Source organism: Neovison vison, chromosome 12 (genome assembly GCF_020171115.1).
Source record: "Neovison vison isolate M4711 chromosome 12, ASM_NN_V1, whole genome shotgun sequence".
Classification (NCBI taxonomy): Eukaryota; Metazoa; Chordata; class Mammalia; order Carnivora; family Mustelidae; genus Neogale; species Neogale vison.
In genome coordinates, this window is record NC_058102.1 from 18,648,930 (window position 1) to 18,793,108 (window position 144,179).

At 40.2% G+C, this 144,179-nt stretch overlaps 1 protein-coding gene across 1 annotated transcript; it reads left to right on the top strand.

Annotated features, from left to right (window-relative positions):
* Positions 1-12,904: 12,904 nt before the first annotated feature.
* On the top strand, positions 12,905-87,469 carry PAH (phenylalanine hydroxylase). Its single transcript, XM_044226764.1, has 13 exons — positions 12,905-13,313; positions 19,433-19,540; positions 33,803-33,986; positions 47,837-47,925; positions 64,728-64,795; positions 70,190-70,386; positions 72,961-73,096; positions 74,154-74,223; positions 77,705-77,761; positions 79,584-79,679; positions 80,127-80,260; positions 83,435-83,550; positions 84,705-87,469. Exons 1-13 carry the CDS (start codon positions 13,257-13,259, stop codon positions 84,746-84,748), a joined length of 1,356 nt encoding a protein of 451 aa, XP_044082699.1. The 5' UTR covers positions 12,905-13,256; the 3' UTR covers positions 84,749-87,469.
* The last annotated feature ends 56,710 nt before the right edge of the window (positions 87,470-144,179 follow it).

Below are 144,179 nucleotides of genomic sequence, written 5' to 3' on the forward strand. Positions count from 1 at the left end.
TTTCCAGAATTGAGTTTTTAATCATGGATGTGTTTAACAACAGACTCACAAAACTTCTGAAAAGTCAGCTCTCACAAGTCTGTATGAGCTGACTTTAGTACTCTGCTGGTCATAAACACATGAATTTGTTCTACCTACCTCTCTAAACTCAGTGCACACCCCCTGTCCTTCGTTCTTTCTACTTCAACCACAACTGGCCTCTGTCTGCCCCTCAAAGAAGTTCCATGTGTTCATGATTTCAAAGATTTTGTATAGAGTTTTATTCTTCTGGGAGTCTCTTCCCCCCAGATCTTTGTAATTAGAGCAAAGCCTTCCCATAATCCAAATAATGCCATGTTGACTAGGTCTTCCTTGTGCATTCAACTTAAATCAGCCTCTCCAAAACAGTCAATTTATTTCATAATATCTCTTTTTATTTTTAAAAATTTTAAAAGATTTTATTTATTTAAGCAAAAGAGGGAACACAAGTTGGGGGTGGGCTGGAGAGGGAGAAGCAGGCTTCCCACTGAGCAGGGGCCCCAGTGTGGGGCTTGATCCCAGAACTCTGGGATCATGACCTGAGCCAAAGACAGATGCTTAATGACTGAGCCACCCAGGTACCTTGTGCAATACCTCTTTTCAAAGCTATTTCTTCTTGGTGATTATCAGTACTGAGTATATCTTGCTTTTTTTTTGGCCATTAGCAGTACTGAGTATATCTTGCTTTTTTTTTTTTTTTTTTTTTTTTTTGGTCCACTTGTATACTGGTTATGTTCTCTAATAAAATGTGAAATCAATGAGAGCATTGACTATCCTGCTCACTATTGTTTGGAACAGAACCTGACACATAGTACATTCTCAACAAATATTTGTTGAATGAATGAACGTTTGAATGACAACATTCAGTGACCTCACTCTCCTGTTGCCAGGAAGGAATGATAATGTAATGGCTTCAAAGTCTCCAAAATATACAGACACACACAAAAACACACACACATTTCATTTAACATTCTTCTGATCAAATGCACGTGATTTACCTGTTGATTTAAATGTAAGTCAAAGAAATGTCTAAGTTCTAAGAATTGTAGGAACAGCTTGCTTTAAGTTTTATTTTGGTTAAAACCACAAGTTCACATGTTAATTGCACTTATTTTATGTGGGCATTGGTGATCTTCAGATTTCTAGATTGTCTGTGTGGGAGAAGTTAGACTAAGAAGTATGCCATAGAAATGAGGATCTGGGGGAATGAGGTATTGATGGGCATTAAGGAAAGCATGTGTTGTGATGAGCCCGGGCTGTTATATACAACTAATGAATCATTGCACACTACATCAAAACTAACAATAAAAAAAGGAGAAGAGAAAGAAAACAGTATGGAGGTTCCTCAAAAAGTTAAAAATAGACCAACCTTATTATGATATAGTAATCACACTACTGGTTATTTACCCAAAGAATACAAGAACATTATTTCAAAGGGATACATGATACATGTACCCCTATGTTTTTTGCAGCATTATTTATAATTTACAATAGCCAAGATATGGAAGCATCAATTGATTACACACACACACACACACACACACACACACACATATTTATTTGACAGAGACAATGAGAGAGGGAACAGAAGCAAGAGGGGAGCTGGAGAGGGAGAAGTAGGCTCCCTAATTATATATATATATATATATATATACACACACAGATATATAGATATATAGATATAATTCAGCCATAAAAAGAATGAAATCTTATTATTTGCAACAACATGGATGGATCTAGAGAGTATAATGCTAAGCAAAATAAGTTAAAGAGGTTAGAGAGGCAAATATCATATGATATCCATCATATGAGGAATTTAAGAAGCAAAAAAAAAAAGCAAAATGAATAAAATAAGGGAGCGACAAATCAAGAAACAGGCTATTAATTATAGAGAACTAACTGATGCTGGGGGCTGGGGGGATGGGTTAAATAGATGTTGGGGATTAAGGAGTGCACTTGTTAAGATGAGCCAAAGGTGATATATGAAAGTGTGGAATTACTACATTGTACATCTGAAATGAATATAACACTGTTAATAACTGGTATTAAAATAAAAACTTTTAAAAAAGGGGAAAAAAAACAAAGAAATGAGGATCTGAAGAAGCTCCCAGCCAACTGATTTTGCTGGGTGGGAATTTCCCAAGCTTTTCCAGTAAGACATCGCAATTTTCTCTAAGTTCTGATAAGGAAAACAGGAGTTCTTAGACAGAGAAATTAATCTTAAACATCATTTCCGTGCATTTCATATTGTCAGAATTAGATTTGGCTGTGAGTGACAAAAATTTCAAAATAACAAGAGTTTAAACAAAATAGAAGTTAATTTTTTCCTATACCAAAGCAAGGTCAGAAGTCCAAGACTGCTGAGTTAAGTCTTCATGATGACACGAATCAGTCTCGTTTTATCTTTATTCTTCTCTCTTTTTATTCTGAAAACCATAGCCCCATTCCTACATTTATCTCATAATTGAAAGTGGCTGCTCCAATTCCAGTCAGGATTTCTGTGCTCCATCCTGCAAAAAGGAGAAAATAGAAGGAGAAGGGCAAGCCTTCTATAGGGACACTTCTCAGATGTTGCACAAACTTCTACTCCTTGTGTTTCTTTGGTCAAATATTAGACCTTCAATTATATCTAACTTCAAGGAAGGCAGGGGAGTGTAGTATTTTATTCTGGGGAGTCTTGGGTTTGGCTGGCTAACATTTAGAGTTTCTATTTCAATGAGAGAAGAAAAGAAAATGCTAGCCATTATTGCCTCATCTCTGTGTTTTTTTTTTTTTCCTTGTCAAATAGAGCAAGTATTTCCTAAACATCAGTGTAACTGCTAAGATGATTTACCATTCTTCCCTGAAACTGGCCAGCAAGGAATGATAAACCCAGTGGATATAGATTGTTTATTGCTCAGAGAACAATAGGCAGCACACATGTCCTGTTTATATTGGTTCCCTGGGGCGCCTGGGTGGCTCAGTGGGTTAAAGCCTCTGCTTTCAGCTCAGGTCATGATCCCAGGGTCCTGGGATCGAGCCCTGAATCGGGTTCTCTGCTCGGCAGGGAGCCTGCCTCCCCCTCTCTCTGTGCCTGCCTCTCTGCCTACTTGTGATTTCTGTCTGTCAAATATGTTGGTTCCCTTTGTCCAAGTCCCATAGGTGTCAAAGCAAAGTGGATCCAGATAGATGCTGAGTACACACTAGTTCTGTGTCACAACCAAGAAACACTGAGTTTAGAAAACTCACTTCTTCTATGGGGCTGATGGCACATTCCCCATCCTCCTCTCCAAAGAGAGGCATTGTCTTTACTCTGGGTTGTAAGCAGAAATTCTCCAGGGACAGGGGAAAGACTTTATTATCATGGAATATCTTTGGGGGTGGAAATCTTTATCTCTCACACATCAGGAACCAAATCTGCCCTTTTACCCATAGAGAGACACCATCTCCCTCTTCTAAGGCTGTTGCTGTGCAAATATCCTTGAAAAAGTAGTCTGAGACATAGCCCAAGAAATGTCAGGAAAATAACCTCTCAGTTTTCCCCTTCTCCAAATTATGCATACATACATGGACCTAGTTAAACATTTAATATTTAAAAACCTCCATTGGTCTAATTACTACACTGATTATATATGTTAAATATGATTGTTTTGTGGTCATTGTTTTGGAATCTGAGCTTTTCCATGCAGAACATGCTAAGAGATGGTGAAGCCCATTTTGCAAACTTGACTCAACACTCATTTTAAAGATTTATAAGGGCATTCTAAGACACTAACTCAAATGACTGGAAAGAAAGAATTTTATTAAAGAGAGTTTTGTAAGTGTCATTTATCTTTTCTTCATTTCTCTTATACCATACACAAAGATAAACTTGAAATGGATAAAAGACCTCAACTGAGGCAGGAATCCATCAGAATCCTAGATAGTAACCTCTTCGACATCAGCCACAGCAACTTCTTTCAAGATATGTCTCCAAAGGCAAAGGAAACAAAAGTGAAAATGAACTTTTTGGGACTTCATCAAGATCAAAAGCTTCTGCACAGCAAAGGAAATAGTCAACAAATCAAAGGGACAACCCACAGAATGGGAGAAGATATTCGTAAATGACACTACAGACAAAGGGCTGATATCCAAGATCTATAAAGAACTTCTTAAACTCAAGTCACACAAAACAGATAATCACATCAAAAAATGGGCAGAAGACATGAACAGACACTTCTCCAAAGAAATACAAATGGCTAACAGACACATGAAAAGATGTTCATCATCACTAGCCATCAGGGAGATTCAAATCAAAATCTCATTGAGATACCACCTTACACTAATTAGAATGGCTAAAATTAACAAGACAGTAAACTACATGTGTTGGGGAGGATGCAGAGAAAGGGGAACCCTCTTACACTGTTGGTGGGAATGCAAGTTGGTGCATCCACTTTGGAAAAGAGTGCGGAGATTCCTTAAGAAATTAAACATAGAGCTTCCCTATGGTCCTGCAATTGCACTACTGGTTATTTACTCCAAAGGTACAGATGTAGTGAAAAGAAGGGCCAACTGTACCCCAATGCTCATAGCAGCAATGACCACAGTCGACAGTCGCCAAACTGTGGAAAGAACCAAGATGCCCTTCAATGGACGAATGGATGAAGAAGATATGGTCTATATATTCTATGGAGTACTATGCCTCCATCAGAAAGGAATACCCAACTTTTGTATCAACATGGACGGGACTGGAAGAGATTATGCTGAATGAAATAGGTCAAGCAGAGAGAGTCAATTATCATATGGTTTTGCTTATTTGTGGAACGTAAGGAATAACATGGAGGACATGGGGAGATAGAGAGAAGTGAGTCGGGGGAAATTGGAGGGGGAGAGAAACCATGAGAGTCTGTGGACTCTGAAAAACAAACTGAAGGTTTTGGAGGGGAGGGGAGTAGGAGATTGGGTGAACCTGGTGGTGGGTATTATGGAGGACACGTATTGCATGGAGCACTGGGTGTGGTGCATAAACAATGAATCTTGAACACTGAAAAGAAATAAAAAATAAATTTAAAAAAAACCTAATAAGCATAACAAATAGCATGGAGGACAAGGGGCGTTAGAGAGGAGAAGGAAGTTTGGGTAAATTGGAAAGGGAGGTGAACCATGAGAGACTATGGACTCTGAAAAACAATCTGAGGGGTTTGAAGTGGCGGGGGTGGGTGGGAGGTTGGGGTACCAGGTGGTGGGTATTATAGAGGGGCACGGCTTGCATGGAGCACTGGGTGTGGTGAAAAAATAATGAATACTGTTTTTCTGAAAATAAATAAATTGGAAAAAAAAGAAAAAAAAACCCTAATGATGTATTTTATGGTGATTAACAGAACACAATAATTTTTTTTTTAAATTAAAAAATCTCTTAAAGAAACTGATAACATCTGTTGTCTTTGTGGAAGAGACTCAGGTGCCTGAAAGATAAGGGAGTGTGAGAAAATTTTCACTATTTATGTTTTAACTTTTTGATTTACATGAATATTTAACTCTTGAAAAATAAATAAATGATATAAAAATTATATCTAAATTAAAAAAAGGAATGACTTAGAGATTACCAGTTTTTCAGGCAGTTCAGATTGCTATACCAAATATACTACAGACTGGGAGGTTTAAACAACAAATATTTGTTTCTTACAGTTGTGGAGGCTGCTGAATCCAAGACCAAGTGCTGGCAGATCCACCACTGGGTGAGGACTCCCTCTCTGGTTTGGTCATCTTTACATGATGGAGAACAGAGAGAGGAAGCAAGCTCTCTCATGTCTCTACTTGGAAGGGCACTAATCCCATTCATAAAGGCTCCACTCTTATGACCTAATTACCTTCCAAAGTCCTCGAATACCATCACACTGGGAATTAAACCTCCAATATAGGAATTTAGAGGGGTGGAGACACAAATATTTCAGTCCATAAAACCAGAAAATGAATAAAAATAGAAAGGAAAACTATCAAATCAACAAAAGAAAAACGGACCTATTCCTCCAGTCAAAGGTTAAAAAGGAGAAAATGAAATAAATATAAAGTGTGGGAAGTGGAAAATATGAAATAAAATGGCAGAAATATGTACTAGCATAAGTCTTTATAATAAAATTTGTAGTCTAATCTTACTAATGAAAAGAAACTATTAGATTAAATTAAAATACAAGTTATGTGATGAACACTGGGTGTTATATAAAACTAATGAATTGTTGAACAGCATATCAAAAACCAATGATGCATTATAATGTTGGCTAACTGAACACAATAAAAAATAAATTAATTCTAAAAAATAAAATACAAGTTATATATATATATAATCATACATATTTATAAACTATGTATAAATACATGTTATACAACTTTTTGTCTGATTGATCTATTCATTTCTTAAATAAGAATTTTAGGATATCATAAATATAGGGGCTCCTGTGTGGCTCAGTTGATTGTCTGCCTTTGGCTTAGGTCATGATTTCAGGGTCCTGGCATTGAGTCCTTTTTCGGGTCCCTGCTTAGTGGGAATCTGCTTTTCCCTCTCCCACTCCCCCTGCTTGTTCATGCTCTCTCTCTCTGTCAAATAAATGAATAAAATTTTTAAAATCTTTAAAAAAATCATTATATATACATACATCCACACATATATGTTTGTATCTTCAAGAAATAAAGAATACTAGCATACCTGAACATTTATAAAAATGGACTATAATATGCCTGGTTATGAAGCTTGGACAAACTCCAAAGAATCAAAATCATGAAGACTAGGCTATTTAACCATAATGTAATATAGTTAGAAATTTTAAAAATATATATATATATCCCAAGTAACCTGAGTTTAAATAATACAATTCTAATAAATCTTGGGTTATTGAGAAAATTTTATTCCAAACTTAAAACCAAACAACAGTAAAAACACTAACTAACTGCATCGAATTAATGAGACACAGCTAAAATGGTACTTAGAAATATTTCATTTACAATCCATTTCTCGGGAAACAAAAAATATTGAAAACAAAGAAGCTAAGTTTTCAACTCCAGAAATTGGGAGAAGAGTAACACAGCTGCTCAAACAAGGAAATAATAAAGAAAAGTGGGGAGAAAATGCAATAGAAAATATTAGGGGAAAATGAAGTAAAAAAACAAACATTAGGGAAGATCAGTGTTATGAATGTTGATTCTTCATGGGCAAACATCTGGCAAGATGAAAGAAGATACAAATAAGCAAAATATGGAACTAAAAAGAGAGAATAAATACAGAGACAACAAACTTTTAAAAAATAAAAGAATGCTATGAACAGGAATATGTCAGTTTTGTGGAGACCTTGACAGACTGAATTAATTTCTGAATGAGAAGAAATAGAAAGGATAAGAAGACCCATAATAGTTAAATATGTTGGAATATAAACTTTTCCTTTTCTTAACCCCTCAAATTCTAGATCCACTGTATTTATAAGAGATCCTACCAAATTTTCAAGAAACAAATAATTTCTACCTTGTGTAGTTGTTCCAAAAATGATAAAAATAGCAAAATATTTGTACCACTCCTAGTGTGACTACTGTAATCTTTATTTTAATATGGAAAAAGAGCTTCACATTTAGAAACTCTACTAATGTAATTTACCATGTTAATAAACTAAAAGGAATCCATCATGTAATTTTGCAGAAAAGGCACTTGCTAAGTTCAACACTGTGATGAAAATGAAAAAACCTCAGTACATTAGAGACAGAGAGGATTTCATAAATTTAAAAATGGTTCAGACATTAAAACCCTGGGTGGCTCAGTGGGTTAAGCCGCTGCCTTCGGCTCAGGTCATGATCTCAGGGTCCTGGGATCGAGTCCCGCATCGGGCTCTCTGCTCAGCAGGGGCCTGCTTCCCTTCCCCTCTCTCTGCCTGCCTCTCTGCCTACTGTGATCTCTCTCTGTCAAATAAATAAATAAAATCTTTAAAAAAAAAAAACAAACCCTATATCATGTATAATAGTAATGGAGAAATTTTGGCTGCATTCATAATAAATAGGAATCTAGCATGTATGTCTGCTGTAACTGCTACTGTTTAGCACAAGTTTGTCGCGGCCAGCGTGACAAATCGACCTCAAAATTTGAGGATAAGAGGATGGTGAATAGAAATTAAGAGACAAAGAGATGGGGGCAGGAGGGGCACTGAGGAGGATGTCCAACAGTGCTGATTTTATTCCACATCTTACAAGCATTTATAAGGCAGATCACAATAGAAGGAGTAGCCACAAGTTCCTATAACAAGTTTTACATGAACTACAAACAAATCTCATGATGCCAGGTAGTCTAACGACTAATGCAATTAGCTACTATTGCTACAATGAATACTGTTATGCTGAAAATAAAAAATAAATTAAAAAAAAAGAAGATACAATCAACCAGGGAGCGGATTATGGAAGGTACAGGGACAAGAAGGACCAACTAAGAACTCATGACCCTGACCACATTGTTCCCTTCTGTAGGGAGACTGTGTGGGAAGTCACGTGGGCGAGCCCACGACACATAGCACAGACCCTTTCTCAGTGTTACTCAACTTTCCCGTCCTTAACCCCTTATCAAGGTGTCCGGACTTTGAAGGAGACACAAGTCAGGGCCTGGTTTGGTCCTTGTCTCAAGCTTTATCGTGGCCTCCAACACAAGGGTCCCCAGATTAACCAGGAAAATCAGAGGAAAATCAATCCAAATTTCATCTGGAATATGAAAGAATAAATGTGTATTAATCGATAAGTACATTTTGGGAAAGAATGGGGACTTGCCAACTCAATATTAAGATCCACTATTGGAGCACCTGGGTGGCTCAGTGGGTTAAAGCCTCCACCTTCAGCTCAGGTCATGATCCCAGGGTTCTGGGATCGAGCCCCGCATTGGGCTCTCTGCTCAGCGGGGAGAGAGAGCTTCCTCCTCTCTCTCTCTGCCTACTTGGGATCTCTGTCTGTCAAATAAATACATAAAAATCTTAAAAAAAAAGATCTACTATCAAACCATACTGTAATATCAATAAATGAGGTATGATAATGACACAAGAAGAGACATAATGGAATAAACCAACGTGATAAAATTAAATCTTAGAGACAGACTCAAGTTTAAATGGCAATTTGAAAAATTGTACATGTATGGCGCACCTGGGTGGCTCAGTGGGTTAAAGCCTCTGCCTTCGGCTTGGGTTGTGATCCCAAGGTTCTGGGATGGAGCCTGATGTGGGGCTCTGCTCAGCAAGGAGCCTGATGTGGGGCTCTCCTCTGCTCAGCAAGGAACCTGCTTCCCTTCCTCTCTCTCTGCCTGCCTCTCTGCCTACTTGTGATCTCTGTCTGTCAAATAAATAAATAAATAATCTTAAAAAAAATGTATACATATGGTACCAGAAGTCAAAGGGGTATCTCTTACTGTGTATCTCTGAGATCATTTCATCTCAGGTCAGAAAATTCTGACCAAAAAAGTCAGTGAGGGAAAGTCATTGCCAGTGTTGTTCAAAAGCTGACTCATGACACGAAGAGAGGAAAGAGAGAAAAGAAACCCTGGGTCATTATTGTATCCCATCTGCAAAAAGATGCAGATACACTAAAGATCCAAGTATGAAAGATAAAACTAATGATGATGGAAGAAGAGAATATCTTTGTAACTTGGGGATGAAAAGGACTTCTTAAATAGATGTCCCCCCCCTCCAAATTTTAAAAGATAAATTTTTATTATATCAGAATTATCTCTTTTTTTTTTCCCTCAAGGAAGAACACCAGTTGACAGTAAACTGGCAGTGATCTATTAGGATAGATAGATTAGTGTCTGAGAAAGGCCCAGTGCTAATATCTGGACTTCAAAAATTATTCCAGCAAGTCAACATGGAGAAACAGGAATCCCAATAGAAACATAGGCAAAGGATATAATGAACTATTCATAGCATGGGAAATCTCAGTGGCATTAATCTTTAAAGAGATGCTCAAACCCAGTTGTCATAAGAGAAATGCAAAGCACAACAAGGGCATACTTCTTCAAACTGATCGGATTGGTAAAAAGTCAGACATTTGGAAAAATGCCAGATATTGGGGATCCCCAGCAACAGGTACTATTTGGTCTTTTTGATAATGGTGTGGACTAGTATAAGCCATTCTAATGGGCAATTTGATAGTTGTGGAGTTAAGAATGCATGTTCCCTATCCAAGACAAATTCTCACATAGGTCTCTAAGGGAACAAGTATGAAGGTGTTTATTGCAGAATTGTTTGGGATGGGGAGAGTTAGAAGCAGCCTAGGGGAACACTGGAGTCAAATGTGGTAGATACACACTGGAGAGACTCTACCTGGTTAGGAAAGCAAAGAACTAGATGTACATTCATAACATGGTTCTATCCCAAGAATATGGTGAAAGAAAAAGTTAGAAAATATGAAATCTACAGTACATCTGCATTCTATAGTAAAACGATACTACAGTATCACTCATATCCATGGAAAGTACACACAGGCACTAATATTTCCAGGCATTTTAAAAATCCAAGGCTGAGTATTAAAAGTTTTAGGGATATCACCTCTGGGAGGAGGGAATGGAGGTAGGGAATGAAGATAAAAGAGAATGAATAAATAAACCAAGAGACGATCTTGTAGGTTTTGATTACGTGTCATGAAATCATGGATTATGATTAACTCGATCCTCCACAAATGAGGTTAAATGAAAAGAGATTGCTTGATAACCTGCAGTAGTTGGGAAATGTTCACCTTCCAAATCAGTGAAGGTCAGCTCTAAGTGTACCAGCTACACCACTTGCAATGTGGTGCCAGTCTGTGTGGCCATTCACAATACCTCAGTGGTCTACACGTTGCGTTCTCGGATGCTCCTTCTAGATTTGTACTGGGGTCTGGTGCAATCTTCTTAGGACACGGCACAGCCCTCACTAGTAAGACCAACACATTATATTCCATCTAATTAGACAAAAAGATAATTTAAACAATGTCTACAAAATTTCTATCACAAGCAATGGGAGTTTTTATCTTACTGCATAGAGAAACTTTCCCTTTTTGCTGGAATAATTAAAAAAAAAAATCAGGGTTTTTCTCTTGGGTATCTGCAAATCAAGTGTGCTCTGCTCCCAACCCAGGTCTGGGGCATTTTTATGTGAGATTGGATAAATAATTCCATTTTTTGCTGGTGTGAGGAGAAAAGAGATGTGTTATTATTTTTGCTGTTCCAAAAATCACTCTTGTTTTATATCTCAAAGAGGAAGAAAAGAATATTTAAGAGCCAGTGTCTTGGAATTGGATGAAATGTAGTTCAATTTTGGACTATTTATTTAAACTACCTGGGTCTCAGTTTCCTTATCTGTGAAGGGGTGCATCGGGCATGGCGCTGTTGAGCAGAATAAATGAAATTATGTGCGTAGAGAGGTTGGCGTGGCACCCAGCATACAGTGTGCATGTAAATAAGTAGCTGTCATTGTTTGCCTTTATTTACTGCATGAGCCTTTATTTACTTCATTTACTGCAGGTGCTGTCCTGTCCGTTGTTCTCAGTATGACAGCGATAGCATGGAATGAACGGTGCTTGTCAGGCAGTCCTAGAGCTCAAGGAAACTCTTTATTTCATGTCTACTACACTAAAAAAACAAAAATGAAAAACTACTGGAGGTAGTTAAAGGATACAGTTTCTCCTGAGGGTGGACATCAGGGTTTGCTCTTCTGTGTTCAACAACATGAATCTTCCAATTACCATAGAACATATGAATCAGACATTCAAGGACACCTTTTAAACAGAAATTAGACTTAGTGATGTCTATATTCTTAGCAGTCAATAGAAAGCCCGGCACATCATAGAGGCTCAAGGAATCCTACACAACAGTCCTTAAAACCCCCATTTTAAAGACTAAGAAACTGAGGCACGGATTTGACCAAAGCTCATCAGTGGTGGAACTGGGAGTTAGTTCATTTGTTTTGAATCTTAACTATGGAATATTTTCCCCCTTTTGGCGATGCTTGGTTACTCCATCAGAGAATTGTGGGAGGGGAGGGGGTGGATTTCGAGCAACCTCTGTTATTGGCTTGTTTTCTGTCCTGGGTAAATAGTAGGCAGGCCCTCAAGGCTTTGATGCCTTGATGCCCTGATTTTTTTCACATTTTTTTCTGAACCTCTGACTTTGCAGCGCCCTTCCCCTACTTTCCCCCCACCCACCCCAGGCACTGGCAATGAATGCCTCATCTCAGATTTCCGATCTGAAAATACAGGGGGGAAGGACATCTTCCTACCTGTTTGAAGGAGTCCACTCTTCCGTACCCACCAACTCCGTCCTTGCCTCTCCCTGTTTCATTTTCTTCCGAAAGCTTAGCTCTGACTAAATTTATTAATTTATTATCTGTCTCACACACAGAACAGCAGGCTGGCCGGGGAGGCAATATCCTCTACTTCATTCACTGCTTGCTCCTCGGCGCCTGGAACACTGTCTGGCCCATAGGAGAGATCCTCTGTGATTGCTGGTTGTCCCATCCTTCTAAACAGTACCTTCTGTTTATCGAGTGTTCAGCTATATGGCAAGAACTGTACTAAATGTTCAATGCATTACCTCATTCTTATTCATATTCTCCCAAGTTCCTGGCAAGGTGGCTCTACCTGTCTCTTCTACGGTCTCAGCAGTTATGTAAACAGCTGCAGGACGTATCAGTGCATTGCAACCCACCTTGTGCTCTTCTTACCTTTGCTTTTTTTGGCTGTGCTCAGAGTTCACAATGCTACCACTATGTAGCTTTCGAAATGAAGTCAAAGCACAGAAAGGGAGTTGGCTTAATGGTTAATAGAAAGGACCCTGCCCCTGACCCCGGATCGAAATCTAAATCAGGATTCTAGCTCTGCTCCCATGGGGAGGTGGGTGGGGGAAGAAAGGATGATTTCTTAAAATCTTTTCATCAGCAGATCTCAGGGTTATTTGCACTGCAGAGAAACCGCTGCCCGTGCCCTTGAGTCCAGGACTCGTCAGCCCTGCTTAATCCCCAGCGCACAGGTAGCCCCAGGCTCCTTTCAGGGCCTGCAACCAAGTCCAGCCTGCAGGCGTCAGCCACACCTTCCCCTTGATAGGGGCCGCTGGGTGACCTGGAGTCTACTGCGTTAGAACAACGCCTACCGGGGGCGTTACTGTGGCCAGTACTCGCAGGGAACATCCTTGGAATCTGTCCTCCCCTCCCAACGCCAGGTTAAAAACCTCAGCAGCACGTGCTGTTTGCAAAACTGCCTGCCACCGACCAGAGATCTCACTCACGAGGGGAGCCAGCATGTCCGCTGTGGTCCTGGAGAACGGAAGCCCTGGCAGGAAACTCTCTGAGGGACAGGTGAGCCAGAGTTGGCCTGGCTGCATGCTGCCCAGCGCTCAGGCAGGGGAATTTGGTCCCTAGTGGTAAAAGGTCTGAGGAATGTTGATGTTTCCTACTCCCTTAAACTCATGGAGAAATCGGAACTTATTTGAAGGTGATGAAAATGTCCGGGAAGGCAACAGATAGCACAGGTCCTTGACAGCTCTTCCCTCAGGAGGGACATCTGTCCTGTGCGGCTTTCAGGGAAAGAGTGCTGTTTAGGGGTTGGGGATCCGGCTTTCAGAGCTGCCCCCAATCAGCTGTGTGTCTTTGGACAAGTCACTGTCCCTCTCTGCTGCCTGCTCTCTTTCCTAGCCTCAAGTGGCTGGTTTGTAATGATCTCGAATGGGAGATGGGATTCTTCTAGCTCTGCTTTACTGTGGTACATATGAAGTGCTCTCAGCCACCTATCAACATGGCAAAATTGTAAGAAATTTGAATCCATTTTTTCACCATTGGGAGAAAGTGAGGCTTGAAGAAGTCTCAGACTTACTCAGACCCGGGGAAAGAGAAAATCAAACAGAGAGGAAAATGAACAAGGCTTAGCCCTGGACTGGGAATGGGAGAGAACCCTAGATGTGACTTGGGATGGGAATAATGCTCCGGGTGCATTCTATTCGGGATTTGTTGCCTTTCTCTTGAGGTGAAAAATAGCAGAATACATTCTTTAATTGACTTATCACACTCCTAGGCTCTAGGGTTCAGACTTAAAGCCCAGCCCTGGGAGATAACAGGACTTTACAGACATGTGTCATCTGCAGGATTAGTGAGAGCCATCTGGAGAATAAACAGGCTGGAGAGGAGAGCATGGTTGATGTTTTATTATAGAAAGAGAGACCACAGAACTTTGGACTGGCTTTTTTTTTTTTTTTTTTTTTTTTTTGAGTCCAGTGAGAAAATTTTCCTTTGAAAAAGGTTTGCAGGGCTTGGTAAACAGAACTTTGTGTTGAGGAGGGATAGCATGGGCGTCAGACAGATCCCAGAACAGATCCTGGCTCTGTCATCCTTTAGTTCCAGTGCCATTGGCAATGGAGGAAGTGGGACAGCAATCTGGTTAGGGAGACATGGGAGCTTAAAGCTTTATTTCTAGAATAGTTAGAAGATTGAGAACCACAGATTGTTACTCTTGAAGACTGGGGGTAGAGAGGAGGGTTTAGAGCAGGCCTGGAAATACCTCTGCATTGAAAGCACTATGTTAAACTTTGCAAAGCCTCAGGTTTGTCCATTTGAAAAATTGGAATAAAAATACCCATACCCTTGGGTTGGGATGAGAATTCAATGAAATAGTGTCTGTAAACCTCTTAGCACAGTTCCTGGAGCATGGTGTCTAGCCAGAAATAATTTGTTTGCTTGACAAAATGTGTCTGGAACACTGGCAAGAGAGACAAACTTGAGTCAAGCACAGTGCTTGGTACAGCTACACCATGGAGGGATGTTGGACATGGAGTGAGGAGGTGTGAGCTCTGGTTTTTTTTTTTGTTGTTTACTGAAGTTGTGTAGTGGGGAAGTCACCTAAGTAGGAGGAGGAAGCTCAGTTCGGTATCTGTAAAACTGGGGTGGTGGTGGGGAGGAGCGTTTGGACTAGAATAGTCTTTAGGATTCCTGACAGTCTGCAAAAAAGACTTGGTTTATGCCTTCTCGAATCTCCTGACCCAGATGAACAGCCCATGCAGGACGTAATTCTGATAAAAGGCTGGAGAGCATGTGATAGGTTATGTGATCTACACATACAACAGGCATGACAACCCTGCAATAGATATTTGGTTCATTCATTCACCCAGGAGACGTATTGTGCCCCTACTATGTGCCAGGCACAGCAGAGTTTCTGCACCAGTAAAACATATTCTAGTGGGTAAGAAAAACAATACAAAAATGAATGAGATGGACATGAATTTCATGTAAAGAAAAGAGCTATGAAGAAAAATAGAATGGGCCAGTGGAATACAAAATGAGGGAAACTCAGAAATCAGAGCTCTAAATGGTGAAACCAGGGTTCAAACACAGATCTCACTTCCAACTCCCCGGGGCACCCCTCTCCCACACTTCCTCCTCCTGCAGAGATACACTGGAATATAGAGCTATAGCGTGTCCATGGAAGGATGTCCACATTTGTTTGTGGTTGTCTTCCACTGTGGACGTCTATGCATATAATCCCATATAGAAACCCCCTACCATGGCTCCAAAAAGCACTAAGATCAAAAGGAATACCTAACTAAATTTTGTTCCTAATTTTCAAAAATGCTCTTTTCCAAAGATAACAGAGTGTATTTATTAGACACAACCATAGGGAATATATTTCTCCTGTTAAATGGATTGCCCGATGATCAAAATTCTTTCTCTTGGGTGTTAGTAAAGTTCATTTTCCCTGCCCTATTTCTTCTGATCTAGTTTCTGAATTACTTTTCTACTTTACCCACCCTGGGTATACATATTTCTAAGTCAACTCACATGCCTTTTGAAAGCAAATAAGGTATAGATTATGAGCCAATAAAAATATATTCTGGGAGAGATTTGCCCAAGGTCCCATGTGGGATGAACATAGCAAGGCTGCAATCAGGATCCACACAAGGCCACACCATATCACAAACATCCATGAGCTTCTTTTCATTTAAGTCCCCTCAAATTTTGGAAAAAGGGAGCTGTTGTCTCAGTTGGTCTGTCACTGGGAGGCAGAATACGGGTTGTGGAATTGTTGGACCCATGTTCAAATCCAAGCTCTGCTCTCATTAGCTGTGTGTCTTTGGACAGTTCACTGAACCTAGCAGAGTCTATTCCTTCACTTGCAAAATAATAGCACCTACTTCATGATGCTATTGTGAGGACTCGACTCTTGTAACAGTAGTTGCAGCCAATGATGATGTCTATTAACTATAAAAAGCACCAATATGGCTCCTGGTAGTGGGTATTCATTCCATGTTAAGTCCTATTATTAATATTAATAACAATAAAAGTAGTACCTTATCATATGGTAAATGTGAGTTTGCAGACATATTTGGGAAAAGTCACAATTAGAAAAATATGCTGTGCATTTATCAGTGGTTTCAAAATCTTTTGTGGTTAAGAATCATCTGTGATCTTTTGAAGATGTGGGTTCCGAGAGTCTATACCCCAGATACTGAAATTTAATGGGTTAGGGTGAGGCCTTGGAATCTGCTCTTGAACAAGGAATCCCCAGGTAATTTTGAAGTGGAGAAACAAGGAACGCTCTTTGAAAATCTCTGATCTAGAAAGCGTATGGGGAGAAAGTGAAAGGGACAGGCATGGGTAAGAGTAGGCTGTTGAGAGAGGTATTGAATAACTGGTATACAAGAAATAGGGAAAATAAGGGGGAGAAAATAAGGGGGTGAACCCTAAAAACAGGGCTAGCTCTGTAAGGCAAGTCCTATGTGGGCATCAGAAGCCAAATAGAATGCCTAGAACCTGGAGGGATTTTTCACCTCAGCTGGGGAATACAGAGGTCTCCTGGCAGAAGTGAGACCCAAAGAGAGCTTTTGAGGCAGGCTAAGATATTTGAAAGGGGACGAGACAGAGTGGTGCATGGCGTTTGCTTTAATGAGAAGCTGAAAAGACCAGGAGAAAGCCCGTTTGCTGGTGAGGTGGTGTCTGTGGGCGGGCCTCTGGAGATGAGGTCTCAAGGTACTCTTGTATATCAAAAAGAGGTATTTTATCCTGCTGGCCATGGGGAGCCTTTGAAGAATTCTGAGTAGAAGAAGGACACAAGCAAAAGTCTGTTATGGCCAGATCGATATAGATCACTAAGAGCTGGATTAGCGTGGTAGCAGTAGGAACAAAAGGAGGACATAACCCTAAGGGTCATTTCTGGAGAAGGTCAAATAGGACTCAGACCTACAGGAGCAGGAAGGTGGTGGTGATGGGAATCTTGAGGAAGGTGCATTCAAGCCTGAATTGCCCCAGTCATAGGTGGTGTCTGTTGAGGTCTAACTGGAATGTGTAACTCTTCTTGGAGGCCAACAGAAGAGAATGTTGCCAATTGAATCAGAAATGGAAATCTTTCATCTTTTCAAGGAAACCAGAAAGGACTAAGGGCTTAATGTTCTCTGGGAGGAAGAAGACTAACGTCAGAGACTCCTCTGCATATCTCTGGCAGGGCTTAAAAGAGGGAGAGGCAGGACATAGTCCTGCAAGAAGAAGCTGTGAGTGGTGGACATAGGCTGTGGTCAGATGGTGTGAGGTTCTACCCTGGCTCTATTGCTGGCTGAGTAACTGTGGACAATTACTTACCTGCCCTAAGGCTTCATTTTGTTGTCAGTAAAAGCTGACACTTGGTGGATAGTAAAGCCTCCTAAACTGTATCAAAATTAAATGAGATAATCCAAACCAAGTGCTTATTATAATGCCTGGGATATTACAGCCTCTTAAGAAATGATACATTATACTGGAATTTTTTTAAAAGAAAAAGCTTTTTTTCAAGAAAGAAAATCATGGTCCATTTAGGGATGTAGAATAGTTCAATCTTCAAGTCATGTGAAGCTCCATCTAATTATACCTGCTGATAATTTTGGTTCTTGCCCCCACCTCTGTTTTGGGTGTGGTTCTGTGAAAATCTGAACTTTCTGAATGAAAAGAATTTCATCGTAGGGGCCATCAATTTTCATGCAAGGCTTATTATGCTGAGTCACTGGGAGAGCCGTCCAACACAGCCTTCTTACTGAGCTGATGTAACATCTATTTCATTGATTTCATCTGCTTTCTTACAAGAGAGTAATTGTTCTGCACGGGTTTTTCTTCCTAGTTTTAGGTATATACTGTTGATTTGTGGGCACATATGGAACTTTATATATTACTATAAAACTTGACTATACAATTTTTAAAGTTTGCAGCAAACCCTGCAATATCAACCCTAATCCCACCTTAGTTTGCTGTCACATGCATGTAGAAAGTGCTAGATCCTTGTCGTACTTTGCTTTGTAGTGTAGGATGTCCATCTTCCAACAGATTATTTGTATTACTTTTATGTATTTTGTGACTTTAATTGGATATCTTGGATCCCAGCATACAGAACAATGTTTCCTGAGTGTGATGCTTCCTTGAGATCTTTGCCAAAGCCAAGAATTCATTCTTGTGTATATATATTTCCTTCATTTTTATATGTAAACTGTTTTATCTTTTTTGTTTTTTTTCATTATGTGAATACTGCTTTGACAGAGCTTATGATTACCAAGAGTTTCCAGATGAGGAAACTTAGAAGGCCAAGCTATCTGCCTAGACTGTTTGAGCTGGTAGCTGAAAGACAGACAATTTCAACCCAGGTCTTTGGTCTCAAACACCCATTTTTATTTTTATTTTTATTTTTTTTTTAAAGGTTTTATTTATTTATTTGACAGAGAGAAATCACAAGTAGATGGAGAGGCAGGCAGAGAGAGAGAGAGAAGCAGGCTCCCTGCTGAGCAGAGAGCCCGATGTGGGACTCGATCCCAGGACCCTGAGATCACGACCTGAGCCGAAGGCAGCGGCTTAACCCACTGAGCCACCCAGGCACCCTCAAACACCCATTTTTAGTACATTCCACACCATATTCTTCATTGTTTTCCCGAACACTTTTTGAACTGCATTATACTACCTCTAAGGATCTTTTGTGGTTTATGTGTCTTTTAAGCCAAATATTGAGCTCCTAAAGGATGGGGCATTGTCTTACTCACTTTTGGATCTCAGGGCCCTAATAGTGTCCAGCACTTGGCAGGTGCTCATTAAAAGGTCTTGAAGCTATAGAATGACTGGTGATACCAGTAAATAATTAAAGGTTTCTAAAATTGAATAATAGAGCATTATTGAAAATATCATTTCAAGATTGAAATATTCAATATTTCATGCCTGTCCCTTTCACTTTCTCCCCATACGCTGAAATATTGAATATTTCAATCTTGAAATGATATTTTCAATAATGCTCTTAGGTCAGTATTCAATTCAATAATATATCCCTTGACTTCCTTATTTTCCATCAGAAATTATATATTTCTATGCAGAATATATGTAGCTTACTGTATTCTAAGCCTTGACAAGAAGAGAGAGTTCATGCCAGCCTCTTCCTTTGAGGTTTCACAGAAAAGCATTTTAACCAAGAACACTTCTTCTTTTAGGAAACAAGCTATATTGAAGACAACTCCAGTCAAAATGGTGCCATATCACTGATCTTCTCACTCAAAGAAGAAGTTGGTGCCCTGGCCAAAGTCTTGCGCTTATTTGAGGTAATTTCCATGCCATTCCGTTTCCATCTTGGATAATGCATAGCAGACTTCTGGGTTGTTTTCTAATAAAATGCAGCAAGAGGAACATGGGATCCGGAACTGGAAGAATTCATTTTCAGCTCAGATGCTGGCGTTAACCAACTGTGTGACTTTAGTGAAACCTTCCATTCTATCTGGGTTGCTCTCTATTCATAATCGGAATCGTTCAGAATCACTGGTTACAGGCACAGAAAGCCTGCCCTGGTTTCAGACTTTTTTTTTTTTTTAAATCAAGCTCTCCCTGAATAAGTTACTATCTTCGCAGTGCTCCCAAAGCACTTTACTTTTAACTATAGTACTTATCTGCCTTGTTATGTATATACATTTCCTGTCTGGGCCTGTTTTTTCAGGAAAGAAATCTTAGCTCAGTCAGCCTTATCTCCTCTACAGACCAGTTTTATACAGATTTAATGTTCAATTAAGAATGAAATTAAATTTCATAGAAGCAAAGCAAATTAAGCTTCATTCTTTTTGGTCCTGGATTTTAGGAAGGAATATCTTTGAACCAATTAATTTTTACCCCAAATTCTTTAATAAAATTATATCTCATGGTGTGCCTGTGTAGCATAGTCGGTTAAGCATCTGACTCTTGGTTCCAGTTGGGGTCCTGATCTCAGGGTCGCGAGATGGCATCCCATGTTGGGCTCAGTGCAGAGTCTGCTTGGGTTTCTCTCTCCTCCTTTTGATCTCTCCCCCACCTCCTGCTCATGCATGTGCTTTCTCTCTCTCTCTCCCTCTCTCAAATAAATAAATAAATCTTTTTAAAAATTGTATCTGGTGACTGAATACATAAATCAATGGAGAAAAGACACATCTCCCATGCAGAAGAGTTCTAAATCATTTAAGTAGATAGTCTATACTCAAAGAAGAGCATCACTCCCCACTCTTTAAGTACAGATGGCACAGCGTGACCTTTTTCCAAACAGGATAGGATGGAAAGGAGGTGGAGACCCTAACAAACAGTAGCTCAGCCAGGCGATGAAGGTCAATATCAACAGTGACGACTCACGTAAGAAGATGAACACTCAATATGACTTGATGAAAATAGTATTTTACCGGGCGCCTGGGTGGCTCAGTGGGTTAAGCCGCTGCCTTTGGCTCAGGTCATGATCTCAGGGTCCTGGGATCGAGTCCCGCATCGGGCTCTCTGCTCAGCAGGGAGCCTGCTTCCTCCTCTCTCTCTGCCTGCCTCTCTGCCTACTTGTGATCTCTGTCAAATAAATAAATAAAATCTTTAAAAAAAAAAAAAAAGAAAAAGAAAATAGTATTTTACCTTTGTGGTCTTCCTCCCCTGAAACCATAATCCTAGTCTAGCTATGAGAAAAACATCAGACGAGTTCCAGTTAAGGGACATTCTACAAAATACCTGACCCATATTCCTCAAAACTATGACTATCAAGGTCATCAAAAACAAGAAGTGTGTGAGGCATTGTCAGTCAAGGGAGGAGCCTAAAGGGATTATAACATCTAAATGTAATGTGGGTCTAGAATGGGAGCCTAGTACAGAAAAATTAGATATGAACTAAATTTAGATATGAACTAAAATTAGATATGAACTAAAATTTAGATATGAACTAAAAAAATTCAAATACAGGATGGTCTTTATTTTCTGAAAATGCAACAATATTAGGGCATTAATTATAACACATATTCCATACTGACATAAGATATTAGTAATAAGAAAACTGGATGCAGAGTATATGGAAATTTTTCATACTATCCTCTTAATTTTTCTATAAATCGAAAATCTATCTAAAAAATAAAGTCTGTTTTTAAAAATGTTGAACCTGGCTTTCCAAAGGAGGTGGGGGTGGGTAGGGGAATGTTTGCCTGAATGAGAGCAAACAATGAACATAGAGAAGAGAGGCAAGAGGACTCTCTGAATGAGGAACTATTCAGAAGGAAGAATGTATCTGTAAGACGCTCCTATGAAACATCTTAGCCTTTGTATTATACAGTTAATCAGCATTTTCCCCTTGAGAGGTCAGGCCTTAATCAGTTAATAAATTAAATAATAGTAAATTAACAGGATGTTTTCAACCTAATAAATAAACCACAAGTAACTAAATTACCAGGACTAGATAAAATGCACCCTGAGGGTGTGTGTGTGTGTGTGTGTGTGTGTGTGTGTGTGTGTACTCTGGGTGAACATTTAAAAGCATTATTCAAAACTCAACTGCTCTGGTCAGTAAGTGGATTTTTATACACATTCACAGAGGAGGAAACAGAGGTCACTGTATCGGGATTGGTGAAGGGTTTCTTGTTAGTGTGTGTTGCACTTTTTTCCAAATATATTTCAGAAGTTGCCCTAGACATTGTATAGTACAGCATCCTTTCTACCCTTAACAGACTGGCAAAATACAGAGTTAAATTAAATTTATTAAAGTGTTGAGGGAAGATAGAAAATTGAATTCTGGTGTCTGTGGAACCATAGTAGCTGATAAAGCAGGCACAGAGGATCCTTGATTTGGTCCCCATTCAACCTGGTGGAGGTAGTATTACTATATTTTGTGTGAAGGAAGTGGTTCTGAGAGGCTGAGCCATTTGTTCAAGGTCACACAGCTGATGTATGCGGGTGATCGGATTCTGAATTTGCCAGCCATGAGCTCTCTCTGGCACCCCACACCTCTGACAGATACTCTTGTCCCAGTACATCTGAATACTTCTGGAGTCTTTTTTTTTTTTTTTAATAAAAATATCATGACCCCATCCTCCTATTCTTTGAGGGAAAGGGATCTGTCACTAGGTATTCCTTCTTTCCTTCAAATTGAAACGTGTATCAAAGTGCAAGAAAAATAACTACCCATATTCCCCTCATCCACATCAGCCACTGTTAACATTTCGACAAGTTCACTTTCATTGTCTTTCATGTATGATTATGGTTTCAAAAATTACAAATTAACATACTGCTTCTTTAAAAAGAAACACAACTTTTGGGGGCACCTGGGTGGCTCAGTGGGTTAAAGCCTCTGCTTTCGGCTCAGGTCATGATCCCAGGGTCCTGGGATCGAGCCCCGCATCGGGCTCTCTACTCAGCGGGGAGCCTGCTTCCTCCTCTCTCTCTGCCTGCCTCTCTGCATACTTGTGATCTCTGTCTGTCAAATGAATAAAAAAAAAAAAAATGTATGGCTGTCCCGTCTTGTAGCTGTGGTTCCATCCATTTAAAAAGAAACACAACTTTAAAGATGTTGCTGAAGGGCTTTCTGGTCTCCTCTCAATCCTGTCATGCTGTGAACTTCCTGGCCAAGGCAGCCTAATTGTGAGTTTAGTATACTTTTTCCTATATTTCACATAATAAGGATATTGGCAAGTATTGGGCTGTGCTTGCTGTTCTGCAGCCTCTTTGTGTCAGTTCAGTAGATCCGTCAAGAGCACGGACTCTGGAGAAACAGCTGTGGCTTTGGGAAAATCGTTTGACTTCTCTGTACTTCAGTTCCTCTTAATAATAATCTCATCAGTTTCAAAGGGTAGGTCTGAGGATTAAATGACTTAATGCAGGTAAAACCCTCAAACTAGTTACACATGAGGTGTTCAGGAGGAATTGCTATGTATTTTTTTTCTAAATGCAGTGTTTTGAGATATATACTTGTTGATACATAGGGATCAAGTTAATAACTTCTGAAGAGTAGTTCTTTTTTTTTTTTTAAAGATTTTATTTATTTACTTGACAGAGATCACAAGTAGGCAGAGAGGCAGGCAGAGGTGGGGGGGAGGTAGGAAGCTGGCTCCCTGCTGAGCAGAGACCCCCCCCACACCCGATGCGGGGCTCGATCCCAGGACCTGCGATCATGACCTGAACCGAAGGCAGAGACTTTAACCCACTGAGCCACCCAGGTGCCCCTTCCTTTCCTTTTCTTTCTTCCTTCCTTCCTCCCTTTCCATCTGCCTGCCGTTCCTCCTGCTTGTGCTCTCTCTCTGGGTCAAATACATACATACATACATAAAATATTTTAAAGAATAAATGTTTACTTTTATTTCTATGCACCACAATTTTAGAGGGTCATAGAAATTCCGGGATTCTTAAATTCCTAGCAATATGAAAAGGAGTTAAAGGATTAGGATTTTATGTCTTGAAGAGGGTAGATGGGGCAAGGAAATATTTAAAGGGCTCTTATGGGAGAAAAATACTACTTACTTTTTATTACTTTAGAGGTAAAAGGTCAAGGTGTAGAAATTACAAGGAGCATATTTCAAATCAGTTAAAGACAATGTCTCTACTGTAGAAGGGTGCCAGAAGTCATTGATTTCTAGTATTAGTACTATGAAAACAGCCAGCAAAAGGCAGGGCAGAATCAAAACCAAAATGATAGTATAAATAAGCTTACTTATCCTTAATAGAGACAAAGGATACAAATCTATCCAGCTCCCCCAAGATTGGCAATGGAAGGAGAACGTTCCATAATGGGAGAATCACCTGTACCCTATGAATCTCTCACTGTGGTTCTATCTATGCTTAACGAGCAAGACTATCCTTTGATGGCTTGCAGCATAGCAGAGAGGCAACAGGGACATTTAACTAAACTTTAATACATGCTCAGAGTAATAAATGAAACACCAACAGTTGTGTGAACCTGGACCATCTGGCCCCCCTGGCCTGACTCCATATGGTGACAGCTTTCTTAGCCCCTAGCCACCAGGAGCACATATAAACATGTTAGCTCCTCAAACAAAACGTGAAATCTGCAGAGTGAGGGCAGATTTCTCCCAGCATGGTCAGGCTTCATTCCCTGCTTGAGAGCCCTTCTTTTCCTCAGATGTTTAACAGCCAAGTCACCATCCCATTAAGGGACGATGTTGCCGGCCAATGGACTTGCATCCTTGTCAGCCTTAGCTAGTAACTACATCAGAACGTAACACGATTGGTTTGATATTTATAAGAGATATACTGAAGTACTGTGTTTGCATGTGTTGGCTGAGTGGTGAGACAGTGAAGCCGTTGTTTTTGTGACTTGGGGTCAAATAATTAGAAATACACCCAAACCTTTACCTGCTAATCTGCCAACATCCCACTGTTCTCGGCTGTTCTAATTTTCAATTCTTCGTGCTTTTATCTAAACATTGTCTGTAGCTCTCTATATTGTTAGCTTCTGCTAGCTCATGTCTTGCACCTTCTTAGAAAAATAGTCCCCTGAGAGTCTTTGCTGCAAGTGCCTCAGTAATGGACTGTAAAATTAGATACCAGTTCCCTGGGGAGATGGCAAAGAAGTCTTCCTCTGCTAGCATTACACTAATCACCTTACTATAGATTTTCTAGGGAAGGGAACAAACAAATATATGAATATACAGGGCGCTGAAGTTCATGGGTATGCTCAATTAGCATCATTTAATTGATGGGGACACGGAGGTTCTGACTAAGCAACCTGCCTAATGCTAGACACTTGGGGCCAAAACCACTTCAGAGTTTACTTTCCATTTTCACAGTGGTCAGGGCTTTTGGAAACAAAAGGAAAATACCCAGTCCATATTGGTCATATTCACTTCCCATACTCTCCCTGTCCCCAGATGACTCATGCCTTTTCCCCATTGGATGTTCAGTGAGCTCAATCTCTCTCATTTATGCATTCAGTTAATATTTTTTGAGTATCTACTGTTATCAGACTCTATAAAGGTCCTGGGGAGACTGGGGTGAGTCATAGCCATTCTCTGTCCCTACAAAAATGAGAGAAGCTCAGGGTTCCATGAGGCAGCATTGGCCAGGGAAGGTTTTTTTGCAGATGTAGTGGTTAAGCTGAAACCTGAAGGGGGTGACCAGGAGAGAGGAAGGGAAAACTTAATTCCAGAACAAAGAAACAAATAACTTGAAGGGGGAGAATAAACAAGTGGTCAGGTAACAGAATCCTCACAGCCTTTCTGTCTGCCAACCTCAGCGTTTCTGGCGACTGAGTCCGGGTTGCAAGAGGTGGGGGGATATCTAGGCTCATGTGCCATGTTTACCACCTTAAGTTTGGACTTTAAGGTCCTGCCTGTGACCCCTGGGCCTAGAGAGCAGGACGGGATCTAGAATGAATCACGAGAGCTGCCTTTACCCCTCTGGCCATAAGTCCAGAGCAGTCGTGAGCGGTACACTTGTTTACAGGAACATTGCTGCTTTAATCAAAATAAGAAGAGCTTTGAGCTCCAGTGGAGGGAAAAAAAAAATCTTACAATACAGATGACTTTTAAAATATTCTCTCAAGGGACGCCTGGGTGGCTCAGTTGATTAAGCCACTGCCTTCAGCTCAGGTCATGATCTCAGGGTCCTGGGATTGAGTCCCACGTTGGGCTCCTTGCTCAGCGGGGAGCCTGCTTCTCTCTGTGCCTCTGCCTGCCACTCTGCCTGCTTGTGCATGCTCGCTCTCCCTCTCTCTCTCTCTCTCTCTGAAAAACAAACCAACCAACAAACAAATAAATAAAATCCTTAAAAAATATATTCTTTCAAGCCCCCAGTATTTATCATGATAGAAAGAACACCCATGCAACTCACCCCCTGCTTAAGAAAAGAAACATTGCATGAGTGACCCAAGTCCCTGGATACCCTTCTCCATGAGCTTCCTCCTCAGATGTAGCTACTAATCTGAATTCGATGTTACTCCACATATCATTTTAGCCTTTGCTATGTTTAGTTACCCATTAGCAATGCATGGCCTAGTTTTGCAAGCTTTGACTCTTTGTAAAATTGGAATCGTATTTTAACACCATTTGTAGTTTCTTTCTTTCTTTTTTTTTTTTAAGATTTTATTTATTTGTTTGTCAGAGATCACAAGTAGGCAGAGGTGGGCAGAGAAAGAGAGAGGGAAGCAGACTCCCTGCTGAGCAGAGAACCTGATGTGGGGCTCGATCCCAGGACCCTGGGATCATGACCTGAGCCGAAGGCAGAGGCTTTAACCCACTGAGCCACCCAGGTGCCCCTGTAGTTTCTTTCTTGATGACAGAGTGGGGAATGTTGCTTTGGAGATTTGCTCGAGTCCGTAGTGTTCTGGCTCATTTATTCTCTCCCTTGCACATTCATGGTGTGACTATACTTGGTCCTCTCCTGCTGGTGGACATTTAGGTTGCCTTCATTATTTACCCGTACAAAGGGTGATACATTTAACTTTCTGTACAGGTCAGGTGACTATGTATTGACTAGAAGAATCTCAGATTGAAAACTGACACTGTCTTTAGCTGCAAAACTCTTCAGAGGTGGACATATTTGGGAAATAGCAACACAGAGCTTATGGTTTCAACTTTTCTGATGAAGTTCAATCTCACATGGTGAAAATTGAAAGAGTGCCATGACCCCCCTGATGGTCCATGAGTAGTGATTGCTCCTCAGGAGCCCTGGACTGAAACATGTCCTTTTTCATTTTATGATCCTTTTGGCAAGAAAAGGTGTACAAAGAGGAATACAGGAACAAAAAGGCTCTACTCACCAAAGCCTCGAAAAGAGCCTAGATTAAGCTGCTATTCCAGATCTCTCCAGAAAGGGGTCTTCTCTGAGTTTGATGCAACTCCAGCCCAATGGAGGGGAGGGCAGAGAAGAAATAATCTAACAAAGAGGGAGACGACAGAGGAAAGAGAAGTCCCAGAGATTACAACAGAGGTTCTTCCAGAGCAAGAAGCATCGCGTCCCAGAAGATGGTCTTCAGGGTATATGAGTCCGGCTGACCATCCAGCCTGAACCTAACCAAGAACTCTCCTCCAGAGCAGGGTGGGGAATAGTCTGGAACCCAGTCTAGAATTTAGTTGTGCTGCCCATGCTTTCCTGAATGTTCTTGGTTTCCTTTTCATCCCAGTGGGTTCGGTTTCCAGATTCTTGCTCAACCAGGGCTGTTCCTGGCCCTCTCCCAAGAGGAGATCAGTAAAATAAATAAGAAGCCCAGCTGCATCTCCATAAAATCTCTTCTCAAATCCTTGTAACTGTCATTTCTTACCCCAAATATTGTAGGGGTCTCCAGAGTGCTTCTGCTTCTGCCCTGGGCCCAGTACAGTCTATTCTTTTTTTTTTTTTTTCCAAAGATGTTGTTTATTTGTTTGGCAGAGAGAGACACAGTGAGAGAGGGAACACAAGCAGGCAGAGGGGGAGGGAGAAGCAGGCTTCCCACTGAGCTGGGAGCTAGATGACAGTTCGATCCCAGGACCCTGAGATCATGACCTGAGCTGAAGGCAGAAACTCAACACCTGAGCCACCCAGGTGCCCCACTATAGTCTATTATTAAAACAGCCACCAGAGTGCTCTTTTCAAAACATGAGTCCCAAAATGTACTTTCTCTTCCTCATTACCTACTATAGGTATCTTCTTATTACCAATTTGAGTGAAAAACTAAGTTCAGATAATGGCTGATAGGTCGTGGTCAGTTACTGCTCTTCCTCCTGTCCTGTTGCCCTCCTCCTTGTTCATTCTGCTCCAGACACTCTGGCATGCTTGGTGTTTCTGAGTCATCTTGTGCACTGTCTTGCCCCAGGACTCTTGCACTTGCTGTTTCACTCACAGCTTGCTCTCTCATTGACTTCAGATCTGTGCTTAAATGTCACCTATTTATTTTTTGAGCCTTTCTTGACCACACTGTTTAAAATAGCACCTTCACGGCACCCCTGGAATATCCAATCCCTCTTTGGTTTGTATTTTTTCCATTCTATCTGAAGACTGGATATTCCATTTGTTTTTCATAGTTACTGTTTGTCTCCTGCTTTGAGAATGTGACCTCCCGAAGAGCATGGATTGTTCCCACTCTGTTCACTGTTGTATCCCAGCACTGGGACAGTGTTTGGCACATGGAAGGTGCTTGACTGAATAAATTATTGAAAGCTCCTGTTTACTTCAGACCAATGATTTGGGACATTCTTTGTGAATGTCTTTGATTTGCCCTCAGAAACGTCTGGAATAGGTCAGAACATAACTCTTTCAAGTTTATTCTAAGGCAACAGCATGGAGTGGTCCAGAAGCTCTCCTTTTCCAGCCTCATTCCATCTGAAAATATCTTCAACTTTTCCTTCTCCTTTTTGAAACATGTTTTCAGGAAAGAAGCTGAGAAAAATTTAGATAATAAAGGGTGAAAGAACTCATAAAACATAATGCATTTTGCCTCCCAGGGAAATGTATATCCATACCAAGCTGAGAGAAGCAAAGTATCATAAGTCCTTATTGGGTATCTATCAATGAAGCCAAAATGATGTGAGGTGCTTTTTCTCTTTTTCTTACTGAGCTACCAGGTAATACTATTGTCTTTATTTTAAACATAAATAAATAAGAGTTCAGGATGACCAGCTAATGCATACAGAGGTGATGAGCAGCAGAACCAGAAGTTAAACTCAGATTAGTTTCCAAAGCCCGTCTTTCCTCTGTTGCACCATTCTCCTTTTCTTGAGGAATGAAATGGAAGAAGAAAGAATGAACCCTAAACTTGAGGAGATCCACAAGGGCAAGTCCATTTTTCACCATCGGGAATTCTGTGTATCTGCAGTTTTATTCACTACTGACCAAAACCCCTGTAGAAAGGTTTTTCTTAAGGATGGGAACAGGAAAGGGTTTCTGGCCAATTCCTATTTTTTTTTTAAGATTTTATTTATTTATTTGACAGAGAGACAGAGAGAGATCACAAGTAGGCAGAGAGGCAGGCAGAAGGGCAGGGGTAAGAAGGATCTCTGCTGAGCAGAAAGCCCAATGCGGGGCTCAACCCCAGGACCCTGAGATCATGACTTGAGCTGAAGGCAGAGGCTTAACCAACTGAGCCACCCAGGCACCCCCTGACCAATCCTTATTAAAAGAGGCTTTTCATTTCAGTTTATTTTTCTCTGAGTCCCTACACTCTCTGCTCAAGAGTCCTAATTAATTAAGGTGTTACATCATTATCTTTTATGTATAGATTTGCTATGGGACAAATCATGAAATTGTCCTCGAAATGTTTAGCTTTAAACTTTTCTTGCCTCCACTCAGATGCCCATGTCAATAACAGAAAGATTTCTTTCTTTGTCCCTCACCCAAAAATATGGTGAGTGTATGTGGGTCCATTTGTACACCTACCCAGACCCCTTGCTTAAAAATAAAAGTTCATTTACTAAAAGGTAACTATGATCATAATCAGGTTTGAAGGTTGATTTCTAAAAAGTCTCTCTTAGCAACCAGATTATTGGTATCTAAGCTGGAAAAACTCCAATAAGCAAATTGCATGCCAAACTTGAGAATTAATTTTCAACAAATTGATTCAAATGGGAAAGAAATAGCTTAGAGAGTTTGGCGGAGTGTTCTTAGCCAAAAACTTCACTCACATTTAAAAGATATATTTTTCTTTCTTTTCATCATATGTGTAATAATGTAAGTCTTTTGACAAATAAATAGAAGTTGTACATAATCTCATAATAACTCATTTTGATGCATTTTATTCTAGTCTTCTTTCTTTCTTTTTTCTTTCTTTCTTTCCTTCTCTCTTTCTTCCTTTTTTTTTTTTTTTTTTTGACCTGGGCATAGTTTTTTAAAACATGTTATAATTATCACATACTTAAATTCATCATAAGTATTTTCCTAAGTGGTTATCATTGTAACCATTTAAAAAGCAATGTTAATTTTTCTTTGTAAAAGTGTAAGTGTTGTTTTTAGAAAAGTTGAACTATGATGAAAAAAATAGAAAGAAACAAAAATCATCTGTAGGCCCATTGTCTATAGACTACTACTGTTAACATATTTTAGAGTGATTACTGATACTGCTTTAAGCATTTTTTAAAAAGATATTATTTACTGGGACCCCTGGGTGGCTCAGTCAGTTAAGAGTCTGCCTTTAGCTCCAGTCATGATTCCAGGGTCCTGGGATTGAGTCCTGCATGGGGCTCCCTTGCTCAGCGAGGATCCTGCTTCTCCCTCTTCCTGCCGCTCCCCCTACTTGTGTTCTCTCTTTCTCTGACCAAATAAATAAATAAAATCTTTAATTTATAACTATATGTGATATATAATTATATTATACATAATGCCATTGTATATCATATGTAATTACATTATATATAATTTACATTTATATATATATAAATAAAATATTTTATTTATTTATTTGGTCAGAGAGAGAGAGCAAAAGAGAGAGAGCATGAGTTGGGTGAGGGGTTGGGGGCAGAGGAAGTTTCTTTTTTAATTGAAGTATAATTGACATAAAACAGTCTATCAGTTTCTGATGTACATCATAGTGATTTGATATTTTTATACATTACAAAATTATCTCCCCCATAAGTCTAGTTACCATCTGTCACCATACAAAGTTATTACAATAATATTGACTAATTCCCCATGCTGTAAATTACATGCCCATGACTTATTATTTTGTAATTAGAAGCTTCCAACCTGTTAATCCCCTTCACTTATTTCTCCTGTCCCCCAATTGGAAGCTTCTAATTTTCTAAACATTTTGTATCATATTGATTGATTTGTGAATGTTATTTCCTTTTCAAAAGCGGCATAATCTCCACTTAGTGATTCCACTATAATTTTCCTAATTGTTTCCCTATTGTGGGGAGTTTGGTTAGGTTATGAATTTTGGTGAATTTTTTTCCCCATAAGTTTGATCTCCAGCCTTATAAAAACTGAGTCATGGGGTCTATGTTGTTTTATGGCTATTCCTAAAGTGAGAGTCTTCTCTCTGGAAGTGCTTTTGTGGAGGGCGTAAGTTTGGTGTTGAACACAACAGCCTACAGTCGGTCTTCAAGCCCCTTCTCCGGCTCCCACCTTTGCTACCCCTTCCATCACCTGCTCTATTCTTGCAAACAAGCATGCCAGAGGTGTGTCCACTCTTGGTTCTCAGCTTTGCTGTATTTTCTGCTTTACACAAGGCAGGAACAAGTTATCTCTTCTTTTAAACTTTCAACCTGGGCAAATAGTAGGTGGAGCTTCTCTTTCTTTCTGAGCCAAGAAGGGTGACATTGCTCTTTGCTTTGTTTAGGGAGTCACCTCTGTTTGTCTGGAAAACTCCAGAGCAACCGCTATCTCTGGTCTTCCCTCCTTCACACACACACTCTCTCTTTCTCTAGGTGGGACCCTCACATTGGGCTTCCTGGCCGTCACTGTCCAGGCTGGATTCTCTTAAGCTGGTGCCCACAAACAATGGCTCTATCATGTGCCCTCAGATCATGAGGAAGAAAGTACAGTAAGAGTACATGTTTGGGGTTACTTATTGGTTTCCCATACCCAGAAATTTTTATCTTTGTGCTTTGCACACTAGTAATAATAATGATAAAAGCTGATATTTGCAGAATTCTCATGCTATCCCTGGCAGGAAGGCAGGGTGAGTCAGAACACCAATGACTCTCCAGTCACTTCTGGAAAAGCATCATCATCTCTGATTTCACATTTTAAAACTCCCTTAACCTACTCAAAGCCTTTTTAGGAAGGCCACGGAACATAATTCTAAACTGTGAGGTGATAATCAAAATAAAAAGTATCATCATTGTAATTCTCCATGTTTTCTCTTCAACCACATGCCTTTAACCATCAAGGATAAAGTTATACCTCCTGGGGCACTTGGGTGGCTCAGTTGGTTAAATGTCCTACTCTTGATTTTGGCTCAGGTTATGATCCTCAGGGTCATGATATTGAGTCCCACATCAGGCTCCACGCTGGTATGGAGCTAGCTTGGGATTTTCTCTCTCCCTTACCCTCTGCCTCCCCCCACTCCCCTGCAAAAAATATACTTCCTGAATTACAAGATAGATGAATTTCATTTTTTGGAATTATAGAATCAATCAAGTAAGATTTTTTTTATTTTATTCATTTAAATGTTTGGGATAACTCCTATTATTTATTTGTTTTAAGAAAATGTAGAGCATATTCCTTGGTTTTCTTCACAAAGGACAGTCCGTCAATGAAATCAGACTTTCCAAGTAAGAAGCAGATGACTACCATGCATTTAAATTTGAGGATCAGGTTACATAAATGACTTTTTCTTTTTCATGACAAAACTGATAATAGCTAAAACATGATAGCCAAAGACATGGAAGTTGAGTAGCTTTAGTGATTATTGTTTTAATAAAACCTACATGTACATGAATGTTCCCTTCTCAATGAAGCCTCATGTGCCCACCTTATTTAGTTCTACAGTTTGTCCTCACTTCCCCCACAGGACTGCCTATCCCCTTCACCATGCTCGGCTTGGTGTTTTTTTTTTCCCTTGGGCTTTTTCATTACAATCATTATAATACATAAATACATTAAAATAATTAATATAATACATAATAATAAATATAAATATTATAAATAATATAAAATATAAATAATAAATAATAATATAATACATAATACATAAATCAGTTAGTTATAGTTTATGTTTGTTATTTGTCTCCCTCAATTTAAATGTAAGCTTTATAAGGGAAACTATCTTGGTCTGTTTTGCTCACTAATATATACCAACCCCCTGGAAGGATGGCCAGTACCTGGGAGGTACTACCTACATTTGTTGTATAACCTGAATGAAAATTAATTATATAAAAATATGAATGATAGTCATACTACCATTTTTATACTAGCTAATTTTTACTGAGCATTTACCATGTACCTGGGGTTATGCATACACATGTCAACCAATGCTCCCAACACATTTATGAAGCAGGTATCATTAATACTGCTAAATTACAGATGGAAAAACTGAGCACTAGAAACATGAAAGCAAATTGTCTAATCTTACAATCCATATGAGAACTCTGATTTAAACCCAGTAAGCCTGATTCCTGGGGATCCTATTTAAGCTGGGCAATGTTGCTTCTGTATTATTAATTTACTGAGATATTATCATTGAGATTCCAGGGGATTTCATTTGGGAAGGAGGTTTCCCTGTGTATACATTTTTGCCAACTTCTGCCCTAGACATTTGAACCAAACCAAAATCCTAGGTTTGCAACTCTAAGCCTTTAGCAGATTTCTGTAGCATTTGCACTTTTCCCTCCACCTTTTACTACTTGGTCTTGCACAGAGAAGTAAGCAACTTTTGTTACTTTAAGGACCTTCTACTCTTATATAAAAAAAAAAGTCCTGTTCTTTCTCTCTCTGCATTTTATTGTGTTGCGTGTTTTGCTCTGGTTATGTGTGTGTGTGTGTGTGTGTGTGTGTGTGTGTGTTTAAGCAGGTTACAGCCCCAACATGGGGCTTGAACTCACGACCCTCAGATCAAGAGCTGAGCTGAAATAAAGAGTTGGAAGCTTAACCAACCACCCAGGCCCCCCTCTAGTTGTGTGTGTTTTGTCTGTATTAATTCCAGTGACTGTCCCCTTCACACACCCACTTCTCTTTTCTAGGAGAATGCTATAAACCTGACCCACATTGAATCCAGACCTTCACGCCTAAAGAAAGATGAATATGAATTTTTTACCTATCTGGATAAACGTAGCATGCCTGTCCTAGCAAACATCATTAAGATTTTGAGGCATGACATCGGTGCCACTGTCCATGAGCTTTCTCGGGATAAGACAAAAGACACAGGTAAGGAGTAGAGGGATTTTGCAACACAAGCAACTTGTCATTCTCTTCAAAAAGTACTGGCAAAAGTAGTGTCTATTCTTGTAGACCACTGCAGGGGACCAAGCTGGAGGAAGTATGTTAGGGACCTAAAGGAGTACCTAGCATTTTAGACATTTAATAAATGTGCTTTTTTTTTTCACTTCCTTAAGATAACTATTCCTTATATTAGTAATTTTCTTTCTCTTGCTGCAGTTTTATATATTCTAAATTTTAGAAGTCATGAATAAAGCTGTTATGAACATTCATGTACAGGTTTTTGTGTGGATATGAGTTTTTAACTCATTGGGTAACTACTTAGTAGTGTGATTGCTGAAATGAACTGTTTTCTTTTTTACTCAATAATCAAAACACTTTGTTCTACTATTAAAGTTTTTTTTTTGCCAGAACAGTGAAGACTGGGACCTAAGAGGATTTCAAACTCTGTAGCAGAAAATAACATTTTAATTGGCAGAGATGCCTTAAAATGAACGAAGACCCACCTCTTTCTACAGACCTTTGAAACATTTTCTAAAAGATACCTGCAAAGCCTTCCTAGGAGATCTCTCTTCTCTTCCTCCCCTTCTCTTCCTGTGGCTGCTACCAAGACGGGGAAGTTTATTCCCGGATTCTGCCCCTGCAGAGCATAGAAAGCCAAGCCCACGGGCTCAGGTCACTGAAGGGCAGGCACTTAGAATTCCTTTTGAGACTAACCGTATTTGCCTTCCTTCCCTTCCACCTCCCGAACTGCTTTGCTGATGAACGCCTTCTCTTGCTTTTCCGGCCACCTGCTCCCAACAGGAGCTGCAGGCCCTCAGGACAAAGGGCCTGCCGGATCCTGGGGCAAACTCTGCCCCTGCTTGGAGCAGGTGGAGGCTGGGCCAGCTGGGGTCCTGGGGTAGGAAATCAAAGCAATTGACGAGAAAGGCAGGCAGCTCCTTGGGGAGCCAGGGAAGACACATGTAGATCCACTGAAGGGCGGGCAGCCTGAACTGGAGGCTCAGAAAGGAAGTTCTTAATGGAAACGTGCAAGAATAGTTAGGAGTCCAGACTCCAGAGCCAAGGTGCGTTACACTTGGTGTAACTTTGCGCAAATGACTGACGTTCACAATCAAATGGGGGGTAACAAAAGTCGGCCTCGGAGGATTAATGAAATAATACCGGTGGAGCATCAAGAACCTCGCAGATGGTGATTAAGGGTTTAATAGATGTTCTCTATTCTTACCATCACCTTCACTGTTATTATAAATCATGACCCCAGCACAGGAGCCATGAAAAGCCAGCCTGTACACAACCAACTTTTTCAGAGATTCTGAGAACTGCCAAATGACCTCAGAGGTCGTTCAGCCCAAAAGACCCCTTAATTTTTCATCGTAAAAGACTGAGGCCATGACTTGCCTGAAGGCACAGCGTGAATTCTGTATGGTTACGGGTAAGCCTGCGTCACGCACCACTCTGCACCAGGCATCGTGATAGGGGCTGGGGGTAGAAAGGCTCAACACTACCCATTCTGAAGGTGCTCACGGGCTGACAAGGGTGAGGAGACACCCAGGTGAATAGTCCAGGGGCAGGTGTTGTGATGAGGGCAGGTGATGGAATCTGGCAGGGGGTTGACCTTTGAACTGGGTTGACATATGACCTAGTGAAGACAACGCTGGTAAGACAAACCCTTGAAAACAACACGTGTCTCATTTCATTTATTCATGTGGTTGATCGTCCCAGCCGCTAAAGGCTCCCCTCATCTGGCATAGTTTCCTGACCCCAGTGTCCATGGAACAGAACAGTTGTTCAGGGTGCTAATGATGCTAAAACAACACAGTCTTGCCCCAGCAGAGAGGGGTGGCTCTTTGGGTTTCTTGGTTTTGTGACCTGGAGTCTGAGCCCAGAAACAGATCCTTCTAGGGAAAACAGCCATCCCTTTGCAGAGCTGTTCTTTTTCATGGGACTCAGTGTGAGAATGATTAGAGGAAGAATATCATTATGGTAGATCTGAACCTTTGGTTCTTTCACTCAACAAAAATGCCCTTTCTTTGGAGAGGCTCAAATATCAGGAGTGAGTTTGACAGAAGGTTGAAGTGGGAGAGCTGAACCCCTCGAATCAATTAGGCTAAACCACTTTCCACTCTCGTTTTTAAACCATTCAAAAGGACATGTGGGTGATAGAAAATGAAAGTTTCCAGTTTCTTAATTGCTAAAGTTCCCCACCCAAAACAGCTTAAGGGAAGGTTAATTATGGTGACATGTTAAAGAAATCCCAACTTTCTAAAATGCCTCCTGGAGAAGCTGATGTGACTTTAATAGGATTTTAATCCAGAGAGTCTTTTGAATACTTGAGGTCTATTCTCTTGCTACCCTCTCTCCTGATGACCTCAAATCCTTCTTCACCCCAACATGAAAGAGCATTAATATCTTCTATCGATCAATCTACTAATCCTTTTACCTTTCCCTTTGAGTCTTCTGCATGACATTACGTTTAGAGGGGGATGGAAAATTCCTACATGGAGGCAGATTGCAGCCAGGAGAAGCAGACGGACAGACTGATTTGGCTAGACAGAGGTATAGGATTATCACCTTTTGAGAAATTTATCCGATTGGAATTATTTTTCCAAGAGCAAATGGACATCTGGTGGATTTTGTTCAAGCTGTGGTAATTATAAGAGTCTGTGGTGGAGGCAAAGGGAGTCCACACTGCCAGTATGACCGTATTTTCTGTGTGGGAGGGGAAGGGCTATTTATCAATTTTTTCATCTATCTATCTGTCTACCTGTCTGTCTGTCTTTCTTTCTCTCTGTTTGGCCTGGGGGCACTTACAGTTTTGTCTTTCTTTCTTTTCTTTTTAAAAAATATTTTATTTATTTATTTGACAGAGATCACAAGTAGGCAGAGAGGCAGGCAGAGGGAGAGGGAGAAGCAGGCTCCCTGCTGAACAGAGAGCCCCATTCGGGGCTTGATCCCAGGATCCTGAGATCAGGACCTGGACCGAAGGCAGAGGCTTTAACCCACTGAACCACCCAGGTGCCCCAGTTTTGTCTTTTTTATTGGATCGATTCCTGAAGCAGTGATTTAAGGGAAATAGTTACTGTGAGAAGACAAGAGCAACATCATGACATTCATTCCTTCCCCCTTACACACCCCGGCCTGCTTCCAGCCCAGCAGTCCAGCCCCCTTGCTGTTCCAGTAGGGCTGCCCTGATGGGCAGGGCCTGGATAAGGCTGCAGTCTCAGATCAGTTGTTGGGGGAGGAAGACTAGAATTCCTTGAAGATTGTGGGCAAGATGGTACATATACCAGTGCATGCATATTTTTAAAGAGCGATTTTCAAAGGGATCATGGTTCCCAAGGAGTTGAAGACCCTTAGAGAGAAGCTGCTTAGGGCTGTAGGGGTTTCCAGATGGCTGAGGGGACGGGTTCCCCATTCCTATCGCCCGTGCCCACTTTTCCTCTCTCCCTGCCTCTGCTGTTCTGTTCTGTGCTGCCGTCTTCCCTTTGTCTTCTTCATGGTTCCCAACCTACTCCTGTGCATTTCACTTTGCCCCAAAGGCACCTCTCAGAGCTGAAGATGCTTGTTTGTGGCCCTGGGCCTGCAGGAGACCAAGAATATGCATGTTTGTAAAAACGCACAGGATTGACAGCCCTTTTCAGTCCGCCTGGATGCTTGCTGGGTGCGATTGATGTCATAAGTCATGACAGCTGGGTGTGAGACTTTTGCTTCAGCAGAATGCTGCATTGATACGAGCAGACCCACAGCTAAGAGGATAAACCAAAGCAAGGGGTGTGTACCAAGCCCGGAGCTGGAAGCCCAGCTGGTATTGTTGGTCTGGAGCTCGCTCCCTTGCAGTCTGTTAGAGGCAGCTCAACTCACTGGCAAGGCAAGATCCAAGGCTAATGTTATTTCTAGAGCCCACTCCCTTTGCCAGGTTGCAGGGCTTCAAGCTAAGGAAGATCATAAATTTATAAGCGGTCTCTTATTTGCATGCCCAATCCCGTGTTTTCAAAGTTCTTTTCTATTCGGTTGTTTTGTTTAAGCTTTGCAACAGCCAACTCAGATAGCTGGAGCGAGAAGATAACGGGATTCTCCTCTTCAGTATTAGGAAAGGAGACACAGTGCTCCTTTGGAACAATGAAGTTTCTGCAGTCCATGCGGTCCTTCAGGTTCACCCTGTTAAATACATTTTGTCTGTGTGACAGGTGTGATTGGAGGTGATAAGAGAATATGAAATGATTGTAACAATGTCGATTTGCCATTCACGTTGCATTGAGGGAGCACCATAGTGACGCAGAAAAAAACAGGAATTTAGAGTCAAGAATTAGCACTTGGATTCCTCTTCTGTGAACTGCCAGCTAGATTTGAATCCCATCTGACCACCTGACAGCTGGGTGACCTCCTTATCTCTTGTTTCTCCTATGTGAAATGAGCTAAGACCAACTTGGCCACTTTCTAGGGCTTATGGGGAAGCTCATGCAAGATACTCTGAAGGTTATGGTGTTTGATGGCTTGAGATTGCTTGAGTTGAATAGCCTTTGAACTTACACATCCTTAATTCTCAGTAGGAAGGGACTCTATGATCCACAACACCAGCCAACTATTAGGTTATTTGACACCACCAGCTGTGTAGGTATGGACAGTGACTAAGCTAATCTATAAAAAGTTGGTGACAGTCACACTCTCACTGGGTCCAACCTTAGCTGGCAACTGGGGACACAGCTTCATGTGTAGGATGATGTGAGGGGTGCTGGGAATGACCTGTCACTTTCAAATCTTACTTCCTGTGAATATGCTTTTGATGCATACCCTTATCAGCTCATCTATGTGTTGTATTAGCAATAGTACTGGTCTAAGAGATAGAAGGCCAGCTTCTCATGTAGGTTCCTTCCTTCTTCCTCCCTCCCACGCTTCTCACTTCCTTCTTTCTTTCCTTCTCCTCTTCCTTACCAGTCTGGCAACACCGATGACCCAAACCAGTATCCTCTTTTTTTGTTTGTTTTGTTTTCATTCTCTTTGAAATTTTTGTAGCATTTAACCATGGATTAATCATTTTGTATAGCATTTAGCCATGGATTAATGATTTAATCCATGATACCCCTGGAAATCTCTCTTTCCTTAGTATTTTATAAATTATGTGGCTCTTACTTATTAAAATCCTGACTCTTGAGGGTTTCTTTCTTTTTCTTTTACTACTCCCTCTCAAAGACCACGGTCAGCTTTGTCACTTTCTTCTCTTTCATCCACATCTATGTTCTAATTCAGTCAAACATTCATTTGTGTAACTTATATTCATTGGGTACCCATTCAGTGTCAGCCACAAGATAAGGATGCAGTAGGGAAAAAACCAAACATGGTGCCTAGACCCCCACATGTCTTATAATCAAGTAGGTAGTTTCTATGTGGCGTGATACACACAGGAATAGTAAAGTATGGGTCACAACAGGAGCACCTAGGAGGTACACTGAAGCCAGTGTTGGACATGGTAGTGAGAAGGGAGGGACACCTGGAAGAAGACAGACAGGGTATGCAAGAGCCTTTCAATGTATTCTGTTTGTCTTCAGGTAGATCGTCCATAACTCCAGTTGTAAATGGCTGGTACTCAGACTGAGCGACAATGTAAGCTTTCAGAAACCAGAACTTGGTATCTGGGGATATAGTGGGCAACTTGCCAGTAGATGTCTATAAGATACGAGACATCTTCGCAAGGATATTGGGAGGATAGTTCCAGTTTAGGATGGTGGTTGGAATAAAGGATGCTGTGGGTCATTCTTTTATTTTTTTCATGATTTTATTCATGATATTATTCATGATTTCACACACATCCATTCATTCTTTCCACCATCAATTTATTGCAGCATACTTTTACCTCTTTTCTTCATGCTAAGGCCCTTTCGTTTGTCTGGTTTTCATTGTATTTCAACATGTGGATGAAGAGATCAAATGCTTTGCCTGTCGCATCACTGATAAAAGCAAGCCCTGAACCCACCACTCCTCTGCTCTGTCCAGGAGGAGGAAGGAACTAGCTTGACACCGACAGCCAGAATTTGGTTCACCTGTTCTTGCCAAGACCTTCTTGAGGGGCCTTCCTTCTCTCTTCCTTCTCCTTCTCTTCCTTCTTCTTCTCTCTTAAAAGAGAGAAATAAAACCGCCAAAAGCCTTCAACCTGCACGTTGTTGGCACACTACCCTTCTCCTTTTGGGGGAGCTGTTGGGATCAGCACACCAATGCTTCTCCAGGAGGCTGGAGGCCATTGCTTCAGAGAAGACGTTTAGGAGCCTGGAAAGAGGGAGTGAGAACCCCCTTCTATTCTGGGCCCAGGAAAGAAGGATTTATTGCCCTCCCTGAGACAGGCTGGAGGCAGAAGTCTGGGGCAAGTCTGGGTGCCTTGCTGGCTAGCCCCTGGGGCTGGTGGATGTCTGCTGGAGGGAGAGGGTTCATGGGACTCAGCCTCCACCTTAAACTGCTATAAATTTAACGGGCCTTCTCTGACCCATAGATCAGGAAGCAGGCTCCGCCAGGCCTGTGGGGGCCTCTTACTCAGGAGCACTCCTAAGCTAGCCACCCCTCGGCGTCCGGGCTGAGCAGTTGACCCCGACTTAATGAGACCACAACGTGGGTGTCCAGGGTCAGTTGTCCTGCAGACTGCTTCCCTTGGAGCCAAATCAATATTTATTAATGATCTGTCCCCCTCCAGTGCCTCTGGCTTCACAGAGGGCCTCTGTTGCAGCAGCCTGCCCAAGTCATTCATTAACGCCAAGCCCAGCGGCCCGTGAGGCGGTCGAGGGGCCCACAGAAGCCAGCCCACCACGGAGATATTTGCAAAGGTCATTAATGAGCTAATCTGATTTAACTTTTCAAGATGAAGGCCTGGGTCGCCGAGGTCAGTCTCTCTTCCCAGCACTGTGCCAGGGTGGGGGAGAGGCCCACCACTGCCACTGAAGAAAAGAAAGGAAACGTGAAGTTTCTACCCCTAAATCAGGGAGGCTTGGGAAGGGAGATGGAGATGGAAGGAAGATGGGGAGGACCCGGAGCTCCTCTAGGGATTTTCTTCAAGCACTTTAAATTCCTGCTTTAGTGTGTGACCTCCTTTCTGTCTCTAGGTAGGAGATCAGGAACCTAAAATCAACCCCCCTGCTGCCCCCCCCCCCCTTATGCTAAGCCCAGTGGAGTAGTTCTTCAGAATCCTCATTTCACAGTAAGCGCCGTGATCCCTTCTCCCTTCAAGCCTCAGTTTGCTCATCAGAAAAGCAGAAATAATGTCCACCCCCTAGCATCGCTTTGAGAATTAAGTCAGTAGAAATAATACGCTTACCATAGTATCTGGCGCATCCTAAACTCTCAAAAAATTAACTTCAAAGGAAAAAATAATAGCTATAACTTTTGCTGGGAAAATTAGAAGATCCCAGGTTCATAGGTACGAGCGAGCTCTGACCCACCCACCAGTGGCCTCTGAGACCCTACTTAACCAGAGAAGTGTTCCTGGATTTTCTTTGTGAGGTTCACGTGTAAGGATGGGAGATTGACTTGCTGGGCACGGGTCCGTCGCTTCTCACCCTAACCAAAGAAGCAGGCCAGGGATCGGCCGCCTCACCCATTTCACAGAGGAGAAGCTAGAGCCTCAGGAATCAAGTCACTTGCTCAGAGTCACAGAGTTTGTGGGTGGGAGAGATGAAACTTGAACACAGACCTGCCGGCTTCAGGCCCAGGATGTGCACACACTTTGCACAGGGTAAGGTGTAAGCTTTACAGCTGGGCCTGCAACCAGTCCACTTTCCCTGGAGCTGCTCAGTCTCGCCAACTCTTGGGCTGGGTGCATCTTCAACTGCAGATGAAGGGCCCCTGCTTCTGCAGGACACCTGCTCCATCAAGGGTCGGGAGGCAAGAAGGACTGGCGTCTACCAGCTGTAGGCTTCTGCTGTTCTCGGAAGACTAGCCATCTGTCTGTCCTTGTGGGGTTCCAGCCTCCATCTCCTCCATTTTACCCCAGTCTTCCCGTCTGTCTCCTGCCCTGGGGACTTCAAGCTCTGGCATCACACAGGAAACTAACGGTCTTACAGGTACATAGAAACAGATGCAGATATGTAGATATAGGGGCATGCAGTACTTCGGCCTCTCTGAACTCTGAGACACATGCCTACCTGCATATATAAATATGTATGATATACATATATAAATGTATGTGTAGTACTGGAAGAAATAAAAATGATAGGCTCTAAAACAAAGTGTAGGCTTCATACAAAAAGGCAAAGGCTTGTTCCTGTTTTGTCTGGGGCCCTCTGTAGTCTCCTTTACTTTAGTGCTTGGTCACTTCATGTGCTTCATGGCCACACTGAGGAAGTGAACCATGTCGGGACCTTGCTTCTCCCATCCCCAACAACCAGAACTTGCCTCTCTTGGGTCTCATTTCTTTAAGCCTTGCCTTGCTCTCCAAGGTGATGCTGGTGAACTCCATCTCTTAGTTGTGAGGCCTGGCCTGAGTCTTCCTTCTACCCCAGATGACACATAGGCATTACATAGTGTCCTCTGGGAGATGATGCTTTAGCCTCAGGTGAGGTCTGGGGAGGGGACAGGTGAATAGATCCAAAGGTAGGGCTGCTGCCTGGGAAAAGTGTGTACCAGGCTTGTCACCCCTTGTCTCTTGGCCTTCTACAATGATAGTAATGATAATAATGGAACCAATTACTTAAAAAGCACTTGCTGTGTGCCACACATGGTTCTAAGCACTACTCACCCATTAGCTCATTTACTCCTTACGTACTCTGAAGGCCATATTATGATTATAGTCATTTTACTAGTGGGACACTGGAGGATAGAGGTTAAGTAATTTTCCTGAAGTCCCAAAGTTATCAAGTAGCAGAGGCAAGATTTGGACCCAGGCGATTTGGTTCTGAAATCCATATAATTAGCCACTAAGCTTTGCCACTTCTCCAGCCTGGCTGTGTTCTGGGTCTTTTCTGGTTGGTAACAAGGCTCCAAAACTACCAGAGTTCCCTGGACAGGGGTTAGTGCCCCCACGGTCTTGCAGTGCTGCCTGGGGGTCCCTCATAGTCTCTGTGACAAGGACTAGGGGCTTGGTGGGCTGCTCCCACATTTGTCTCCTCAAGACTCGAATACTTTGAGGTTTTGCAATCTTCTCATATTCTTTGATTTTTTTTTTTTTCTTTTCTTTTCTGGGTTTGTCTGAACTAACCCTTTGATCCAACTAGTGTTCTCTCTTTGGAGGAGCTAAAAAAACAGAAAAACACCCGGAGCTGAAAATGTGCTGATTCTGCTGCCCTCTGGCGTTCAGCAGCAGCAGGGAGACGGCCGCACACACAGCTCTGAACCCCGTATCTGTGGAGCAGAACCTTGTTCCTTCCGTGAGAGGAGAGAGAGAAAGGGGAGGAGCAATGCATTTTGTGCTCAGTATTCCCAGAAGCAAGCAAGATGGGCATCCTGAATGAACTAGAAGCACATCTTTCACATGCCCTTTGGCCAGCCTCAGACCTTCACAGCATTCTGGTAGGGCTCAAAAATACAAAACCCAAAAAGGATTACAGCAACAAGTGAATCCCATATCCCACGTAGTATAGAAGGGGGGAAACTGAGGCTCAAGATTTGAAAGTCTGTTAGTATTGGACCTTAACTGTGAACGGGCTTCTGACCCAGTCTTCCTTCTCTGCTCTTCCTTCTCCTCTTCCTCCTTCTCCTCCTCTTCTTCCTCCCTTTCCTCCCTCCCCCTCCTTCTCTTCTTCCTCTTCCTGCTTTTTCTTTCTTTTTATCACCATCATTAAATTCTTCATCACCCTCATGGTTAATACAGAAAAGCACTTACTGAGAAACACGCACTGCGCTAAGATAGATCACATTTGCTATAGTATTTAACTCCTGCAAAAATGAAGGAATATAGAAAGATGATTCTAATCTACACTGTAGATAAAACACGAAGGCTCTAAGAGATAAAATACTTGCTCAATTACACAACAAAATAAGCAGCAGACTTTCTAGTCTTGCCTGAAGGCTTTCTACTCTGCTTGCTAAGCTAAGGGCGGTTAACAAAAATCCCCTGGAGCTTACTAGTGAACCATAACTGTGGTTACTATGTTCCAGTACTGTTCTCAGTGAACACAACTATTAACTGGCTTAACCTTGTATTGTTCCAATCAAGTAGTACTGCATTGTGCTATCATTATTCCCATTTTTACAGTTAGGGAGAACGAGGCACAAAGAGGTTTCATAATTTGTTCTGGGTGTCACAGATAATAAGTACAGAGACAGCATTTCAGCCAATAAGTGGCCAGCTCTGTTGCACTGGGTCTTGAAGATTGCCAGACTGACTCTCTCTGAGACAAACAGGGAGACAGTTCCGGATGAAGGACAGACCCGGACTATCCCAGATCCCCTTGAACTATGGCGAGGCGGTGTCAGGGTGCCCAGACCCTCCCTCTGGGATCTGGAGTCACAGGATGATATATGAAATAGTATCTCCCTCACTTTCCATCTCCTTACACCGCATTCTTTTTCAAGAATGTCCTGGCAGGGGCACCTGGGTGGCTCAGTCAGTTAAGCCTCTGCCTCTGGCTCAGGTCATGATCTCAGGGTCCTGGGATGGAGTTTCACATCAGGAACCTTGCTCAGCAGAGCGCCTGCTTCTCCCTCTGCCTGCTGCTTCCACTGCTTATACTCTCTTTCTCTCTGACAAATAAGTTTTAAAAAAATCTTTAAAAAAAGAATTTCCTGGCACTTTATCTATTTAAATGTATTTATTTTTACTTTCTGGCCACCCACCCCCACTAGAATGTAAGCACCATGGCGGTGAAGACTCCTTCAATGTCTAGTGCCCTAGTTGTAGGTGCTGAACACTTATCTATGGAATCTTTTTTGACAAAATGAAGAGTGCCCCAGGTCAGAGGTGGGGGCAGCAAGACAAGGCTGGCTTGCCCTGTCTCTGGGGGCAACTGTGACTGCTGGGATTGGGGATGATTCTCAGGCAAGAGAGAAAAGGAGTGAGTGGGGAAGGGTCACTTACTCTGAAGAGAAGTATGGGATGGTGACATTCTGGGGAAGCTGGAAGAGAAGTATGGGATGGTGACATTCTGGGGAAGCTGGAATGGTCTCAGAGGGGATCCTAGGCCCTGGATGACTACAGTAGATGTCCTTTCTCAAGTCTTTCCAAACCCGGGTAAGGAATAGCCCCCATTTTCAGTGCTGACCTCAGAGATCCATTGTACAAGGTAAAGCAATGGACTCAAGAAGGAAGAAAAGCCTGGAGAAACATTGTGGAGACAAAGTGGGAAGCCAGGTGCCATGCTAGGTGAAGAGTCTGGTGCGGAGTCATCTCAGACTCCAAAGTCTAACAGTTGGGACCCAGGAGGTCTATGAAGAGACTTATCCTCCTTGTTCCTCCACATCCCCATCTATGAAATGGGAATAGTAATAACACCCAGCTCCTGGGGTTGCTATGTGGATTGGGGGAGGGGGGAAATATAACATGAGAGGACTGTGCCTGTCAGCAAGCCAGTGCTAGATAAGTCTTAGCTGGATACAGTTGCAAGGTCTGTTCCTGTGACTCTGACCACAGAGAGCCAACCTGGAGAAGTGGGCTGGGCTTTAGGGGCATGGAGCCTCTAGGTGGGAGACAGCAAGAACACTCAGACCGTCAGGCTCCAGAGCCCAGCTAACAATGTACTCTAACTCCCCAGAGTGGCAGGATGGATTCATGGTCACAGTGGAAACCACCAGGTCATCCAGGCCTGAGTTTGAATCCTGACTCCTCTGTTTCCTAGCAGAGGAAGCCCTGTATCTGGGTTTGCCACCCAACCTCTCTGTACTTCAGCTTCCACGTTTGTGATCTGGGGAGACCAATAGCACCCACGTCGCAGGTTAAATATTTAGAACTGCACTCAGTGTTACTTTTTATCATTCACGTATGGGTAGACAGCTTTGCACCTTACGGCTATGGAAACAAGGCTCTAAATGGCCCTCTGTTAATGCTGTTGGAGTAAGCATCTCATTTTTGTGGAAGGTGGCTGATTTCTTGCCTGCCTCTTCTATGTTGAGATCACGGATGGCGCTTCCCCAGTTCGGCCACTAGATGGCAAGCGTGTGCTTTCCCGCCCTAACTTGGCGGGGCCAGAATCTGAAACTACCTGCCTGAGATGGGAAGCTTCCTTCTATGGGCAAAACATTGGGTTGTGCCCTTTGCCTACATTCTCACTTACTCCTCTCAGTAATACTCAGATTAAAACAGATATTCCACTAATATGGTAAGTACAGTGGCTGACACGTGGTAAGGGCCCCCAAACATCTGCTACTCTTCCTGTTATTGTGGCTGTTATTCCCATTTTTATAGTTAGGATTGAGGCCCAGAGAGCAAAAGTAGGTAGATGCAGCTCGGATTTCAAGTCGGACCTTACTGACTCCAAGTTCAACATCTTTTCCCCTAAACTTCATTTCAGGGGATGCACTGGATGCCTTGGCCTCCCTTCACTGCTCCCCCAGCCTCCCTGTCTCCTTGGGCTCCATGAGTTTTCCAGGAGCTCTCACTTTCTTACTTTCTGTGTGGCCGTCCACTAGTTCTTTAGACTTTCAGGGCTGCAGTTTTTCATCCGTGCAATAGAGGTCCTAATGCCTTCCTTATTTTGGAGATACTTCAGAAATCAGAAACAGCAACTAGACCAGAGTCGGTGCTCCAGCGATGGTAGTTACTTTTGTGAATGCCGTACAAGTTAGCATAACCAGACTTCATTCGTTCCTTCCTTCCTCCATTGCTTCTTGCCCCTCACCCCATGCCCTCCCTCCCCTCTGGGCACATGAACTACAATACACTCATGGTTTCTGCCTTCATGGACCTTATAGTCCAAAATGTCTTAGTCTCTGTTAATTCCTGGGACAATTCCACCCCCCATGTGTCTTCTTCCCCATAGACCACATAGCTCAGGTCTCATCTCCTTCCCCTCTACGTTACTCCAAAAGTAAGCCTGCAGGTTCTTTAGGTACTACAAGATAATGTCAAATCCTAAGCGGCCTGACTCCATCCTGTTTCATCCGTGACTTTCAAATTGGCTTGGGCCTCAAAAGATTCTGCCAGGATGATGCCTGGGAATATTTGGGAGGGCGATATGTGATAAAAGATAGGGTCTCATGGGCTCATCCTTGTTTAAAAGAGAACAGCTCTGGTTTTATCTGATGTATATTCTGGGATTACATGTAATACTCTGCTACTAAAGAAAATCTTCAAAAACCACCCCGCTATACTAGGTAAATTTTGAGATAATTCAGAGAAAATCTTCAGGAAAGAGAATATGTCTGGGAAGATATTTTAAAATTCTTTTCTGAAGTGTTAAGTGAAATAAGCCAGACAGAGGAAGACAAATAATAGGTAAATGATTGCCAGGGGCTGGGGGCTGGCAAAAAGAGGGGGAGGCTGGTAAAAGGATATATTTTAGCTAAAAGGTGAGTAAGCTCTGAGGATCTAGTGTAAGACATGGTGACCGTTGGCGATATTATATAATTGAAATTTGCTAACAGATTAGAACTTAAATGTTTTTACTAACTGCCAAAGATAAATATGTGTGTGTTAATTAACTAGATGGGGAAATGCTTTCATATTGTGTACCTGTATCAAATCACAATGATGTGCTCTTTAAATATTTTATCATTTTATTTGTTAGGTATACCTCAACAAAACTGAAAGTTTTTAAAAAATTAGTTTCCAAGGAAAATTTGAATAAATTGGGGGTTCTAGGGGACCCTACGTGCTCCCCCTAATGGTTTGTCTAACTGGGGCTGATCCATGCTTCTGTCTTTGCTGAGACCTTTGGCCATGTCCTGCCGATCTTCCACTCAGGATTTTGCCCTTTCTGTTTCAGTGCCCTGGTTTCCAAGAACCATCCAAGAGCTTGACAGATTTGCCAATCAGATTCTCAGCTATGGAGCAGAACTGGATGCAGACCATCCTGTAAGTCCCCCACGTCGGTGCCCCTTCCCATGAGACCCTTCCAGTCCTCCCCTCCCTGACCCTACTCCACTCCCTGATCCCCAGCAACATGTCTTCATTTGTTTGCTTGTAGGACAGACATTTGCAGGCTGTCTTCTTATACAGCATCACCGCCATAGTTATCATGGTTGTTATTATTATTGGCGCAAATATAGATTGGCCTCTGGAAACTATTGTTTATATGTATACATGTGTATGTATGTATGCACACACACACAAACACACTCATGTAAGTAAATCTTCTTTCTTTCGGTTTTCATACAACTGTACAGGTTTAAGTCAGGAGCTTGAGACACAGTAACCCACTAACAACTCTGCCAGTTATAGAAGGGCAGTGGTGACATTGGACTTGGATCCTAAAACCTGAGAAGAAGCTGAGGGAACAGTATTGTGCAAAGGTTCAGTGTCCTGAAAGTATCCAGAATATTTTGAAATGCAGAATATTTTGAAATGACTGGCTGCTGCATTAGGTGTGAGGGCCAGATTTTAAAAGGTCTGATGGGGGGGGGGCAGTCCCTGGGTGGCATGGTCGGTTAAGTGTCTGGTCTTGGTTTTGGCTCAGGTCAGGATCTTAGGGTCACGATCTCAAAGGCATGAGATCAAGCCCTGCGTCCAGCCCTGCACTGGGCTCCGATCTGAGCTCAGCAAGAAGTCTGCTAAAGTTTCTCTCTGTTCCTCCCTGTGCTTGTTCTCTTTCTCTCAAATGCATAAATAAATCTTTTAAAAAGTAATAAAAAAAATTAAAGTTCCGATGTACCAGACAAAGTACTCAAACCATGTCCTGTGTCTGGTGGGCAGGGGAGCAGGTCCCCCACTGGTTTCTGAAAAGACCAGGGTGGGGGAACTTAATCACTATTTTTTGTGGGGCGGAGGATTCCGGGGAGAAGCAGGTCTCAGGCCAGGGCCAGGTCTGCCTTCCTCCTTAGGTGAAAAGGGCCACTATCATATGGCCCATCACTTACTTTTTGTCCAAGCAAATGGCTTCTTAATCTTTAAAGGACTTGGAAGCTGTTTTCATTTACAGTGGTTTAGCGTAACTTAGTGAGAGTGTCTACATTTCATCTGGAGTCTGTTTCTTACATCTCTGTGGGTCTTTACAGTTGAGTAAGTTGTGAACTTGATCTTCACAAAGGTTCTTTGCAGTAAGCAAAGCAGATGTTCCCATTTTACAGATAGATTCGCTGAGGCCCAGTGAGAGTACACGACTTTTCTAAAGTCCTGTGTTAATATTTGGGCCTTAAGACTCTTAACCTAGTGCTCACAGAGCCAGAAGTCAAAGGTCCAGCCAGTAGCAGAAATTCCAGAGCTTTCTCAGAAACAAAGACAGTTATTTCTGGAGTAGGCTGGTTTTTAAAATATGAACACATGTTGCTTATTCTCATTCAAATTGTAAATCCCTTATAGTGGACTTAAAAATACAGAGAAGCATGAGGAAGGAAATGAAGATCACCCATGATTCCAGTTAATTCTCTTTTCCTCTTGGTGGTATTCTGCATTTCTTTTTTTACTATGAGAAACTATTTTATTAACAGAAACAAAGTTGAATTCCCTCCTGACACCCAGATGTCAAAATAGGGGAAAAAAAAAATCACCTATTCTCACACTGTCCTGAAATAGTAGGTGTTAATTTTGGTATGCTTCCTTCCTCCTTCCCATGTCTTTCCCCTGCCTCTCCTTCTGTTATTTAGACACTAATATGAATGATTAAATTATGTATATCATAAAATTATTATATATAATTTTGTATGCCTTGCCGTAACTTCTTAAGCAGACCTCAATGGCAAACATGTTTCTAGTCTCCCTACTACAGTAGTTATCTGGCCTGCGCATCTTGACGAGGATGTCCCATAGCTTCCTTGATTCTTACTTGTGAAACTATTTAGCTCAGGCTAGGAATCATATTTCAGTATCATATGTGTGTGTGTATACACACACACGCACACACACACACGCATATGTATATATATATAACATATATAAATATATATCTATTATCTATATAATAGATAAATATATATTTGCGTGTGTGTACACACATATATGTATATATATGTTACATATATACATGCACATATATATACATATGTGTGTGCGTGTATACACACACACAAATATATATTTATCTATATACACTTAAGTACCTTTCTCCTAAAAAACTAAAGGTAAGGTCATCCCCATTCAAGGCTGTATCATTCCTGGGGATGGCACAGCCTTCTCCTGGGGGGCAGTAGACGTGCTCTGGGAGAGGCTCCAGATCCCCTTCCATAGGTCTTTGGCTGTGGGCCTTGGGAGCAAAGTGTCTGCAAAGAGATCATTCCTCTGGAAAAAATCATCTGGTCACGTTGACCCAGCCCATGGAATTGGCCCATCAGAGTGTTTCCTCCTCATACCAGTCTCTAGGCCTCCTGGCCTGACCCAAGACCCTTCCATTGGCCACATTTGCAGCTCGCTTGGGGCAGAGAGGAAAGAGGGAAGAGACCACAGATGTGGACATTTCCCTCCTCTTATTCTTGTGTCCCCTCACGCAGATGAGCTGGTCTTCAGATTCCCTGGAATTCATTTCTTCTTGCAGACCCAGCCCACATTTTCGGTTCCCAGGCCTCTCGCTCTGATGAACTTTATCCTAAAAGAACAATTTTTGTCAGGTACATGGTCTTCCCGCGGAGGAGGCCAGGCTCTCTCTGTTCCTTCATTAGAGCCTGGGAACCCACGCGCCAAGGACAGAGTAAACCCTCCGGAGTGCTTCCCCACACTCCCTCAGGCCGCACAGGCCTTGGCTGCCAGTGTGAGGAGTGGCGGGTGTTCTTCCCCAAAGGACCCTCTGTTCCTCTCTGTCCCTGGCGCAGTCCGCTCCCCTGCTCTTGGCAGTGTGCACTGAAGTTTAACTCAATATCTCACTTCAGAGCCTCCAACAACCACTCGGAGAAATGCAGCCAAGGAAGGGTTGTTCCTGCAACAGAGGGTAAAGGGCATCTCCCTCCCAGCCTTCGCCAAGTGGGAGAATGAAATAGGATCACTGCATTCCACTCGGCCTTCTTTCTTTTGTCGCCAGTGTCTTGCCCTCCCTCCTTCCCATCTGCCTTCCTCCCTTTCCCAAACACTTACTAAGGAAGTGATACCCACAGCTCGCATTTCTTGAGCATAGACTGTATGCCGGTCACTGTGCTAAATGCCTTACCAGCATTTTTAAAATTTAAGTGTGATAGCCATCCTGGGAGGGTTGTGTTTTCACATTCAGAGGAGAAATCTCAGACAGGAAGCCCTGTGAGCTGTGTCCCAGGCTATGTAAAGGAACAGGAGCCGAAATGATTCATAAGACATGACCCTTATCCTTCAGGAGCCTCCGGTTGTGGGAATACAGGGAAGAGTGGTATCTATTCTTTCCTGAGGGGAGTGTCAGAGGTGATTGGGTTGTAACTTTACAGCTCATAGGTTACGACTTTATAAAGTGGTAAACTGTGCAGTTGCTTGGCAGGCAGAATCCAAGTGGTCTGTTTGGTTTCCATTCTAAAACTGAGTCTCTTTTCTCTGACCATTCCCCAGCCTTGGTGGGACTGTCCGTGTGGTCTCCTTCATGGGGATACTTTTCCTTTTCCTCTCACGTGCTCTATCCCTGCTGCAAAAACCTCTATTCAATTCCTAAGGCCCAACTCATATGTTGGCCTCCTTGAAACCTTCTACCTACCTCTTCCCCAGGCCAAGTTTTTAATGCTGATACTATAGAACTGTGTGTGTGGTGTTTCAAACTTTGAGCACAGAGCATCAGAGAAAAATAAAGTCACTTCCTCATGAACTATAACCTCATAGAAGGCATAAAATATAGATATGTAGATACACACACACACACACACACACGCGCGCGCGCACACGTGAAAGGGTTATAGGCATGCTTCCCAAACTGTAATCTCCAAAAAAAAAAAAAAAATCACCTCACTATCAAAGTGAGAAACACTGTATTCTTGAACCCCATTTTAAGCATATGTAAGCCCCGTTATCTCATTAGGGGCTTTGGCAAGTCCTACAAACATGATTCTCTTTCAACCTAATGTCCATCAAACTTTTTTCCTTATGGAGCTGCCTTTTCTTGGAATACCTAGTAACATTATCTTAAATGGTAGTGTTCCATGGAACTCAGTTTGGGTAATATTGAGTTTAAGTCATAACACACAAAAGTACATGATTAAACACCAGATTTAATCATGGTTTAATGAATCAGATAGCATGTGCTATCAGTTCTAAGGTCACTGCGGACTGGAATGGTTAGAGAGGACTTCTGGAAAGAGGGAAATATGAGTTGAGCCCTCTAACAACTAGGGTAGGCTAACTGCTTATAAAATAATCCCTGAAGCTCCATGGCTTAGCCCACTGGATGGTTATTTCTAGCATAGGTCAATAAGGAAATTGCTCCACACAGTCTTTGAGAGACTAAGCCCTTTCCCCTTAAGGTCAGACCTTCCTCCAAGTCCTCAAAGCCCTTTTCATTCTGCCAGCACATGGGAAAATAGAGTGAGAATCACTCCCAGGTCTTATGGGCCAGGTTGGTAGGGGACTCATATCTTTCTCTTTCATTGACTGCAACCTAGTCACATGGCCACTATGAGCTTCAGAGAAGACTGAGAAAAGTAGTTGAGAAGTGTTCTCTGAAAGAAGGATGAGACACAGATCTTGGAGAGCCTCTGCCACACAGATCTTAACCCCAGAGTTCCCGATTCCAGATCCCCTTGTGCTACACCAGTGTTTAAAGCTGAAGATCTGCACTGGGGGGCTTTTTGGGGAAGAAAATATTACTTAACTCAACTGTCCTTTCTTCTACTATCTGAAGCTTTCCGACTGTTTTTCAGTCTTTCAGATATAGATATTGAGTTTCTCTTCTCTCCAGGAAGAGACTTGCCCTTCCCAAGAGCAGGGCTATATTTCTAGTGCTTCTCTTCTCTTCCCTTTCCCATTCAAACTTCTCCAACCATGGGCCCCATTAGAGTCTGTTCTAAGGATGTCAGTCATCAAAGACTTGTTGCATTCCTCCTAAATTGCTCTGTCAAAGCATAATTTCCAAAAAGTTAAAAACAACTGTGTCACGGTCGGCCGACAGATCAGTCAGGAAACATGAGGGTAAGAGGATGGTGAAAAGAAATTAAGAGACAAAGAGATGGGGACAGGACAGGAGGGACACTGAGGAGAATGTCCAACAGTGCCGATTTTTTTCCCAATTTATTTATTTTCAGAAAAACAGTATTCATTATTTTTTCACCACACCCAGTGCTCCATGCAAGCCGTGCCCTCTATAATACCCACCACCTGGTACCCCAACCTCCCACCCCCCCGCCACTTCAAACCCCTCAGAGTCTCTCATGGTTCGCCTCCCCTTCCAATTTACCCAAAAGCACATACCCTCCCCAATGTCCATAACCCTACCCCCCTTCTCCCAACCCCCCTCCCCCCAGCAACCCAGTTTGTTTCGTGAGATTAAGAGTCACTTATGGTTTGTCTCCCTCCCTACCCCATCTTGTTTCATGGATTCTTCTCCTACCCACTTAAGCCCCCATGTTGCATCACCACTTCCTCATATCAGGGAGATCATATGATATTTGTCTTTCTCTGCTTGACTTATTTCGCTAAGCATGATATGCTCTAGTTCCATCCATGTTGTCACAAATGGCAAGATTTCGTTTCTTTTGATGGCTGCATAGTATTCCATTGTGTATATATACCACATCTTCTTTATCCATTCATCTGTTGATGGACATCTAGGTTCTTTCCATAGTTTGGCTATTGTGGACATTGCTGCTATAAACATTCGGGTGCACGTGCCCCTTTGGATCACTATGTTTGTATCGATTTTATTCCACATCTTACAAGCATTTATAAGGCAGACCACAATAGAAGGAGTAATACATCAGTATCTAGTCAGATGACCGCAAGTTCCTATAACAAGTTTACATCAACTACAAGCAAACCTCATGATGCCAGGTAGTCTCAGCTAATGCCATTAGCAAGACAATCAACCAGGGCATGGGTTATGGGAGGTACAGGAACAACAAGGACCAACTAAGAACTCATGACCCTGACCACATTGTTCCCTTCTGTAGGGAGAGGGTGTGGGAAGTCACGTAGGTGAGCGCACAACACATAGCACGACACTTTCTCAGTTACTCAACTTTCCCGTCCTTGACCCCTTCTCAAGGTGTCCGGACTTTGAAGGAGACACAAGTCAGGGCCTGGTTTGGTCCTCGACTCCAACCATGCCGTAGCCTCCAACACAACTGTCATACAGGTATATAGTCAAGATTTGTCAAAAATCCATTAACTTGGTAGTGAGGAAACCAGCCAGATGACAACTTTGGTGTGAAGGAAGCTACAAGACCAAAGTGTGGATGATCATTGAAAAACTGAGTGCTAGAACAAGATAATAGAAATTGCTATACAAGTGATCGATATTCTAGAAGGCAATAAAGCCATAACCAACAAATGTACTTTTTTATTATTTTTTATTTTTTATTTCTTTTCAGCGTAACAGTATTCATTGTTTTTGCACCACACCCAGTGCTCCATGCAATCCGTGCCCTCTCTAATACCCACCACCTGGTTTCCCCAACCTCCCCACGCCCCTTCAAAACCCTCAAATTGTTTTTCAGAGTCCACAGTCTCTCATGGTTCACCTCCCCTTCCAATTTCCCTCAACTCCCTTCTCTTCTTCATCTCCCCTTGTCCTCCATACTATTTGTTATGCTCCACAAATAAGTGAAACCATATGATAATTGACTCTCTCTGCTTGACTTATTTCACTCAGCATAATCTCTTCCAGTCCCGTCCATGTTGCTACAAAAGTTGAGTATTCGTCCTTTCTGATGGAGGCATAATACTCCGTAGTGTATATGGACCACATCTTCCTTATCTATTCATCCGTTGAAGGGCATCTTGGTTCTTTCCACAGTTTGGCGACCGTGGCCATTGCTGCTATAAACATGGGGGTACAGATGGCCCTTCTTTTCACTACATCTGTATTTTTTTCTACTGGATAGAAATCAGTTGCAACTTGGTCATAAAATAAGTATTTTGCTACTTGTCCATCTTTTATAAATCAGCATCTTACCTTAAGAGTTGGGGCCTTACTAAGTAGTAAATCGCACACCAAGCAAATACACAGACCCCTTGAGTGAACAGTGAGCTTGTTAGGCAGTGATCTAATTTTTTGGCATAATTTTTAACAGCTCCTACTCAGAAGTATGCTGATTATGCCATGCACTGAAAATCCAATGATAACTGAAACAGATTCCTGAATTTAATGATAGTAACAAGCATAATGATTATCTGGAAAGAGAAACACTCAGGTTATTGAGAAATTGTATTATAGAGGAAAACCAATAAACTTTGGAAAAAGCAAAGAAGGTCTCTAAAAATTCAGTTTAACCAGGATGGAAAGGCGAAGTCATAGCTTATTGGTCTGGAAGAGTGGTTAAGAGTATTCCAGTAAGAGGGAAGAGCATGTGTGAAGGCCTTAATTCGGGGAAAACATGATGTGTTTAAAGAATTAAAATAAGACCAGTTTGGATGAATTGGAATGCAGTACGCAGAACTACAATTGTATTTCTACACAGAGTTGGAAGCATAGGCAGAGCCAAGTTACACAAAGCCCTGTGGACTGTGTTAAAAATTTTGGACCTTATCCTAAAACTGATGAGAGGCCATTGAACGTTTTTAAGGATGGGAGCAATCTCACCAGATCTGTGCTTTATAAATCTACTTGGGCTGCGTGAGGGGGGGACACAGGGAGAGAACCCAAGAAGGGTCACTTGAGAAGCAGTTATGGTAGTCCAGGCAAGAAGTGATAGGGACCTAAAGTAAGGGATAGCAGTGAGAATAAAGTAAAAAAAAAAAAATAGACTTAAGATATTTGGGAGAAAGAATGGACAAAAATTGATTATCAGATATAAAGGAAGATTGAAGGAAAACAATGACTCCCAGCTTATAGGCTTGGACAACCAGGTATCTGCATAATCCTTCCCAAAACAGACTTCTTGGCCTTATTAGTGGTGGCCAAGGCCAGCAACAGAGAATGGGCGAGGGGTGGGGCTGTTGTCAGTGCAGCCCTGGTCTATTGGTTTGCAAATCTCTGGCCAGTGTCTTCAGGGTGGTATTGGTAGATAACTGTACCACTTTGAACCTCTTGTCTCCCGTGTACCATGCATGGTTCCTTTAGCTGGTGTGGGACCGATGGAATGCAAACAGCCTCTCATTATTGGCATATATGAAATGGAAGTTGTAAGGTAAGAATTCTACAGATGTTGTTTGTTTAGAAGGCCCAAGGTTGGGTGACAGGGCTCAATGACCCATTACAGAATTTATCCTTTTTGTGTTCTGAGCTAGATTTCTCAGCTTTTGGATTTCCCACCATTTTGTACAAATACATCATTTTTTGATTCAGAATATTATTTGGTGCCCTGACTATGTTATCTGACCTAACCCACCCAACACTCTGAGGTAGATGACAGTCTCATCTTACTGATGAAGAAAAGTAGGTTCTGAGAGTTGAACTAACTAACCTTAAGTCAAGCTCCTAGTAACTGGGGTTAGTAAGCCACCTAACCTGACTTGAAATCCCCTGTTCTCCTTACTAGTCTAAAGATGGCATTTCTGAGGTTTAACCTCAGCCATGACATAAAAATGATAAAATAAAGATCTCAGTCTAGAATACCCAGAAGACTTTACCATATCCAGTCCCCCAAATCCCCACAAAAACAAAGCCACACACTTCAACAGCCAAGTTGCAACAATTCTGAGATTAAAGAAAGTGATTGCATGCAGACAGCAGGTGATGTTATAACTTTGCATCCTATAAAATTCTCTCCATTTTGTCCCTTCCACTCCTCCTCTCTTCTCCCTCCTCCCCTCTCCTCCTTCACCAACAATATATTTTCCTGTCAAAACATACTTGGTTACATGCAGTGCAACCAAAATTGCTGCTATTAGCTTAATTGAGACAGGGTGATTATAAATAAATTACATGCAGTGCTACTGAAATTGCTGCTATTAGTCTAAATTGAGACAGGATGATTAGTCATCATCAAGGGAAGCTTAATTCAGAGTGTACTTAATTCAGAGTGTACTCTGCATGGCTGCAGAGGCCCTGTGGTCATCTGGAAGTCCAACCGATACAAGGCTAAACCACCAAGAGATGGACTTCGAGGCCATGGCTTTCTTTAACTGGTAACTGAGGGACAGAAGCCCTTGCAGCCTGGCCAGTGGGGGCTTCTTGAAGACCGATAATGAACTTCTTAGGTACTTTGAGCTGGAAAGGACTGTCGTCATAAACTTTCCCTATGGAAGATCCATGCGGTATACTACGTGTGTATGTGTGTGTGTGTTTGTGTGTGTGTGTGTGTGTGTTGATATAACTCAGTGTGTGAATCTTCTGTTACTTCATAATGGTTTGACTTGGATTTGTAATACTCTTACTTTTTTATGAATTACAAAAGAAATCTACACTTACATTACAAAACTTCAAAACATAAATAGAATAGAAAAATAACGCACTTACTGTTTCTCATTTTCATAACATTTGTTAGACTCTGGTATACTTTTCCCATTATTTCATTTGTATATTCCCTTTTTTTTTTTTTTTTTTTTTTTTAAAGATTTTATTTATTTATTTGACACAGAGAGATCACAAGTAGGCAGAGAGGCAGGCAGAGAGAGAGAGGAGGAAGCAGGCTCCCTGCTGAGCAGAGAGCCTGATGCGGGACTCGATCCCAGGACCCTGAGATCATGACCTGAGCCGAAGGCAGCGGCTTAACCCACTGAGCCACCCAGGCGCCCTGTATATTCCCTTTGACAGAGTTGACACCTACTGGATATGCAGTGAGTTTTTTTTTTCCCCTAATGGAAATATCTTTCAACTACCTAGACAAAGTACATTGATTGATGAATTGCTGAACTCTGCATCTGAAACTAATGATGTACTGTATATTGACTAATTGATTTTAAATTTTAAAAAAATGGAATGGGAGAAAATCCTGCAAACCATGCATCTAATAAGGTGTTAATACTTGAAATATATAAGTAATTCATACAAACTCAACCAAAAAATTCCAATAAGAAAATGAGCAGTGGAACTGAATAGGTATTTTCCATAAAAGAAATACACATAGCTGGTGCTTGACACTAATCATCAGGGAAATGCAAATCAAAACCACAATGAGGTATCACCTCACACCTGTCAGAATGGCTATAATCAAAAAGGCAGGAGATAACAAGTTTTGGCAAGGATACGGAAGAAAGCTAACCCTCATGTACTGTTGATGGGAATGTAAATTGGTGTATACACTTAGGGGATGGAGAGAGCCGTTTATTAATGACAATTAAATAAGACTAGTAGGTGTGGATAACTGTGATGATCAAACCTTGATGACTGGCAAGCATTAAGTTTATATTTTGAGTCTTAAGTATGGAGATTTGTCCTTCATTTAGTCTGATAGGAAGGTTCCTAAAGGGGTGCGTTTAGTGGTACTTGGAAATCAAATCACAGTGTCCAGTTTCCTGACTGTACCATCCCAAGGCAACTTACCTTCATCCAGCAGAAGTGCACCAAGGGTAGTTTTAAGTTAAGTTTTAAGTTTAGATTCCTAAGCCTCCCTACCTGTAATGAATGATACAAAACCATTTAGTATTCTGAGGATAAGTGAAGAGCTATGCTTTATAGTTACTGTATCATAGAATCTTGAGATATAGGTTTGGAATAAAAATTTATGGTGATTTTGATTTTCCAACATGAAACACTTAAATTTCTCTCTTTCTCAAAATGTAGCTTAATAAGCAAAGAGATTCTTTCTTCCTTCCCTCTGCTCATCTCTCTCTCCCTCCCTCCTCTTTCCTTCTTTCTGTCTTTCAACAGCTATTTGTAGTTCTTTCTATATGGCAGACTCTGTGCTACAGATTCTCAGATCATATATATATATGTGTGTGTGTGTGTGTGCGTGCGTGTGTATACACACACACACATATATATACACACATGCACACACACATATACACTCACATACACACACATGTATTGTTCAAATACATCATTTTTTGATTCAGAATATTATTTGGTGCCCTGACTATGTAACTACACACACATGCACACAAACACACATCACACACACCTGTGGTTTTTTGGAAATGCTGGCAGGCCCTGACTGATTGATTGATTGATTTTTTTTTGGATGTGATTTTTTTATCTTTTTAAATTAACATGTAATGTATTATTTGCTGCATGGGTACAGGTCTGTGAATCATCAAGCTTACATATTTCACAGTACTCACCATAGCACATACCCTCCCTAATATCTGTAGCCCAGCCACCCTAGCCCTACACTCTCACCCCCCAGAAACTCTCAGTTTGTTTCATGGGATTAAGAGTCTCTTGTAGTTTGTCCCCCTCCCTGATCCCAACTTGTTTCATTTTTTTTCCCTCCCTACTGCCCACAACCCCCTACCATGCCTCTCAAACTCCTCATATGATAATTGTCTTTCTCTGATTGACTTATTTCACTTAGCATGATATCTTCTAATTCCATCCACATCGTGGCAAATGGCCAGATTTCAGTTTTTGGATGGCTGCATAGTATTCCAGTGTGTGTGTGTGTGTGTGTGTGTGTGTGTGTGTGTATCACATCTTCTTTATCCATTCATCTGTTGATGAGCATTTAGGTTCTTTCCATAGTTTGGCTATTGTGGGAATTGCTGCTATAAACATGCCTCTTCTGATCTATTTTATTTATTTATTTGTCAGAGAGAGAGCTCAAGCAAGACGATGGGCAGAGGGAGAAGCAGGCTCCTCTCTGAGCAAGCTAAAGAGGCAGATGTTATTGTTTATGGAAAATTCTTGGAAGGAACAAAGCAAATCCAATAGTGATGATGCTAGTCTCTTGTCTTTGTAAAATTCATATTACAGTCATTTTCTTTTTGTAGAATACTTCACTTTCCAAATTTATTAAGATATAATTGTCATATCACATTGTGTAAGCTTAAAGTTATTACATGATTTGATACATATATATATTGCAAAATGTTTATAACAGTAGGATTAGTTAATGCCTTTGATTACTTCACATGTTTAATATTTGTGTATACATGTGTGTGCAAGAGATAAGAATACTTAAAATCTACTCTCAGTAAAATTTCAAGTGTATTATACAGTAGTATTAATTATAGTAACTGTGCATACATTAGATTCCCAGAAGTTACTCATCTTGTAGCTGAAAGTCTGTGCCCTTTGAGCAACATCTGCCTTGGCTTGTGAGAAATGTTGTAGTGAAAGTGAGAGAGAAAATGTCTCTTCAATATCTGTTTTTAATTTCCTTTAGATACATACAGAAGTGAGATGGCTGGCTCATATTGGTAGTTTTGTTTTTAATTTTTTAAGGAACCTCCATACTGTTTTCCATAGTGGCTACACCAATTTACATTCCCATCAACAGTACATGAGGGTTAGCTTTCTTCCATGTCCTTACCAAAACTCGTTATCTCCTGCCTTTTTGATGATAGTCATTCTGACAGGTGTGAGGTGATATCTCACTGTGGTTTTGATTTGCATTTCCCTGATGATTAGTGTTGAGTGCCAGCTATGAGTATTTCATTTTTGGAAAATATCTATTCAGTTCCACTGAGTTTTTTTATTTTTGGAAATTTCGTTTTTGAGAGTTTTTGGTTGACTTGTATGAATTATATATGTTCCAAGTATTAACCCCTTATTAGATGTATGGTTTGCAGAATTTTCTCCCATTCCATTGGTTGCCTTTTGATTTTGTTGGCTGTTTCTTTTGCTGTGCTGAATAGAGTCCTGTTTGTTTACTTTTGTTCTTGTTGCTTGTGTTTTTGGTATCATATCCAGAAAAATCTTTACTAAAACCAACATGAAGGAGCAATCCTGAAAAAGAAGGACAAAGAGGGAGGTATCATACTTCCTGAGTTCAAATTATATTACAAAACTATAGAAATAAAAACAGTGTGGTATTGGCATAAAAACATACAGACCAATCAATAAAACAGAATGGAGAGACCAGAAATAAACCCATGCATAGGGAGTCATGCAATATTTGACAAGGGAGCCAAGAACACTTGATGGGGAAAGGATGATGGTCTCTTCAGTAATTGGAGTTGGGAAAACTGGATGATCACATGCAAAAAGGACAAGGTTAAATACCTATCTTTTTTTTTTTTATGTCAAACAACCCCTTATTTTATTTCTCTAGTACATTAATTAAAAAAAAAAGGGGCTTGCCCAGTATAAATAAGCATTTTAGTCTTAACAATAAGCACATTTTCTATTAGATTTCTTTTTTTTTTATTTCTTTTCAGTGTAACAGAATTTATTGTTTATGTACCACACCCAATTCTCCATGCAATACATGCTCTCCATAATATCCACCACCTGGATCCCCTGACCTCCCACCTCCTGCCCCTTCAAAACTCTCAGATTGTTTTTCAGAGTCCATAGTCTCTCATGGTTCGCCTCCCCTTCCAATTTCCCTCAACTCCCTTCTCCTCTCCATCTCCCCTTGTCCTCCATGCTGTTTGTTATGCTCCACAAATAAGTGAAACCATATGATAATTGACTCTCTCTGCTTGACTTATTTCACTCAGCATAATCTCTTCCAGTCCCATCCATGTTGCTACAAAAGTTGGGTATTCATCCTTTCTGATGGAGGCATAATACTCCATAGTGTATATGGACCACATTTTCCTTATCCATTCGTCTGTTGAAGGGCATCTTGGTTCTTTCCACAGTTTGGCGACCGTGACCATTGCTGCTATAAACATGGGGGTACAGATGGCCCTTCTTTTCACTACATCTGTATCTTTGGGGTAAAGACCCAGTAGTGCAATTTCAGGGTCATAGGGAAGCTCTATTTTTAATTTCTTGAGGAATCTCCACACTGTTCTCCAAAGTGGCTGCACCAATTTGCATTCCCACCAACAGTGTAAGAGGGTTTCCGTTTCTCCACATCCTCTCCAACACGTTAAATACCTATCTTACACCACTCACAAAAATTAACTTAACTGGATTAAAGACTTAAATGCAAGACGTTAAACCATAGAAATCCTAGAAAAAAGTGCATGGAAAAGGCTCTTTCAATCAATTGGGCTTACCTCTGACTAAAGGATATGTTGTACTAACCCTGGAAGGCACTCTTGGATACCTTTTACTGTTTAGAAATTTGTTGCTTATGAATTGTTGGGGGAAAGGCTGCCTGCAGGTGTGTCTCAGGAGAAATGATTATCTTCATTTTTACATATTGGATTGGTTTCTCAGTTGATCCCTTGCCTTAATACAAAGGTTACTAATTACTGAAGTGTAGTGAAAAGAACATGAAACTGGGTGATTCAACCCTGACCTCATCTTTGCTTGACTCCTCTTCCCCTGAGCCACTGTTTGTTCTAGAAGGATGTGGATAATCATACTGATCTACCTTACAAGATTTTGTAAGACTTATAGATAAATGAGTCACTAGCTCACATAGATAGGCAAATAACAAGCACTAATGAATAGCATTTTTAAAAATTGCAACAGCACCAAGTATGTGCCTGTTTGTTTATTAAGAAGTCAGGAAGGTCTCCTGGGTGGCTCAGGTGGTTAAGCATCTGCCTTCAGCTCAGGTCATAGTCTCCAGGTCCTGGGATGGATCCCTGAGTTGGACTCCCAGCTTTTCCCTCTCTCTCTGCCTTTCTCCCTGCTTGTGCTATCTCTGTCTCTCTCTCTTTCTCAAATAAATAAATAAATCTTAAAAAAAAAAAAAAGAAGTGAGGAAGCAGTTCTAGACATATACCATTGGCTAGGAATTTAGTGGATGTTGTATATTTCTATCATGGACACCATTCCTGATAACTGCCTAATTAGTCAAGTTTGTAAATTAGAAATGCTGTAGATGAGATTTTTTAAAAGCTTGTACACCTGGATATCAACCTTTTGTCTGTACTGTCATTTGCAAATATCTTCTCACATTCCATGGGTTGCCTCTTTGTTTTGTTGACTGTTTCCTTTGCTGTGCAGAAGCTTTTGATCTTGATGAAGTCCCAAAAGTTCATCTTCACTTTTGTTTCTTTTGCCTTTGGAGACATATCTTGAAAGAAGTTGCTGTGGCTGATATCAAAGAGGTTACTGCCTATGTTCTCCTCTAGGATTCTGATGAATTCCTGTCTCACGTTGAGGTCTTTTATCCATTTTGAGTTTATCTTTGTGTACGGTGTAAGAGAATGGTTGAGTTTCATTTTTCTACATATAGCTGTCAAGTTTTCCCAGCATCATTTATTGAAGAGACTTTTTTTTTTTTCCACTGTATATTTTTGCCTGTTTTGTTGAAGATTATTTGACCATAGAGTTGAGGGTCCATATCTGGGCTCTCTACACTGTTCCACTAATCTATGTGTCTATTTTTATGCCAGTACCATGCTGCCTTGGTGATCACAGTTTTGTAGTAAAGGTTGAAATCAGGTAACGTGATGCCCCCAGTTTTATTTTTGTTTTTCAACATTTCCCTAGCGATTTGGGGTCTCTTCTGATTCCATACAAATTTTAGGATTATTTGCTCCAGCTTTTTGAAAAATACTGGTGGAATTTTGATCAGAATGGCATTAAAAGTATAGATTGCTCAAACTCAACACACACAAAACAGATAATATCAAAAAATGGACAGAAGATATGAACAGACACGTCTCCAGTGAAGACATAACAAATGGCTGACAGACACATGAAAAAATGTTCATCATCACTAAAATTAAAACCACATTGAGATACCACCTTACACCAGTTAGAATGGCCAAAATTAGCAAGATAGGAAACAACATGTGTTGGAGAGGATGTGGAGAAAGGGGAACCCTCTTACACTGTTGATGGGAATGCAAATTGGTGCAGCCACTTTGGAGAACAGTGTGGAGATTCCTCAAGAAATTAAAAATAGAGCTTCCCTATGACCCTGAAATTGCACTACTGGGTCTTTACCCCAAAGATACAGATGTAGTGAAAAGAAGGGCCATCTGTACCCCCATGTTTATAGCAGCAATGGTCACGGTCGCCAAACTGTGGAAAGAACCAAGATGCCCTTCAACAGACGAATGGATAAGGAAAATGTGGTCCATATACACTATGGAGTATTATGCCTCCATCAGAAAGGATGAATACCCAACTTTTGTAGCAACATGGATGGGACTGGAAGAGATTATGCTGAGTGAAATAAGTCAAGCAGAGAGAGTCAATTATCATATGGTTTCACTTATTTGTGGAGCATAACAAACAGCATGGAGGACAAGGGGAGATGGAGAGGAGAAGGGAGTTGAGGGAAATTGGAAGGGGAGGCGAACCATGAGAGACTATGGACTCTGAAAAACAATCTGAGAGTTTTGAAGGGGCGGATAGTGGGAGGTTGGGGGAATAAGGTGGTGGGTATTACGGAGAGCACATATTGCATGGAGCATTGGGTGTGGTGCAAAAACAATGAATACTGTTATGCTGAAAAGAAAAAAAAAAACTTGCATACCATTAGCACTTTGGAATTCCATAGCAGAGAGGCCCGCACTGATTTGAAGGTGTTGCTAATAATGTATCATTCATACCTGGTGGGAGAGCTTGCCTAACATGATTTCACTGAAAACTTATTTTCCAGGCATAATTTGAGGAAGGAGACCTGGACTGTTAGAGTTCATGAGCCCCCCCACTTGAGTCATGCATAAATATGCCAGACCTCTCTGCTCAAGCCTTGAGAATTCATGTGTCTCCTTTCTCCTAGGGTTTTAAAGATCCTGTGTATCGAGCAAGACGGAAACAGTTTGCTGACATCGCCTACAACTACCGACAGTAAGTCTGCTTTGCTTGTCTGGGGGAAGAGAGAGGAGCACACTCCTGGCTTACTTTTTCCTCGCCCAAGTTTGGAAAATACTAACATAGAGAGTCCTGTCTTTCGTGTGTGTGTGTGTGTGTGTGTGTGTGTATTTAAACCCTCCCTTTAATAACACATTTTTTTTTAAAAAATGCTGCTAGACAAAACAAAATTACCCACTGAGTAGGGGCCCAGCTCTCTCTCAGCTTTGTTGCTTCCTTATGCACTAATGTCTGAGGTAATTATAAAAGGCTTCAGCCCTGAATAAAACAGCCTCTGGTATTCTCCACATTAAATGGGGAAGAAGGAAAAAGAGAATCATTTACATTCAAGGAGGAGTTGGCTGCTTTACTGAAATAATGAATCATTTGAGGTTTCAGATGAGCCCTGCCTCAGTGTTCTACTTTTATCTGATCTGACCCAGCTGCATAGGGCAATTTTTGGATGAGTTTATTTTTTTCTGTCTGGGATTCTACCCTATTTTAGCCAAAGGAAAATGCAAATATCAAAGATGTCATTTGGGAAGAGAACTGTTCTTGCTATTTTGAGTCCTTCGGAACTATAGAAATGTTACCATGAGGAACTTAGTAACTAAGCCCTGAGCTCCATTCCTGAGTTAAGGATATGAAAAACGACAGGTTCAAGAAGAGGCTTAAAAGTTCACCAGAGCCCTAACGGAATGGTACTTGAACAGCTTTGATGAAATATGAGGCAGATAAAGAAGAAGATAGAGCTGTGTTTACTGAAGACAAAGTGACCTTCCTGATGGAAAGACCTCCAGAGAAGATAAGACAATTTCCTTCTCTGGATGATTCCCGGCAGTGTAAAGAACCAGAATTTTGTTGATTTTGGTTAAATCTAGGCCCTTCTGGGCCTTGGCTTGCTTGTGACAAGCAGGAATCACAGAACATGGCCAGCCCCTGTCCCTATCTTTGCTTTAGTATTGACAGGTGAACACCATCAATCAGGGACAGACACGAGCCCTTTTTCAGGTAATCAACAAAAATACATTATATTTATGATTTCCTTGCTATGTCTAGGGCTTTGCTACATGCTTTGCCTCCATGATTTCATGATTTCATCTAGTCTTAATAATAACTCCCTATTTTCCACATTGGCGTGCTCCATGCAGTTAAGTATCTTGCCACAATCATTTAACTCATAGGTGGCATCATCCAGTTTTGAATACGGGTTTCTTTAACTCCAGAGCATTCTCACCGTCTTCCCTGAGTGCTAGGATTCTCAGATCCAGGAGATCACAACTTGCCATATAATCCAGGAGCTCCTTAGGAAGTATATTCAGTTACTACTTGGCTGTTGGGACTTGAAGGAAGAAACTGATCCCCTAACCTCCTTTACATAAACATGTTAAACCTAATGAAGAAGCATGGAATTGATTGAATGCTTCACCATCCTGGATGTTTATCAAGTAAGTAGAATGGATTGCTGAAAACCGTCCATGGATGGCTGGCTCTGAGGAAAGTTAGAGATCTTCTAGTCAATTTCTCAATTTTTACAGATGAATCTCAGATGGTTAAGTTATGTGGCCAAGGTCATGTGGCTAGTAGGATTGAATATGTTCTCAAATTTAAAGCCTATTTCACAATACATTTTACCTACCCTTTTTCAAACTTTTGATGCTGTTTATCATTTCTTTCTTCTTTGAAATTGCCTCCTGGCTCAGTATTTGGCACAGTGGCTTCTCATTATTCAAGGATTACTTGCTTACATTTATTTGAGCAAGTATCAATATTTGTGGCACTTCTGTGATCATTCCCGGACATGAACAGAATGGGGAAAAATTTATGTTGCCTTGTTGAACAAGTTTCCAGGTCGAACAAGGTGACACCACCTTCTTATTTCAGCTCTTATACTGTAAACAACCATTGTTTTTGTGATCTATGTAGATTAGATCCACATTTGCCAAATTTTTATATTTTTCATTGGCAATTTTTCTGCGTAAAATGTCCCCTCCCGGAATGGAGGTGAAATACTTTGTGTGGTTCCTAAGTGCAAGAAGGCTGAGATGTGCCTTGTATAGAAAATACATGTTAAGTAAGCCTCTTTCAGGCACAAGTTATAGGGCTGTTGAGTTCAATGTTGATGACTCAACCATATGTATTAAATAAGATTTCTTTATATAAAAGTTCACACAAAGTAAGATTTGACTAAAATGTGACCAGAAGCTAATGGGACTCTAGTCATGGTTTCCTTTGGGATTAGTGGTTTAATGTTCAGAGTTCATGATGACTGTAAGTAACATAACTACCATATATATATATGGTAACCATAGTTACCATATATAACTACCATATATACCAAATGTATCAAATGCATTCTACTCTTTACCAGTTTCCCTCCTGACTTTTTGAGGCTCCTACTCAGTTCTCCATGGCCTGTTCATCCCACTCCTGAAGTTGTAATGTCTATCAGGACTCAACTTTGGCCCTCTTTCTTGGCGTCTGCCACCCTCTATGCCAATAGCCCCTACATTAAGATTTCTGGCACTTTCCCAATCATTATTCCACAAAGGGAATAAAGCACAGACTCATGCATCACTAGTCATAGAATCACAGGATATTGATCAGGTGATAAAATATGTCTACTAAGTTCCAGAGCCTACCCAAGAGCAAGATCAACAGAGCCCACGTCCTCTGGGGGACCAATGGGGATGACAACGACAATAGTAGCAATAAATGTGATAGTTTTGACCAAAGCCAAAACTCAGGTGTCTTGAGCCATATCATTAGAAGTTTAAATGTAGACTGAGTGAACTGGTCTGTCAGATGTAAAGTTTAGGCTGAGAATTAAAGATTTACAGCCAAAGAGAAAGGCAGAGGATACAGTTGTGTTTGGGGACACCAAATTATTTGTCTTTTAATAATTCCATGAGTGGGAGGAAGGACCTGGAGTAAAATAAGACACCAAGGAGAGGGAAGTCTATGCCAGGTCCTGGAGTATTTTGAATGCCATATTTGGTTGGCAGAATAATTCAGAAACATTGTCTTCTACTTAAAACTTTTTTTGAAGAAGTATTCTAATTGGCTTAACTATAAATATCCTTTTTGTTTCAAAACAAATTGACACTCTTCCTAAAAATATCTTAGTTTATTTTACTTAATGAGATCATGATTTGGTAAAAATAATTGACAATTTCTTCAAAGACCAAGGACCTTATAGAACCTCAGGTCTCATAAAGGAAATAGAAGATGGAATAAAATGTGTTGTGTTTAATTCCCAAGCAGACCATGGAAGTTAGTGTATATGTGTGTGTGAGAGACAGAAAAAAAATTTTTTGAAATATTTACTATATCCAGGTAACACTTCAGATACGATCTACTTGATTACCATTACAACATTATAAGATAGATTTGATTGTCTTTATACTGAATGTATATATGGCCCAGAAAGTAGCAATAACTCGCTCAGAGTCCCACACACTTCCTTCCCTCTCTCTGACTCTGGAGTCCTTTACTTTGGCCTTAGTCTCTGGCATTGGTTTCATATCTCTTAGAGGTAAGCCCAGTGCCACCAGGCTGAAACCCCAACTCAATCAGAGGTTCTAGCTCTTTTCAACAAAAGTCCACACAGGTTTTCTCACTGAGTCTCACTGGCTCTGATTAGGATATGGGCCCACCTCTCAGCCAGTCTCTAGGACCAGGGAAAGGAGACAGTCTAATTAGCCAGACCTGGTCACATGCCCAGGTGGCAGTGGTAGAGTTTCTTTCCACCTGAATCTCAGACTGGGAGGGGAGGAGTGTGCTTTACTGAAAGAATGGGGAAGGGATATTGAACCTCTAGATCAGCAAATACCAACCAGGGAGACATCTTACTACTCAGGATGTTGTTATCTCTTAAAAATATGTTACAAAATAGCAAATAGCTTTCTTTTCAAATAAGAATCAGTTATAATGCTATTCATCCATTATCCAGTGGTATTATTGGCCAGCACCATTATTAGGTACTTTATACACAGTATTTCACTTAATTTTCTTTTATACCCTCCAAATAGTCACTTATTATTAACCCATATAATAGTTGTGCTGACTAGGCTTAGAGAGGTTTATTAAATTTCCAGAGGCTATCCAGTTAGGAACTGGCAGAGCCAAGTAATGAACCCATCTCTGAGTTGATCAGAGCCATGATCAGAGCCTGCTTTTTCCTTCCATTAGCTCATGGCCCAGAATAATGGTGCATCCTCAGGCAGGAGCTTACCTGATGTTCTATTCACAATCCCTAGTGGTCATTATAGAGTCTTCTGAAGTTGTCCTATTTCCAATTCTTCACCAAAACTCTATCGTTTTTCCCTAATCTCTGTCCACCTTTCTGGGGAACATAGACTGTCTTTGCTTTAATGACTTTGGATGAGCTACAACTTTGAAAGGGCAGGAGAAACCTACTTTGGAGCCTGAAGATGATCCATAATCCCGAAGTAAATAGTGCTGCCTTGTCCCCAGACACTGTGTACCCTGTTAGGAAACAGGCCTGTGGTGCAAAGAACAGTCACTGGTTTTAAGGTCAGGCTTTGTTTTTTCATTTGTTTTTACTGTTAAGAACACAGCTCATTCTTAGAGAATTTTCAAAAAGATCGTTTGAACTAATGACTCTCAAACTAAACTATGTCCCCTGGAGCTTCTTAGAATAGATGCCTTGGCTTTCCCTCCCCAGAAGATTCAGGATCTATGGGGCAGGGTCCAACACGCATACTTTAACAAGCTCCCTATAGTTCTGATGTGTCATAATAGAAATGCTGCATAAGTGGATGTTATACCTAGCCTGCATTTAAATACCTTTATAGTTTCCTAAGGTCAGAAATATCAAATCCAGCAAGTGCATGTCCACAAAAAAGGGTCTCAAACTCATGGTCCACAAATTAGATATACTTTATTCCACAGATATAATTACACTAGTTGACACAGTACAAAACATGATATTGCTTTATTTGTACTTGGATGCCTTTGTTTAGAAAGAGGATGCCTTCTTCTGTTGTCTCGGCTCTCACCCTCTTATTGTCCATACTTGCTACTTTACCCATTTATGTTACCTGCTGGGTCCCTGCAGTTAAGTGAATTTCCACTCTGGGTAAATAATTGGAGAGATAGGGGAGCAGAAAGGCCAAGTGATTTCCAAAGTGAGAACAAACTTCGATGTGCAGGTGAGCTGAGAGCTTGTATCATTGCTTAACCAAACTGCATGAATGTTTCCTATATCATGAAATAGAGCTTTCCTCTTTCAAATAACTTGTGAAATCCCCTGTAGCCTGGGTGGCAGCAGCTCACAGACTCTGTATCTGTCTCTCTCTGCTAATGCTCCTTCTTCCTCTTTTTTACATTTGCTCTACTGGAGACAAATATTTCATGCCTGTATTCTAGTGGTCAGCCCATCCCTCAAGTGCAATACACGGAAGAAGAAAAGAAAACATGGGGGACGGTATTCAGGACCCTGAAGTCCTTGTATAAAACCCATGCTTGCTATGAACACAATCACATCTTCCCACTTCTGGAAAAGTACTGTGGCTTCCGTGAAGATAACATTCCGCAGCTGGAAGAGGTTTCTCAATTTTTGCAGAGTAAGTCCACTTTAGGGACAAAAGGGGAGGAGGGGGAGGGAAGGGATTTGGAAGAAAGTAAATCGAGGCCAGTGTGAGTGTGTTTGTGGTAATGCAAGCAGGTTAAGTCTTTTTTTTTTTCATTCTTTTTTTTTTCAATTTATTTATTTTCAGAAAAACAGTATTCATTATTTTTTCACCACACCCAGTGCTCCATGCAATCCGTGCCCTCTATAATACCCACCACCTGGTACCCCAACCTCCCACCCCCCCACCACTTCAAACCCCTCAGACTGTTTTTCAGAGTCCATAGTCTCTCATGGTTCACCTCCCCTTCCAATTTACCCAAATTCCCTACTCCTCTCTAATGCCCCTTGTCCTCCATGCTATTGGTTATGCTCCACAAATAAGTGAAACCATATGATAATTGACTCTCTCTGCTTGACTGATTTCACTCAGCATAATCTCTTCCAGTCCCGTCCATGTTGCTACAAAAGTTGGGTATTTGTCCTTTCTGATGGAGGCATAATATTCCAGCAGGTTAATTCTTGGAGAAACATTTCTCTGCTGTGTTCTGCCTCACCGTTAGCTTCTGCATTCATCCACTGTCATCCAAAACAAGGCATCCTGTATGGGTTTTGCCATATCCACGTCTCTGAAAAGCACTTTTTCCCATACTCAAAGCCCCAGGTGCCCAGACAGGGCTCCCTTGTAGCTCCTGCTGTTTTGTGAGATGGCTGCAATGTGCATTTGTGTAAGAAATGTGATCTTTGTGGCAATGACAAGAGCCCCTAACTCTAAGTCTGTACATCCAACTGGTATGGATCTTGCTTTGACCCTCTCTATTTGGGGTAACCTGCCTCAGTTTAGTCATCTGTCAAATGGGGACTGTCTCTTAAGGAAGTTATGGGAATGAAATAAGACATTGCAAGTGAAAACATCCAGCATGGTGCTACATATACAATAAGTGCTCAGTGAATTTAAGCTGAACTGGAATCTGAGTAATTCTGTGGGGAAATACATTATTGGGATGACTAGTCTCTACACACCATTTCCAAGTGAGATAAGTATTTTCTTTTCTGCCAGGAAGCATTAATTCAGCAAAACTGAAATAAGACCATCAACTAATACATATTGAACATCTAGTATGTGTCAGGTAGAACTAAAGAAAGTAGGAAGACAGACCACAGCTTTACAGAAATGAAGAGGCCTCTATGCCTCTGATCTATGTGGAGATGGTATGGTTGACTCTGAGGCAAGGGGCAGGGGATATTATGTAGCAGGAAGAAAAGTGGCAGTTGGAAAGATTGGGGATGGGCTGGATGACATTTCAGGTCTCTTCTATTTGGAAAGTCTCTACCTATCAGATGAAGAGGGGAATGAGAGGCCAAGCACAGTCAGTTTTAGCCAGGGAACATGTCCAGGGAACATGGCACAGGGGCAAGGAGGTCTTAAAGACATTCTCTGGCCAATTATCCATGTTTCCATGGCCAATAGTGAGATAATAAAATAGTAATAATAGCAGCTGGGGAGTTACAGAGAAGTAACTAAGGAATAGACTTTGAAGCCAGACTGACTGTAGCTGAGACCTTGGACAATATTTTTTAACTCTTTGTTCTCAGCTTTGCCATCTGTAAAGCGGAAATGATATGAACATCTACCTCATAGGGTTATTAGGAGAACTAGTTAGTGTTTATAAAGTGTCTAGAACATATGGTGTCTGACATATGGTGTGCAGTATCTAGTGTTAGCTACCATGGTCATCATCATTATCATCATCATCACCATTATCACCGTGATTCTTCTTCTTCTTCTAAGTTTGAAACAAACTGAGAGCCAGATATAAGAATCAGAGAGAGGATCAAAATATCAACTTTATTACTGATAAAACTACTTAGAGAATGTGGTATGGATGTACAAACAAAATGGATTTTCTAGTGTTTCACCTCTGAATTATGTAACCTTTTCAGAATATACACTGGTGAAGTGTATATTCTATTGCATGACCCAGGGCAGACCAGAATGTGCTCCTCTGTGGGCAGACAGTTATGAGAGAAAGGACCAAAGGGGTCAAATAGAGAATATCCATTTTCTCTTCCCAACTGTTCCAATCAGACAAGTCCTTGCTCTTTCTGGGGTGTAGTGTGTGAAGGTCAGTAAAGAAGCTTGAAGTGTTCCTTTCATACTCTTTCCTTCTGGAAGTAGAATGAAAATTCTATCCCTAGTCTAGAGACATGAGAAATAAGGAATAAATGTTTCATCCTAATAAACTATAAGGAAAGGTAAATTTTTTAAATGCTCCAGTGTGCTAGGCTCTGTGATAAGTACATTATATTTATTAGTTTATTTGATCCTTGGAATAACCCTAGGAAGTATCTATCCACATTTTGCAGAGGAGGACATGAGGCTCAGAGAAATGAAGTTACTTGACCCAAATTGCCCAACTATATAGATGCAGAGATGTGAACCCAAGTCTACTTGACATCAATATCCCTGCTGCTAGACAGTTGGGAGTATTGCTTTCCTACCTAAAGGTCTTCATGTGCCTCTGGCTCTGCCATAATAGGCTTTGAGTTTTCTTTCTCTGCTTTGCAGGTTGCACTGGATTCCGCCTCCGACCTGTGGCTGGCCTGCTTTCCTCCCGGGATTTCTTGGGTGGCCTGGCCTTCCGAGTCTTCCACTGCACTCAGTACATCAGACATGGGTCCAAACCCATGTATACACCTGAACCGTGAGTGTTCTGCTCCTGCTGCTAGTATCCAACCACAGTGAGTGCCATTTCTCACTGCTCCAGGATGAGGTTTGGGTTCATCAAGGGCTGATCTACAGATCATTTTCTGGATGGCTTGATGTTAGCACAAAGAGAGAGATCATCTCTCTTGGGTATTTTCTCTGTCCAATAGACCATACTGATTGGAGATTTGGGCATCTTGTGAACCACACATTCAGATCTCCCTGGGTCAGGGAATAAGAAGTCACAGTCAAGCTCCAAAGGGATTTTAAGAGTCAAAACTCTGATGTCCCCAATGAGAACAGGAACAAGTGGTAGCCAAAGTATCTCAATACCTCCAGAATATACCTCTAGAAGATTCTAATATTTTTATGTCTAGATGTGTCTTGTCTAAAGGTAGAGAATGGCTGACCACCATGTCCCTTATGTTGGCATTTAGCCATCTTCTTAATCAAATAGAACTTACTCAATTTATACAAAAAGTTAGCAGCCTGTCCACAAAGTTTATAACTACAAATCAGAAAAGACCTAATCCTCATGAACCTGACACATAATGTATTAAATAAATGTAAATTTTCTTCTCTGAATGACTGTTGCCCCCCTTTAGAATAAGAAAACAATAGCACTATTTTTAATTTAATTTTTCTTTCTTATGGGGAATAACTGAGCACATTTCATCTGCTCAGGATGCCCAGGATGTCAATACCAAGATGAAGATTTGGGATAGGAAGTGCTCATGACCCACAACATGCGCAGGTGTATAGGAGAAAGTCCAAAGGAATATTGGCTCTTCTGTTCTGCACCCTGCTGAGCATACACCTAAGACCCTCTGGCTGTTGTTCTCTGACTTGCCCCCTACTTTCTTTTCTTCCTCCTTTTCTTTTATACCTTGCCTCATCTGTTCCCAAGCTTTACATACCACTTATTGTTGGGAATGAGGTCTTAAACTATAATGGCTCATTTCCTTTCTACTTGTCCATTTCTCATGTAGAAAAACTGAGTCTCACTTGACTTATAACCCTCTTTACCTTCAAGCTCTGTGCTTTCTCTCTTTCAGTGACATCTGCCATGAACTGTTGGGACACGTACCCTTGTTTTCAGATCGCAGCTTTGCACAGTTTTCCCAGGTGAGGAATGGATGCTTTTGGTCTTTTAAGTATAAGATTGAGACCTAGATTGCTCAAGTGAATTGAGACTATGGAGGGGCCCTTGTGTCCTCTGCAAGAGTGGAAACCAGGTACCATTCTGTGATCCCACCAGAGATGGGCATATGGTCTCATGGAGATGGCTAAATACTCATTCCAGGGATCACAACATGGGGGTAGTGAGCCACTCATCCTCTGAATTATATATGTGCTGTTGAATTTGCTAATCTTACTAGGTTTAGTTTAAGATCATTTTCATCCAAGAAAGCCTGCCTGATCCCCACAGAGAAATAACCTTACCTTCTTCCAAGTTCTCCTGGCACTTTTCCCCTCCTCTTTAGGGCCTTGCCATTTCCAACCTTGTCAGGCAGTTGTTTTTGTATATGCTTTAATTAAATAAGATAATATTTGCTGAGGATCCAGTTCCAATAACCCAGCTCCTAGTTGGCAAGAACTGATGTCTCGCCATTATCATCAAAGCAACAGACTACGCCTTGATTCCTCTATCACAGTGGTGAGCTTTTTACATGAGAGAAAGAATCCTAGTAATTCCTTCAGAGCACTGAGAGGCTAAGCCATGTTTGGGTAGCTGGGATCATGGGAAAGTTGAATGATGCACCCATACATCCCACCCTGCCACCAACCAGCTGTGTGACCTATGTGTGTCAGTCTGCACAAATGAGAATCAATACAAAGTTTTGACTGCCAATAATCTTCCTCATAGGGAAGGATAAATATCAAATGGAATGAGTCATAAGCAAATACTGCACCAAGCATGAATTTCAGAGTAATGGGATTGTGTGTGAATTTTATATCTTTTCCCTCAGCTGGAAGAAATAAATAGTTTCACTGTTGATTGAAGAGGTTACTACTTAATATCTGAAACAAACAAACAAACAAAACCTTGCTTTTATGTGGGGTTTAGGGAACTGTGGTGTTTAGAGATTGTTGGACTTTTATGAGTTGAGTGGGGATTAGCTGAATTTAACTTGTAAGTATCACCATTTGACTGAGGCTATTGTTGCTTGGCTAATATTCAGAAGCATGGTTCCTGCTGTCAGGATGTCACTTATTGCTTGGAACAACTTTAAAACTGGGGTTTCTTCCTCTGGCCAAAGACTAATCAGTGATTTCTTTAGAGAATAGGAACTTCTTATTCTCACTACCAGAAGCTATTCTGCTCAGTAAGAGGTTAAGTGACAATCCTCCTTAAGCCATTTCCATTTGGGGGAGTTCCCCAAAGGGGCGGACAATTACGTGAGTCAACAGATAGATGCTACTGGGCCATAAGTGTCACATGGCTCCAACTTATACCTGGGCAGTCCCAAGGGAGGTGTAATTTTGAAAGTTCACTGAGCAAATTCTTTTTGATCTAAAAGGAGGATTAGCTTCCCACTAGAGTGCAAGAAGGGATGGGGATTAAGCATAGGGAAATCTTGGGACCCTTTTTTAAGGCAAGCTTTGGGCTCACAAAGAATGGTGACCATGAGAACAGAGACTATTTCAGTGGCTTCTGTTAGACTGTGGCATGTCTGGACAGGAAGGATGGACAGAGATGGGGAGAGGGACAAGAAAGGAGAGCCAAGCTGTCTAAATTTAGTTCACTCTACCTCAGCATTTTCTCAGCATGAAGTATGGGCCAGGCTCTGAGTTTGGCCCAGAGATGAAGACCATGTGGCCTCTTGCTCTAAAGTAAGCCCAATCCTTAGTCCTTCTATGTATACCTCAATTCTTTTGGTTATCTCACCCAAACTCCCTGTGTTAAATATCATCTCTGTCCTGATGACAAGCACATTTGTATCTTCAGCCCTGACCTTCAATCCCCAAACTCAGACTTATGTATCCGAGAACCTATTCAATTTCTCCGCTTGCGTGTCTATTAGACATCTATATTCATCCTCTCCAAAACTGAATTCCTGATCTTCTTGTCCAAACCTTCTCCAACCACAGCCTTCCCTGTGTTAGTTCATGATAACTCTATCCTTTCAGTTGCTCAAACCAAAAGCACTTAGGGGACATTATTAGCTTCTTTCTCTCTCAAATACCCATAACCAATCTTTCTGAAAGTTGTATGTATTTTGCCTCAAAATATGTGTAAAATCTGACCATTGTCCATCATTTCCACTGCTGTCAAGCTGGTCTCAGCCATAATTGTTTCTCACCCTGGGGACTGTGGTAGCTTCTTAAATCTCTACTCAATCCCCTACAATCTGTTCTCACACAGCTGCCAGAATAAATCTTGGATGACGTAAATCAGATCTTGCTGCTTTTTTGCTCAAAACCTTGCAGTGACTACCATTTCACTGAAAAGAAAATCCTAAACCCTAAAATGCCAAAAAATTTTTATATGACTGAGCCCCACATCCCTCTTTGATACCACCTGCCTCTCTCCCCACCCTTGGCTAGAATCAGTATGGCTAGAACTGGTCCCTCCCTGTTAATTGAACCTACTGACATTTCTCCTCCTTAGAGAGCATTTTCATGGGCTATACATGTGATCTATACAATGCTTTTCCCTCACATGTCAGCAGAGCCAATAAGCTCACTTCCGTCAAGTCTTTGTTCAAATATCACCTTCTCAATGATGTTTGCTCTGAAACTGTTTTTAAAATTACAGCCTCTTCCTGTTCTCCTGGCACTTCCACTCACCCTTGTCCCTTTCTTCTTTTGTTTCTTCTTTTCAAATAACATATTCCTTCTAATATACCTATGTATATGCTTATTATTTATTGTCTGCCTTTAATGTAAACACCATGAGGTCTAGGATTTCTTTTGATTCTGTACACTGCCAACTACATAGAAGACATTCAGTAAACATTTTGGAATGAATAAATGCATATAGTAGGGAAAGCAAATATATTTATTTGTGTATATATACTCTGTCTGATACAAAGCAAGCTGGAGCAAATGTTATAAAAGAGACAAAGACAAAGAGACCACTAAGGGAATCCTGTAATTAGAGCTGGAATGAGAAGCAGTCCATAGCATTTCAGACTCTCTTGCTAGTATTTACCTGGGTGGGTGTCAAGCATTTCTCTGTAATTGTTCCGTGGTGTCTTGAGGATACTTGCTTAAGACACTCATCTTATATTCCATGAATGTTCTGCTTGAGCTGTGGGAGAATAACCACTGAGTTGGAAGCAAGGAATGAAGCTTTATACATAAACTACTGTGTGACCTTAAGTAGGTCACCTCCCTTCTCTGTGCCTCATTTTTCTCATTTGTAAAGTAAATATAAAGGACCAAGTGACGAAGTAAGGTTTCCTGCTCTAGATCTATGATTCTATGATGTGTGGCTAGACAAGACTTAATAGAATAATCAGGGTCTATCTGGGCTCTTCTGAAGGCTTCTGGTCATCCATCACCTTCCTGTGCTATATAGTGCAAGGTGGGAGCTGAGGGTGAAGTTTTAAGTTATGCAGACCCCAGCCATGCCAGTGACTCTGTTTCTCTACAATTACAGGAAATTGGCCTTGCCTCTCTGGGTGCCCCTGATGAATACATTGAGAAACTCGCCACAGTAAGTTCCTTCTGCCTCTGATGGATAGTGAGAGTATTATAGGCTAAAACCCTCGGGTCTTCAAAGCTTCAATCCCTCCCTGAAAGCCAGGTCATTTGGGGGGAAATATCAGAATGTGCTGACTTACATTCACACAAGTAAAATTTCACATTTTGATTTTTCCTTAATGGTCTGATTTTGAAATCAGCTGCATGCAAATGTTTACATGTAATTTTAAACAAAGTATCTTAAACACGAATGGGCTATAATGATAGCTCTTGAGAATCTTTGGGCATGAAGTGTGCATGTGGAAGGGGAATAGCCTGGATTCATGGCTTTGAAGAGGAAATATTTACACCCCTCTTTTGCCCTGGAGCCAGCATTTGGATCTTTCCTTTACTGGACACAGGTGGAAATGAGGTGGGCTTTCCTTGTCTTATCAAACACTTCCCTCTCTCCAGTGAGTGTGATGACAGTCATGGATTGAAGCGTGGAATCAGCAACTCTGCACAGCAGGAGGTTTTCTTCCTACAGACTCCTTTCCAATGAGTTTATCCCTCCCCAACATCTGAGTCACATTTCTTACAATTTGATGTATATCCGTTTAGAAGTTTATGAATTCAGTTTATCCGAAGGGTAAAAATTTCCAGAAGTTTCTTTCTCACTGAGCAGCTGCTCTGAGCCCCTGGGCAAGTGGCTTTTCCTTCCTCATCTCTAAAAATGGTTACATTAGTTTATACTCTGCCCACCTAAAAAGTATATCATAATGGTCTGCACCTAAAAAGTATATCATAATGGTCTGAAGAGTTACACGTGTGTGAACATGGATTTTTAAATGTCAGATGCTATATAGATGCAAGAAGCAGCTTCTCATTTGTAGGAAGAAAACAAACTCAGAACTCAGAGCATTATGTTACCTGTTATGACAATGATAAGAGTACTTATCGCCAACATAAATTCTCAAAAAACAAAAACAAAAACCTTACTATTGAATATACTGGGGTGGGAATAGCTCTAGACTCTTGCTCTGACTTTGATTTGCTGTGTAACTAGATGTATATTGCTTGACCTCCCTGGGCTGAAAACACCTCATCTGTATGAGGAGGTCTATGTAGGACTAAGGTCTATGGAGGACTAAGCTTACAAACTTCACATTCTGTCGTGCAATAAACAGACTTAACTAGTAATCCATCCCTAATTCTCCAAGACCGTGACTGTCTGCAGCAGATAACTGGACCCAAGGTTTCTCTTGGCCCTGGTCAGTAAAGTTATGCCAAAATTCCAGGATCACCTTCCCTAGGCCAGGCATCTAGGACATGTTGGACTGGGAGCTGTTTAAAGAAAGGACTTGGTTATTTGAGGAGGATAAGTGCATTTGTTGGCAGTACATCAGAACCCGCCCAGGTTTTAGCATGGATGGCAGGATGCCGTCAATGATTTTATCACTACCCAATCTCCTACCTCCCATGACTGAGCTTGATGGGATTGCATGGTAAGTCTGGCCAACTAAATGGAACATCTCATTCTAGTTAACGCCACAGAGAACAAAGCAAAAGGGGTTGAGGAGTTTCTGTCATTTAGAGTTACCTGTTAGTGGTATTTTCCTGGGCTTCCTCAGCACTCCCTCTCTGCTTCCTATCATTTCTTACACTCAGCCAACTCTTGATTCAAGCAGTGACTGGATAGAGTGAGACATAGAACACAGAGAAGTGACCCCAAGTCATGGTGATTCAGAGAAGAGACCTGGACAAACTCCCACCTGGACAGTCCTGTCCTTAGCCCTGGGGCATCTGCTGCCTTTCGCTTCCTTGGGGTGTGCTCTCAACTTCACATTCCATTCCAGATTTACTGGTTTACTGTGGAGTTTGGCCTCTGCAAACAAGGAGACTCCATAAAGGCATATGGTGCTGGGCTTCTGTCATCTTTTGGTGAATTACAGGTATGACCCTATTAATATCCATTTTGAGATTCAACCTAGGGGTTAATCCCCAAATAATTGGGACCTTAGCAGCTATGATTTGTTCATGACTTTGGGTGTTAGATATAGAAGTTGAACTGCAAGTACACAGGTCTACTAAACAGAAGAGCCTCCAGATCCCAGGGCTGACCTGTGCATACAGATGTTTGTAAATGCTTGTAGTTGGTTCTTACATCCTCTTTTGATCATGGCTAGAGAGAATTACTCTTTTCTATCTGGACTGTAGGTTTTAAGGTGGGCTATGAGGGTAGGATCTAGTGTATGTGAAATAATTTAGTTAAATGCATTTGGTGAGGGGTGTGGAAGGAGTCAGGATGCGATAGGAGAAGGTACACAAATAGCCAACGGAGGCAACAGGAACAACTGACCCAGACTTACCTGTGAAAACTTTCCCCTTTCTACCTGCAGTACTGCTTGTCTGGCAAGCCCAAACTCCTCCCCCTGGAGTTGGAGAAGACAGCCACCCAGGAGTACACTGTCACAGAGTTCCAGCCCCTCTATTATGTGGCTGAGAGTTTTAATGATGCAAAGGAGAAAGTGAGGTGAGGTGGTGACCAAGGTGGGTCAGAAGAACTTGGGGTCTCCTGATTTTGTCTGGTGCCATTGATCTGTGGGTGGTTGTCCAGGAGAGTGGACTCCAATGCTTATAGTAAGAGTGTGCAGCAGTCAGCTCCTCCCCACCCGTGTTCCTTTTCACTTTCTATTTGGGAGGGGTTCCTTAGTGGGACACCATTTCACAGATTATTATCTGGACATGTTGGCCTATGCAGACAATTCTGCCACTGGATCCTTGTTTTAATGCAGCCACTCAGTCCAGGCACTGAACTCCCCTATATACAGAGTAGCCAAGAAGGCCCCCAACAAATCACTCCTAGGATTCTTCTAACCTGGGGGAGTCACTTTATTGTTCCAATACCTGCATAATTCACCCCCTCAACTCCTTCAAATCTTCACTCTCATTTAACCTTCTCAGTGTGTCTTTCTCTAACTGACTTATTTATAATCCCTACCCATCCCCATCCCCACACTCCTTGCCCTCTTCTGCAGTATATTTTTCCCCTTAGCACCTGCTAATGTTAGATATATTACATGGTTTAAGATTCATTTGGGTAGGAATTATTGTCCTTTCTGTTTTCATGTTCTTTCCTTAGTCTTTGGAACAGTGCCTGATACATAATGATCATGCAATAAGTTAATAGGCAAACACATCAATCGCAGAGGCAGTCTAGCAAAAGGCTGATAAAGATGGAAAGCTAGCAAGGCTCAGATTCTCAGCCCTCTCAGCTGACAGCCCTATCTATAATCTGCTCGAGTGACTCTCCTCCCAGCAAGAGACAGGCCAGGCAGAGGTTCTACCTAGACATGACTATCCTGATAGCCGGTGTTTCTTTTGTTTTATATCTTATCCATGAGGGATGATAGACATAGATATACAGGTTTCTGGGATCCCATAAAGCTAAGTATGCCAGCTTCCCCTGCATTGGGCTTAGGTGATGGAAGGTAAAATTTTTGTTCATAAGTCCACATGGTTTGGCCCAAGATGTCTCCTTTCCTCCTATCTCTCCAGGGCCTTCAAATTATTTCAGTTATTCGTTTCTAATTATTTCCTAAATCTCCATCCCCTGCTGGGAGCATAGCCTACCTCTAGCCCCTAAGGGTTCCTTTCTGCCATTTCTGAGACCCTTTTGGGGTTATGTGTTTGAGTGGTTTTGTGATTACCCCACCTGGGTAATAATAATAATAATAAGAAGAAGAAGAAGAATCAGCAGCAGCAGCAAGTTAAATACCTAACACCTACTATGTACTAAACACTGTTCCAAGTGTTTTTCATGTATTGATTCATTTACTCTTCAGATAAGACTATGAAGTTTGCAGGTGGGGTTCAGAAGCATAGACGGGGTAAGAGACTCACCCAGGGTTATAAAGCTGGTAAGGGGCTGACCCATGGTTTGGACCCAGGAAGTGGGGCTCAGAGACAATACTCATAACCTCTCTGCCAAACCAGGGTCACATTTAAGTGGGGCCTCCTGGTGATGACTTTCTAACTCAGGAAGTGATCAGTCCCAGACCAACAGAGAAGAGCTTGCTAGAACCTAGATTTCTTGGGCCTTAGAAATCCCACCCACTCTGTCAGTGCCCACAGCCCAGAGGAGACTCACAAAAATCCTATCCTGCTGAGTGGTTAACTCACAGAGTTGAAGGGAATGCCAAAAAACAGGGCTCAGAAAAGGAGGGTATTCTCTCAAAGTCTCCCAGCTAAGAGAAACCACTTTTAACCATTTTCAGTTTCAAAATTCAAGTTCTAGATAGAAAGAAACACGCTGAGTGTGATCATGTGCCCCCTCCCTGTCTGGAGGAGAGGTGGGCCCTGAGACTGACTGCCTAGGTGAAGCACTTCTAACGGCATAGAGGCAGATTTTCCAAAGTAAAGATGAGGCAAACTGTGGGAATAAGAGGGAAGAGGCTCAGAGCGGGCCAAATCACAGACATGCATTACAAGCTTCATGTCACCCGTGGGGTTGAGAAAGCTCTTTTCAGAGACGCAGCGGTAAAGAGACATACTTAACCATTTGTTCTTCTGGAGTCCCAGTCACTAATGAAAGAACAGCTAACACTCGTGTAGGATTTACTCTATACTGTAAGAGCACTTGCCATGACCCTCTCAGGTAGTACTGTTCTTGTTCCACATTTATAGAAGAATGAGGACACCAAGGTGCAGCCCATAAGGGCTGTCACTGGCAGAAGCAAGGTTTGAGCCGAGTGTCTGGTTCTAGAACTTGGGTTTCCAGCCACTATGATCCACCACTCTTGGCAAACATGGAGAGAGCCCACTAGTTTCCCTTACAGTTGTCTTCTCAGTATGGCAGCTTTGACTCTTACTGGAAGCCAAATTAGAAATAGCATTTCTGATGCCATTGCATTTTATAGGATATTTGGGGGTATCTTATTAGTTGTATTGCTTGATGTCCCTCATAAGGACCTCCTGGTACATTCCTCCAAGACCCAGATGTAATGAATGCATCAAGAAAGCAAATAAGTGAAGAGCACAGGCCAGAGTCGGACTACCTGGGTCCATTTTCAGTTGCACAATTTATTGCTAGTATGACTTGGTAGTCATTGAATCTCCTCAAGCTTCAGTTTTCTCATCAGTAAAATAAGAATAGTAATAGTACCTTCTTCTACGATTTGTATGAAGATTAAATTAGGGATGATAGTCGTAAAGAGAATAGCACAATTAGGACTTCACAGAGTTCTTGGTACATAAATGGCACTCAATTCATGTTAAATTTCATTTATAGTGTTTTCTTCCATTCTTGAGAGCTATGTTTCCCTCCTTGCATTGATTTCCAAACATCTCAGAGCTTATTTCTTTCTATAGCATTCTTTGTTTAGATTTACTTGCTTTTGGGGGTTTTATTTAATGGTAAGAATTTTGGCTTTAATGTCTTCTGTGCTTTTATTTTGATATCTCTTTTTTTGGAGGTAGGTAACTAAATAAATAAGTGCCAAAGTGTGTTTGTATATACACCTAGACACATACACAGCACACAAAGTCTACCCAAGAGGATCTCACTAAAATTCCATTTCTCTTTTCAGCCTGGTTTCTAAAACCCTTGTTCTAGTGAGATTGAAGTGAAATTCCCCTGAGAAATCTTTTTTAGAATTATTTCCCCCTGAATTATGCCCTTTACTAAGCTCTGTGGATTTGGTTTCAGGAACTTTGCTGCTACAATCCCACGGCCATTCTCAGTTCGTTATGACCCATACACTCAAAGGATTGAGGTCTTGGACAATACGCAGCAGCTTAAGATTTTGGCCGACTCCATCAACAGTAAGTAACTCACACCCCAGGAGGCCACTCTCTTTACCAGAAATAGAGAGTTAGATTTTTCTTACCCTCACCATAGGAACAATAGGAAATTTATCAAATATTGAATTAAGGAGAAAAGCATCTCCAGGTAAGCCATTTGTTTGTCAAGGGAGAAAAACTTGGCAAAAAGGTCAGAATTGCTTTGAGGGTCTTTTCTTCTTTGACTTTCCTAGATTCCATGCTACTCCCAGCACCACACCAGCTCTCCACTCTGTCTCCTCACTGTCCTGTTCCTCTTTCTCCTTTGCCTCTATACTTTCTCGCCTCTAAGTGCACAATGGATATTGCTGTGCCTGGAATTTCAGCCCCTATAAGACAGGTTCTAGCTACTTTATTGGCCATCTAGTGGCTCATCCATGGGACTACCACTCTTCCAGGATATTATAATAGTTACTCATAAAAAAAGCAGAGTGTTACATTGCTTCTCACTGGATTCCCTTTCCAGTGCTTCAAACTCCCCTCTAGGAACTTGAAGTTGAAGTATCTCTCTAATACTCCACTGAAATTGCTTGTCCATCTCCAGGGCTCCTTCCACTTCTTTGAAGTATATTTGTTCCTGTGGACCCTTGGTCTATGAATGAATGGGAGTGGCTCCATTGTAGTCCAATGGTCTAGCAATCTAGGCTGATTTATCTGCTTAGACCATGCATTCTCAAACCTAGTGTACATCAGAATCATTTGGAGAGCTAATTAAAAATTAACAATCCTGACTCATAGTCCCAGACTAAATTTACTAAAATTGTGATAAGTCTTGGGAGTTTGTATTTGTAATAAGGCTTTATGTGATTCTGACACAGGGGGTTCTTGTGAACTACACTTTTAGGTTTCATAGCTTAAGTCCTTACAAATATCTATAGATGGTCCTCTAAAAAAAAAAGAGAGAAAATTGTTAACTCCTTCCATGGAAAAAGGAAGGTAATTACATTAAAACTTGTAAGTCCCTATGCTATAACTGCCCAAATCATATCACCATAACTAATCTGTAAGCTCCTTAAAGGTTGGGATCGTACCCAGCATATCTATACATCCCATTGATCCCTTAATGTGTTACACATTGTAGAAACTTAAAGTGTGTTTTCTCATGATATGAGTGGCCCATTTTTTTTTCTTTGTAGGTGAAGTTGGAATCCTTTGTAGTGCCCTCCAGAAAATAAAGTGAAACCATGGACAAAACCTGTCAACTGAGAATCTGTTGATAGAAATTTCATTTCATCTGAAAAAGTTTGAAAAGTAAACCTTAATTTGAATTGACAGCCTTAAATCTTTTTTGGAACAAGATGTTTTTTGATTTTTGAACAAATAAATCAAAATAACTTGAAATGACAGCGTATTAATGCATATCCAAAAGCATAATCTTCTGGGGTCATCTTTGATTTATAGATGATAATCCCATACTCTCAATTCAGTTAAAGTCAATAATCTGTCACCTTTCATCAACATTAATTAAAATTGGGAACTGATTTACTCAAGCTTCATATACGCTTTTGTTATTGGCCATAGAAAATTCCTAAAGGAATACATATCACTCAATATAAAACACAAGCCTCTTATTAGAATTGAATTTGTTGATTTAATATAAATTTAACCTACAAAAGTCATTTTCTGTTTCAGTAAACTATAATTCTAAGTATTGTTGTGTTTTACCCATGTAATTTCCTTTAATTCAAGAGCTCATTAAAATAGTTATAAAGATTGAAGTTCATAATATAATATTGAAGCACCTCTGTGTATTTTATTGTAATCATAAATACTGCCATGGAAGGTAATATAAGTCCTCACCTGACTCCTACAACTTTCAATATCATCTTCCAATTAATTGTCACTTTTTTGTAGATATTTTGTAGATACATGAGATGCAACTGATGTTAACTGAAGGTTTGGCTGGTAGATATTCAATAAATACTCAGTGAAAGAATAATGGAATATATTATTAAATAGCAAATCCTCAACAAAAGTGAGAATTTTAGTTATGTTTAAAAAAGTCTAGGGGTTAGAAAATTTTACAGTTTCAAATATTCCTCTCCATTGTCTTAGAAACACATTAACTGGATAATCTTGTGGCATGAAAAAAATGATCAGTCTCAGATTTCCAACGCATCACAGAGTTCACTGTGATAATCTAAGTTATGTCTGATAGTCAACAGACTTTGATTTCTGTTGGCTGTACATTTTATACAAATGCATGACTATCTGAGAAACAGTAGGAAAAAATACAGCATCTTTAAAGCTATGCTTTGAAATTTTCACACCACCTTATCATTTTACTTTGGAAGTAGTTAGATCTCAGAGGACTTGCATAGTATGTGTTCATGGGTGATTCTCAGACCAGCTGTATCATCATCAACAATAAATCCTGGGCATATCCCAACTCTATCCAGCCAGAATATCTGGAGATGGACCACAGAGACCTGAATCTTTCAGTACCTCAGGTGTTTTGTTTTATTTTGCTTTTGCTTTTGCTTTTGCTTGTTTTTGTTTTTTAATGCCCAGCGAGTCTATTGGTACATTAAGTTTGAGAGAACTTTACTTCTGGTGGCCAGTGTTGCCAATTGCCAATTATGTCACTTTGGGATAATTTTACTTTGGATCTCAGTTTTACTTGAACCGTAATTTACTTTGGATCTCAGTTTTACTTGAACCGTAAAGGAGTTTAACTGGATGAATCAAGGTTTCTTCTAGCCTTGAAATACAATTCAAATGCTGACATGTGTCTTTAAACCGATGTCCCCGACCCACTAACAATGTGTAATAATACTAGCTCAACTATGCTACCTGGGTGGAAAGATCAATTCGGTCTGATTGTGTCTGGGATCTCATTGCTTTGAATTTGGGTTTTCATATCTGTATTTATTTCCTCATGCCTCTGTAGAACCTACTGACAAATGCTGATTCTAAAAGTGGAAGTGTTCTTTTATCTGTTTCTTGAGACCCCAAACACTTTGCAAAGGGACTATTTTGATAAATATTTCTTTACTTTATATTAAGTTCTTGATTTTGGAACTAAAATATTTTATAGTATTTTAGACTAGATATTTTATTTTGTAGTGCTTCTTAGTCTTACTGAAAATAATTTAATGTGTTGAAATTAAAACTTAGGTTTGGGTTGCAATTTTGCAGAAAAAAATTATACACTGACTGGAAGATAACCTTTGATTTTTTAAGTAATGTGTTACTCAGTACTTAGCTCTTTTTATCTGGACATAAAAACCCAACCTAAAGCAATGGATTCAACATATTTTCCTGTGTTAGTATTATTATCTGTTTCATATTCAGTAAATGAGCTGGTTTTTTTTTTTTAGAAAAAATAGTAGTTCTTTACTGATAACTAGCCAATTGCATCTAAAAAAGAGAAATACATATAAACATTATACATTTTTAGTATTAGTGTTCAATAAGTTTCTAAATAACATAAACTTTCTCAATAAGTTTCTAAATTTAAATTTTAATTCTAGGTTCCTAAATTATATAGCTTAACTGCTTATCAAAGAATTTAACACTAAAATGTCAACTTCATAAAGCATGAAACTTGCCTGTCTTCACCTCTAAAAGCCTTAACATATAGTGCACAGTAGGTGTTTAATAATCTTTAAAAAATTTCTGAGTGAGGCGAATCATAGGGCATGTAGTGAAGATTGTCTCTCACAAATAAGCTATTTGAAAGAAAAAGTTGAGAAACAACTAAATTTGCAATTTTCCCATTTAAATGTGGTAGAACATTTTGCATCTTAATGTAATTTATGATTAAAAAAAGATATTGTTGCCTTCAGAATAGATCATGGCTAGGTAACTTGTGTTTATACTGCTTGAACAATAACTGACATATGAAAGTGCTTAATAAATGTTTGCTAATTAATAAAGGAACAAAATTGCATCAATAAAATGTTTCAGTTATCCATGGTGGGGCTGAAATGATCATAAAGCAATGAGTGATTTGCCTAATGATTGCAAAAAATTATAGAGGAGACAAAATAGGAAAGACTATGAAAATGGACTCTGTAAAGGAAAGAGGAAAAAAAATGATCAGAATTTCTTTCCAGTGGAGTGTGTACCCACCCTACCCCCACCATACACACAAGATCCCTGTCTTTTTTTTTTTTAAGATTTTATTTATCTATTTGACAGACAGAGATTACAAGTAGACAGAGAGGCAGGCAGAGAGAGAGGAGGAAGCAGGCTCCCCAAGGAGCAGAGAGCCCGATGCGGGGCTTGATCCCAGGACCGTGGGATCATGACTTGAGCCGAAGGCAGAGGCTTTAAACTACTGAGCCACCCAGGCGCCCCCAAATCCCTAAAGATGGAAGACCATTCCATGCTCTTGGATCGGAAGAATAAACATCGTTAAAATGTCTATACTGCCTAGAGCAATCTATACTTTTAATGCCATTCCGATCAAAATTCCACCGGCATTCTTCAAAGAGCTGGAGCAAATAATCCAAAAATTTGTATGGAATCAGAAGAGACCCCGAATCGCTAAGGAAACGTTGAAAAACAAAAATAAAGCTGGCGGCATCACCTTACCTGATTTCAAGCTTTATTACAAAGCTGTGATCACCAAGACAGCATGGTACTGGCATAAAAACAGACACATAGACCAGTGGAATAGAGTAGAGAGCCCTGATATGGACCCTCAACTCTATGGTCAATTAATCTTCGACAAAACAGGAAAAAATATACAGTGGAAAAAAGACAGTCTCTTCAATAAATGGTGCTGGGAAAACTGGACAGCTATATGTAGAAGAATGAAACTCGACCATTCTCTTACACCGTACACAAAGATCAACTCAAAATGGATAAAAGACCTCAACGTGAGACAGGAATCTATCAGAATCTTAGAGGAGAACATAGGCAGTAATCTCTTCGATATCAGCCACAGCAACTTCTTTCAAGATACGTCTCCAAAGGCAAAGGAAACAAAAGCGAAAATAGACTCCTGTCTTTTAATAGCTTTCTTGTGCAGTTTCAAAAACTGTAAGCAGTAGTAGACTTGATATAAGCTAGTTATGGCTCTGATATTTTTTGTGCTTTGAATTTTCTAATTTATAATCTTAACTTTTAATTCTGCTAGCTCCAAGAAATAGTTTACCTTCTCATGTGTGGTAAGCTTAAAGAATAAATTTAGAGTGGCAAGTAATTGTAGAGAAGATCGAATTGAGCCCTCTAGTATATACATACAACTCTTCTCTACAATATGATTTATAGTGGTTCAGGGTTGTTCTTCAACAATGCTTCTTTTGTATGTTTCTTTCCCACTGTTTCTTTTATGACAAAGTCTTTAACTAAGAGAACATTCATGGGGGAAAAAAAAGGCAAAAGATGTACCTCCCTGAGTCCTGCGATCAAACCCCACATGGGGCTCTGTGCTCAGTGCAGAGTATGCTTGGGATTCTCTCTCCCTTTTCTTTGGTCCCTCCCCTTGCATGCTCTCTCTCTAAAATAAATAAACAATTTTTGTAAAAAAAGATGTACCTCCCTGAAAGATGAATGGATTTCTTAAGTCTCCAATTTGAAGATGCCACTACAGGGAGCACAACACCTCCTTATTTTCCAGTTTGCCTAAATAGAGAAAAGATAAATGATTATAGCTTGAACTGCAGCTTTTTTTTTTTTTTTTCTCAGATCATTCTTTGGAGATAGATGATGTCTAAAGAAAATAAGTGTATCAGTATCCTCTATTGAGTTTATTAAAATTGGTGCATACTTTGGATGTTTATGATTTACTCTTCCTAGAAGTAAATTAAGGAAGATCTATTTAAAAAGAAATATACTTAGTCCTCCCTGAGGTCTCTTTATTCCTAAAGTTTCTCAAAGAAATATCGGCTGCAGCCTGTCCTTTTATGGAATCACCTTGCAAATGGAGAGGGTTGTGACAAAGGGCAGATTTCCACTATTGCTTCTGAGTGGTCAGGGGAGAGTGGAGTTTGGATTTAGAAAAGAGGGATTAGGAATGCATCTTCATTTGTGTCTTTGAGTTTTTCTCTTATGACTCTAAAGTGTGGGTTTTGGTGTTTGTAGTTTTGTTTTGTTTTGTTTTGTTTTTTGAGAAATCACTCATCCTATCACACCAAACATACACACACACACACACACACACACACACACACACACACAACCATCCCTTTGACCTCCAAGAAGCCACAAGATGATTTGGAACTGAGCTGAAGACTCCACCAAAATAGGCACAGAGCAGCTGGCCTTTCCCATAAGCCTTTACCCACCCTGTTTGTGGGAGAATATATGTCAAAGCCATTCTTTGGAGGTCTTCAGGGATTGGCACCACCCAGGAGTAGAGAATCAGACTAGAACAAAGGCATTAATTGCAAAGGTAACTGTTGGACTATGAAGGCTTTCTATCTCCTCCAGGGTCCTAATGCTGCTCTCTGCCACGAGCCCTGAAGCTGTGATGCCTGATGAGCTCCATTTCCTTGGCCTAACAAAAAGTCAGATTTTGGATGGGGAAGGAGAAGACAGTCTTTCCAAAAGTACCCATTCCCTGAGTGTCCTTGGGAACGTCAGAGAGACAAGAGGCTCTGTGTTGAGTCCCTCTTGGGAAAAAAATTGCTTTCTAGAGCAGAGAGCAGTCTGATTAGATTAGATTGAAATGAGAATATAGTGGTTTTATGATGTGAAGTGCCTCATAAGAGAGCATGCTAAGGCTGGAGAAGAGTGAGAGGACAGGACTATTCACGCCTTTCAGAGCAGAGTTTCTTAGCATCGTGGACAGCCAGGAAGGTACCACTGGCATGGAAGAGAGTGGTAAAGTCCCAAAGCCTATCCTTTTTGGAACAAAATTCAGGATAGGGTAAGGTCCTTAAGACGTTAGTACAGAGGCCAGGAAACACGACTCTGATAATTGTCTCTGCTCTATTCAAAGTCACTGCAGACTTTGAATAAAGTTTGGCTGTTTGAAATGAGAGGGTGTAATATTTCTCAGTAGTGCTGCTCTGACAATCCTGATTCAAATGCCAGCTTTTCCATCAAGTTGGTCGAACTCTTACTCTCCCTTAGTCTCATTTCCTCCTTTGTAATATAGGGAAGATGCATGCTTACATCACAAGATTGTCAAAAAGATAAAATAACATTATCATGTGCATGGAAGCCTCTCAATCACTTTCACCAGTATCTAGCAATTTCAAATGTTTATTATTCTGTTATAAAACACAAATGAGTTCCCTAAAGAATTGGTTACTATATTTTTGTACATCTTGGTCCAGCAATATGATCTCAGTTGGTTCTTCTTTCCAAAAAATATGGGCAGTTATTGAAGTGCCCTACATAAGGACTCTCTGGCTTCCATTTGAGAAAAGAATTTGACCAAAGCAGAATTTAAAACTTTCAACACAGTCCAAATCTATATGTACATATAAATTAATATTGTGAGCAGTAAAATAAGAAATCGGCATCAACTTGAAGCTAAAACAGTATTGCAAAAAAAGACAACTCTGGAGATTGAAATGAAAATGTCCTGCTTGAAGCTAAAGGCAATAGAATTTCACTTTCCACTTTCATTTCTGGTATTCGGACACCATTAGGCATTTCCCTTCTTCCAGAGCTATAGTATTACCAGTATAGTTTTAATCACAATGTCAAAAAAAATCCAGCATTTGCTCTGGTGCTAAAGACACTATTTCTCAACTGAGAATATCATGTGCTCAATTTATGAAATAGTTAACGTAAACAAGATTGATTTAAAAACCAAACATTCTCCAGACATATTGTTTTACTAAGGAAAAAATACAAGGAAAAAAATGCCTTCACTTTGCTGCTTAATTTTAAGATCCCCTTAAGAAATGAAATTTGGGGGCGCCTGTGTGGCTCAGCAGGTTAAACATCTGCCTTCTGCTCAGGTCATGATCCAGGGTCCTGGGATCTGCCCGCCTTGCTCCCTGCTTACTGGAGAGTCTGCTTCTTCCTCCCCCTCTGCTCCTCTCCTTGCATGTTGCACATGCTCTCTCTCTTAAATAAATAAATAAAATCTTAAAAAAAAAGGAAATGAGATTTGGGAAGCTATTTGTCTTTCTAAGGGAAGGAAGTGGAGACCAATTATAGAAATAAATGTCATTGAAACTGTGGGTCAAGCCGTTTCCCCTTCTGAGCACTTTGTTCCAAAGCCAACCCTATAAAAAGCCAATGTATATGGCAAAATGGAAATAAAGATTCCTGAAAAATAGGCTAGAACAAATTAGTCCTTCAAGTAAGTCGATGTAATAAGAAGGACTCCTGTTCCTGTAAGAGTATTGCTCCATCCCCATTCATTAAAGGATTGTAGGAAAAATGTCGCCAGAAATCTGGCATCAACTGTATAGTTTGATAGGCAGAAGAGATAAGCAATTAAATTATAATAATTAAAATAACAACTTATTATACCTTTTGGGATTAATTCAACAAGTATATGTTTATCTATTTCTTGCTGCTTTTGAGACCTGGAGCATTAAAATGTTTTCTGTGAGGGCGATGCAGCAGCACCTTAGTGGTCCCACTGACTGGAGCTGATTAAGCAGTTCTATGTTTCCACCTATGCACCACCTCATTCTTCAGCCTCTTTTATCCGTCCCTCCCCCGAAAGTGTCCGAACTAAAAGGGGGCAATCTTCATTTTACAGTCCTGGCTCAGAATCATCTCAGATGAAACCTCAAGCACACGATTCATTTAAAGAGGATTAAACCTCATTGTTTCAAAGATCCAGTTTCTATCTGACGGCGTTAAAGGTCCATCCCCTCCACATACAGGCCAGGGTGGTGGCTTTTAAGCCAATCCAGCTTCAGCCTGCCCTGAAATGGTCAGGATCCGCTTGATGGCTTGGGGATCAGGAGTAAAGATGACATGAGCTTGTGGCTAAGCAAACTTCACCTCTGGGTTTTCCTCCTACATCCAGAAGTGGGGCAGGAGAGGGAGCTGGAGGAAGAACAGATTCCGGGAGGGGGCAGTGTGAGAGGAAGGGAAGCGCCCAAAGAGTAAAGGTCTTTTAAATCCAAAGAGGAGAGGGGGCACAGAAGGGGAACGTGAAAAGAAACTTTCACATTCGCCCAGGCAATGACTTACGCTCGGGAGGGTGCGGAAACATGAATCTCAGACCTTGCATGCGAGCAGGTTCATTAAAATCAGTTCCAGCTCCACAATCTGGGACTTCTTCATCAGCTGTAGTGGAAGACGGACGCGCAGTTCTTGGCCTTAAATATCCACGCATTGACGTGGGCCAGGACCACGGACAGCTCCCGCCCCAGGTCCCTGTGCCTCTCCTGTGCTGGGCAGTCTCCAGTTCCACCCCAGAGGACAGGGAGTGCGGCTGCCCCGATCGGCCTCCTCTGGCTCTGCTCCCTCCCCAGCCACCTCTGGGTGTGTTCTTTAGGATCCTGGGGTTTGTCCTTGAGCTAAGCGCCCGCAAAGGTCCAAAGCCAGAGAACCAAGAATGGGGCTCCTTAGGAAAACCGAGTCCTCAGCTCCCTGGGAGCTCACATTCAACTCCAGAAAGGCAGCACCCAGAAGATGACTGCGGAGAGAAGGCAGCCGCGGGGTCCCTGGAAGTAGACCGGGCGGAGGTGACCTTGCTTTTTCTCCCCCGGGGGTGGCTGGCTTGTTGAAATCAACCTAAGTCGTCGAGGTACCGCTTCGTACTTTACGTCCATTTTCCCTTCAAACTGAAGGATAAGGGGGAGAGACGTGTCAGAAGACTCCGCACAGCGGAGCTGAGATTTCCCAGGGTGATAAGCTCACTCTCTGCTTTTCCCTCCACACCCCAACTCCAGCCCTTCCTAACTGACTCTCTGGGGGGAGGAATTGGCCAAATGTGTAACGCCCTTACTCACAATCCCCCTTTCCATTGTCCCAGATTCACCAGACACCTGGTGGTCTCCACACTCCCCACATCCCCTCTTTCTGAATCCAGCAATGTCCAGGTCCTGTGGAAAGAGCTGATAGGAAAGTGGGTGACAAGGGCCAAGCTGGGATTAAGGCCTGGGGGCTCTTGCCTTCTGCTGAAAAGTGAAGAGAGAATGTGAGATTATTCTGCTTCAAGTTAGTCTTCTCTCCTGGTTTCCATTATAAATGTAGAGGCAGAGTGCAAGGAGAAAAAGCCTTCCTGTTTCTCCAGGACGGAAGAAACATTTCAGATACAGCCTTTGTTTAAGAAGCTGGACATTCTGTGTGAGCATGGTGGGGATAAAGGGAAGGGATGGAAAGCATATTTCAAGTCAGCTGAGCAACAGCTTCCAAGGCTTTGGTCTCTGTGAATTCAAAAAAACTCAGGGCTGGCCCTGAAAACAATGGTCAGGTTGGAAGGCTACACCTAGGTGGAGGTAGCAGATCGTGGAGAGAAGATGGAGGAAGGAGCCTACCAGGTCTTCCTCTTGGTTGGGTATTAGAATGGGAATGCAAACACACTATTGCCTTTAAGGATTCGTAATTTAAATCATTGTTAATGGTTGCAAACATCTAAACTAGAATTAGAAGCAGGAAATATTAGTAGAATGGAGTTTGGGAATCAGAAAACTGCTCAGTTAGACTTTACCTTCTCAGTTCAAAGGGAGAAAATCCCAACCATCTGACATCTTTCATCCTGAATGATCTAAAAAGATACCACCTGGAGAGTGTAAAAAGACACTAAATGAACTTTGCAGCAATTTTTTATTAGCAAGCATTTTGAACAGGTCAAATGTCTATCAGTAAGAGATTGTTTAGGTAATTACAATCTGTATAATGAAATGTACAGGAATGAATTAAAAACAAAATGAGCTAAACTTTGTAAATACTGACTATCAAGGAAGTCTAGAAGGTATTGTTAAGTAAAAAAACCATGATCATATTTTTATTTTTTTTTAAAAGCTGTCAATGATATATAGGTATGTACATGGCCTATAGGTATGTTTCTATAATCACAGAAGAAAGAAAAGACTGGTGAGGACCAGATTTGTTGACAGTTGTTTCTACTAGGACTAGAATGGGGGTTGGAGACTACTCTCATTCTTTACCTTATATTCTATTTTAAAGAGAAGAAAAATGATGTGATTAAAAATAATTTGAATTATGTTTTTTTCTCTTGTTTTTATTTTCTTTATTTCAAAATTTTTCTTTTTAAAGAATTTATTTATTTACGTAAGATAGAGAGTGAGAGAGAGCCCAAATGACAGGGAGAAGAAGAAGAGGGAGAAACAGGTTGCCCGCTGAACAGAGAGACTGACATGGGGATTTGTCCCAGGACCTCGAGATCACAGCCTGAGCTGAAGGAAGATGCTTAACCAACCGAGCCACCCAGGAACCCCATATTTCAATATATTCTGTAACAAAAATGTACTAATGAAGTCAGAAATAAACAGGTACATGAAGGAGTCAATTACTGATCCACCTTTCCCTTTAGTTCTTTGAAATAGAGATCCACCATCTAGAATAAAGATCTGCTCCCAGAGCCAAGAGTACATTGTCCCAGCTAGGAACTTACATGAATATAACATTTCTAAGTCCAGTGTCAGCCTGGTTATTGATACCTTAAAACAAGATTTCAGAGATATGCATATTCATCCAGAAGAATATCCTATGTTTCTATTAAGACTTCATAAATCAAAATTGAGTAGAGATGAAGTGTTACTATTTCCCTGCATTTGTTATGTTCATTAGCCTTGTTTCCTTTTAAAAGTTGTTCCTGGAATTGCCCAGCTCCACAGTCTACTCAAAGCTTTGCTCTTTTAGAACTTTCTGATGAAGGAGACAGAATAACACAGTGATCATGCAAGGGAATTGAAATCAGACGGAACCCTTGTTTTCCCATTCACTGAATCAATGACCTCAAGCAAATTATCTACCACATTGTGCTTCTGCTCCCTTATCTGTAATGTGGGGATATAATAATACCTACTTCATAGATGAGGTAAGAGCATTAACTAAGAAAAACCTGTCAAACTTAGAAGAATGTGAAGTGTCAGTAGTTACTATCACTAACTCTGCCTAGAAAATGTAAATCAAGTTAGGAGCAACTTGGATCTTCTCTGAAACAAAACAAAACAAACAAATAAACAACAACAACAACAACAAAAACAAAACAAAACAAAAAAACCTTACCACTTACTGAGGGCAAAAGAAATAGAGCTGGAGAATTGGGAATAGACTGAGGATCTTGAAGCTACAGTCAGCATACTTCCATGGAATAAGGTGATGTTTTAAGATTCAGAACCCCAGAATCAACTCCCAGCTTTACCATTTACCAGATACTTGCACATGAACAATTATGTTACCCTTCTTCACTTTTTGTTAACTATAAAATGTCAACAATAATAGTGCCCAGTTAATACAGTAGCTTTGATAATTAAATTAATCCTAAGTACTCAATACATGCTAGCTTCTACTTGTCTTCAGATGCTATCAGTGACCCAGCCTCTCTACCCTTACTACTTCAGGGCAAAAGGCTAACTTCCAGGGCCAGTTGCTTAATTTCTTTCTGAGTTTTATCTGATTCAAAGCACTTTCTCTGCTTTAATGGTAAACTAAAATTTTCTGGAAATTAATAACCTCCCATCAGTCTTCTACCAAGACACCGGCTCCCAGAGTTTCCTGATTGGGATTAAGCTCAGTTGCCCACAATAATAGCTGCTTGATAACACTCCCTTTAGTTACTGCCTTTCTTTCTCTGTTTCTCTTTCCTACTTTTCTAACTTTGATTCTTAAACTATTTGTACTAGAGTTCTTTTCCCAGGGTCTGGTTCTGGGAGAAACCAAACTAGGACAGAGGTTCATAGTGTTTTGTGATGATGATGGCAGCATCTGTTGCTCATACAAGCCTCTGCATTATGTCCTTCCAAGATTGCCACTCAGAAGCCCAAATACTATGCAATTATTAATTTTAATGTTTCTTTGTTCTCTCTTAACTCAGTTTCCTTACATTTCCCTGGTTTCTAATGAAAATACAAGATCTTGACAACTGTCGCCATCTGGTAACCATGGATGGACCCAGTTTGGACCACTATCTCCCTGAAAGTGAAATGTCCTTGTTTATTTGAAATCCATTCTATGACTTACTATTACACTCTCTGAAATTCCAGAAAAAGATTCAAAGTAGGCTTTCAACTGCTCTGAAAGTAAATACCATCATTGACACTGTCACACAGGAATCTGAGAGGCAAACTCTTATCTTTTCAAAGAATAGAAGTTTGAATGTGGATTTAGGCTAGTACACAGGCATATAGAAAAATCAAAAATTCTAACCCCAAACACATAGACAAAGGTAAATTGAAGTCTCCTATTTATGAGTATCATGGAAGGAGCAATTCCACGCAGGAGAGGGAGTAGGACGGATTTAGACAAGCTAGGTTCCCATCCTAACTTCTCCACCACTACTGTGTAACCTTTGGAAATGGCATTTAATCTAACTAAACTTCGGTTTTCTTATTTGAAAATTGGAAATAAGAATATATACATACATATACACATACATATGTCACAGGTTTTTTCCTGGGGGTTAAATATGCTAATGTATATTAAGTACTTAATACAACAGCATATAGTAAGAGTCCAAGAAATAATGACTGTCATTTTCCTTACTGATAATAACAACAACATTTGATAGAGGAAACATAAGGCACAATATAGTATGCACTAAAATTTATAGATTCTGGAAGCCAAAAAGACATCATAGACATCTTACACAGCAATTCTCTAACTGAGGTAAGATAGAAACCACATTCTACAGAGCCCACAATTGGTTTCAGGAAACAAATGCAATAATTGCTCACTACATGTTAGATATGATGGTATTGGTGTTGCTGTTGGAACTACAAGCAAAGGGAAGAACTGGTTGTTGGAAGCCTTTAAGGTTATAGATCAGTGAAAAGCCTATTCATTGTCACCTGGAAGGTGGCCACAGGTAACACTTAACACTAGCTTAAAATAGGGGACCATTTCTTTTCTCTAAGCCAGGAATACGGACAGGAACTTATGCATCTTGGAAGAAGAGGTGGGATTTTCTGGGCTCAGTTTGCCAGGGGGAAAAATGACTTTAATTAGTATGGCACTGAGATGGAAGTGCATAGAGACAGAGGAGGGGGCATACCTTCTGTCTAAACACTTTCAGCCAGTTGATACCTAGATTGTCCAGTTGACTGCTTCTCAGGATAGAATTAATATCCCACAGTATGCAGGTTACATTGCTGCTGGGGACATGCACTTCAGCATTTGCCTTCGAAATTTCTGCTCCATATCTCCAAGCCCCCAAGTTGGAGGTCTTACTCAGAGTGAATGGCTGGAGCTCTTTCAGAAACTTTAACCCTAACAAAGTCATGCTGGCTTGTGGCCTATCTTATCACCATATTGCTCTCTAAAGAAACATTATTTTCATAGCAGAGAGGAATTTTTGAGCAATTTAATTCTTTACCAGAGTATTTGGAAAGGGAATCTAAAGGAAAATTCCATGTCTTTCCTTAAAGAAAATTATTCTTATATTCTATAAAATTTTCTCCTTTCTCTTTCCTGTACTTTGTATCTCTCAAACCTCAGCACGCTCTCTCTCTCTCTCTCTCTCACACACACACACACACACACATTTATGTTCTTATCTCCTGACTTTTGGTTCTAAAAATAACATAGTGTGATGGGTCAGAGCATGGCCTCTAGAATAAGGTTGACTAGTTTTGAAATTAGCAGTGCCAGTGTTTGTTTATGGCCTTGGAAAAGTTGCCTCATATTAGTTGACATATATTGACTTTTACCTTGTGCCAGGTATGTATTAAGTAACTTGTCCAAAATCACTTAGCTAGTTGATAATGGACCCAGGACTTGAGCTCAGGCATCTTGACCCCAAAGCACACATTGCTGGTGATGATACTCTTCTGCCATGCTCTGCCTCAGTTTTTTCATCTTTAAAGTGGGAGTGGGAATAATAATAATACCTCCTCATGTCGGGAAAGGCAATGTACTATTGAGTGATAAGGCTGTAAACCTAGTAAGTAATTTCTTCCTGACATCAAATGTCCTTAATGGTCCTACTTTACTGAGTTAACTGGAGTTCAGAGAAGCCAAGCTACTTTCATACAGTCACACTATTAAATTAGTAAAACAGGCCGGATTTAAATTCAAATTTATACTACTTCTAGAGTAGCTATTCAAACCTACATTCAGCCACCTGCCTATGATATTGGGCATATTTCTCCATCTCCCTGGGCCCCAGTTTTCTCATCATTAAATTAAGGGCTTCCCTCTACACAAAGCTGAGGAAAGAATAAAAATTAGATATGAAAATTTAATTTGTAGGTCTTCAAATGGCATGGAACTGTAAACCAGGGTACCACTGGAGATTTCTAGAAGCTTCCTCTTATTTTGCACACAACTAGGGAATGAACAAAGTTTGATGGAGACAACAGACACACTAAAATTCTCCAAGGACACTATAGATGCTTATTCACCTTATTGGATGACCTATTAAGAGATCCTGCTGAGGAGAGGACAGAGGGATGGCTGCCAAGGTCCCTGGGGTCAGCGATCTAGAAGTGGGGAGATGACCCATTATCTATTTGAGGATGGAAGAAGATTGTCTTTTCTCCTGAAACAACAGGTATTCATAAGAAAGAAGGAAGCTCAACAGTTGAGCTCATGGAGAATTCAGTTACCTACACATCCAATCTTCCTTCATTCCTCTTGCCCTAACTGAATCACAAGGGTTACCTTCCCTTTGGGGGCAGGTGGCTTCAGCCATTTGTTCAACAAATATTTGTTAACTGCCCATCATGTGCCAGACACTATTCCAAAGAATAGAAGTAAAGGTCCAAATTTTGCGAAGCCTGCATCCTGGTATATGGGCAGGGGGGCAGGAAGGGCCATGCAATATAAAGAAATAAAGAAAATAATTATTTTGTGTGACAAGGACTGTGAAGAAAATAAACACTTGGATTACTCATTAAAATAATTCCCAATGATAGATCACTATGTACTCTTGGCAAATAATCTGAAGGTATTCAAAGAATTAAGTGACATCCCTATCATAAACCTTACATTCTTATTTATGTCAATAAGATTTCTCAACAACTACAACTATAAAAAATTAAAAATCACCCATAGAAGTAGAATCAGTATTAGTTCCTATCTTATTCTCATTGTAAATAAATCATATATGAATTAATAGAGATTAAAAATATACATCTAATTAATAAATACATTTGCAATTGAAGTGTACTTTTTTGGTTAATAAGCATAAATGATAAACTAATAATATTTGTAAATTTTGCCAATTCAAAAGAAATATTTTAACCGTTAGGGTCTTATGGTAACAGGGATTTTTTAAAAGTTACTTTTAATTTATATTTATATTTTTGTTGCAAATATCAATAAATTGCTTTTAGAAATAAAATATATTGCATAGGGATAAAATTTTGTGTGCAGTTTGGAATGGAAATAAGACTTAAGAAAATAGGAAGACATAAAATTATAAAATTTTAATGATCATCAAAGTGTTTATCCACATATTTTGAATGGATTATGGTGAATATCAAATTGCAATGGAATTCAGATTTCACTGGATACCTACAGAATGAACTACAGTTTTAAGTGTCAATGTTTTAATTCACCAGGAATTACATTCTTTGCAACATACTATAAACACTTTCAGATGATAACAAGATATATAAGGCACATATTCAATTTTTTATAAAATTGTAATTTTTCGATAAAATTGTTTTAGAGAGTATATGAAATAGGTTTGAATACCATGTGGGTCATCTGTAGGCTGCAGCCATGCTTAGTGACCTCTAGAGGGAGTCTGTCCTCACACATTGTCCCAGTTCAATTCAAGGACAATTTGGAAGGGTCGAGAATTCTTACTTTCATTGATTGCTCCATAAACTGTTAGAAAGGCCCTAGGGATGGAAATCTGACTGGGTGGGAAATGTGTCATAGTGGAAATAGAACTCATGGAGAATAGATAATAGATCTAATGTGAGTCCAGAGTCTATCTCTTTGGTTCTCTGAACAGTGGTTTCTCCACTTGAAAAATGAGAATTAAGAATACCTACCTACCTTTTCCAATCCACAGTGTGCTAGAATATAGTGATAAAGAACACATAATCTGGAATTTGACTTCATGAATTCAAAGTCCAACTTCGCCATTTAGCAGCTAGGTACCTGATGTGTATTTTTTATTTCTCTCTGCCCTCTGTCATACTGTGATAGGTATAATAATAGTACCTACTGAACAGAGTTGTTGTGATGCTTAACCAAATGAATATTTATAGACAAAGTGTTTTGAATAATATGTGGCACATAGCTATTATTACTTATTACCTTAGCTATCACTATAATAATCATTCACACGGGTATTGAAAAAAAATCAAATGGAACAATACATGGGAGTTGTTTTAAAGCATAAGGCTGCTATAAAAATGAAGGAAATGCTGATAAAACTATATTAGTTATGGTGAATTTAGTAGCAAATTGCAGAAAGACAAAAATAAAAAACCCAACTAAAACTGGTTTAACTTATAAGGAAATTTTCTATGCCCCATAACAGTAAGTCCACACATGTGATAACTGGGATTCTAGTGTCATTATTTTGGGCTCTGCTTTATGCATGTGCTTTGTCTTCCTAGTGACTTTCTTCATGATCACAGGATGGCTACTGGCAGAAGCTGAGGCTAGGTGCTTCCTTTCTGCTATGATCTGAATTTCTGTACCCCCCCCCAAATTTATGTGTTGAAACCCTTACCTCAAAAAATGATAGCATTAGGACCTAGGATATTTGGGAGTTTCTTGAGACATAAAGGTGGAGCCCTCAGGAATGGGATCAGTATCCTCATAAAAGAACCTCACAGAGATCCTTCTTCCCTTTCACCATGTGAAGACCATGAGAAAATGCCAGCTACAAACCAGGAAGAGGGACTTCACCAGACTTCAACCATGCTGGCGACTTGATCCTAAACTTCTCAGGCTCCAGTACTGTGAAAAATAAATTATGTTTAACTAGTTTATTCTATGTATAAACTACTCAGTCTGTGCTATTTTGTTATTGTAGCCTGAACGTACTAAAGTTGCTTCCATATAATTAGCCAACTTAAGTCAAGTGCCCATCTCTAGATCTAAAACATTTCTTAAGGGAATACCATGCACTGATTATCTTAACGCTGGGGTCTTAGATGATTCCTGCTGCCAAATGGGATACTGTGACCAGACCAGACCAGACTAGACTAGACTAATCAGGAGCCAGGCTTTGACACTGGGGATGTGAGTCACGTGATATATTTGGATCCCAGCAGGAAGCAGATGATATATTAAAACTAGCTAAGTAGGAGAATTTATTTTTTTTATTTAAATTCAATTACCCAACACATAGAACATAATCGGTTTCAGATGTAGAGTTCAGTAATTCATCAGTTGCATATAACACCAGTGCTCATGATCCATCAAGTGCCCCCCCCCTTAATTCTTTATCCATTCATCCGTCTATGGACATCAGGGCTCTTTTTATAGTTTGGCTACTGTGGATATTGTTGCTATAAATATTGGTGTGCAGGTACCCCTTTGGATCACTACATTTGTATCTTTGGGGTAAATACTAGTAGTGCAATTGCTGGGTTCTAGGGTAGCTCTATTTTTTAGCTTCTTGAGGAAGCTGCTCCATACTGCTTTTCAGAGTGGATACACTAGCATGCATTTCCACCAACAGTGTTAGAGTTTCCCTTTTATTAAATAGGAGAGTTTAATAAAGTGATTATTTTCAAAGTTGTAGGCTGAGTTAGGAACTCAGTAATGGTGGAGTACCCAAGAACTAGCAACAAGAGGGAGCCATTACTAATCCTCAGACCAAGGAGTAGGGAGCTGTTACTAGAATACTCACGTAAAGAATCAAATGGAGAGGGTTGCCCAAGAGGCTCTTTCTCCGTTCCTAGAGAATTGCTGTCAACCTGCAACTACTTAGTAGTGGAAGATGCCATCAGAATAAATGCTCCAAGGTTACTGTTGTACCACTTGCTGAAAGCCACAGTGATGCTGGAATGCATACCTATCACCAGGTCAAGCACCCAGGCTCTAAGTCAGAGTGGAGGAAGATAAAGAAGCATTTGGAGGAGCTAGTGGGATAGTGAGCTCAAGTGAATATGAGCATACCTGGGTGTACAGAAGAAGGGAATGGTACCTTAAAAATCCTGTCTGGGTAGGAAAGGGGAAGGGGAAAGCCGGATAGATATCCAACAGGATTCACTACAAGGATCCTCATTCAAAATAAAATTGTTCTGTCTCTTTTTCAAATGTAAACTATCCAAAATTACAGACATCTCTTATTTGTAAGCAAAATTCACTCTCAAGGGAGCTGCACAAGAAGATAGCAAAGGCTGAGCTGCCACTGCTTGATGAGGGATTCAGGGAAAGTGGGATGTCCTGACCTTTCAGGGAAAAGTGAAGAAATCCATTCCCAGAAGGGGGATTGCAAAGGGAAGTGGCTGTTCCCTTAACAAAGCCAAAGAGGGCAAGCCTAATGAGGCCTAAGCCAGTTACATGGTGTAATTTACTGAATGGTGTTGGCTCTCTTGCAGTATTTTAAGGCAAGTTTTTGGTAATACATGATTAGTAGGGAAAGATTTGGCTGTTGCCATTTTCCAAAGGAAACTTGACTACTCTTAGTAATGCAGAAAAATGTTCTCCTTGGAAAGTTTTATATTTCTATGCAAAGCGGTGTCCCAATCAGAATTTACACAATTTATTATTGCCTAGTGTATGAGGATCAGCTAATTAGTTCTGAACTGAATGTCAAGGTAAACAAATCTCTAAGGGCCTCCAAGACGCTCTATGACTGACACCATCAAGAGCCCATCAAGGGCAAGGTTCTCAACATTGGTTGCACATTAGAACTACTTGGGGATCTTTAAAAAAATGTCCATGCCCAGAATCCACCCCAGAGTAATTAAATAAGAAACCTTCAGTGAAGCCTAGATAAGTGAGGTCTAAGGTCTAAGGTCACTTAGCCCTTTCGAACCTTAGTTTCATAATCTCTAAAATGGGAGCAACAGTAGAAGTTACAACAGATTATCCTGAGGATTAATATTAGAAAATATTTATGACTTTTTAGTGCAGTGTCTGACATAAAGTGAAATCTTAATAAATGCGTACTATTTACTATATGTCTAAACTTAAGCTAGCTGGAGGTCTCAGAAGGATCCCTACATTCTGCTCAGTTGGCTCTGTTGAGTTTTCTATAGCATGGGAGTGGGGATGGGGAGGAGGATGTTGAAGTAGCCAGATCTTTTGTCCCCTTTTAACTGAAGGTCTATGGGTCTACAAAATATTTTGGAGTTACTCTGCATGACAAGCAAGGGCATGAACAAAGAATAAGTAAAAACTACTACTTTGACTGTCAATCATAGTCATTATTTATTGAGTATGCCAGGCATCATGTAAGGCACTTTATATCTTCTCTCACTTAATCCCCACAAGAATCCCACAAAAATAGGAAGTATCCCTCACTTTACTGGAAGATACTTCAGCTCAGAAAGGATGCAAATCTTTCCCAAGATCGTCCAGCCAATACCTGAACAAATTAGGATTCAAAGCCAGGTTTCTCTGTTTAGACCTCAAATTTCATCAGCTGGGTCATGCTGCCTTCCTTTTATGTTACTCCTGTAGTTACTCCTATAACTTCCCTTCAGGAAAGGGGAAAAAAAAAAACCTTAATGAACAAATGGGGCCATATTCCAAGGATGGATCCTTCTCAGCTAGTCTTTTCCTTTCTAGAGTAACATAGATCCGGAGTACTGAAGTTAGAGAAGACATGGTGGACCTGGCTTTGGGCTACAAATAAAATAAATAAGCCCCCCCCCCCCCCCCGCCCAGCCAGAGTTTCTGGTCCAGAGCTTTCCCTGGAAAAAGAATGATTTTCCTCATGGGAATATTTTTTTTCCTGCAGAATGGGTCAGCAGGTAGTGTGTTCTTGTAAGGAAAGAAGGAGCAGCATCTGTCTGTGGTGCTCTTCTGAGGACCTATTCTCATTGTGTTTAGCAGTAGGGGGCAGTTAGTAGGTGGAAGAGGTATTTATAGCCATCTCTAAGATGTTAATATAAGTCAATCCATAACGCTAAGAATGTGCTACTTACTTCCACTGGGAAGGGCGCCAGACCATTGTGATCCAGTTCCCTCTCCCCAAAATGGGGCCACTTGGCCTCACATAAATTTTTTCTGATTTTGGAAAGTGCTTATGTGGAAACCTTAGAAAGATAACATTTTGAATCACATTTACATATATATATTTAATAACTTCATTGAAAAGACAAAATGATGATGATAAGAGTCGAATTTTATTGAAGGGTTTTTTTTTTGTTTTGTTTTAGTTGTTGTTTTTTTTAAATGGGCCAAGCTTTATATGTTTTAATTCATCTAAGCTTCACCATTACCCTGTGTGCTATTGATCAGACCTTTCAGCTTGAGAAGACTGTAGCCCAGAGAGGTTAAATAATTGCCTGATGGATTATGTGGTAGATCTTTGGATCTATCATGTTCCAGAGGAAACAGAAGAAATACTCAAGTGGAGTAAATTGGAATAATTTAATATTGGGACTAGGTACAAAGAGGGCAAGGTATAAGGACATCCAAAAGGCATAGAAAGTATTTCAGCCCATCCAGGTTGACCTCCCTGGGGCACAGAACAGGGTATATGGGTGGAGAATGGACCTGGAGAAGCAAACAGAAAATATTCAGCACACATCTGACCTCAGTTTGGCCAATCAGCTCCTCTCTCTCTCTAGATTGGAAACCGAGCCGCAGAAACTGTCATTAGAAACTGTCCATGGTTCATGACAGAATGTCCACGAATTTCTCTTGCTGAAGAATCTTGACCTTTCTGCTTCCATTCATTCTGTACATTGGAAACTCAGTTCCATAAGAGGTTTCTGATAAGGTCCTTACTTCTGCTTAATCCAATCAAAGTCACTTGGAGTTCTTGCAACCCTAAGGCTCTTAACTAAACAAAGCCCAAGTTTTGACTGTCAACCTAATCGTTCTCAGCTTTGCTAATAGATCACTGCATTTATATCTATAATTCCCAACTGTATTCAACAAGAGCTCCTATACAAGAATAAAGAGAAGGGGGACGCTTGGGTGGCGCAGTTGGTTGGACGACTGCCTCCGGCTCAGGGCGTGATCCTGGAGTCCCGGGATCGAGTCCCACATCGGGCTCCCAGCTCCATGGGGAGTCTGCTTCGCTCTCTGACCTTCTCCTCGCTCATTCTCTCTCTCACTGTCTCTCTCTCTCAAATAAATAAATAAAATCTTAAAAAAAAATAAAAAAATAAAGAATAAAGAGAAGGAGAAGGAGGAGGAGGTGAGAAAGGAGGACGAAGAAAAAGGACAAGAGTAAGAATGGCAAGTCAGGACGTCTTTGACATGAGTGTGTTGAGAACAATTGGTCCCACCTGCCACTTTCTTATGTTGCAGTTTCAAAGAAAAACTTAAGCATAAGGTTGTAATTTTTATGGATTTGGCTATTTTGGTTAATTAAATTTGCTGTTTAACTATTAAGCACCTTTGAATTTTAATCCTAGTTGACTCTTTGTTAAAATGTTATTAGCCGAATCTTGGAACACTGAAAAATAAAATAAAAAAAATAAAGGCAAGAATATTTTTTAAAAAATGTGTTATTAGCTTACTTTCATTCTTTGGTATGTACTGCATCATCCCAGAGAAAAAAATTCTAAGCCATATTATCTGGAATTTTATGTTTACCTGCATTTCCCTAAGAGCTGATTGGAAAAACAACATTCAATCTTAATTTTCTGTCCCTCTTTGTAGAGAAATCAATCAACCACTCATTTATTCTGCAAATATATGTCAACTACCTATGCTGTGCTGGCCTGGGTCGTATTCTAGTTGAGGAATATAAGAATGCCAAGACAGTGTCTTTTCATAGGGGACAACTTAAAACCTTAGCTCCTGATGTTCCTTCTGCCCAGTAGTATCTAGTTTTATGTTTAGTATTTTTTTCTCCTTGTTTAATATTTTTTTAAATTTAATTTTATTTTTTCAGTGTTCCAAGATTCACTGTTTATGTACCACACCCAGTGCTCCATGCAATGTGCCCTTCTTAAGTATTTTAATAAAAACTCCTCTTCAAACTGTTTTAAAACACATCTTAACATCATAAAACACACCTTAAAATCATTTGTTTGTTTCACTTTTCTTGACTGCACCTGTGCAGAGCTTCGTTCTTCCTATTTTAGGTTTCTGGCCAAGACCCTTCAGTCCACCGGAGGGCAGTATATCCTTAAGTAGAAGAGCACTCTCAAGGAAACAACAGGGTTTCTGAATTCCTAGCTTTCAAACACAAGCTTTTGGAGTAGTGTTTCTCAAATGATTGATCCCACAAATATTAATTCTGAAGAATTATACTTGAATAAATGGTTCTATAGTCAAATAAGTTCTGGGTAACTCTCTGGCTTAAACAAAGTTAAAACCTGTACTCCCCATAGGACTTCTCAGAACCTTTGATAGGCTTTTGTGGTGCAAAATCAATACTGAGGCAGGCTCACACTGTGTCTGGCACTATGCTAAGTGCTTCACCTATAACTGGCCCATTTAATCCTCATAATAACCCTATGAGGGGGCATTAATAACACTCTTCATTTTACAAATGAAGAAAATAGAGGTACAGAGATCTTGAATGGTAGCTGAGTTTCAAACCCAAGCCGTCTAGTTACAGAACTTGCATATCTGACCACTCTCCTATAATGTTTCACAATGTCCGACGCTAAGAGGGGGGATTTAATAGTGTTTCTTGAATTTATTTGGCTTTGAAACTCTTTTCTTCCCTCTGATCAATGTAGAGGACTAATGTTTAATAGATCACACTGTAAGAAATGCTTCCATCATGTGATTAGTATTGTTATCCCTCTTTAAAATTTAACTGGAAGTATACATCCACAGGCCCATTATGTAATTGGTGGTTAACTTTCATTCGAATTGTCATTTGATGGGAAGGCTCCTGCTATGCGGATCTCTGCTCTCAAAGCTATTGCCAGTGAATCCAGACTATTGACTGTATTTAATGTCAAATACGAGTCAGAATTGGCTCTTCTGAGGAAGAGAAGAAGGTATGGGATAGGGAGGTATGATTTGTAAGCTACAAGGTTTAGCCAGGGAGCCAATGATAGTGTGAAATGTTCTGGGAAAATGGGAGAAATGTTCACTTTTTCATAGAAGTCCAAAAATAAGACTGAGATTCTAAATAATGTTGAAGAGTTACAGCTGGAACAAGAGTGATATCTCTGACCAACTCAAGGCCTTTTCAGAATAGAGTTAGAAGAGTTAAGGGAAAATCTACTGGGTGTTTGGATGCCAGATAAGCCAGGTGGCTATTTTAAGCAGAACTTTCCAAGATTTAGTCACTTATATACTAACTTCATGATTTTTTTTTCCCTATCAGGATACCCTACTGTTATTTATCTAGTATATTCTATAAACTGTCTTATGCCTTTGTATAAATCTATTTTTCAATGAGCTTAATATCTGAGAACTCATGGTTTTAAAAAATGATTATATTTTTACTAATATATAAATTTAAAAATAATTGTCTGTGATCCATCTAAAGTGGTATGAATACCAGTCTTTGGAAATGCTTTTCTAAAGCCTAAAAACCTGCCATGATGTGGAAAAAAAAAAAAGAAAAAAAGAAAATGGTAGAATAGAGATTAAGTTAAAGGTAAAAATAAATTTAAAGAGTAAGCCTAAAAATGAGTGATGAAATCTGTTGTCACTTTGACATTACAATTTCAAATACTTTTCCTTATGTGTTCCAATTGTTCTTTTGCTTATATTTTAATACAGTGATTGAATAAACAGATAATCTACTTTCATAAACAGATGATCTTTTTTTTGGTTCTAATAACTACAACAAAACACCAAATACACTTGATATAAATTGTCAAACCAAAAAAAAAAAAAACCTTCCTTATTTGGGATATTTTATTTATGACAATCTATATTGAAGCTTTGTGTTAACATTAGCTTTATGGTTATTTAGAAATTAATTTTGAATTTTTTTGAAGATTTATTTATTTTAGAGAGAGATTGGGAGAGGGGCAAATGGGGAGGGAGAGAATCTCAAGCAGACTTCCCACTGAGTGCAGAGAGCAAGGTGGGGCTCAGTCTTAGGACACCAAGATCATGACCTGAGCTGAAATCAAGAGTCAGATGTTCAGCTGACTGAGACACTCAGGCTTCCCTGGTTTTGAACTTTTAAAAACTCATCTTTTGCTTCTAACAAGTACAAGATATATTACTATACCACAAAGCTCACTTCATCAAATGGCATTTCATCAATTCCAAGCTAACCCAAGGCGCTGAACACTCTTCCATATTGGCATTTGACACAGAAATTAAAACACAGAAAGTAAAGTCGTTCCAACAAAATATTAACCTGCAGATTATTTGATAAAAACAAGAGGCACTCCCCATAGTAATACTATCTGATAGCAGTTCTATATCTCTAATAAGCTGCTATTGAATTAGAATTGGGATAGTGTGATGTAGTTCATGCCCAGAGCAGGAACAATGATAGTGACATATAAGCATATAATAACAAACCAAAAATTTACCCAAATAACTTATTTCTGTCCAGACTCCAGATACATAGAATAAATGTCAATTTAATTTGGATAGAATTATATACCTGTCTTTTTTGGTAGTGTTATTATCAGATTTTCTGGCAGCTTAAAAACTATTTATTTGGGGGGCACCTGGGTGGTTCAGATGGTTAAGAATCTGCTTTAGATTCAGGTCATATCTCCAGGTCCTGGGATAGAGCACTGTTGGGCTCCCACCTCAGTGGGGAGTCTGGTTCTCCCTCTCCCTCTGCCTCTCCCCTGCTCATGCTTTCTCTCTGTATCTTTCTGTCTCCAATGAATAAATAAAATCTTTTTTAAAAAAACATTTATTTTCTTTATTGCCACTTGGTAGCAATAAATATAAGTATTATAAAAGCAACTCATGTTTACTCATGTGATAAACATTTATTGCAAGCTCACTCTTGGCAAGATCCTGGAGATGTAGTACTAAACCAGATAGATGTGGTTCCTGGCTTCACAGAACTTAAATTCTAGGTGGGTGAGGCTTGCTAGGATCAGAAAACTTCATCAGTTCATGAACAAGTTCATGAAAGCATTGCCCAGATAATCCTGGAACTAAGACACAAAATTAAGGTACTAAATTCTAGTACCCATGTGAGAGGAAATTAATCTAAATCAAATATTTACAAAACTTGTTTTCTCTTTTTCCCTGCTTCCCAAGTGATGATTCCTTTCCAAGACTAAATTATACAACCAAGGAGATTTCAACTTGATGAACACACCTTATTTTCTTTCTTCTTTTTCCTTCCCTTCCCTTCCCTCTCCTTTCCTTTCTTCCACCTTTTCTCTATTGCTTTTTCTTCATTCATTTATTTATAGATATTGGCTTCACAATTCATGAAGAGTTTCTAGAATAATGGTGAACATATTACTTGTATGACTTTGTTGATGGCTTTGCCATGTAGGTGTGGAGAATTCATTGGTCTATGTGTTAATACCCTTGGCAATTTTAAGCAAGTGAGTAGAGAAGTTAAGGCTTGGATCTAGCCAAACATTTATTCTCTATCATAAATGGATAATCTTAAATGATCAAATAGAGCCAACTGTCTATCTCAGATCCATTAGTCAGTTTATGCCCTAGAGGTATGCTTTGCAGACAGAGAAGTCACAAGTCAAGAAGTAATAAGAATTGGGGCTGGAAGGCATCTTAAAATTTTTCACATGAAAGATCATGAGTAACAATTCTAAGGCCAGGTAGATAACACAAATGTGTGAAATGAATGGTGCATAAGACTCTAGAGGCTAAGTAGCTTGTATCCTTATAGGCTAGCTCCCAGCCAGTTTTATTGCTTGTTAAAATACTCTGTCAGCCAAAGAAAATTAGAACAGTTTCATCCATTAGTGTTAATAAGGACTTAGTATCTAGATCCCAAGAATTTTAGAGCATATCTATCTAGGTAGATAGGTATGCTTCAAAACATAAAAAGAAAATGTCAAAATCAAAGGTAATGTATTAATTAGATGCCTATAAAATGTTGCATACCAACTAACCAACAAACTGCAATTCAGCTGTTTTGTAGCTATATTACATTTCATTCGGAATGTGGAATATGATTGATTTTAACATGCTTGACAGATTTGGTGGGCCTACAAGAATAAAAGTGTCCAGAGCCCTGAAAAAAATGCCAATACTAAACTTTTCTCAATGCCATATTGAGTCACCAAGTTGCCTGTTTGCAAGCCCTAAATGATGTGCTCATTGCCCAGATGAGGAAGTCATGTCCAGGGAGGTTAAGTGAATTGGTAAGTGCTCATATTCACCCAGAGGCATATCCCCACCTAGAACTTTTATCTCTTGGCTTCTACCTGAGGGCTTTTGCACCCAATGTTTCAGATGCTTCAGATTCATCAGGATTCTTGTGAAAATGCATATTCATAGGCTATACGGTGGCTTTACTGAGTTAGAACCTCTCAGGCAAGAACTCATGAATCTGCATTTCCCCCCACAAAGTGCTGCCCATCATTTTGCCCCTTTGCAATTAGCTGTTTAGCTAGTCAGCTGTGGTCAAGCCATTGAGGCACCAGTGAGTTGATGAACTGTATTCAGTTGACCTGTTGGTAATACAGACATAAGTCTAAAAATGATTTCCTTTTTTATTTTTCAAGATTTTTTTTTATTTGACAGAGAGATAGAGAGCACAATTAGGCAGAGAGAGAGGGAGAAGCAGGCTGTCTGCTGAACAGAAAGCCCAATGCAGGACTTGATTCCAGGACCCTGGGATCATGACCTGAGCCGAGGCAACTGCTTAACCGACTGAGCCACCTACGCGCCCAAAATGATTTCCTTTTTAAAAATGACCCTAGAATGAATAAACAATAATGCTTAGATTTCAGCAAAGCTCTCTTAAAGATCCTTGGACTTCCTGTTCAAGATGCTGGGAGACAACTGTGATGGAGTAGAACAGAGGACAGAGAGAGAAATGCTGACTTTATAATAAATTCTCAGGGATATCCACTGCAGCCACTCAACCTTACGGTCTCTCTGCCTTTTTGACTTCTTTTTCTCTAAATACATTAGTTCAAAATGGTGAATATACGGACATATAGAATGTTCCAAGTATGTAAGTGCTGAGTACTGTCCTGGGTGCTGAGGGATCCATGATGAATAAGTCAGACAGTCTTGTCTTAAATTTGCTTAGAGTCTAGCCAGCATAGAGCAAACAAAAATTTAATTCTAGCTCTGCCACTAACAAGCTGTATGACCTTGTATCAGCTACTATCCCACTGTCTTATTTTGACTTCTATCTAGTTCAGCAATACCCCTATAGAAGCACCAATAGCCTTTGAGAGTGGTGGGCTACCATGTACATTTTTGCTTCTGTCTTCCTTTGTATTCTTGCCAATTAATTATTGTTTATTTCTGAGTTGGGCCATGCCAGCCCAGTGAAAAGGCTGTCTTCTCCACATGGCCCCACCCAGGGACCCTTGGGGCCAATTACTTCAACCCCTTCTCGAAATTTGCTCTCCAAATTAGCTCTTACGTGCTCTGGCGATGTGAGAGGGTCACATCCATTACCTCATGGGTGTGATGGCTCCAGCAGAGCCCCCAGGGAGCTGTGCAGCCTACTGCAACCTCCTCCAAGGGCCTTCAGAGGAGTGGCGGCAGGATGCTTTTCCTCTGTAGTGTCACGGGTCCATAAAAAGAAAAAAATAAACCCGGAGTCAAAAGATTCACTTCCAAAACAGCCCCAGGGCTAAAACAAACTGTGGTGGCAGACTGGTGGGAAGAAGGAGATAGAATGATACCCATGGGAAGACAGTGACATTTGCGGATAAGGGAAAATATGCATTCTTCCAATTACAAGCCTAACCGAGCCTGGCAAATTCTGATGGGGCATTTTTATGAACATTAACGTTTAATCTGGGCTTCCTATTACTAAATTGACCCAAAATATACACTCTGGGTTACATAAAGGGAGGAATAGCAATACATAATAGCTGTTGATTTAACTTATATTGAGCAACTGTTAGGTGCTTGGCAACATTGTGGGCACTGGGATGCAAGCATGAACAGAGCATCTTTGCCCTTATGGTACATATATTCTAGTTAGAGAAGACAGAAATAAAAATAAACTATTTAATCTAAGAAGATATATGACATAATTTTAGGTAATGATAAGTCCTTGAAGAAAAGGTAAACAGAGAAGAGGGGTACAGAATAAGGAGAAACAGGACTGCTCATTAACCTGGGGGATCAGGGGAGATTCCTTACCTGAAGAGACATTTGAGTCTAAACTTAAATGAAGGAAGGAGGTGATCTAGGCAGATACTTGAGGAAAGAACATTTCACACAAAGGAAAGAGCCCTACCAAACACCTGGTGAGCTGCTATTTTACACACTTCATAAATATTTGTTGAACTAGTTCATACAATAGAAGATAGGTATTTTTAGGGACATTTGAGTAACAGGTTCAGAGAGGTTAAGAGATGTGCCCAGGGCCAGATAGCAAATTAAGTGGCAGAGCTGGAAGGTGATTTTTCCTAAGTACTCTTCATTCTTATGCTGAATTGTTCCTGGGACTAATCATTCCTAAACTTCTCTTGGGTCTGATTCTCTGTTCCCCCCACATAAGCCATACTTTCCCACCATCCTAAGCTTCTGCCAAGCTCTGTCTGTGGGGGTTTGCATCAAATTCCAGAAGTCAGAGCTGATAGAAGCTCTGTTTCATGTGCCCAAAGAATTCTGGATCTGAAAACATCTAGAGGCATCGTTGGAATTTACCCTTTTTGTGCCATAAGGAGGCCAGCCTCTCCGGGCACGCAGGCTGCTGACTCCATTTCTTTCTGGGGAGAACTGGGTGTGGAGGGGATATCAGTCACACCCGCCCTGACTAAGGAAATGTGCAGAATGGAAAGACAGCCATTAACCCAGGCTGGCTATTGCCTCCTTAGCAACAATAGCTGTGTACACATTCACACACAAACACTGCACCAAAACAAGCAAAGGTCACTCTCTCTAGGCACTTCCAAGAATGATCTCAATTTTTCATAAAACAATGTTTATAAATTAGATGGAACCCCAGAGCAGTCCGGGAATAGAAATAACCGTTTTATGAGGCTTCCTGCCATTACATTATTGCTTATTTGCTTTGAATGAGTAAAATACAGTGTGCAGCCCACCCCTTCAGAACCAAGCAAAGACCTCTTTACAAAGGGTCTAGCCAAGCAAGCCTGAATGGGAAGGTATCCTTGGTTCTAGTAAGGACTTCCGTTCATGGCCCTTTGGTAACACCGCAAAGGCAAGGGCTGTGTCCTATTCATCTTTTCTTCCTAGCACTAAACACAGCTCCTAACACAACAAAAGCATCTAAGAAATGATTTTGATTGTTGAATGAGTGAATATGTGACTGAATCAATGAATGAAGGAATGAAATGAATAATCTGATATTCAGGGCTTGGACTACAGAAAGTGGACTACCCAGTAAGACTACAAACACTCTAAGCCCTTGTTACATATCAGAGCTTTTTATGTGATGACACTAAAGAAGTGTTACATGTTTTTCAACCTGCTTCCTGTTCTAATCTGGCTTTTCTACAGTCCCTTGGGGGCATCTAGGTGCTTGCTACAGCCCCTGACCCAGGCTGGTCTTCAACCCTAACTCGAGAATTTACTTGCTCTCTTTACCTATAAAAAATTCCACTATCACAGTCCTTGATGAAACTGACTGTCATGAAGAAAACAATTTGATAAACTAAGTGCCTTAGTTGAGTTGCCTCAGAAGCAGAGCCTGAGGCAAGGATTCAAATTCATGTGGTTTATTTGAGAAGAGAAACTGGAAGGGAAGACAACCAATAAGGTGTGTATTATGAGTTATTTACCAGTGGTCAAGTTCCATGTGAAGATTCTGAAAAACTCTGTGGGAAATATGCCACCTTACTCCAAGTTATCCCACCCAGGGACGAGAGAGCTGGGAGATTTATACACCACCTTGTCAGTCACTGATTGAAGGGTATTAATTCTCTAGCACTTCTAGACTTTCTCGCACATGGGAATATTGGCTTTCTTCTGTTTTAGAGAAAGAACTCAGGCAAAGCAATGCTGATACCTATATTTGGAAGTAACTTGGGCACATTGAATAGGAAAAGCTGAAGGATTGTGGGTGGGGCACTGACAGCATTGACCACCCTAAATCTCACAGAGTGAAATGGCTGATGATATTTGCCACAAATGTCTTAGAGATCTGACTTCCTGAAAAAGAGCTCAGATGGGATAATGCCTTAACTCAAATTAATGCCTCTCATATTTAGGTTGGGAAATAAGAGAGGAAGTTGAGATTTGGTGGTGGAAAGAAGCAAATGAGTTTTGTTTAGATAAGGCAGATATGTAAGCTTTTCTTGGGATTCTGGGTAAGATGAGCTCCACTTTCGTAAAGGAGTGATAATGCAGCTAGTATTCTTTCCAGGAGAGAAGTGTACCACTGAGTAATCTGTATCAAACCCATGCCTCTCAGTAATACCTGGATATCTTTCAGCTACTGGAGATATTCTGTGGCTACTCAGAGGACTGTATCCTCAACCTGCAGGACATATTTAGATTCTTGAAAGGCAAGTTTCCCTTCCCTTCTCCCCTTTGCTCACAAACCTATGAAAGAGAACTTATAGTTTCGTGGAGTTTTACTGATGTTAAAATTAGAAGCAATCTTCAGGCGTTAGATCCTCCAAACTCTTTTTTACAGAATGGAAGCTGAGACTCAGAAAGGAGAAGTCACTTGCCCACAATCATACAATGGTAAGTGGAAGGCTGGTTTTATCAGGCAGAATTCGGAAAAGAAAATAAAATCACTCTAGATTTGTGAAGTAAAAAAGTATTTAACATGGGGTATATAAGCACTTACAAAACCATTTACAGCTGAAAGGGCAAGAGTCAGGAGCACTGCCACTAGCTTTTAAGTTGTGGTTTCAAGAGTCATAGAACTTGGAAGCTGTCCAGAGCTTGGAAACCAGCTCCTTCCCAGGCTTGAGGCATGTAAGTTTCAGGAGCCTACTGTAAAAACCTCCTGTCTGCATGGCACCACAAGTTGCTCCTTCCAAAAGCAAATGATGGCTACAACCTCTCTTCCACATCTTAAGTCAGTGGATCTCACTAGCACACTGGAAATCAGTCACCCTGGATATAACACTGGAGTCTGGGAAATGTAGTTCTCTAGCTTACAGCTCCTGAGATTCAGGGGAGATCATAAAGCCAGTAACAATGAATGTTGATTGTCCCAAGCAAAAACAGAACATCATATAGAACTATGGTGAGCCCCAGTTTGTACTTATAGGAGTGAAAAGGAACATCCACTTGGTGGTATAGTCTTCTCCCAAAGAACAAGTGGGAAGGAGGGACAAGAGAGAGGACCAGCACTGGCCAGAATTCTGTGCCTGGTACCGACCCTGACACCAGTTCTAAAGATCTGCATAAGAATTATTTCCAACATTCATCATGTTTCAGTCCATCATGTTCCTTGTTTTTGTTTTGCTGCCTCACCCACCTGTCAGTCTATATTACTACACCATGAATATGTAGTGACAAATCTCAGGGGAAAACTGGGGGTGTTCAGGGTCTGTGTGACTACACAGGGAGCAACTGGATACAAGCATTCAGAAAACTCCCATTAATGGAGTGTGCAGATGTTCCTGAAGAACTCTTGTTTGCTCCTCCATGGTGTATAGGTGTTTGGAGTAAAGTGACTGGTTAATATCTCAATTTGGGGTAACTTAGTTGGGATTATGGCTCTTATACTGGTTTGATGTAGGACTTTGGGCAAGTTACCTAAGATTCCTCATTTCTAGGAGAAATGTTGTTGGACTACATTATCTGTGTTCTCGGTCCTGACACTAATATCTTTACATCAAAGCATCTTAATTGTAAGGTTGAGACGTTGTTCTGAACCCCAAAGCATGACTAAGGTTTCACTAAGATCTGGAACTTTCTATCTTAAGGGTGAGAGTTCTGTTTAGACAATGCCCTTGTTATAATCTTTCCCTTAACCAGAATTAGGACTGACCCTTTGAGATCAACAGGGTCACTGTAGTGTTTGATTCACAAACAATGTGCAAGTTATGGTGCACAACACAATTCTGAGCTTTCCATTAGAAAAAAACTCAGGGCCCTGAACACCGTGTCCAGAGAAATCCTTGTGCCAAACACTGAAACAATCCTTTTGCAACAAGATTTCTATCTCCTTTTAGGCTTCCCATGCCTTCCTGTTGCTCCCCTGATTCAAATTCTGCTATGGAGGTATTACATATTCTTCATCTCTTTCTTACTGATCAACACTTGGAAGAGTCAGTCCCTCCTAGGCTCTCTGTTCTAAGATAAAGATGGTATTAGATAACATCCCTGAACTAATATGCTGTCTCACCTAATTTATAGAATATTCAAATTGATGTAAAATGTGGCATTCATGGTGCATTTATTAGTAGTATTTATAACAGTATTATTACTAAATAACATTTAAATATTTTAAATATAATTATTATTGTTACCAAATAATAATATAATTTTTCTTTGTTAATAATATTTTATTATTGATGACAATGTTGATAATGATAGTGCTTTATCTTTCCAGAGAGTTTTGTGGTCTTCAGATTGTTTTATTTTTAATTTTCTAAGGATGGAAGAGAGATTCAAATCAAGTAAGAGATTTTTCCAGGATCACTCAAGTGATTGCTGTTAGAGCCGGAAACAAAAACTGAGTATCTTGGCTTCCAGCACATGCTCTTTTTATTGCATATCTCACTGTTGGGAGGAAAAGCCTATAGAAGTCCCAGAGTAAGGATGATCGAGGAGGATGGAAAAACCAAATAAAGAGACTGGCACGTGTTGTGTCCCAGTGTGGTATTAGAGAGATTCTCAGTGCTCCACAGAAGAGTACCCATCCAGACCAAGCAGTAGGTTCACAGAATAGTCTGATTTCTAAGTTTTAAAGGTAGCAAAATACTTATTTCTAAATATATCAGTTTGGCTTCTTGCCTTAGGAAGGACAGCCAGGCCACCATGTGCAGTGTTGGTTTGACCCTTCCCAACCCCAGGGAGTACCACTGACATGAGAGGCACTATATATTTATATATTTGCTACTAAGAATTTCTGGAAGATGACAGTAAAATGCTTTGTTCTATCAAAATCAATGTACGATACCTTTTTTTTTTTTTTTTTGAGATGGAAGTGAAACGTCTTGAGGAGGAAATTTCTTCATGTTAACCCAACTCAAAGCCAGATAGGTGAGTATCATGGACATAATCTAGGATCCAGATCAATGGAAGAGAAATTTGGTTTTCATTTGTTTGCTTATTGATTTATTCATATATTCATTCATTCGTATATTATGCATTCATTTAAAAAGTATACTTGGGTGTATAATCAATGCTAGACATTGTGCCTTGACGCTGGGATGCTTAAGACCAAATTACTGTTGCCAGGGTACTCAGGCCAATGGAAGAATCAGACAAGTAGATAAAATACACTAGTGAGGGTTTCATGTGAACCCAGAGACAGGAAATGTTACCCAGGCTTTTATGGGAACAGACAAGGTGGGAGAGTCAGCAAAAATCACTTTCCTGCCCAGGTAGCATGAAAGTGTTCCAAGCTGAGGGAACAGCATGTTTTAACACTGGAGGTAATAAGCTATATCTTCCACACTTAACATGTATTTATTTATTTAAACCTCATAACCATCTTATGAGACAGGCACTGACATGAGAGGACATCATGGTCCTGATGAGGAAACAAGGCACTGAGAGATTAAATAAATTGCTCAAAGTTACAAAACAGGTAGAGAATAGACGTAGCCTTTGAACCCAGAGAATCAAGCTACTGGGTTCACACTACTCACCTCTTCCTCTCTTTTGAGAGAATGGGCGCTTTATGAGGACCCAGTTGGGTTGATGCTCAGCACTGGGGTTAGAGATAGTGAGATACAAGGCTGGAGAAGCCCATGGGTGTGAGTTAAAAGGAGCTTTCATGCCTGGAATGATATGATTCAGGGCTGGTTGTAAGAACACAAGCCTTGTTTCTTGGTCTGTTCCTGGTGGTGACTCCACCTTTTCTACTGGCTGCTTCCCATAATCCACTGCCCCAGCCCCCCAAGGGTCTTATACCTAACAAACTGTAGGGACCCCAGGAAATTACTCATCTTCCCCATTCCATGTCTATACTGACTCTAGAGACATTTTCCAGAGGTTGTTTTGTCAATTCTTAAACTAAATTTCCATCCATTTATTTTGTTACTATGAGGTTCTTTTCCCTACATGTTGAGTGATGGGAAAGGGGTCCCCAAAACTGAATTTCAGTTGTTCAAGGGCTCTGACTTAGACTGACTCCAGTTCAATTGTAAGTTTACGCTATTGTGTGAGTGTACCATCGAAGTTCTAATAAAGCTAAAAAGAATGCATGCATTTCAAAATATCTGTTACTTGCTTTCTTAAGAAACTTTAGTCCGTTAGGCAGAGGCAAACTTTATCCTTGAAAGATCCTTAGGGGAAAAAATTTTTTAACTTAAAGGAAAAAATATCATATTCCGTATTTGATATATGTGTGTGGTAGCACATTAAAATTACTGTGCAAGTTCTTGCCACTATTCATAGTATTTGATCAAATGAGCAGAGAGCACTTTTTTTCTCTCTGTTGGATTCAGTGATATGGATACTAAACTATTAAAAGACCAAAGCATCACACACATAAGTTACAAAATATGTTTTAGCAAACACTAGAGTATTTCCATGAGAGAACATAGCATAAAGATCTTAATCATATGTCCCTTCTGAAAACCAGCTTGGTGTGGGTATTTTGCCATTGGTCATGGAAAGCAATGTCCTGTCTATCACTTTGGTTCATTTGTGTGTGAATGAGTTCCCCTGTTAGGAAAGCCGCCATATTTTTAACAGAATGGGTACTGGTCTTGGAGTTAGGGGGCTGGGGAAGGAATTTCATACTAACCCCAACTCAACCATTACCCAACCCTGGAAGAGCCTCTTTACTTTGAGAAACTTAGCTTTTATCATAAATGGATTGAACTCTATGATCTCTGAAGGTACTTGTTTGCCTAATTCTATGGTGAAATAAGACCAAAGCTTTGATACTTATATAGACAGGCAAGCCTCGGGTAAACGTACATTTTATTTAATCAGGAATCCACAATCTTTTTCTGTAAAGGACCAGGTCATGAATATATTAGACTTCACAACTACTCAACTCCAATGTAGCATGAAAGCAGCTATAGACAGTAGCTTAGCCACGGTATGGTACACTCTATTGACAAAAACAGACAACAGACAACATGCAGGATTTGGCCAGCAGCCTCCTGATTGAGATGGTGGCTGTGAAAGGGTTGGGGGTAAATAGTGGGCAAGGGAGAGGCTACGTGAACCTGCTTCAGGCTCACCTGGCAAAGGACACCAGAGCCGCTCAACCCATGCCACCTCCAAGAACCAAAGAACAGACCCAGGAGAGTTTCTCCCACAGGGATGAAAGAGTTAAGAAGGCAGGGGCAGACACAATTGTTTCTTTCTAGGGAAACTATTCGGACTTGGGAATATACTCTGCCACACAGCTGGAACTCATTACTGCTGAAGTTTTTTAAGTTAAAAAGTTTTATTTAGGCCCCTGCAAAGGTTTTCTTAGGCCAAGAGTGAAACCTTGCGCTCATACTGCAAGCTCTCCCCAGCCAAGTGCTTCAGTCAGCTCTCCCATCATTTCTCTTGCCCTCACTGCCTTTCTGCTGACCCTCCTGCCACCTTCTGCCTCATCCCTCTCCCTTTCTTCTGGATTCCTTCATCGACTATCTGTCCACATGGATCCTCTCTAGCAAGCAAGACATTCCTGTTTCAGAAATAGGAAAATTGCATAACTGAACAATTGAAACATTCGCTTGTTGTTAGCTGGGATCCAAAAATGCAAATGTTTTAGGTGGACTCTAGACTCTAACCCAGAGCCTTCGGTACAGACACAGAGGGTGAAGTCCACAGACCGTTGGAAGGCAGGTCAACCCACACTGATAATAAAGTGAAGAAAATAGATCCTTTTCCCTTTTTTTCTTTTTTAAGATTTTATTTATTTATTTGACAGATAGAGATCACATGTAGGCAGAGAGGTGAGCAGACAGAGAGAGAGGAGGAAGCAGGCTCCCTGCTGAGCAGAAAGCCTGATGTGGGGCTCAATCCCAGGACCCTGGGATCATGACCCAAGCTGAAAGCAGAGGCTTTGACCCACTGAGCCACCCAGGTGCCCCTCTTTTCCCTTTTTTAAGGTTGATTCAAAGGATGCAAGAGGTGGTTTGCCTGATGTGAATGGTGGTAAACCTCAGTTAATGAAAATTTGATAAATAATAGTCCTTAGTTAACTAGACACCTTTTTTCCTTTACTTTTAGGCTCAAGAAGTAAGAGTGAGGAGACAGCTGGTGTCAGCGTTTGATAAATGGGATGCTTATAGTTAACATCCTAGTGTCATTATTTCTAGAAACCTGTCTACAGCCCAGATTAGCAACAGTGGACATAATTGGTAACAATTCAGGTTCACAGTAACCCCTTTTACACTGTAGGTTCAGAATCACTGCAATTCAACAACACTCCCCCCTCCTCTGTGTCATCAAAGCAGGAAGGTACCCCAGACTCCTAATAGGACTGTCCATAAGGCCCTGACAGAGGGTTTCTCTGGTGAGATCACTAATTCATCAGAAAATTGCTAAGAGGAGTAATTCTTTTCCCAAGCACTGTATTAGAGATCTACTAACTTTAGGCAACCATGGGTAACTCTGGTCAGGTCAGCCATCCTTTAGGAAGTTTGGTGGCAGAGCTACATGTGGCTAGAGTAGAAATATAGGGGCTTGAGAGGCATAGATTTGGGTCTGAGCTCTCACAAAATAAACACAGCATTCAGTATGTAAATTTGGAGTAGCCAAGCAAAATATTCTGGAGTTGAAATAGGAGGATAACAATAGCCGTCATATTAGGGACGACTAATGTTTACTGAGTCCTTACAACACAGTATGTGCTTTCCAAGCATTGTGTGAGGCAGATATAGCTGCTCCCATTTTACAGAAAAGGAAACTGAGGCTCAGAGATAGAATGGCTTTATTGGTGACACTGGGCTACCAGGAATCTGAACAAGGATGCAGGCCAAGGGCTGGCTGGTTGCAGCACCCAACTTACATTCTGGGTAAACAGGAGGAAAGGCACCTAAATTAGACCTGCAACCTGGATTCTAGGGGAAACTGTGACATTAGCTGGGTAAACCATATAGCCAGGTGGCAGAGCTTCCTTGCTTTATGGAGAGACAAATGAAAAACATGAAACACCTAGGTGAATATAATAACTCTACAGAGTAGTGAGTGCAATGCAGAAATTAAAATAAAGTCAAAGAATAACTGGGAAATGGGACTTAAAGTTCAGGCTGTTCAAGGATGCTGTCTCTGCAGAGGTGACATCTTGAGTGTTTTGTGGTATTTGAGGTGGGGGCTGGAAGAAAGTAATGAGGAACTAGAGAAGAAAGCAGAGGACAGAGGCCAGGTAACTAAGTGATCCTCCCCCTCCCAAGTCATCTTGTGGGGCCGGTGAAGCCCTTCTCAGGGGTCCCTTCTATAGACCAGGACACAGTTGTGTCTCTTCTGGTATCCTTGGGAACTCCTCAGGGTGTTCAATCCCATGTCCTGAGGAGTTGAAGAGTTCATGGTTCTCCCCTCTGGAAAGTCTCTTAGAAATGGCCTTCAGCTCTCTCCTTCCACAGAAGTGAGAACTGAAACTCAGAGAGGTGAAGCTACTGGACCAAGATCACATGCCCATTGCTCGGTCTCCCCCAACGCACCCCATACCAGCCCTAATATTCCTCCAAGCTGCCTATTAGCCAAACCACAGGTTCATTGTCTCAAGCAGTTGTTCTGAATCTGTTTCCTGCCAAAGCACAGGTGGTGGGTGTCACTTGTGTTTTTGACAGATGCCCTGAGATATGCCAAGATCAAACACTGTGAAATTGATGAGCTCTATTGTGGGGTATCTATAATATATGTGTAATTCACGGCGGAGACCCAGACTCCACCTCTTCCACAAGCCAAAAAGCACATTGTTATGCAAATGAGCGAGAGGGAGGCTATTATAAAAGGGACCAATTTTGAAAATCATTAATGTGTTTTTTCTTTGCATTCTAATTGCAGCATTCCTAATTTCTCCCCTCTGCAGATGGATTTGCTGAACCATGCACCAGGAAAAGCAAAAGTAAAACATATTGTTATTTTCAAAATAGTACCCCATTTCATTTCTTCCTTGGTAATTCTGACATACTCATAAATAATTTTCACTTACATATAAGAGCCACCTTTTTCAAGTTGGTTGCCCCAAGTCTGTATTGAATATCTAATTTTCTCTCCATCCTCCAAGCCCTCCAATTCTGCATTGGTAAACTCTGGTGTTGGTAGCTCACCTCCTACCACTAGGGGTCACTACTCAAGCCCCAAAGAGGTTTGGCGATTCCCTGACATTGACTCCATGACTCCGGCAAGTTGCTCACCACTGGAGCAAAGTATACTCAGCAGAACTGAACCACAGTGGGACCTACAGCGTTGGGAGTGAGTAGCTTGTTTGTTGATAATTCTACCCAATTATCTATCATGTTCCCCTCCTAACCTCTGCTTGCCTGGCTTGAGTGACAGTGGTACTAGATGAGTTAGCCCTTGTAGGATCAATGTGGCTTTCACTCTGCTTCTCAGGGCTTTCTTAAACAGGTCTTGGCATCTACATTACTATCTGTATTCTTTCTGACCTTGTTATAGAGTCCTGTCATTTTCTCCACAGTGTCTTAGAAGAAGTCTCAGGTCAGTGAATTAGTGGTCCGAGTCCAAACTAGAACTGGAGGGTTCTTTTGTGGGATAACAATTAGTCTTTTAGAATTTTCAGAATTCAAGAAAGAGCTTCATGATAACTTATCTTGTTCCTCCCATCTGCTGATTATTCTACATCTGTCTCCCTAATCTTAGTTTGGGCATTTGTTAATCTTCCAAAGATATAGGTGTAGGATGTCCACAGACCCTTGAAATCCTAGTTGATTTCAGCACTCTTCCATCTGTGTAGCTGGTCACAAATTCACTCATCCAACAACTGAAATGTGTAAGTAAAATGCAATTTTATTACTTTATAACTAATTCCAAACTATTTCTGATAGCAGGGGGTAAAACAAATTTTAGTCCTAGCTACTTAAACACTTCAGTAACACCTGTTCACTGAAATACTCCCTTTAGACAGTGTTCAGTGTCTCGGAGTTTTTAGTTTTCTGGTCACCTCCTTGATTATTCTGTAAGAGGAGTCTAGGTATATGGGGGGATGGAAGGATGAGGTAGCTCATGTGACCTTGTGAGAAGGGGAAGAGCTGACTTCTAATGCTAAGCATTCTTTGACCTGGTCAGTGCTCTTGGGGAGGACTGTCCATTCCCCTCTTTGCTAACTTGGCTTCTTCTTTCTCCTCTGGTATAAAGGTCCACCTAGCAACGGTTGCAGGATCATTTCACGCACTAGCCATAGAAAAGACTCTACCATAGTCCTCTAGGCTCTCAATACCACATTTACCCTAAATGGGTACAAAAGACATTTTTTAATAATAACCTCAACTCAAGGCCACCTTCAGCCTCACCACATGACTGTCAAACCTGCTCTGATGTGACTATGCCCCAGATGCCATGGGGAAGCCTGTGATTTGTGGCACCTTCCAGAGCCTCAAAAGGGGTGTAGAGATAGGCGGTCCCCTTCTCTCTTCAGAGTTTTCTCCACTTTCCTAAAGTAACTTCCCTTTTTGAAGCCAAAGGTGGGAGAAGAGAATATCAAGACACATCATCTATCCATTTTGCCTTCTGTCTCTACTTTCCTTTTTTTCCTGAGATTGGTGCCTGAGCATATTGAGAGAAAGATATGACTTTTATCTTGTACTCTTTTATATCATACTCTATTACTATGAATTCCAAGCTTCTGTAACAAATTAAGGGGTATATTCACCACCCCACAGAAGTCTTAGGGCTGAATCTTCTGGGAATGGCCCATGCTAAAAAGGAGATAAAAGGATTGGAAAACTTTCTGAACAAAAAATCCAATACCACACCTTATTTCTTGCTTTGAAATCTTATTTTGAAAGAACATTAACTGTGAACTCCTTTGTGACATCTCCACTTCCCCATCAAATAAATGACCAGGTCAAGCAGAGTGAAGGTCAAGTCCATAGAAGGAAAGGAGAGTAAAATGCATTAAAAAATTATTATCTCTGTTTTGTTATGATAAAGATGATCTTGTATCCACCTCAATATCTTAGCTATTATTAGTAACAAACCATTTATTACTAATAGTGTCTATTAGTGTAACTGTGTCACACCAGGGAAATATGTCTAGCTAATTTGTAGTCTAGCTCTTTAAAACTTCATGGGCTTCCTAGTTATCTCAAGACATAATGAAAAGTTTTCAATAATAAATTGTGTCTGTTAACTTTCTAAGATGCATAAGGAGTTGGTGAGTGCCTCATTTCTCTGAATCATCATTTTGAGCCATAATTGCAACTCTGTCAATTGCACTGAACACTGAAAGTACAGAAGACTGAGTTGAAAGGATAATTAACCACGGATACTCTCTGAAAGCAGTCCTTTCCTCATAAATTTATTTATGTCTCTTGGTTTTCTGATCACTTCATTTTTTAAATGTAGGACGCAACTAATGAATTGTTGAACACTACATCAAAAACTAATGATGTACTATATGCTGGCTAATTGAACATGATAACAAAAAAATTTAAGAAGTGTTTAATTGAAAGATCTTCTTGTTTTGGTTCTAGTTAATTAAGGTGTTGCTATAATTCAGGTAAAGCAATCTTCTTGTTCCAAAATTTGAGGCAAGTCAAATTTTCTTAAGAAAGCTGGTCTGGACTATTGCGAAAAATCTGCTTTTTTTTTTTTTTTAATTCTTTTTTTTAAAATTTATTTATGTTCAGCATAACAGTATTCATTGTTTTTGCACCACACCCAGTGCTCCATGTAAATCCGTGCCCTCTCTAATACCCACCACCTGGTTCCCCCAACCTCCCACCTCCCCCCCCCCCCCCCCCCGCTTCAAACCCCTCAGATTGTTTTTCAGATTCCATAGTCTCTCATAGTTTTTAATGTTTTTAAATCTTGCTTTTTAAAAAAAAAAAAATCTGTTTTTAAAGCTTGCTTTAAAACTGTTGAAAGTCCCCAGGCCAGCTCCAGGAAATGTTGGGCAGAAATCCCCATTGTCATCTTTGAGTCTCCATATTCAGAATGCTCCCTTAAGTGCTCATTAATTTTAGCTTTCATAACATTGGCACTGCCAAAGAGTCCCCTATTCAGATGATAATCTTAGTTTTATTGTTGTTGTTGTTGTTTTTCTTCCCTCTAGTTATCATGCCCTAGTTTGAGAGGGTAGCTTGAGGAAGAAGGGTGGGTTGGTGGTCGTGACCATAAATTTGATTTGACACATCTCCATTAAAGAGACACTTCAAGTGTCTGGGTGCTCAAAGCACACTTCCTGTTCAAACAGCACTTCCCGCCATGTCTTTAGGCAATCTGATGGGTAGAGAATAGATATGAACTCATTAGCTGTCTGGGACTGTGCTGAATTCTTCCCTTTCATAAATGTTCTTTGGACATGGGTAAAGAACACTACTGGGCAAGGCCAGGCCTATGAGAACTGATTTTAAACCGACAGACTTCCTGCATTCTAATAATACCTGAGATTTTGGCTGTCCGTAGGAAATGGAGATTTCCTTTCAAGGCCATCAAACTTGGGATGGATACTCTCTTTCTTGACAGCTACCTAATTTGAGCTACAAGGATAGTATATGCATTCAGTCAGATGAATACAATATTCTATTTTTGTAACCTGCAGACACTTGATCTATAATCCAACTGGGAGTGTATTTTTATTACCTATTTCCTTTTACAAATATTGGAATCATTCAGTAAATAGTTTTGAAGTCAATCTTATGCCAGCACTGATTTCAAGCCAGAGTTTCTCAAAATTTTTGGTCTTAGGATCCCCTTACGCACTTAAAAATTATTGGGGACCCCAAAGAACTTCTGATTATGTGGGTTCTATCTGTCAACATTTACCAATATTTACCAATGTAGAAGTTAAAACCCAAAAACTTTTTAAAGATTGACCAATTGACTTTAACAATAATAAATCAGTAATATGTTAACACAAATAACATTTATAAATATCATAGCTTAGCTTTGCTTTTCAAAACCACAAAAAATAGTAAGAAAAATGACATTGTTTTACATTTTAACAAATTTCTTTAGTATCCGGCTTCATCTGATAGCTGCATTCAATCTGTTGTGATATGTGTTTTGGTTAAAGAATATAAAGAAAATCTGCTCATATAGTTATGCAGTTGGAAAAGGGAAAGTATTTTAATAGCCTTTCAGATGATTGTAGATAATCTTCTTTGATGCCAAAATAAAACTTGATTAATAGTAAGTTCTTAAAACTTAGTTGCAGGATGCCTGGGTGGCTTGGTTGGTTAAGCAGCTGCCTTCGGCTCAGGTCAGGATCCCAGATCCTGGGATCAAGCCCTGCATCCTGCTTCCTGCTCAGTGGGAATCCTGCTTCTTCCTCTCCCTCTGCCTGTCCCCTCTGCCTGCCACTCTGCCTACTTGTGCTCTCTCTCTCAATCTCTCTGTCAATAAATAAATAAATACATCTTTAAAAAAAAAAAAACTTAGTTGCAAGGAGGAATTTGAAACCATATCAATTATATTTTCATACTCTGGTACATTAAAATACATTAGCCTATTGTGGCACTTGAAACTGACCCTTTAACCATGCATAATTTTGTAACTTTATCCATCATTCACTTGGAAAATGATAGTTCACTGAGTTATCCAGATAGTGTAAAGTTGACACATTACAAAAGACTATGTATGATATTTTTAAATCACACATTTGCTAATATCACTATCATACCCAAAAAAGTCTTTAAGTATTACAATGCTGTCCAAATGATAGTGGTAGATTTGGTGATTTTCCAAAAATCTCATTTTCACTGGAAAATTTCAATTTTATCATCAACAACTATACTGTTAGCTGTTTTCCTTAAAGTGTCATTTTCATTCATTTTTTTTTTTTCATGAAGGAGGTGCTGCTCCATTTATTTTAGGTCTTTTTTTGTTCCCAACTTATTTATTTTCATTCATTTTTGAGAAAATGTCTACCATATATCCAAATGTAAATGACCATAATTTGACTGTTGGTTGTTCTTTCAAGTAACAATTGAGTTTCATGAAAAATGTAGCTAGTGCTGCTTATAACCAAACAATTGCAGAAATGCTTTTCCTCAAGGTAACCATTATGCTCCATTTTTGAGGGGGTATGCTTTATAGGTGCTTTCCTTTTATCACATGGAATATAAAAGGGATGTGTACTCCAAAGTCACAATTTTTAAACATTTTTTGTTGTTTTGTTGAGAACATTCTTTAATAAATGTTTTTATTTTATGAGGCAGCTGGGTGGCTCAGTTGGTTAAGTGTCTGCCTTTGGCTCAAGTCATGACCCTAGGGTATTGGAATCAAGCCGCACACAGGACTCCTTGCTCATCGGGGAGCTGGCTTCTGCCTCTCCCTCTCCCACTCCCCTTGCTCATGCTGTCTCTCTCTCTCTCTCTCTTTCTCTGTTAAATAAATAAATAAAATCTTTTTAAAACATTTTTTTATTTTATTCATTTATTTTGCTGGAAGGAACTTAAAGTGAGGAGTCCCTATCTGTACAGCTTCATGGCTACTTCATGATTTGTGCTAAGGAACCAGTGGTTTTACCTACGATTGCTTTCACACATCACAGCAAAATGTCAACACAGTAAGAAAAAAAAAAGACATTTAATGTCTTATTATGAAAATAATTTGATCAGAGTTTTATGGATCACACTTTGAGATCCATTATTCAAAACACTGAGAATACTCATAAAGTCCCTTCTCTCATAGGGATGACATTTTTCTGCAGATCAAGCACTGGGGGAGAAGACATTATACAAATAAAAGAATAAGCTAATGGCAGAGTACTAAGGGCTAATATGAATATACAGCAGTGTGGTGTGCTAGGGAAGAAAGGCCAGAATAGGTAAATTACCTAATTTGGAAGGCATCTTTGATGTGTTGCCCTTGGATCTGAGCACTGAATGATGAGAAAACCAGTCATGTAATGATTTGGAGGAAGAAATTTCCAGACTGAGGGAAGAGGTAATGCAAAGCCCTAAGATGGGATTGAGTATGGCTTCATGTTCAAGGAAGGCAAAGGGGGCCAGTGTGACTGAAGTTAGCAAATGAGGTGTCTTATGGCAGGAGATGTGGGGGCAGAGGTCACATCCATTCATGGGTCCACCTGCCACGTGGCAGATCGGTGTGCTGACAGAGCACAGAATTTGCATCCAGGTTCTGTTTTTGTTATTTGCTTGTAGGGTAACTTTAGTCAGGTTAGTTGGAGACATTAGGTTTGGTTCCCCAGGCACCAGGCACTGTGATGGAGATTTGCATGCCGAATTTTAACTGGGGAAACCCAAACACCCGTACCGAAGAGGGGATGAGAAATGGGGTAAGGTAAAAGGGAATTGTGGCAAAGTTGCTACAGTTTAGAAACAGTGAATGTGGGAAGGCCCTTCAGAGATGTTCTGAATGGAGGCAAAGTGATGAAGCTTTGTACCCTTATCCTGTCAGGTCAGTAGATGAGGGTTATCTTGGGTAGGGGACCTGACTTTGTACAAATCAACTTCCTTTCTAGGGAGGGGCTCAGCTATGATCCGTCAGTAGCCTACAATTTTGTCTGAAGAAGGGACACTTTGTGCTAAGGGGAATGTGGCTAGCACACCACGTCCCCTATACTTAGCTTCTCTGAGTTTTCCTTTATTTATGTATAAACTGGAGAATCAGAATAGTTGAGTGACTCAAATATGATAATGTGTAAGAAAAGACTTTATTGAAAACATGGTTAAGTGGGGGTTGTCGATACTAAAGGGAGTTTACAGGACTTTTGTGTTTCTGCTGTGAATTCTTCATTATATTTGAATTATATTTGAATGTATTTTTACAAATATAGTAATATTTGTTTTATATAGAAATTTACCTTCAGAATATGTGAACTTTCTAAAATAACATTATTTTAACAAGCTAACAGGTGAGCAGTTCTGGAATCATTTTTTGAATGTCAAAACATGTCATGTTTAGCTTTTTCCATAACTATCCCTTCATGTAGCCTTTCCTATGTGACTATAGATCATATTTACCACTTTGTGTTTTTCTTCTCTAGAGAATGCTATCATGAATTACTGAATCATGTTCCTTTGTTAGCAGATAAGGAATATGACAAGTTCTTATAGTATTTATTCTTTTGTTTTTCACTCATTGTTGTCTAAATTACAAACTTAGGAAAACCAGACTAGGAATTTCTTAAGGGAAAAGAAAGGATTCCCATGATCAAATAAGTTTGGGCAATAGCTGTTTGAGCAAAGTTTACTTACCATAGAACTTCTTGGGGCCTTTAATAAGCTAATACTTTGTCGTCTCTGAGTATGGAATATAGTATGAGGCATAAGAACATAGACAATGCAAAATGGCATACACTTTTTTCTCCTAATGACTAAAATCCTGAAAAACTTTTTCAGATTTTGAGACATTTTGGTTAACATTGAATAAAGTTCTTATAGGGCTTCGGTGAATCTCTAAGATCATCTTGTCGTCTACTTCACCCACTCACCTGCCAACCTTACATTAACCGAGGTACAAACAAAAGCACATCCAAGAATTCAGTAGAGTGAGGTAATTTTGTTTGCAGGAGATAATTTCTGGAGAAACATATTTTGCATCCATACCAGATCCCCAATCCAGCATTCAGCCTATCACAAGGTCATCTCCATCATCACTTCTTGGTCCAGACAAATCATACTCCCATACAGTCCTCGGCCATATGGAGGGACAACAATTTCACTGTCAATTTATTATTTGACTCCTCTCAATACACCAGGCAGAAGTTTAAATTTTATTTCAATTATGTAAATTAAAAACAAATTTTATTCCAACTAAGGCCTAATCAATTCTAGTTTCTTAAAAAAGAAAAGAAAAAAAAAAAGAAGCAGCAGCAGCAAAACAACTTGGCTCTTGGCAAGCCAGGACTCAGCAAGCTGCAAGTTGCAAGGCTCAGACAAGGGACAGAACCTGGAATTAAGACCTTTTAAAAAAAAATAACCTTCTGATTGAATAATGGATGAAGGGAAGAAGTGAGATTTCAAGGGAGGAGGATCAAATGTGAAGGAAAAGCAAGTGTCATTTGATTTCAGGCTATTGGAAGGACAAGCATAGATACTTGTTAACTCTTTTTTTTTTTTTTTTACTTTTTTTTTCATTTATTTATTTTCAACATAACAGTATCATTATTTTTTCACCACACCCAGTGCTCCATGCAATCTGTGCCCCCTGTAATACCCACCACCTGGTACCCCGACCTCCCCACCCCCACTTCAAACCCCTCAGATTATTTTTCAGAGTCCATAGTCTCTCATGATTCACCTCCCCTTCCAATTTACCCCAACCCCCTTCTCTCTAACTCCCCATGTCCTCCATGCTTTTTGTTATGCTCTACAAATAAGTGAAACCATATGATAATTGACTCTCTCTGCTTGACTTATTTCACTCAGCATAATTTCTTGTTAACTCTTGTTCCTCTCTTTTGCTCACTAGAACACTGGACCTAATTATCTTAGATCATATAATGATTTTAAAATTTAGCAACAGGAAAAGTACATTGTATATTTATGGTTTTTTCACACATAAGGAGATAGGATGAGCGATACAAGACTTTTTGTTTTGTTTTGTTTTATGAGCTCTAAAATTAGTCATGGATGTGCTGCCCTTTTATGAAGATCACACGGTATAAAATTAGTCATGGATGTGCTGCCCTTTTATGAAGATCACACGGTAGAAAGCATACCAAACTAATCAGACCTGAGTGGGTCTTGGTTTTGTCAAGGATTGACTGACATGGTCTCTTGGTCAAGTCACTTCATTTTTCGGTCCTCAATTTCCTTCTCATTCCTGGGTGGAGGCTGAACTGGATGAGACAACTTCTAGCTCCAACATTCCAGCTTTCTTTGATTCCATGTCATTCTTCTTCTTAAACATTGACCCATTCTCCCATTGCTTGTAAGATCAAGTCCAAATTTCTTCAACTGTCATTCAAGGACTTCTAGTTTCTGACCCTATTCTTCTTTTCAGGTTCAGCTCTCAGCCCAGCCTATTCCTCTAAAGATACATCTGCTTTCCTGCTACTTATTCAGATCCAGCTCCCATGTAAGGCTAGCCCAAAGTATCACCTCTACTCAGAATCCTCCTTTTCTGGGAAGAATCTGTACCTCTTTAATGCTGATGGCCACTGGGGTATTTTTGGCCCTACCCACTTACTGGAAGGTACTATTAACTTTTTTTTCCCTTTATAAATATTCATCTCCACAAATATACTACTATACTGTATTTTATACAGATTTCTTTTCTTTTTTTTAAGCGCAGGACCTGGTAATGAAGAGAACATAATGGAAGTTTGTTAACATTTTTAAAATTGATTGATGATTTGATGATTTTCTTTTCTTTTTAGCCATAGTAACGAATTAATTCACACATTCTAACTTGGGCTAATGTATCAGTAGTGGATTCATTTATTAAATAGGTTTTCTGGGATCAAGAGTGTGGCTATAACCATGAAATGGAGACAAGCCACTAGCCATGGGTCTTCTTTAGATCCCTACTCTGGATAATTATGTTACCATGTCCTTATTATATCTAAATGCTCTGGGCATTCTCATCACGTTCACCAGTGCTTCAGGAACATAATCTCCTTCACTACTTAAAATCGTCCTCTATGGTTAGGAAGTCTTGTGTTTTGTTTTTATTTTTCTTTTTTTTCTTGTAATGTGATGAGCACTGGTGTTATATGCAACTAATGAATCATTGAACATTATACTAAAAACTAATAATGTACTATAAAAATCTTCTAAAAATATTAAATAATTAGGGGTGCCTGGGTGGCTCAGTGGGTTATGCCTCTGCCTTCGGCTCAGGTCATAATCTCAGGGTCCTGGGATCAAGCCCCACATCGGGCTCTCTGCTCATTGGGGAGCCTGCTTCCTCCTCTCTCTCTCTGCCTGCCTCTCTGTCTACTTGTGATCTCTGTCTGTCAAATAAATAAATAAAATCTTTAAAAAATATTAAATAGTTAGAGGAAGTCTTGTCAAACAGATACCTAAGTAGTTTACCCTTGGTCACTCACCTAGCATACAGCAGAATTGAAATTTGAAGTGGGACTTTCTGAGTCTAAGGTCAACATTCTTACCTGGAGTGGTCAGGAAGCACACATAATAAAAAAGCTTTATGAAGTAACATTTTATAGCCAATATGTTATGGACAGTGTACTTAGAATGCTCTCATTTGTGATTTCTATTTAGTATCTGACTGGACTGGGCTAAAAGCATTCTCTCCCATTCCATTGTGGACAGAGAAGGAGCTACCACATGAAAATGTATGGCTCTTTACTTTGGAAAGCCTAAGAGAAATTATGGTCAAGTGTTGATAACTTTAGTCTCTAGGAACTGGTGTGGAAGCAACTAGGTATTGTTAGAGGTGGTAGGACTGTATCTGAAAGCTACTGAATTTAGGAATATTGCATAGTATGCATGCTTTCAGGAGAAGCAATATAATGGTGCTGCACAGTAAAGGAACAGGGTGAGGAAACCTTGATGACAATCATTGCAACCTTGGGCAAGTCACTTAACCTCTCTAGGCCTTATTTTTTTTGTCGGTAAGATGAACATAGCAGAGTCTGCTTCACATGTTTTTTGAGAGAATTAAGTGATATAATTCATTTACTGAACGCATATTTGCTGAGTGCTTATATCAAACACACTTTAGATCACAAGAATTCAACAGAGAACAAATCAGGCAAAAATCATTGCTCCCAGAGATTATTTGTCCAGAAAAGACAATAAATGAAACAGATGAGTGAAATTTATAGTGTATTAGACATTGATAAATACCAGAGTGAAAAAGTAGACAAAGAAGCAGAGAGGGGGTGCTAGTAGGTTAGGAGGGGTCAGAGAAGGGTTCACTGAGAAGACTGTATTGAAGCAAATCCAGAGCGACTCATCTGGTTACCCACCCACCCCCCAAAAAAAAGTGAGAATAATGACCCGAGGTAGGAATATGCCCAGAAAGAGCAAGGAGACCAGTGTAACTGAGCAGAAAGAGAAGAACAGCAGGAGATGATTTTAGAATCAATAAGGCCTTACAGGTTAGCTTGAGAACTTCCACTTTTATTTACTCTGAGTGATGTGAGAAGTCTTTGGAAGGTTCTGTACAGAGCAGTGACATGATCTGACCTAGGTCTGAACACCATGACTTGGGCTGCTGTGTTGAGAACAGACTAAGGGGATGGGGGGGAAGAAGGGAGATCATTAGAAGATTATGGCAATAATTTCAGCCAGAGAAGGGGAAGGGCATCAAAAACAGCCACTTGGTGAAATAACATAATTTCTCCCATTGTATTGTGTGGACATCTAAATACACCTTTATTTCCATGTTCATCAGAGCACACTGGGCAGCTGTGGAGACAGATTTTCCATGCTGTTAGGTTGGGAACAGATCTGGAACCTCAAATACCAATCCCCACAAGTTAAAGAAAATTCTCTGAGTCAGCTAGACATTAAGACATGATAGTGTCTTCAGAAGCATCCATCCAATGCAGGGAAGATTCACTCTACTGAGTAGTGGGGCTATATCCAGAGGGTATATCCAGATGCTGACATAAGCCTTTCATTAGGGCTGCAGGAAGGCATTCTGTTTGTTCTAGCAAACAAGCAGATCACATTATAAATCGAATCAGATTTCAGGTTCTCTGAGAATCCAGGTTGACACTGGCATCATTGATATGGTGCATCCTGGGAAGTCTCAGCCTGATGTCTCTGCAGAGCATAGTTACTGGACTACAAAAGAAAACACTGTGTGTAAGACAGTTTCCACTGTAATGAAATTCTCCCTAGTTATGTAGACTTGGCTTCTCTGCTATTTAGAAGCAGGTGGAAAGTTGTTTTAATAAAATTATTATTAAAAAATGTTTCAAATTACCTTAAGCAAGCATTGGTAGATGACTGGCTTGCTCCCACACTGACCAGCCATCTGGTCTGACCAAGTCGTTCCATGCTTTCAGCTGGACATACCTTGCATGAGGTCTTTGACATGGCAGCTCTATAGTTGGCTTTGCCAACCATGACAGAAAAGCCAAGGAAGTTTATCCTGTGTTCCTCTGCTGATACACTTCATTTAAGGATTTGTGAGCAATGCAGCCTGCCCCAGGTTGTCCCAGACCTAGCAACCCACAACCCTGCAAAAACACAGAGGCTCCCCCAGAGGCCTTCTGCAACAGTTCCATGTCCAAGTGCATTTTTGGCAACCAGAAACACAGCCTTCTACTGGAAAAGTTTGCTTGTTAACCACCCTCTAAGAGCTAAGAAATAGAGCCAAGGTTGCAGAAAGGCTGTACCCATTGAAAAGATGCCATCTCAACTCTCTCCCAAAGGGGTGAATGAATGTCCAGGAATTGAAGTCCATATGGCCCAGCCAGCAGCCTGTCTTTCCTTTGGGAGCCATCAGTCTCCTACATCACTTTGAAATGGTTCCCATGCTGATTGGCCTTCTGTCCCCTCTGTAGGATGGGAAGAAGATTGTATCCCTGTTTCTAGGACAGCAACTCTTAAGGGAAAGGAACTGGATTTCTTATGTGTCCTTGAATGTGGTTGGAGAAGCCCAGTGGTTAGAGATGGCATTACTGTGTTACTCATCTGGTAGAAACAAGATAGTGGTAGCTTACAGAAGCAGTAGTTGTAGGATTGGGGGCTCAATCCAGAAAACATTTGTTTCCTTTTCCAATGGAATTGTGCTACAGTTAAAGACTACAGACAAACTCATTTAAAATTCTACTTTCTGGCTTAGCAGACCAGCCTTTAGAAATATCACACTAGTGTGCACACTGAGACTCCTCACAAGGTCAAAGTCTTCCTCATCTTCATTCTATATGAGCCTCTATTTTGTGCAGATATAGTGACTAAGGTTTTCAGTGTTTCCAAATCAAATCGCTTAGCAGTAGATTTGATATTCTTCAAGATAGCTGTTATATATTAGTTTTGCAAATGCAGAATTTTTTATTATGTCACCATGGATGTAGTCACCATACAGTACATCATTAGTTTTTGATGTACTGTTCCTGATCCATTGTTTGTGTATAACACCCAGTGTTCCATGCAATCTGTGCCCTCCTTAATACTCAACATGAGGCTCACCCATCCCCCTACTCCTCTCCCTTCTAAAACCCTCAGTTTGTTTCTCAGAGTCCATAGTCTCTCATGATTCATTTCCCCCTTTGATTCCCCCCTTTCATTTTTCCCTTCCTTCTCCTAATGTCCTCCATGCTATTCCTTATGTTCCACAAATAAATGAAACTATATGATAATAGTCTTTTTCTGTTTGACTTATTTCACTTAGCATAATCTCCTCCAGTTCCATCCATGTCGATGCAAAAGTTGGGTATTCATCCTTTCTGATGCCTGAGTAATATTGCATTGTATATATGGACCACATCTTCTTTATCCATTCATCTGTTGAAGGGCACCTCAGCTCCTTCCACACTTTGGCTATTGTGGACATTGTTGTGATGAACATTGGGGTTCATATGGCCTTTCTTTTCACTACATCTGTATTTTTGTTGTAAATACCCAGTAGTACAATTGCTGGGTTGTAGAGTACCTCTATTTTTAACTTTCTGAGGCACCTCCACACTGTTTTACAAAGTGGCTGTACCAACTTGCATTCCCACCAAGAGTGCAAGAGGGTTCCCCCTTCTTCACAACCTCTCCAACATTTGTTGTTTCCTGCCTTTCAATTTTTGCCATTCTAACTCTTGTAAGATGGTATCTCAATGTGGTTTTGACTTGAATTTCCCTGGTGGCTAATGATGTTGAATATTTTCACGTGTGTCTGTTAGCTATTTCTATGTCTTCTTTGGAGAATGTTTGTTCATGTTTTCTGCCCATTTTTTGACTTGATTATTTATTTTTTGGGTGTTGGCTTTGAGAAGTTCTTTTTTATTTAATTATTTTTATTAGCATATAATGTATTATTTGCCCCAGAGGTAAAGGTCTGTGAATCATCAGGCTTACACATCTCACAGCACTCACCATAGCACATAGATCTTGGATACCAAGTGTCATTTGCAAATATCTTCTCCCATTACATGGGTTGTCTCTTTGTTTTGCTGACTGTTTTCTTTGCTGTGCAGAAGCTGAGAGCCTTTCCCTTAAGATCAGGAACATGACAAGGACGCCCACTCTCACCACTATTGTTCAACATAGTACTGGAGGTCCTAACAACAACAATCAGACCACAAAAAAAATAGGAGGTATTTAAATTGGCAAAGAAGAAATCAAACTCTCTCTCTTCACAGATGATATGATACTTTATGTGAAAACTCAAAATACTCCACCCCCAAATTACTAGCGCTCATACAGCAATTCAGTAATATGGCAGGATACAAAACCAATGCACAGAAATCAGTTGCTTTCCTACACCTAACAATGTTACTGTAGAAAGAGAAATTAGGGAAGTGATTCCATTTACAATAGCAACAAAACCTTGAGATACCTTGAGATAAACCTAACCAAAGAATTAAAAGATCTATATTTTAGAAACTACAGAACATTTATGAAGGAAATTGAGAAGACACAAAAAGATGGAAAACTATCTCATACTCATGGATTAGGAAGGATAAACATTGTTAAAATGTCTATGTCACCCAGAGCAATCTATACTTTCAATGCCATCCCAATCAAAATACCATCATCATTTTTCAAAGTGCTGGAACATACAATCCTAAAATTTGTATGGAACCAGAAAAGATCCCAAATCACCAAGGAAATGTTAAAAAATAAAAACAAAGCTGGGGGCATCACATTGCCTGATTTCAAGCTATATTACAAAACTGTGATCACCAAGATAGCATGGTACTGGCACAAAAGCAGACACATAGATCAGTGGAACAAAATAGAGAACCCAGATATGGATCCTCAACTCTATGCTCCACTAATCTTCAACAAAGCAAGAATAAATATCCAATTTTTTGGATATATCCAAATATCTAACCACAGTGTAGGAGGGTTCCCCTTTTTCTGCATCCTTGTGAATATCTGTAGTTTCCTGACTTGTTAATTTTAGCCATTTTTTGAGAAGACAGTCTCTTCAATAAATGGTGTTGGGAAAACTCAACAGCTATATACAGAAGAATGAAACTCTACCATTCTCTTACACCATACACAAAATAAGCCCTAAATGGATGAAAGACCTCAATGTGAGACAGGAGTCCATCAAAATCCTAGAGGAGAACATAAGCAGTAACATTTTTGACATTGGTCACAGCAACTTCTTTTAAGACACATCTCCAAAGGCAAGGGAAACAAAAGTGAAAATGAACTTTTGGGACTTAATCAAGATAAAAACTTCTGCCTATGTTTCCTTTTAGAAGTTTTATGGTTTCCAGTCTTATGTTTAAGTCTTTAATGAATTTTAAGTTAATTTTTGTGAATGGTATCACATAGGGAAAATTTCATTCTTCTGCATGTGAATATCTAGTTTCTTTAGCACCATTTATTGAAGGGACTTTCCCAATGAGTGTTGAAGAGACTTTTGTACTGAGTGTTCTTGGTTGCCTTGTCAAATATTAGTTCACCATATACATCCAGATTTTCTTCTAGACTTTCAATTCTGTTCCATTGGTCTACCTGTTTATTTTTGTACCAATACTGTGCTGTTTTGACTACTATAGTTTTGTAGTATAGTTTTAAATCAGGATGTGTGATTCTTGGAGCTTTGATAATCCTTCTCAGGATTACATTAGCTATTCAAAGTCTTTGTGGTTCCACACAAGTTTTAGAATTGTTTTTCTATTTCTGTGAAAAATGCCATTGGAATTTTTTTAGAAATTGCATTGAATTTATAGATGGCTTTTGGTAATAGAGACATTTTAACAGTATTTTTTCTTCCAATCCTTGAACACAAAATATCTTATTTATTATTTTGTATCCTCTTCAATTTGGTACTATACTAAGTGCAATAACCAGAAAGAGAGAGACAATGTATAATATCACTTACATGTTGATCTAAAAAAGCTGAAATTATAGAAACAGAGAATGAAATAATGGATTTCCAAGAGTTAGGAGGATGGGGGAAATGGGAAGATGTTGATCAAAGGATACAAACTTCCATTTGCATGAGAAATAAGTTCTGAGGATCTATTATGTATCATGGGTATTGCAGTTAACAATATTGAATTATATACTTCAAAGTGCTAAGAGAGTAGATCTTAAACCATAAAAAATAAATGATAATTATGTGAGGTGATAAAGATGTTAGCTAATGTTATGGTGGTAATCATTTTGCAATAAGTATATCAAATCAAATATTGTACACCATAAATTTACATAACATTATATGTCAATTGTACCTCAATAAGCTGGTGCAGGGAAGTAAGTCAAGCAGAGAGAGACAATTATATGGTTTCACTTGTGGAACATAGGGAATAACATGAAGGACATTGCGAGATGTAGAGGAGAAGGGAGTAGGGGGAAATCAAAGAGGGAGACAAACCATGAGAGACTGTGGACTTTGAGAAAAAAACTGAGGGTTTTGGAGGGGATGGGGGCTGAAAGGTTGGGTGAGCCTGGGTATTATGGAGGGCACGTATTGCATGGAGCACTGGGTGTGGTACATAAACAATGACTTTTGGAACACTGAAAAAATTAAATTAAATTTAAAAAAATAAGCTGGGGCAGGAAAAGAACATTCTTTACTGGCAAAAAAAAAAATGAACAAGAAGAGAAAAGATGCTATAACACTTGCATGGATAAAATAAGGCTGAAAGGTGTTAAGGACCTGTAAACTATTTTTTTAAAATTATTTTTATTAACATGTATTATTTGCCCCAGGGGTACAGGTCTGCGAATCATCAGGCTTATAGCATTTCACAGCATTCACCATAGCACATGCCCTCCCCAATGTCCATCACCCAACCACCCTATCCCTACCCCCAGCCCCCAGCAACCCCCTCAGTTTGTTTCTTGAGATTAAGAGTCTCTTATGGTTTGTCTCCCTCCCGATCCCATCTTGTTTCATTTTTTCCTTCCATACCTCCCACAACCCCCTGCCCTGTCTCTCACATTCTTCATATCAGAGAGATCATATGATAATTGTCTTTCTCTGATTAACTTATTTTGCTCAGCATAATACCCTTTAGTTCCATCCATGTCATTGCAAATGGTATGATTTCAGTATTTTTGAAGGCTGCATAGTATTCCATTGTGTGTGTGTGTGTGTGTGTGTGTGTGTGTGTGTGTGTGTATACACATTTCTTCTTCATCCATTCATCTGTTGATAGACATCTAGGTTCTTTCCATAGTTTGACTATTGTGGACATTGCTGCTATAAATGTTTGGGTGCACATGCCCCTTTGGATCATTACATTTGTATCTTTAGGGTAAATACCCAGTAGTGTGATTGCTGGGTCATAGAGTAGCTCTATTATCAACTTTTTGAGGAATCTCCGTGCTGTTTTACAGAGTGGATGAACCAGCTTGCATTCCCACCAACAATGTAGGAGGGTTCCCCTTTCTCTGCATCCTCGCAAATATCTGTAGTTTCCTGACTTGTTAAATTTAGCCATTCTGACTGGTGTGAGGTGGTATCTCATTGTGGTTTTGGTTTGTATTTCCCTGATGCCGAGTGATGTGGAGCACTTTTTCATTTGTCTGTTGGTCATCTGGATGTCTTCTTCGCAGAAATGTCTGTTTATGTCTTCTGCCCATTTCTTGATTGGAAGGATCAGTGAACTCTTTAGAAATACATGCAGTAGTTAGACGACTAGGAAAGGTAATGAAAACACCGATTGTATTAATAAAACCAACCATATATAATGAGAAAATCTTATATGAGACTGACATCCCCAAACCAAAACAGGCATAAAAAACTGGAGCAAATAACCAGGGTGGTAAATTAATTTTACATAATATTATATGATTTATTATTTACATTATATTATATGATTGAAAGTACTGGGTATGTTTGTTCTAATGAAACCTCTGTTATTTTCAAGTAGTATATACATAGTATCCTTCACTTATCCATAGTTTTGTTTCTCATGATTTCAGTTACCATAGTCAGCCACAGTCCAGAAGCAGCTGGTCCTTCTGCCGTATACTCAGAAGGTCAGTAGTAGCCTAATATACATCACAATACTTAAGTCATTCACTTGATTTCATCTCATCACATAGACATTTTATCTTTTCACATCTTCACAAGAAGAGGGTGAGCACATTACAATGAGGTATTTTGAGACAGAGATCATTCACATAACTTTTATTACAGTAAATTGTTACAATTGTTCTACTTTGTTATTTTTATTATCCTTAGTATCTTACTGTGCCTAATTTATAAATTAAACTTTATTATAGGTAGGTATGTATAAGAAAAAAACAAAGTATAGATAGGGTTCATTACTATCTGCTGTTTCAGGTATCCACTGGGGGTCTTGGAACATATCCCCCACGGATAAGGAGGGAATTACTGTGTAGAGAAGGCACATGTATGGTGTTTCTCAAAATGAGATAGCTATACCACCACTAATACTTAATAAAATCATAATACACATAATATGTGTAATTAATACAGTGTTGATACTATAATATTTACTAGAAAAATATGAAGTGAACACATCAAACCAATGATTTCACACATATTAATGCTTAATTTTTGAGATTAAAAAAGGTGTCTAAGTTACAATAAGCTGAAAGAAAAAATATTAAGTGTATAATAGTATTAGTGTGTGGTATGACAAGTAACATTAGAACAATATGTAAACAATAATCATGTGAATAGCACATCAGATGTTCTGGATGACTGGCCCCAAAATCAAAGCCAATTAATAGAAGCAACAGGAGGCAGGTTTCAACTCAATATATAGCAGACTTTCCAAAGAGTGAGTTCTCCAGCCCCAGCAGTGTGAGTTCTGCTTCAAGTCTCATTCATCTCAGAGACTCCTGGCCTTTTAGTATTAAGGAATCTGTTGTTTGTTTCACTTTATTGGAAAAAATGTTGAAAGAAATCAAGACTGCATTATCAGAGATACCCTGGGTTCCTATTAGGCTGGGGATGGTAATGATTGCCTTCAGGACATTAATTTCAGCTAATTGCCAAGGTACTCTTCTCCAGCTGCAACATATTAGGTAGCATGCACTGCTTCATATTTTCTCAGTTTAGTTTGAAAAAGAAGACTGTGTTCCCCAATAATAAATGGGATCTGAGGAAAGAATGAAATTTCCCCTTAAAAGGAAGGAAAATGTGAATGTGCTCTCAGGTCACTGTCCCTTTACTATCCATGCTTACAGTTTTGAAGCCCTGTGCAAGTGACCTAATATCCTTGAACTTCATTTTTTCTCATTTCTAAAATGGTAATATGATACCAAATGTTAAGATGCCAATGATTATAAAGTCCTTGGTATCATATTTATCACATAAGAGGTACTCATGGACTCATATGTGTTCTTGTTGATTTCCCTTCTTTTCATCATTATTACTACTTATGCAGCAAATGGAATTTCAGTAATGATACTTTTAATTAATTCCTCTACTCATTAATTCACTCAGCAGACATTTCTGAAGGTGCCTGTGAAACCATAGTGCCAAGTAAGCCTAATGGTATGCTCTATTCCAGAAACAGGAGGTAAAGCTTAACAGCAGTACTGTTGATAAGTTGTTAAATTATAATGATACTTTACATTTATCCAGACCTACATCTCACAAAATATGTTCATATAACATAACTTCATCTTAAATCTTCTCCAAAATCCTGGAATATAGCAACCTTCAGGAAGACAAAGACTGTAACTGTCTTATTTGCTACTATATTCCCTATCCATGGCACAAAGTCTGGCATATATTAGGAACTCCATAAGTACTTGGTTAAATGAATGAAGGAAGAAACTGAAGAATCAATGGATTTAGCCAAAATAGAGTTATTGGTAGCATCATTTTACACATAGAGAACTTAAGTCTCATAGCTTTTGGTATTGGGTAAAGAAGTCATTTCACCAACTAAACCACTTGTGGAGTAGATTAGCATCTTACCCTTCTATTTCCTTGGACAACAAAATGAGAATAAAGTAATTCCAAAGAAATGTAAATATGATATAGTAGTAGTAACAACAACATTGCAAGCTGATACCTACAGAATGCTTACCATGAGAAAAGTTTTGTTTATTCTAGGAATTGCATGTGATCACAGCAAGAACCATGTTGGATTGTTCTAAAAGATCATGTATTTGCAACATACTCTTTCTTCATCTGTTGAGGTCTTCCTTAGAATAGAACTCGTGTCTTCTGCTCCTCACCTCTTTCTCCAGCAATAGAAATTATGAGCCCCTTGAAAGTATGCTCTTTGTCTTTCAGGTCTGTATTCTTAGTGCTATGGTGTGCACATAATAGGTGTTTGATATGCCTAGAGTCATGAGAAAATTTGAAGAAGGGGACATTTGAACTCAACCTCAGTTGAACTCAGAGAGAGAATGAGTATGGTACATTAGGAGAACTGTGAGAAGCTTTGTGTCCTACCTAAAGACCAAGATAGGGTGGGAGGTAGAAAGGAACTGGATGGCCTCTTAGCCTCTTGTGGGACTTTCCAGTCCTTGGTGCCACGGACTAGGTATTTGGTTCTGTCAATACCTGTTCTTCTGCCCTTTTGTATCTTAGTTCTGCTGATTTACTACTGAGTTCTATCTTTGCAAGCCTAAGGAATAGGAATTCTTTCATCATATAGAGAGCTTGAGGCAAGAACACTGTGGTTTTTCTTCTAACATTGTCCAAAATATGCTCCATGAGCAGTTGTCCAAAGGAATGACATAGATTTATAAGAAAACAAAACAGAAAAATTTTCAGTGGTCACATATGTGTGGGAAATGGGATTTCATCACTTGCATAACTTCCCAGAGCCTTTGCTGTTTGAGGCTTTACTGAACACAACCTCTGTAGTTGACACTTATGTGCAGAAAACTCCTTAGTTAACCATGAGCCCTGGGAGGGGCTGTGTCAATGGATTATCCTGTAGGACTGGTGCTTCACAGAACATTATATTATATGGGAAACATCATAATAGATCTTATTATTTTTATTTTTAGGGCAGCTGGATATATTTATTAATTCAAAGACCTTCTGCAGATACAAGAACGTCTCTTTCGTCTTCTCCAGTCTTCCAGCTGGCTTTGGCACAACCAAATATGCTCTATGATCCTCTCCTCTGCCCCATTCTCACACTAGAGGGCAGTATTGAGCCTGTTTAGAGTTTCCCGCTCTTAGAACTGAAAGTATGATGAAATTGCCCTTCCTTTTTACATAAAACGGGAGGACTAAGTACCCAGCAGCTGTTGCTCTTACTG

Coding starts and splice junctions, on each gene's coding strand:
- PAH (XM_044226764.1), top strand. CDS start 13,257: ATGTCCGCTGTGGTCCTGGAGAACGGAAGCCCTGGCAGGAAACTCTCT. Junction 80,261..83,434: donor GATGCAAAGGAGAAAGTGAG/GTGAGGTGGTGA, acceptor ATTTGGTTTCAG/GAACTTTGCTGCTACAATCC. Junction 83,551..84,704: donor TTTGGCCGACTCCATCAACA/GTAAGTAACTCA, acceptor TTTTCTTTGTAG/GTGAAGTTGGAATCCTTTGT.